This window comes from Bos taurus, chromosome 5 (assembly GCF_002263795.3).
Source record: "Bos taurus isolate L1 Dominette 01449 registration number 42190680 breed Hereford chromosome 5, ARS-UCD2.0, whole genome shotgun sequence".
Classification (NCBI taxonomy): Eukaryota; Metazoa; Chordata; class Mammalia; order Artiodactyla; family Bovidae; genus Bos; species Bos taurus.
In genome coordinates, this window is record NC_037332.1 from 65,686,744 (window position 1) to 65,811,874 (window position 125,131).

At 42.8% G+C, this 125,131-nt stretch overlaps 3 protein-coding genes, 1 long non-coding RNA gene and 1 other non-coding gene across 8 annotated transcripts; 3 read left to right on the top strand and 2 right to left on the bottom strand.

Moving 5' to 3' along the window:
- Window positions 1-9,664: 9,664 nt before the first annotated feature.
- On the bottom strand, window positions 9,665-16,067 carry LOC101902154 (uncharacterized). Of its 2 annotated transcripts, XM_024992519.2 has the most exons (3): window positions 15,456-16,067; window positions 14,765-14,920; window positions 9,665-10,623 (listed from the first exon to the last, which is right to left on the bottom strand). In XM_024992519.2, the coding sequence occupies exons 1-2, from the start codon at window positions 16,065-16,067 to the stop codon at window positions 14,906-14,908; spliced, it is 627 nt and encodes a 208-aa protein (XP_024848287.1). In that variant the 3' UTR covers window positions 9,665-10,623; window positions 14,765-14,905. The 2 variants fall into 2 exon arrangements, with proteins under 2 accessions (XP_024848287.1, XP_059742958.1); XM_059886975.1 differs by lacking the exon at window positions 14,765-14,920.
- DRAM1 (DNA damage regulated autophagy modulator 1) lies at window positions 16,004-78,864 on the top strand. Of its 3 annotated transcripts, none has more exons than XR_003034588.2 (8): window positions 16,004-16,600; window positions 34,157-34,224; window positions 36,717-36,859; window positions 41,403-41,580; window positions 45,631-45,689; window positions 49,566-49,658; window positions 50,252-50,459; window positions 76,231-78,864. XR_003034588.2 is itself a non-coding variant. In NM_001031767.2 (7 exons), the coding sequence occupies exons 1-7, from the start codon at window positions 16,470-16,472 to the stop codon at window positions 50,294-50,296; spliced, it is 717 nt and encodes a 238-aa protein (NP_001026937.2). In that variant the 5' UTR covers window positions 16,431-16,469; the 3' UTR covers window positions 50,297-52,169. The 3 variants fall into 3 exon arrangements, 1 of the variants encoding a protein (NP_001026937.2); XR_003034587.2 differs by lacking the exon at window positions 76,231-78,864 and adding an exon at window positions 52,210-52,481; NM_001031767.2 differs by lacking the exon at window positions 76,231-78,864 and having other exon boundaries at window positions 16,431-16,600; window positions 50,252-52,169.
- Window positions 78,865-82,953: 4,089 nt separating this feature from the next.
- Window positions 82,954-83,026, top strand: TRNAE-UUC (transfer RNA glutamic acid (anticodon UUC)). Its single transcript has one exon. It is a non-coding gene; the product is annotated as a tRNA-Glu (tRNA).
- Window positions 83,027-100,084: 17,058 nt separating this feature from the next.
- Window positions 100,085-101,604, top strand: LOC782673 (splicing factor 3B subunit 4-like). The gene is given in 2 exon segments (XM_059886974.1): window positions 100,085-101,293; window positions 101,295-101,604. Coding segments are annotated over 2 exon segments (1,275 nt in total). The 5' UTR covers window positions 100,085-100,099; the 3' UTR covers window positions 101,376-101,604.
- A 2,477-nt stretch (window positions 101,605-104,081) lies between these two features.
- Window positions 104,082-122,686, bottom strand: LOC104972477 (uncharacterized). Its single transcript, XR_806782.4, has 2 exons — window positions 116,190-122,686; window positions 104,082-105,562 (listed from the first exon to the last, which is right to left on the bottom strand). It is a non-coding gene; the product is annotated as an uncharacterized lncRNA (long non-coding RNA).
- Window positions 122,687-125,131: the final 2,445 nt, after the last annotated feature.

Consider the following 125,131-nt stretch of genomic DNA (forward strand, 5'->3'; position numbering starts at 1 on the left):
GCTCAGGTCTCCCATATTGCAGGTGGACTCTTTACCAGCTTAGTAAGTAAAATAATTGTTAAAGGACTGTCTTCTTCAAAAAATTACATTTGGGGAATTTCCTGGCAGTCCACTTGTTTGGACTCGATACTTTTCACTGCTGTGGGCCAAGGTTCAACCCCAGGTCAGGGAATTAAGATCCCAAAAGCTATATGTTATAGCCAAAAAAAGAGAAATTACATTTTTTTTTAATTCAAATGAGTGGGAGGCACACAACTGTTTGCTGTCCTAGTATTTCTTCTATTATCCTAGCCATTTTCAAATCTTGTCCAATTCATGTCAGACTATCAAAAGCAGAATAGCTTTGACAAAATCTTTTCCCCCCTTTCCTATAATATCTTTACTATGTACAAGAATAAATTCATGAGATCATAGTAAACATGAGCATATACCTTAGTTTTTCATAGATTATGACAACTAAAGCATAAACTACACCTCCTAAGAAAAATCTATGTAGGACTATTGAAGTAAATATTTAAGACTAACCAACTTGAGAAATATTGTCACCTGCTTATTTAACTTATATGAAGAGTACATCATGAGAAACACTGGGCTGGAAGAAGCACAAGTTGGAATCAAGATTGCTGGGAGAAATATCAATAACCTCAGATATGCAGATGACACCACCTTTATGGCAAAAAGTGAAGAGGAACTAAAAAGCCTCTTGATGAAAGTGAAAGAGGAGAGTGAAAAAGTTGGCTTAAAGCTCAACATTCAGAAAATGAAGATCATGGCATCTGGTCCCATTCATGGGAAATAGATGGTGAAACAGTGGAAACAGTGTCAGACTTTATTTTTGGGGGCTCCAAAATCACTGCAGATGGTGATTGCAGCCATGAAATTAAAAGACGCTTACTCCTTAGAAGAAAACTTATGACCAACCTAGACAGCATATTAAAAAGGTGAGACATTACTTTACCAACAAAGATCTATCTAGTCAAAGCTATGGTTTTTCCAGTGGTCATGTATGGATGTGAGAGTTGGACTATAAAGAAAGCTGAGTGCCCAAGAATTGATGCTTTTGAACTGTGGAGTTGGAGAAGACTCTTGAGAGTCCCTTGGACAGCAAGGAGATCCAACCAGTCCGTTCTAAAGGAGATCAGTCCTGGGTGTTCATTGCAAGGAATGATGCTGAAGCTGAAACTCCAGTACTTTGGCCACCTCATGCGAAGAGTTGACTGACTGGAAAAGACTCTGATGCTGGGAGGGATTGGGGGCAGGAGGAGAAGGGGACGACAGAGAATAAGATGGCTGGATGGCATCACCAACTCGATCGACGTGAGTCTGAGTGAACTCCAGGAGACGGTGATGGACAGGGGGCCTGGCGTGCTGAGATTCATGGGGTCGCAAAGAGTGGGACACGACTGAGCGACTGAACTGAACTGAACTTGAGAAAGTCAGATCATATGAGTTCCTATATTTGTAAATTAATTTAGAAACTATTCATAAGGGGAAGGAGGAAAAAAAAAGACTTAAAATTTTTAAGAAATTCTCACTCTCTTTGTTGTAACGGAAATCCCCAAATTTCTCAAATTCTTTCTTCTCTATGTCTGGAAGCCTAAAAATACCTGTTAGGAAGTATGATGAAACTGATGAAGTTTCTGGTTCCACTGCCCAAACCTGTAGTAACTTGTAATGAGCAGATATCACTCCCACAAAGGGCTCTGGCTTCTCTCTCTTTGAGTAACCAGAATTTCTAAACCTTTACTGAGACTTTCCCATCTCGGTATTTAGTGATATGGGGATAGTAGTACCTCTTCAGTTCAGTTCAGTCACTCAGTCATGTCCGACTCTTTGTGACCCCATGGACTGCAGCACACCAGGCTTCCCTGTCCATCACCAACACCCAGAGTTTACTCAAACTCATGTCCATCAAGTCGGTGATGCCATCCAACCATCTTATCCTCTGTCATCCCCTTCTCCTCCTGCCTTCAATCTTTCCTAGCATCAGGGTCTTTTCCAAGGAGTCAGTTCTTTGCATCAGGTGGCCAGAGTATTGGAGTTTTAGCTTCAGCATCAGTCCTTCCAATGAATATTCCGGACTGATCTCCTTTAGGATGGACTGGTTTGATCTCCTTGCTGTCCAAGGGACTCTCAAGAGTCTTCTCCAACACCACAGTTCAAAAGCATCAATTCTTCAGCACTCAATTTTCTTTACAGTCCAACTCTAACATTCATACATGACCACTGGAAAAACCATAGCTTTGACTAGACGGACCTTTGTTGGCAAAGTAATGTCTCTGCTTTTGAATATGCTGTCTAGGTTGGTCATAGCTTTTTTTTCAAGGAGCAAGCATCTTTGAATTTCAAGACTGCAGTCACCATCTGCAGTGATTTTGGAGCCCCAGAAAATAAAGTCTGTCACTGTTTCCACTGTTTCCCCATCTATTTGCCATGAAGTGATGGGACCGGATACCATAATCTTCATTTTTTGAATGTTGAGTTTTAAGCCAACTTTTTCACACTCTTCTTTCACTTTCATCAAGAAGCTTTTAAGTTCTTCTCTTTCTGTCATAAGGGTGGTGTCATCTGCATATTTGAGGTTATTGATATTTCTGCCAGCAGTCTTGATTCCAGAATGTGCTTCATCCAGCCTGGCATTTCGCATGACGTACTCTGTATACAAGTTAAATAAGCAGGGTGACAATATACAGCCTTGATGTACTCCTTTCCCAATTTGGAACCAGTCTGTTGTTCCATGTCCAGTTCTAACTGTTGCTTCCTGATCTGCATACAAATTTCTCAGGAGGCAGGTCAGGTGCTCTGGTAGTCCCATCTCCTGAAGAATTTTCCACAGTTTGTTGTGATCCACACAGTCAAAGGCTTTGGCATAATCAATAAAGCAGAAATAGATGTTTTTCTGGTATTCTTTTGCTTTTTCAATGATCCAGCAGATGTTGGCAATTTGATCTCTGGTTCCTCTGCCTTTTCTAAAACCAGCTTGAACATCTGGAAGTTCATGGCTCACATACTGTTGAAGCCTGGCTTGGAGAATGCTGAGCATTACTTTACCAGAGTGTGAGCTGAGTGCAGTTGTGCATGGTTTGAGCATTCTTTGGTATTGCCTTTCTTAGGGATTGGAATGAAAACTGACCTTTTCCAGTCCTGTGGCCACTGTTGAGTTTTCCAAATTTACTGGCATATTGAGTGCAGCACTTTCTCAGCATCATCTTTTCAGGATTTGAAATAGCTCAACTGGAATTCCACACCTCCACTAGCTTTGTTCGTAGTGATTCTTCCCATGGCCCTTTGACTTTGCGTTCCAGGATGTCTGGCTCTAGGTGAGTGATCACACCATCATGGTTATCTGGGTCAAGAAGATCTTTTTTTGTATAGTTCTTCTGTCTATTCTTGCCACCTCTTCTTAATATCTTCTGCTTCTGTTAGGTCCATACCATTTCTGTCCTTTATTGTGCCCATGTTTGCAGGAAATGTTCCCTTGGTATCTCTAATTTTCTTGAAGAGATCTCTAGTCTTTGCTATTCTATTGTTTTCCTCTATTTCTTTGCATTGATCACTGAGGAAGGCTTTCTTATCTCTCCTTGCTATTCTTTGGAACTCTGTATTCAGATGGGTGTATCTTTCCTTTTCTCCTTTGCTTTTGCTTCTCTTCTGTTTTCAGCTATTTGCAAGGCCTTCTCAGACAACCATTTTGCCTTTTTGCATTTCTTTTTCTTGGGAATGGCCTTGAGCACTGCCTCCTGTACAGCTTCACTAACCTCTGACCACAGTTCTTCAGGCACTCTGCATATCAGACCTAATCCCTTGAATCTATTTGTCACTTCCACTGTATAATCGTAAGGGATTTGACTTAGGTCATACCTGAATGGTCTCAGGGTTTTCCCTACTTTCTTCAATTTAAGTCTGAATTTGGCAATAAGGAGTTCATGATCTGAGCCGGTCTTGTTTTATGCTGACTGTATAGAGCTTCTTCATCTTTGGCTGCAAAGAATATAATCAATCTGATTTTGGAATTGACCATCTGGTGATGTCCATGTGTGAGTCTGATGAGTTTGTCTTCTCTTGTGTTGTTGGAAGAGGGTGTTTGCTATGACCAGTGTGTTCTCCTGGCAAAACTCACTTAGCCTTTTCCCTGCTTCATTTTGTACTCCAAGGCCAAATTTGCCTGTTACTCCAGGTATCTCTTGACTTCCTACTTTTCTATTCCAGTCCCCTATGATGAAAAGGACATCTTTTGGGGGGTGTTAGTTCTAGAAGGTCTTGTAGGGGTTCATAGAACTGTTCAACTTCAGCTTCTTCAGCATTACTGGTCAGGGCATAGATTTGGATTACTGTGATATTGAATGGCTTGCCTTGGAAACGAACAGAGATCATTCTGTCATTTTTGAGACTGCATCCAAGTACTGCATTTCAGACTATTTTGTAGGCTATGAAGACTACTCCATTTCTTCTAAGGTATTCTTGCCCACAGTAGTAGATAAAATGGTCATCTGAATTAAATTCACCCAGTCCAGTCTATTTTCACTGATTCCTAAAATGTTAATGTTCACTCTTACCATCTCCTGTTTGATCACTTCTAATTTACCTTGATTTGTGGACCTAACATTCCAGGTTCCTATGCAATAGTGTTCTTTACAGCATCAAACTTTTCTTCCATCACCAGTCACATCCACAACTGGGCATTTTTTCACTTTGGCTCCATTTCTTCGTTCTTTCTGGAGTTATTTCTCCACTCTTTTCTAGGAGCATATTGGACACCTACCAACCTTGGGAGTTCATCTTTCAGTGTCATATCTTTTTGCCTTTTCATACTGTTCATGGGGTTCTCAAGGCAAGAATACTGAAGTGGTTTACCATTCCCTTCTCCAGTGGACCATGTTTTGTCAGACCTCTCCACCATGACCCGACCATCTTGGGTGGCCCTACATGGCATGGCTTATAGTTTCATTGAGTTCGACAAGGCTGTGGTCCATGTGATCAGTTTGACTAGTTTTCTGTGATTGTGGTTTTCATTCTGTCTGCCCTCTGATGGATGAGGATAAGAGGCTTATGGAAGTAGTGTCTCTTAGGAGTCGTTAATGTCCTGATAGTATGTACGACTGTATAAAGACCAGGTTCTCTGGGTAACAGTATTAAACTAGTATCAAGCATTCATCAGTACACATTTTTTCAAAAACATTTATTAACCATTTATTTTGTGCTGGTGTGTATTGTAAGCCCTGACCATTTTTTTTTTCCTTTTTTTGATGCAAGAGCTTGATTCTTTTTTTTTTTTTTTTTGCCCATTGCCACTCGGCATGCAGGATCTTCATTCCCCAACCAGGAGTTGAACCCATGCCCCTACAGTGGAAGTGCAGAGTCTTAAGCACTGGACTTCCAGGGAAGTCCCCTGACTTAAGATTTGGTCACCAAGGCATCCAAGGATCACCATCTGAGATAAACATATTACCAGCCACACACTAGATAAAGAGGCATGTTTCTTTAAGAGATCTTTATTGACTTCAATAAATGACTATGTGGACTATTTTTTTTTTTCTCTTCCCTTGATTTAAATTCCTGCTCCGTGCTATCTTTGTAACTTTCCCATAATCTAAAATTATTCCAAAATATTTATTAAAATTTCAGGAATCTGTCCCACCCCAATAAAAGCAGAACCCAGGCTCATTTGTGCCCCCTCTCTCTCTCTGTCACAGGTGTGCTTCTGACTTCACAGATGTGCTGACTTCACAGGTGTTTTGACTTCTTTCTCTGACTTCACAGGTGTGCTGTATGATTTCCAGGTTGTATAAGTAATAACCCCTTATCTTTTCAAAGTTTCCTGCTGGCTATTGCTAAAGGGCATCTTGCACTCAAAATGACCACACAGGCTGGTCCAGCCACATTGGTTATTGATACAGCCTGAGACCAGCCCACAACCTAGTGCTGGAGATACAAATATAGGGAGGTTTCGTTTCTGCCCACAGAATTTTGAGTCTAGTGGGTAGACTGAGATGTTACATTGTGAAGTATATAATAGAAGTAGCCCAGATGCTTCCAGATGCAGAAGAGCAGCACAGAGGGAAGACTCCCTGAAGAAGATCATTGTGAAGTAAACGGATTCAGCAAGTATTTATTAAGCACCTATGTCAAAGCACTGCTCCAAACCTGGGAGCAGAGCAGTGAACAAAGCAGAAAGAATACTCTTTCTAGCTATTCCAGGAGAATATATCGAAGAATGTTTTCCAAAAGAACAATTTAAATAAAACAAATAATATATCTTCAAAGGTTAATTATGTATTGATAAAAGTGAGTAAGCTCAGGCACCAGAAAAATCTGGCTCACTGTATAACATTTGCTGCCTTTGTGTGCAGAGGTAACTTCTCTCCATACCTGAATCTATTCACAGTTCAGGGATCCTTGCCATAATAAACACAGACACACACACACGCACACACGCACACAGTGTGGATCACCCAAATGGTGATCAACACCGCAGTGGTAACATCCCCATTATGAAAATGTCCCTTTGCTAGAGCAGGAATATGAGAAAGAGATTCTACTTAGCCCCTACCTCTAAGAGCATATTTTAAGTTCTTCTGTATCATAAAAGGGACATTGGAAGTTATACACAGTGCTTCATAAAGGGATGGTAGACATTAGTATGAATATGAGTTGAAACATAAAGAAGGCTGAGCACTGAAGAATTGATGCTTTTGAATTGTGATGCTGGAGAAGACTTTTGAGAGTCCCTTGAATAGCAAGAAGATCAAATCAGCCAATCCTAAAGGAAATCAACCCTGAATATTCACTGAAAGAACTGTTGCTGAAGCTGAAGCTCCAATAACTTGGCCACATGATGTCAAGAACTGACTCACTGGCAAAGACCTTGATGCTGGGAAAGATTAAGAGCAGGACGATAAGGGGGTGGCAGAGGATAAGATGGTTGGGTGACATCACCCACTCAATGGACATGACTTTGAGCAAACTCTGGGAGACAGTGAAGGACAGGGGAGTCTGGTGTGCTGCAGTCCATGGGGTCACAATGAGTTGGACACCACTTAGCAACTGAACAACAACCACCTTTTGTTCAGATAAATTTCCTTGACTGTTTCAGAGACTCTTGGAAGGAGAAGGATGGTGACATTCTCTTGGGTGGGATGATCCCTGAGGCCCTCTCATTCATTGAAAAATACACTATTTTGATTTGATTTTGAATGTATTGAATTATAATCATCTTTTACTCACTTTAGCTCTCCTATGTTTGTTGTCCATAGCAATGTTTGTTAACCTCTGCCTGACTTTCTCTGAGAATCTACAGATACCATGTGAATAGTTCAGATGAGTTAAAGAAGGTGGGAGAGTCAACTTAAGCATATGTATATGTTGAGAAGTGGGCTTCCCAGGTGGCACGAGTGGTAAAGATCCTGCTTGTCAACGCAAGAGATGTGGGTTTGATCCCTGGGTTGGGAACATCCGCTGCAGAAGGAAATGGCAACCCACTCCAGCATTCTTGCCAGGAAAATCCCATGGACAGAGGAGCCTGGTGGGCTCCAGTCCATGGAGTCACAGAATCAAACACGACTGAGCATGCACACACACATATATTGAGAGATGTGAGCTGCTGTAGCAGATAAACCCAGAAATCTCAAAGGCTTTAGTTTCTCATTTATGTAGACCCAAACCAGTGTTTCTGAATGGTTGGGCACTGGGGTTTGGATGGAGTTCTCTGCCTCACAGAGCTGTTCAGGGATCCAGGTTGGCAGTCTCTATTCATACAAGTGACTTCCACGGTCATCATGGGCACTGGTATCCAGCCAGCCAACAGGCAAAGAAAGTGAAAGAGGGATACCCACTCTTTCACTGGGAAGTGACTCACCACCTCCATCCGTAAGAACTAGGAAATAAAGCTCCTGCCTAAGGAACCTCTTCCCAACAAACACCAGACAAGGGAAAAGAAGCAGGAATCTTTCATTCCATTTTTTTAAAACTTTTAATTTTATATTGGAGTATAACTGATTAACAGTGTTGTGATAGTTTCAGGAGACTCAGCCATACACATGTATGTATCCATTCTTCCCCAAACTCTCCTCCCATCCAGACTGCCACATAACATTGCACAGAATCCCCTGAGCTATACAGAAGGACCTTGTTGGTTATCCATTTTAAATGTAGCGATGTGTACATGTCCATCTCAAACTCCCTAACTATCCCTCCCCACCACCCTTCCCCTCCCTCCTCCCCCACCCCCTCCCCCGCAACAATAAATTCATTCTCTAAGTCTGTGAGTTTGTTTCTGTTTCGTCAATAAGTTCATTTGTATCAATTCTTTTTAGAGGAATCCTTCATTCTAGGTGAACATCTAGGCATACTGTATGTTCTCTACTCCTACAATACAATTGAGAAAAGTAACATGATTGTCAAAAGGTGACTAATGAAGTATGATATTGTAAATATGAAATCTTATTGAATTTTGGTAAATACTTTACTGAAACTTTGAAAAACAAGTATTTTCAGTTGTTCCGGGTCTTTGTCCTGGCACACACATTGTTGCGTGCAGGCCTTCTCCAGTTGCAGCCAGGGCGGACTACTCTGATCGCCAGGGCTTCTCACCGTGTGGCTTCTCGTTGCAGAGCACAGGCTCATGGTGTACGGACTCAGTAGTTGTGGATCACAGGCTCTAGAGTGTGGGTTCGGTAGTTGTGGCACGTGGACTTAGTTGCTCTGAGGCATGTGGAATCTTCCAAGACCAGGGATAGAACCCATGTTCCCTGCCTTGGCAGATGGATTCTTATCCACTGTACCACCAGGGAAATCTGCAACTTCAAAAAATATTTTGGACTAATTGCAGATCTATAGAAAAGTTGCAAAGATGGCACAGAGAATTCCCACATACCCTTGACCCAGTTTCCCCTAATATTAACATGCACCGTGGTAAATTTATCAAAACTAAGACATTAACTTTGGCGCATTACCATTAACTAAGCTATAGGCTTGATTCTGATTTCACTAGTTTTTTCACTAAGGTCCTTTTTCTGTTCCGGGATCCAATGTGGGATACCGGATTATGTTTAGATGTCACGTTTCCTTTGTTCCTCTAGTCTGTGACAGTTTCTCAGTCTTTCCTTGTTTTTCGTGACTTTGACATGTTTCAAAGTAGCAATCAGGTATTTTATAGAGTGGCCTTCAATTAGGGTTTGTCTTGGAAGGCAATGGCAACCCACTCCAGTGTTCTTGCCTGGAGAATCCCAGGGACAGGGGAGCCTCGTGGGCTGCCGTCTATGGGGTGGCCCAGGGTCGGACACGACTGAAGCGACTTAGCAGCAGCAGCAGCAGATGAAGCTGGGAGGGAGTAATGGGCTTTGGGGAAAAATACCACAGAGGTGAAATACTTTCTCATCACATCAGGATATCTTATTATATCAACATATAGAATATATTATTATTATATCAATATGTGGGGCTTCCCCGATGACTCAGCAGATAAAGAATCCACCTGCAATGCAGGAGAAGCAGGAGGCCTGGGTTCAGATCCCTGGGTCAGGAAGATCCATTGGAGGAGGAAATGGTAACACGCTCCAGTATTCTTGCCAAAACAAATCCCATGGACAAAGGAGCCTGGCAGGAGTCCAAAGGGTTGCAAACAGTCACACAAAACTAAGGGACTGAGCATGAACACACACACATATTAATCTGTAGAATATAGAACATCAGTTTACTCCTGGTGATGTTAACTTTGATCATCTAATTAAGGTAATGTTAAGATTTCTCTCTGTAAAGATACCTTATTTCTCCTTCCATACCTTCATCTTCAGAAGTCAGTAAGTTCAGTCCATATTCATGGAGAGGGGACACTGCAGCTTTTAGAAGAGGGAAATAATTGAGGCTTTTCAGTTCAGTTCAGTCACTCAGTCCTGTCCAACTCTTTGTGACCCCAAGGACTGCAGCATGCCAGGCCTCCCTGTCCATCACCAACTCCCAGAGTTTACTCAAACTCATGTCCATCGAGTCAGTGATGCCATCCAACCATCTCATCCTCTGTCATCCCCTTCTCCTCCTGCCTTCAATCTTTCCCAGCATCAGGGTCTTTTCAAATGAGTCAGTTCTTTGCATCAGGTGGCCAAAGTATTGGAGTTTCAGCTTCAGCATCAGTCCTTCCAATGAAGAGTCTTCTCCAACACCACAGTTCAAAAGCATCAATTCTTTGGCACTCAGCTTTCTTTACAGTCCAACTCTCACATTCATACACAACCACTGGAAAAACCATAGCTTTGACTAGATGGATCTTTGTTGGAAAAGTAATGTCTCTGCTTTTTAATATGCTGTCTAGGTTGGTCATAGCTTTTCTTTCAAGGAGCAAGCATCTTTGAATTTCAAGACTGCAGTCACCATCTGCAGTGATTTTGGAGCCCCCCAAAATAAAGTCTGCCACTGTTTCCACTGTCTCCCCATCTATTTGCCATGAAGTGATGGGACCAGATGCCATGATCTTAGTTTTCTGAATGTTGAGTTTTAAGTCAACTTTTTTACTCTCTTCTTTCACTTTCATCAAGAGGCTCTTTAGTTCTTCTTTGCTTTCTGCCATAAGGGTGGTGTCATCTGCATATCTGAGGTTGTTGATATTTCTCCTAGCAGTCTTACTTCCAACTTGCCCGTGAATAAAAACATAGAGATTAAGTAAAGAATGGGGAGGGAAATGGAATTAGCAATGCTAATTTTCATACTCTCTTTTCTGATAATTAAAGAGCTGCGTAATGACAAATGACCAAGATATTGAACTGTGAATTCTAAAAAGCTGCTTTTGCAAAAAAAAAAAAAAAAAATGAAAGACAAGGACCTAATGCAATGCCTCAACTGCTGCTTATAGAAACGCTGGACTAGGAAATTCAGACGGAGAAGGCAATGGCAGCCTGCTCCAGTACTCTTGCCTGGAAAATCCCATGGACAGAGGAGCCTGGTAGGCTGCAGTCCATGGAGTAGCTAGGAGTTGGACAGGACTGAGCGACTTCGCTTTCACTTTTCACTTTCGTGCACTGGAGAAGGAAATGGCAACCCACTCCAGTATTCTTGCCTGGAGGATCCCAGGGACAGGGTAGCCTGGTGGGCTGCCATCTATGGGGTCACACAGAGTCAGACACGACTGAAGCGACTTAGCAGCAGCAGCAGCAGGAAATTCAGACAACTGAAAAATCTGAGGAAATATAAAACCACCTTAAAAGCATCAGATTTAACCAAAGAAAAAGGAGTTACTGAGACAAGACCTCTAAAAAGAATAGAAATCCAGAGGTGTGGGCCCAGCTCTGGAACTGTATTTGGTCAGGGGCATCTACCCTGAGTAAGTGCCACTGAAATTGTAGGCTTTCAACTACCTTCTAAGTAAGGAATTTAAGCGTTAGAGACCAGGGTTGCGGGACCAAAGTAAGGGTGAGCAAGAAATAACCAGCCCCCAGGACTTCCCAGGTGGTCCAATGGCTAAGACTCTATGTTCCCAACGCAGGGGGCCTGGGTTTGATCTCTGGTCGGGGAACTGGATCCCTCATGCCACAGCTATGACCTGCTGCAGCCAAATAAATAAATGTTAAAAAAAAATACAGAAACGGAGGTGGTATATGATGAAACTGCAATAGGTTATTAAAGCAATGAAACTGGTACTACAGTTTCAAGTAATTTAGAATGTTAACATGGATTTTTAAAATATTTGTATTGTCCTTTGACAGAGCAATCCAATGCATGGAAATTTACCTAAAGTGAAAAGAAAAGCAGAAACCTGAAATGTTTGTAGAATGTCATTTAAATGCTATCTGGATGAGCATAATTTATTTCACTGCCCCCAGTGTTTAACAATTTGGGGCACGAAATAAACTATAGCTCATTAATTCAGTGGATAAATACCAAGTAAAACCGGTAACTCAAAGAGTGTAACAACATGGAACAGATGTTTCATACATAAAAATAATCAAACCACACACTTATAACTACAATTTGATTTTAACTATTCCTATGTAACAGAACAAAATAGAAGCTAGGAAATTGAGAAAGTTGACTTATTGCCAGGGAATTATGAATGCTTCTCAATTGTTTATGTTATTATACATTGTGTAAGTTTTTCAAAATGAATAAGTATATCCATACAAAAGTTTAAAAATAAGATAACTGTATATATTTTAAGGGTTTCCTTCTGTAATTCTGGAGTTTGGGGAATTAGAATGGTGAGGCAGTTCCTCACAATGTTTAGGGTTACAGTTTTTTGAGTCAGATAAACCTGACTTCAAATTCTACACTTCTATTCAATAACTTAATGGCCTTGAATTTCAGTTTCCTCATCCATAAAAAGAGGATGATACTTGAGCTTTGGTGTGAGGTTTGTTTAGATCAGAACGACACTGCCTGTCAGTAAATGATGGTCATCGAGGAAGAATGACTTCATCCTCAAAAGGACAGCCCACTGAGATCCTTACTTTGAGACAGAATGACTTCCTTTGACAGAAAGTCAGAATCAAATCCAGGGGAGAAGCAAAACATTTATTATACATCTTAAAGGTAGATAATAAGAAGTTTATTAATATATGCATCTCATAAACGCATGGGAGAAACTCAAGTATGAGTAACAAAGGGAGAGCTAGACCTTGGGTGTATACAGCATCTTAAAAAAGAAACAATAAGTTTGTACAGAAATGACAGGACAAGGGAAAATGTTTGTAGGCTTCCAAGGGCAGGAAACTGTGGGAATGTAATATATTGGGGGAAGTGAGTGGGGTGAGGCTTGTTTGCAGATTCCTCTGGTGTCATCTCTGGGCTAAGAATCTAGAACTCTCTTCAACAAAGGAAATTTATATTCTTCCTTTAGACAGAAAGGGGCTTCCCAGGTGGCACAGTGATAAACAATCTGCCTGCCAATGCAGGAGATGCAACAGATGCGGGTTTGATCCCTAGGTCAGAAAGATCCCATAGAGTAGGAAATGGCAGCCCACTCCAGTATTCTTGCCTGAAAAATCCCATGGACAGAGGAGCCTGGCGGGCTAGTCCATAGGGTCACAAAGAGTCGGACACAACTGAGAGCCGAAGAGAAGAGTTGTAGGCAGAAAGGAAGAGGGTAGAGAGAGCTTTTTCTGCTTTTGCGCCTTCTTAATTGGATTCAGCTCAAACCAATATGTTAGAGAGACATATTTGGGGGTGACATATTCTGGTTTCCTTCACCAGTAAGGATGTTTTTCAGTATTTTTGCATTTCTTACTGTATAAACTTTACCATTCTAAGGAGTGGGTGTCATAAGATTTATGGCATCAAAAGCTTTTGGAAGGGAAAGCAGCCCCGGGTTCCTTAGGACTGGTAGACACCATATGTATGCGTGTACAGTTAGTTACACTTATGAATCCATTTTAAATATATACATGTTTACATACTTATGTTAAACAACAAAATTCTTACTACCTTTATAGTCAGACAACTCTTGTATGTTTGGGTTAAAAGTGGTTAGCCGGGGGAAAGGGATGGTTAGGGAGTCTGGGATGGACATGTACACACTGCTATATTTAAAATGGATAACCAACAAGGACCTAGTGCACAGCACAGGGAACTCTGCTCAATGTTCTGTGGCAGCCTGGATGGAAGGGGAGTTTGTGGGAGAATGGATACATGCATATATATGGTTGAGTCCCTTTGCTGTCCACCTGAAACTATCACAACACTGTTAATCAGCTATACTCCAAAGTAAAAAGTTTAATAGAAACAAACAAACAAGCAAACAAAAAGTGATTAGCCAACTGGATTGTTTAAGGGACTTAAGGAACAGAGATAAAAAGATCAAGTGAATTCCACTTGATGTTATAATTCCCCTGCCTCAGGGAGGGTTTTTAAAATCAAATCAGTTGTAGAATGGGCTTTCCTGGTGGCTCAGACAGTAAAGAATCCATTTGCAATGTGGGAGACCTGAGTTCGATCGCTGGGTTGGGAAGATCCCTTGTAGGAAGACATGACGACCCACTCCAGTATTCTTGCCTGGAGAAGCCCCATGGACAGAGAAGCATGGTGGGCAACAGTCCATGGGGTTGAAAAGAGTCAGACATAACTGAGCAACTAAGCACAGCACAGTACAGCATGTTTGCAGAGTAGAAGAGAAACAGGAGGTGACAGGGAAGGGAAGGAAGGCCAGGGAAGAGAGTGGGTTTTCAGAACAGAGAAACCTAAGTAGAGACCTATAACGGATTACTAAGGATGCCAGCTTTTGTAATATTTTCTTAAAAAGAAGCTAATTAAAAGCTTCTGCTTTACTGGATTTGTGGTCACTCCTCCCACAGCCTCAATGATCTCCTGAAATACAAGTCTGTCCATGTTCCTACTCCCCTCACTGCTGCTGCTGCTAAGTTGCTTCAGTCGTGTCCGACTCAGTGCGACCCCATAGACGGCAGCCCACCAGGCTCCCCCGTCCCTGGGATTCTCCAGGCAAGAATACTGGAGTGGGTTGCCATTTCCTTCTCCAATGCATGAAAGTGAAAAGTGAAAGTGAAGTTGCTCAGTCGCGTCCAACTCTTCGGGATCCCATGGACTGCAGCCTTCGAGGCTCCTCCGTCCATGGGATTCTCCAGGCAAGAGTACTGGAGTGGGGTGCCATCACCTTCTCCAACTCCCCTCACTATCAAAACCAAAATCAAAACCAAATAAGATTCTTAGTAGGGCTCAGGTGCTGCAGCCTCTTTGCTGACCTCTCCACTGTCCACCTTACAGTAGTGTGTTTTCTTGTCTGTCTTTATTTTAATGGTTCATTTATTTATTTGGTAGTTCTGCTTACCAGGTGGCACAGTGGTAAAGAATCACCTGCCAATGCGAGAGAGGTAGGTTCGATCCCTGAGGAAGATCCCAGGAAGACGAAATGACGACCTCCTCCAGTATTTTTGCCTGGAAAATTCCATGGACAGAGGAGCCTGGCGGGCTACAGTCCAAAGGGCTGAAAAGAGAGATGACTGAACAATTAAGCACACACACTGCGTGTGAAATCTCAATCCCCCACCAGGGATTGAACCCAGTGACTTCTGCAGTGGAAGAGTGTAGTCCTAACCACTGGATTACCAGGGAGTTCCTCTTGCATGCTTTTCCAGTTCCAGAAAACCAGGTAGTTTGCAATCTATGCATTTTCTCCTGCTGTCTCCTTGAATTACAAATGCTAGTCTCCCCTCTTTGTGTGAAGAGCAATCGCTTAAAAAACTGTAATATCTGTCAGGAAAAGGTCCTTGGTTCTTCATCTGAGCAGCAGCACCTGCCTCTCAACTCTATGCATATCTTATTTATTTTTTTTAAAGATTATCATTTTTGTTTGATATTCCATACAATGTATTTTATTTTGATATGTCAGTCGCCTAAACCCCATGAAACTATTTAAATCTTTGTATCCTGTCCCCTAGTAAGGTGTGACACCCAAGAAATGTTTACGTGTCTTAAAGGAACCCATGTTTGGTTACCAGTGACCCTGTGACGTCACATACCTTGGGCTCAGAATTCATAAACTGTATTTCAAAATCACCGTGCTTGCAAGCGCCTCCGGAGCACAAATTCCTTTCGCAGCGTTTGAAATGTACGAAGTCACTATTACCAGTCTTACGACATAGCTCCAAGCCTGGGCTAACCCTGATCTGTGAGAGAAACAGAAACTTAATTTCTAGGAAAGAAAAGTCCGCCTGGGGGTGGGAGGGACGAGGGAAGTAGAACTGTGGGCAGCACAGGCTCGGCCAGAGCTCAGTCCGGCCCCCCACCCTCACTCCCCCAACCCCCAGCCTCCACACGCTCCGGGTTTCCAGGTGGACACCGCCCAGGTGGGTGCCACATCCATGTCCCATGGCCTGGAGAACGTCACCCAACAGTTCTGCCCGGAGCCGTGCAGCCGGGCGGGACGCGGTAGATGTCACCACGCGGTGGTCACGCTCTCCCTGGGGACGCGCGGGCGGCGGGACCACGCAGAGGAAGCCGTCGGGGTTCGAGGCCCGGTACCCCGGAAACCCCGAGGGGAGGAGGAGGGGCGGGGAGGAGTTGATCCGTTTCTCCGGAGTTGCGCAAGGGGCAGGACGGCGCGGGTAGACTGGGACCGTCTGGGCGGGCATCCCCGCCGCGTCCCGCGCCGGGAGGCCGAACCAAAACCGAAAGGAGCCGGGTCCCCCGCAGCCCCGGCGTCGCGTCCGCGGGGAGGTCGCCGCGCGCCGGGCAAGTCGGCGAGGGCCGCCGCTTTGTGACTTCACTGGTTTCGCAACAAGCCCGGGCCGCCCGCGCCCCACCCACCCCCGGCCGCTGCCTCGCAGCCTGCCTCCTCGCTCCGCTCTCCGCGCCTCCCCTCCCTCCGGAGCCGGGCCTGCCCCGCCGTCGCGGAGCCTCGGGTCAGCCCGGCAGCCCGCGGCTGTTCACCGCACGTGCGCCGCCCCCGCCTCCCGGCAGCGCGGAGCAGCCCAGCGACCAGCCCCGCGGCCCGGCTCCGTGGAGCGCAGCGCCCTCCCGGCGGTGGCGGCGCGATGCTGTGCTTTCTCCGGGGAATGGCCTTCGTCCCCTTCCTGCTGGTGACCTGGTCGTCCGCTGCCTTCATCATTTCCTACGTGGTCGCCGTGCTCTCCGGGCACGTCAACCCCTTTCTCCCCTACATCAGGTGAGGAGCCGGCAGAGCGAGGCTGGACGCGGGGCACCGCGCGGGGAGCGCTGCTGATGCGAAGGGGAGGTGTCCAAACACCACTGGGCGTCCTGCTGAAAGATCGGGTACCCACGTATAGAAGAGGGTGCCCCCGGTGGTCCCGGGATGGACTGGGAGACAGGGCGTGGGAGCTGAGCAGTTCCGATTTTACCCCGACACTGAACAGAGTGGCATCCTGAGAGGCTCAGGATAGACAGGAGAACTTGCAGACTGGGTACCGGGCAGACGTCTCTTGGGCGGTATTGAGACCAGAGTGGGTCCTGATGGATGGCACTTGCTGAGTGTGTAAGAGGTAAATCTAGTCGCCCAGTCGCGTCCGACTCTTTGCGACCCGCCTGGCTCCTCTGTCCATGGGATTCTCCAGGCAAGAATACTGGAGCGGGTTGCCATTCCCTTCTCCAGAGGATATTCCTGACCCAGGAATGGAACCCGCATCTCCCACATTGCAGGCAGAATCTTTACCATCTGAGCTACCAGGGAAGCCCTATGCTAAAGCAGCTCCTGGATTTCACTTCCGCTTCCCAACATCCTCGAGAAGCGGCTGTCTGGCTCCTCTTTCTTGCGAGAAAACTAAGTTTAAGCAGATGTTGAAATATCATCAGTGTGACACTGATGTCACAGCTGGGAAATTGGAAGCAGAACTCACACCCAGATTAATCCCTATGCCAGAAGCACCACCGTGCTTGGGTCTTTGAGAGCGGCTCTAAGTTTTTTGTATGGAGCTGCCCAAGATCCCTCTGGGTACTTGGTCTTCAGATTGTCAATGATTGGTGACATCTCAGGTCTTGTTGCCACACAGTTTCATTTTTCATGAGTTTTTGCCTCTACCTACTTTTGGGGGTGGGGGCACACTGCTGGGATCTTAATTCCCTCACCAGGGATTGACTCATGCCCCATACATTAGAAGTCACAGTCTGAACCACTGGACCACAGGGGAAGTTTGGCCTCCACCTTTATTGAGAGTCACTTTATCAGTGCCCAGAACACATGTCTGGATTTCCTGTGGCTCCCAGCTCTGTGCCTTGCCCGTGTTAATGGCATTCCTTAAACGTCAGAAAGATCCATCCTTATTCTAGTGGTGTATCCATCCTGTCTTACCCCTCTGGATCTGTATTGATTGGTGAGGGGATTAGAAAGTTGGTGAAATCTAAGGTTACTGCTTAATTATTGTAGGAATTGTAGAGATTACAGAAATTGCAGGGCCTCTTCCTCTTGCAGCTGTTCTGCCTGGAGGGCAATGCTCTGTATAGTCTTTTTAGTAGGCGATGAAGGGGAAATGAAGGCGGAGCAAGTGGGGTCTAGAGTTTCAAGGTGCAAGGAAGCAAGCACAGAAGGATGCACAGAAGCCAGTCTGGAGTAACGGTGGTTTTGCCAACGCAAGATGACTTTCCCATCAGGCCTGCTGCCCCTGCAGAAACCTCGGCTTGGTTTCTCCTCAATAGTCTCTGTTCTCATTGTCTCACTTCTCTTGACTCTGAAGTGTGATAGATCCTCTTAGACTGGTGTAAAAAGAAAGAGTTCTTTCCCTGTAATGCTTTTCATTGAGAAAGTAGTAGCTTTGTTTGTAGGTCAGGGGCAGATAGTGAAACTGAAAGTCACTCAGTCGTGTCTGACTCTTTGTGACCCCATGGACTATATAGCCCATGGAATTCTCCAGGCCAGAATACTGGAGTGGGTAGCCTTTCTCTTCTCCAGGGCGTCTTCCCAATCCAGGGATCGAACCCAGGTCTCCTGCACTGCAGGCGGATTCTTTACCAAATGAGCTCTTAGGGAAGCTGGGGCAGATAGTATTTGTTACAAATTGGGTAGGTGATCAGAGGCAGCATTTGAGTCTTTGTAGGGGTTTCTGAGGGCTCCCCAGGTGGATCAGTGGTAAAAAATTCACCTGCCAACTCAGGAGATGCAGGAGACATGGGTTCAATCCCTGGGTTGGGCAGATCCCCTGGAGGAGGAAATGGCAGCCCACTCCAGTATTCTTGCCTGGGAAATCCCATCGACAGAGGAGCCTGGCTGGCTACAGTCCATGGCATTGCAAAGAGTCAAACATGACTGAGCAACTGAGCATATGAGCACAAGAGTCTGATCTGGTGGTGATTACTACCACATCCAGGTGAGATATTAGATGTGCAGAAAAGGGGAAGCAGCTGACAGGACCAACCTGTTGTGAGATGATTAAATCACAAGATGTTCCAAGGAAGAAATTTTAAATTTAGCAAGGAAAGAAAACTTTCAGGAGAAAGCAGAATTATAGAAGAAAAAGGTACAAGATTGTTCTCTTGTTGCCTGGAGTCTTCGGCCTACAAGCACGTGATTGCTTGCCTAAGTGTGCCTCGGGCCTTTAGGTTGTTTGCTCTTTATGCCTATAGGAGTGGCTGGAGCACTGGATTACCTCTGCCCCTCTTAGAAAACTTAAGTCTCTGAGGCCAGGGCAAGGGCAAGATCAGAAGGGCAAGGACAGGATGGGATTAACTCCAAATGTATCTGGTTGGCCTAGACCTTACCTAGGTGGTAAAGAAGTCACCTACCAATGCAGGAGACATAGGAGACAGGGTTCGATCCCTGGGTTGGGAAGATCCCCTGAAGAAGGAAATGGCAGCCCACTCCAGTATTCTTGCCTGGAAAATCCCATGGACAGAGGATCCTGGCAGGCTGCAGTCTATGGGGTTGCAAAGAGTCGGTCACGACTGAGCCTGCACAACAACTTAGTTGTCTAACTCATCTCTGCCCTCAAAGAAGCCTCCAATTCTTCCTTATCCTCATTCCCTCCACTTTTCTCCAGCCTCCTTGGCCTCCTTGGCCTCCTTCCTGGATCTTGAGCGTGTTAGGCACACATCTTCCTTCTGGCCTTTGTACTGGCTGTTGTCTACCAGAATGCTCTACCTCCAGATTATCACAGGCTTTCTTCCTTATCTCCTTCTTTGTTCGAATATTATCTCTGTGAGGCCTGCTCTGATGGCCCACAGGGCTCCTGATCCCCTGTCCTCAATCCAGTCTTGTTTACCACAGCATCTATTACCTTCTAACAAATGATGTGATTTGCTTATTTATCATGTTGATCCTGTAAGATCCATGAAGGCTCCCGATATTTGTTGAGTTTACTATTTCTTGGGTGTTCATCTGTGAGTCTTGTTTCTCTTCCCTCCAGGGTGGGGCAGAGTCCTTTACGGAAGGCTTGATAGGCCCTTGGTGGTGGGTCAGTGATTTGAACATATTTAGGGAGAAGGCAATGGCACCCCACTCCAGTACTCTTGCCTGGAAAATCCCATGGACGGAGGAGCCTGATAGGCTGCAGTCCATGGGGTCGCAAAGAGTCGAACACAACTGAGCAACTTCATTTTCGCTTTTCACTTTTCACTTTCATGCATTGGAGAAGGAGATAGCAACCCACTCCTGTATTCTTGCCTGGAGAATCCCAGGGACGGGGGAGCCTGGTGGGCTGCTGTCTATGGGGTCGCACAGAGTCGGACACGACTGAAGTGACTTAGCAGCAGCAGCAGCAGCAGGGTAAGCACCCAATACTTTGGCCACTTGAGGCAAAGAGCCAACTCATTGGAAAAGACCCTGATGCTGGGAAAGATTAAGGGCAGGAGAAGAAGGGGATGACAGAGGACGAGATGGTTGATAGCATCACAGACTCAGTGAAGGTGAGTTTGAGCAAACTCCAGGAGATAGGGAAGGACAGGGAAGCCTGGCATGCTGCAGTCCATGGGGTTGTAAAGAGTCGGACATGATTTAGGGACTGAACGATGATCCTTTGACGTGAAGTCATTGTTCAGTCAATTTGATCTTCTAATGTTTTTAAACAACACTGAACACTTTAAATAAAAGCCATTGCATTTTACAATTTTACTTATCTTCCAGTTTCATTGAGATACAGTTAACATACAGTGGTGAGTTAACTTAAGGTGTAGAGTATCATGATTTAACTTATGTACATCATGAAATGATCATCACAATAATTTTAGTGACTACCTGTTATCTCATATGGATACAAAATAAAAGAAAAATATGTTTTTCCATGTGATGAAAACCCTTAAGATTTACTCTCTTAACATACAACAGTGTTCATTATATTACTCATGTTGTACTTTACTTCCTTATCTTACAGCTGGAAGTGTGTGCCTTTTGGCTTGTTGTTCAATCGCTCAGTAGTGTCCGACTCTTTGCAACCCCATGGGCTGCAGCACGCCAGGCTTCCCTTTTGGCTACCTTTGTGTTATTCCTCCCCCGACTCCCACCTCCGGAAACTTCAGATCTAATGTTTGTTTTGAAGTGTAATTGACCTATAACAGTTCCTTAGTTCCTGGTGTGCAACATAGCAATCTCTGTACGTTACGAAATGATCACCACTAGCCATTGTGTTTTAATTTTACTTATTTTCTTTTGGCTCTGCTGGGTCTTTGTTGCTGCCCTGGCTTTTCTCTGGTTGAGTTGAGCAGGGGCTACTTTTCATTGCAGTGTGCAGGCTTCTCCACGCAGTGGCTTCTTTTGTTGAGGAACACAGGTTCTAGGGCGTGCTGATTTTAGTAGTTTGCAGCACATGGGCTCAACAGTTGGAGTTCCCAGGCTCTAGAGCACAGGCTCCAGAGAAGGCAATGGCACCCCACTCCAGTACTCTTGCCTGGAAAATACCATGGACGGAGGAGCCTGGTGGGCTGCAGTCCATGGGGTCGCTAAGAGTCGGACACAACTGAATCGACTTCACTTTCACTTTCGTGCATTGGAGAAGGAAATGGCAACCCACTCCAGTGTTCTTGCCTGGAGAATCCTAGGGACGGCGGAGCCTGGTGGACTGCTGTCTATGGGGTCGCACAGAGTCGGACAGGACTGAAGCGACTTAGCAGCAGCAGCAGCAGAGCACAGGCTCAGTAGTTGTGGTGCACGGGCTTCGTTGCTCCACAGCAGGTGGTATCTTACCAGATCAGGGATCAAACCCAAGTCTCCTTCATTGGCAGGCAGATTCTTTACCACTGAGCCACCAGGGAAGCCCTAGCTAATGCATTTTAAATAAGATCCAGAACTATGGAAGGACCTCTTCCAGTAAAATAATCAAATTCAGCTTTCTTATGAGACATTTTCTGATAACATTGTTATTCTTCAGTATATTGGACAAATGGAAATATACTCAACCTCATGAATGGAACAAAAATTAAAATCTACTGGATTGGCAGAAACCCAAATGTTTGATAACACATTCTACTGTCGAGACTTTGGGACAACAGGCTCCCATACATCGCTGGTGGGAATGTAAAATGATTCAGTCTCTGTGGAGGGATTTAGGCACTAGTTATCAAAATGACACAAATACAATATCTATATAGGATTAATAACGGCTTTTAATAACAAAGGGTTGGAAACAATACAAATGTCCATCAGTAGAGGACTGGCTAAATAAGTATGATTTACCTAAGAATACCTCAAACAAAAGCTCTCTACACAAAGAGTACGCTCTTTAAAATTTCCATTACATTGTTACATGGAAAAAAGCAAGACTCAGAACCAAATAGCTACCATGGTAAAGATGGTGAGGGAGAAATAATATACATTTGTATTAGCTTGCATGAAGAAAATAATAAAAGTAGTTTATCTATGTATGATTAAAGGAGGTGGCCATGATCACATGGTCATTGAGACCTTAGCAGATGGAAATAAAAGAGTGGGAATAAGACTTGCCTTGCCATACTTAAAAAAAAAATAATGTTTTAATTTTAAGATAACTGTCATTTTACATCCAGTTATAAAAAATATTAAAGATCCCATGTGTCTTTTTTTTTTTAATTGGAGGATAGTCGCTTACTATGTTGTGTTAGTTTCTGCATTCGATAATGTGAGTCAGCCATAAGGATACATATATACCTTCCCTCGTGAGCCTCCCTCCCTTCACGCCCCCTACCCCTTGTAGGTCATCCTCATGTATCTTTTTTTCCCAGTTTCTCCCAAAGGTAACATCTTCTAAACTTGGCATACCTTTTTAGATGAATTTATTTTTTAGCCAAATGAATGTTTCCTATCAGAAAATTAAATTAGAAGCATGGGGATTAAAACAGTCACCAAATTCAACAAGTAGTTTCTGTACTGCGTTCGTGCTAAGTCACTTCGGTTGTATCCGACTCTGTGACCCTATGGACTGTAGCCCGCCAGGCTCCTCTGTCCATGGAATTCTCCTGGCAAGTGGAGAATTGGAGTGGGTTGCTGTTTCCTCCTCCAGGGAATCTTCTCAACACAGGCATACCTCTCCTGCATTGGCAGGCAGGTTCTTTACCACTAGCGCCACCTGAGAAGCCCATTAATGCTGGGATGTGAAAACCAAAGACAAATAAAAGTCAACCTCAAAGAATTTGTTTAGATTTGCAAGGCCACACCCATATTCTTAAGTACAATCGTGCTTAATTTGTTATAGTTTCTTATATTTCTTCTCCTACCAAATCCCTCAGGCTATTTTCAGTCACCTTTATCCCAGCTGATAAGCCTTTCTCTTTTTATACCTTCTGCTTTGGCCTGTATCTCCTACTTCCAGAATATTCTGTGGCCCTTGAGTTTTAAATTTTTGCCAATTCTGTATCCTGATTGCTTTTTATTAGCCTAGTCTCACGTTTTGTGCAAGTACTGTTTGCTGGGTGGCTTTGTGTATGTGTTAGTCACTCAGTCGTGTCCAACTCTTTGCAACCCCATGGACTGTAGCCCACCAGACTCCTCTGTCCATGGGATTCTCCAGACAAGGATACTGGAGTGGGTTGCCATTCCCTTCTCCAGGGGATCTTCCCAACCCAGGGATTGAACCTGGGTCTCCTGCACTGCAGGCAGATTCTTCACCACTATGCCACCTGGGTGGCTTGTGGTGAAAGGTTGTTGCTGACCCACGAAAAGATGAAAGGATTCTTGGCCTCCGGAGGAGAAGAATTCAATCCAGGGCCAGAGACAAGGCTTGATTGCTCAGAGCTTTTGTGTAATCAAGTTTTATTAGAGTATAAAGGAGATAGAGAAAGCTTCTGACATAGGCATCAGAAAGGGGCAGAAAGAGTACCTCCCTGCTAGTCTTCAGCTGGATGTTATATAGTCACTAGCAGTCTGTTAATGAATGAAAGGAATGTCTTAAAACTCAGAATGGCACCAGGCCCCTCACCCATAAGATGCATTTTGGGATAATCTTGACAGAAGATTCATCCCAGGCTGTGAAACCATTGACTTGAATCTTGTAGAAGGGCAGATTACCATACAAATAGTTTCATTTACACAGATTAGGGGAACAAATTCTGAGTTTAACATAATGGTTTGTTGAGTAGGTTCTGAGCCATTTGGCGGCAACCACAACGGACTTGAAGGCAGAGTCTAGGGTAAATGCATAGTGCATTAGCATAGCTTAAGACAAACATTTCCATAAGAAAAATGCATTGCTGAACTCAAGGTTTGAGAATAATTAACTTCAGGTGAAACCAGGTGTCATTATGGCAGCTCAGTATTTTAAGAGAAACCTTTTAAATTTGTATAGAGAAGGGGAAAAAATATCACTAGTTTGTTTCCTCCTACCGCTTAAGCGAGATAAAAATGTCTGACACTTGCAGCCTATTTCCTCTGTTTGGAGATCCCTGACCTTCCTGCCTGTTACCCTCTCAGTGGTCTTTGGCTATTCCCATTGTTCCTCCTCATGACCACACACCCTGCCTAGTGAGTGGTGGCAGAAAACTGGGATCACCGAGGATTAAGCCAAAAGGGAGGCCAAATCACATAGTGAACAACATAAAAGAGGTTGGGTCTTTAACTCCAAAACTGGATCTAAAAATTATCCTTATTTAGTTAATAATCACAAAATTTAGGTTTTATATATATAATCATAACTATGTGCTAATACTTATAAGGAACAAAATCCATTTCTAATGGATAAACCAGAATGAAAAGATAAAGCTCCTACAGGAGCAAAAGATAAAGTTCCTGTAATAAATAGATGGGGAAACAATGGAAACCATGACAGACTTTATTTTTGGGGGCTCCAAAATCACTGCAGATGGTGACTGCAGCCATAGAATTAAAAGACACTTGCTCCTTGGAAGAAAAGCTATGACAAACCTAGACAGCATATTAAAAAGCAGAGACATTACTTTGCCAATAAAGTCAACTGAAACACGTAGTAGGTGATTAGTATATACTGTGTGATTGCTAAGATCATTTTCAGCGGAAGGGTCTGTATTATTAGTCTTCTCAGCCTCTCTTCAACTGTTAGCTCATTCTGCCAGGGTTCATTGTTCATTAAGTTTGATTGTGATTCCGGTTGTTCTCCAAGATCATTTCTGTTGACTTCATGAAAGTTTCCGTATTTTACACCCTCACTTTGTAGTGCTATTTGTGAGTATTTACAAGTATTTAACTTGAGAGTCCCTTGGACTGCAAGGAGATCCAACCAGTCCATTCTGAAGGAGATCAGCCCTGGGATTTCTTTGGAAGGAATGATGCTAAAGCTGAAACTCCAGTACTTTGGCCATCTCATGCGAAGAGTTGACTCATTGGAAAAGACTCTGATGCTGGGAGGGATTGGGGGCAGGAGGAGAAGGGGACGACAGAGGATGAGATGGCTAGATGGCATCACTGACTCGATGGGTGTGAGTCTGAGTGAACTCCAGGAGTTGGTGATGGACAGGGAGGCCTGGCGTGCTGTGATTCATGGGGTCACAAAGAGTCGGGCACGACTGAGCGACTGAACTGAACTGAACTGAACAACACTTGATAATCATACTGAGAGGGAACATAGTGTGCTAAGTAAGGGAACAACTTTGGAGTAGATACCTTTGATTTGAATACAGCTCTGCCATGTACACCAGCTGTGGGAGTTTGGACAATTCATTTGACTTTCTTTGCTTCTCTGTGGGTTAATAATAGCACCTGCCTGATGCATGAACATGTGAACTCACTTAGAACTCATCAGTGCCCTGGTCAAGAACATAAGTTCTCTGTTAGTGTTTGCTATTAGTAATATCAAGGGATCAGTCCACGTTGGTCTGGATAGATGCCAGTGTTAAGTGGGAAAAGACATTTGGTTGAGGTGAGGGCTAATTTTATAACCGCTTAGTTTGTGAATATAGTAGTAGCTTTCTTAACCAACCTCAACTTAATCAACTTGCTCTCCTAACTGATAAACTCATTCTCTGAAAAATGCAGTGATGGAAGCTGGGGGTCCCTGGAAACCTCCCAGCAGTGGCCTCTCTCAGGGCTGCTCGCTCTCTTCTCTCATCTATTTCTTTGTCCACCTGTCAAATGCCAGCTGTGTTGGTTCCCAAATGAGTTTATGCCAGATGTATTTTCTCTACTGTGATTGTGTGATTTAAAATCAGTGTACAGGAACTGTTGGGCTGCGAATGCAAAAAGATAGTTGTCATTTCTAAGGGAACTCAGTTGAATGCTTCGGAAAGATTCCAAAGAGACAAGTTGTCAAAAATTGCAGTCCATTTAGTAGTGTTTATGACAAGTGTAAAGATGTACAGAACCTGATGAAAAACTAGAAGGATTCAGTACTGCAACTGCTTCAGAAGTGTTTTTAAGATTTCCCTTCACTGTAAAGGCACTGAAACTGGAAATGAGATCATCCACAGTACATGTGGTGTGTATGCCAGGAGGACACATAGTGGACTCAGTAACACACGTTACAGCCTTGGTCAGCGTCAGTACACAGGCAGATGAATGTATGGACAGTTGTATATTTGTGGTGTGTACATATTCATATAATTTTTATTTATTGTTTTTAGTTGAAATATAGTTGATTTACAATGTTTTGTTAGTTTCAGTTGCATAGCAAAGTGATTCAGTTATGTATATACATATTCTTTTTCAAATTCTTTTCCATTATAGGTTATTATTACAAGATACTGAATATAGTTCCCTGGGCTATACAATAGATCCTTGTTATATATCTATTTTATATATATATATTAGTGTGTGTGTTCATCCCAAACTCCTGATTTACTCCCCACCCCACTCCCGCCATATTCACGTAGTTTTTGATGGCTTCCTGCTTAAACCAGGTTTTTTGATTATTGTGGTTTAGTCACTAAGTCGTGTCTGACTCTTGTGATCCCATGGACTGTGTGTAGCCTGCCAGGCTCCTCTATCCATGGGATTCTCCAGGCAAGAATACTGGAGTGGGTTGCCATTTCCTTTTCCAGGGGATCTTCCCAACCCAGGAATCGAACTCAGGTCTCCTGCATTGCAAGTAGATGACTGAGCTACGAGGGAAGTCCCAAGTTTTTGATTCTTAACTACAGTGAATTTCAGGCAATGGTGACTTTTGCTTCCTTGTTCAGCTGCAACAATGGGACTTGAGATAATAAATAATAGGATAATGAGGTCTCTGTGTATACAGTCAGAGAAGGAAATGGCAACCCACTCCAGTATTCTTGCCTAGAGAGTCCTGTGGACAGAGGAGCTTGGTGGGCTGCTGTCCATCGGGTCACATAGAGTCGGACACGACTGAAGCGAATTAGCATGCATGCATGCATTGGAGAAGGAAATGGCAACCCACTCCAGTATTTTTGCCTGGAGAATCCCAAGGATGGAGGAGCCTGGTGGGCTGCCGTCCATGGGGTCACACAGAGTTGGACACGACTGAAGCGACTTAGCAGCAGCAGCAGCAGCAGCAGCTGTGTATATAGTCACATATTCTGACATTACTTAATGACATTTCAGTCTTTACAGTGCAATAAGGAAATCAAAGATCCTAAACTTCCACAGCTCGTAATGTTGTTTGCCTTCTGAGTCAACTATCAGTTCAGTTCAGTCGCTCAATCATGTCCGACTCTTTGTGACCCCATGAATTGCAGCATGCCAGGCCTCCCTGTCCATCACCAACTCCCAGAGTTCACTCAAATTCAGGTCCATCGAGTTGGTGATGCCATCCAGCCATCTCATCCTCTGTCGTCCCCTTCTCCTCCTGCCCCCAATCCCTCCCAGCATCAGAGACTTTTCCAATGAGTCGGTTCTTCACATGAGGTGGCCAAAGTACTGGAGTTTCAGCTTTAGCATCACTCCTTCCAAAGAACACCCAGGACTGATCTCCTTTAGAATGGACTGGTTGGATCTCCTTGCAGTCCAAGGGCCTCTCAAGAGTCTTCTCCAACACCACAGTTCAAAAGCATCAATTCTTCAGCGCTCAGCTTTCTTCACAGTCCAACTCTCACATCCATACATGACCACTGGAAAAACCATAGCCTTGACTAGACGGACCTTTGTTGGCAAAGTAATGTCTCTGCTTTTCAATATGCTATCTAGGTTGGTCATAACTTTCCTTCCAAGAGTAAGCGTCTTTTAATTTCATGGCTGCAATCACCATCTGCAGTGATTTTGGAGCCCCCCAAAATAAAGTCTGACACTGTTTCCACTGTTTCCCCATCTATTTCCCATGAAGTGATGGGACCAGATGCCATGATCTTCGTTTTTTGAATGTTGAGCTTTAAGCCAACTTTTTCACTCTCCTCTTTTACTTTCATCAAGAGGCTTTTTAGTTCCTCTTCACTTTCTGCCATAAGGGTGGTGTCATCTGCATATCTGAGGTTATTGATATTTCTCCCGGCAATCTTGATTCCAGCTTGTGCTTCTTCCAGCCCAGAGTTTCTCATGATGTACTCTGCATATAAGTTAAATAAGCAGGGTGATAATATACAGCCTCGACATACTCCTTTTCTTATTTGGACCCAGTCTGTTGTTCCATGTCCAGTTCTAACTGTTGCTTCCTGACCTGCATATAGGTTTCTCAAGAGGCTGGTCAGGTGGTCTGGTATTCTCATCTCTTTCAGAATTTTCCACAGTTTATTGTGATCCACACAGCCAAAGGCTTTGGCATAGTCAATAAAGCAGAAATAGATGTTTTTCTGGAACTCTCTTGCTTTGTCGATTATCCAGCGGATGTTGGCAATTTGATCTCTGGTTCCTCTGCCTTTTCTAAAACCAGCTTGAACATCAGGAAGTTCACGGTTCACGTATTGCTGAAGCCTGGCTTGGAGAATTTTGAGCATTACTTTACTAGCCTGTGAGATGAGTGCAATTGTGTGGTAGTTTGAGCATTCTTTGGCATTGCCTTTCTTTGGGATTGGAGTGAAAACTGACCTTTTCCAGTCCTGTGGCCACTGCTGAGTTTTCCAAATTTGCTGGCATATTGAGTGCAGCACTTTCACAGCATCATCTTTCAAGATTTGGAATAGCTCACCTGGAATTCCATCACCTCCACTAGCTTTGTTCGTAGTGATGCTCTCTAAGGCCCACTTGACTTCACATTCCAGGATGTCTGGCTCTAGGTGAGTGATCACACCATCATGGTTATCTGGGTCATGAAGATCTTTTTTGTACAGTTCTTCTGTGTATTCTTGCCACCTCTTCTTAATATCTTCTGCTTCTGTTAGGTCCATACCATTTCTGTCCTTTATCGAGCCCATCTTTGCATGAAATGTTCCCTTGGTATCTCTAATTTTCTTGAAGAGATCCCTAGTCTTTCCCATTCTGTTGTTTTCCTCTATTTCTTTGCACTGATCGCTGAGGAACGCTTTCTTATCTCTTCTTGCTATTCTTTGGAACTCTGCATTCAGATGCTTATATCTTTCCTTTTCTCCTTTGCTTTTCGCTTCTCTTCTTTTCACAGCTATTTGTAAGGCCTTCCCAGACAGCCATTTTGCTTTTTTGCATTTCTTTTCCATGGGCATGGTCTTGATCCATGTCTCCTGTACAATGTCACGAACCTCCATCCGTAGTTCATCAGGCACTTTATCAGATCTTGTCCCTTAAATCTATTTCTCACTTCCACTGTATAATCATAAGGGATTTGATTTAGGTCATACCTGAATGGTCTAGTGGTTTTCCCTACTTTCTTCAATTTAAGTCTGAATTTGGCAATAAGGAGTTCATGATCTGAGCCACAGTCAGCTCCCGGTCTTGTTTTTGTTGAGTGTATAGAGCTTCTCCATCTTTGGCTGCAAAGAATATAATCAATCTGATTTCGGTGTTGACCATCTGGTGATGTCCATGTGTAGAGTCTTCTCTTGTGTTGTTGGAAGAGGGTGTTTGCTATGACCAGTAGTTCTCTTGGCAAAACTCTATTAGTCTTTGCCCTGCTTCATTCCGTATTCCAAGGCCAAATTTGCCTGTTACTCCAGGTGTTTCTTGACTTCCTACTTTTGCATTCCAGTCCCCTATAACCAAAAGAACATCTTTTTTGGGTGTTAGTTCTAAAAGGTCTTGTAGGTCTTCATAGAACCATTCAACTTCAGCTTCTTCAGCATTACTGGTTGGGGCATAGACTTGGATTACTGTGATATTGAATGGTTTGCCTTGGCAACAAACAGAAATCGTTCTGTTGTTTTTGAGATTGCATCCAAGTACTGCATTTTGGACTCTTTTGTTGACCATGATGACTACTCCATTTCTTCTAAGGGATTCCTGCCTGCGGTAGTAGATATAATGGTCATCTGAATTAAATTCACCCATTCCAGTCCATTTTAGTTCGCTGATTCCTAGAATGCCGATGTTCACTCTTGCCATCTCTTGTTTGACCACTTCCAATTTGCCTTGATTCATGGACCTGACATTCCAGGTTCCTATGCAATATTGCTCTTTACAGCATCGGACCTTGCTTCTATCCCCAGTCACATCCACAACTGGGTATTGTTTTTGCTTTGGCTCCAACCCTTCATTCTTTCTGGAGTTATTTCTCCACTGATCTCCAGTAGCATATTGGGCACCTACCAACCTGGGGAGTTCCTCTTTCAGTATCCTATCATTTTGCCTTTTCATACTGTTCATGGGGTTCTCAAGGCACGAATACTGAAGTGGTTTGCCATCCCCTTCTCCAGTGGACCACATTCTGTCTGAGCCCCAGGGTAACCAAATTCCACAAAACAGTTCCAGAAAGTGCTTCAGGCTAACTTTACCATTGAAGCAGAACTTTGAGTCTTTACAACTATTTATTACCTTTGCTATTTTTATTCCTCTTCCCTGATAACAGTTGTTTGTTCTTTTGTTAAGATCCTTATTGCTGAGACATGTTCACGGGCAAGCATTGTGTCCAGGCTTGATCACAAAGCGGCTTAGGCCTAAAGTGGTTTCTCTTGTGTCAAATAGCTACATCTGGTTCACTTCCTCCAGGGCCCCCACCCTATCTGCTTTCAAGGACAGGATGCTTTGGGAGCTGTCTTCCTCAGAGCTTGATAGTAGCCGGATCATACCACATCAATTTTCAGAGCAGCTCCAGTCTTGTTTTTGACCCGTATTTACCCCAAGTTGGTCCACACTTTATCAAGGTTGACATCTGGGCAGAAGCTCTGATTCCTCTCTTAGGTGGTAATGTCTCATTCCAACTTTCCCAAAGTAAGCTGGGTGATATTCGTCAAGGCTGATTGTGTGGTAATGAATGCCATCCTATTACCCAGACCTCCCGGTCCTTCTGATGTTTGATGATGTACTGTGGCCGTGACTCACATGGACCCTAAGTTTCTGGGTCTTCCTCGTCAGGATGGCATGTCAGTGGCTGAGATGAAAGAGGGAGCCTTCTGTTTGTACTAACAAGAGTAGGCAACCACTACGATCCTTAAAGGGTTTCCGAGGTGATACAGTCAGAGAAGGCAATGGCAACCCACTCCAGTATTCTTGCCTGGAAAATCCCATGGACGGAGGAGCCTGGTAAGCTGCAGTCCAGGGGGTCGCAAAGAGTCAGACACGACTGAGTGACTTCACTTTCACTTTTCACTTTCACGCATTGGAGAAGGAAATGGCAACCCACTCCAGTGTTCTTGCCTGGAGAATCCCAGGGACAGCAGAGCCTGGTGGGCTGCCGTCTATGGGGTCGCGCAGAGTTGGACACGACTGAAGCGATTTAGCAGCAGCAGCAGCAGCAGGTGATACAGTGATTAAGAATCTGCCTACCAGTGCAGGAGACACCGGAGACTAGGCTCAATCTCTGGATCGGGAAGATCTCCTGGAGGAGAAAGTGGCAACCCACCCAATCCAGTATTCTTGCCTGGAAAATTCCATGGACAGAGGAGCCTGGCAGGCTACAGTCCATGGGGTCGCAGAGTTGGACATGACTGAGCACATATATACACTATCCTTAAAAGTTCTTAGAAGTGGCCACTTTTTTTTTTTTTGGTCCCCCACCCCCCGGGTGGCTTGCAGGATCTTAGTTCCCTGACTATGGATTAAACATAGGCCCAAAGCAATGAAAGCTTAGAATCCTAACCACTGGACCGCCAGGGAATTCCCAGATTCTGCCTGTATGGTTTAAAATGTACAGATAAGCAAGAATAAAATATCATTCTGAAATCCTGAGCTTTCGATTGGCATGTTTGATGTCATGTGGACTGCACACCTGGGCCCTTGAAATATGTCCTGGTTTGCTCTCCCTGGATGGATGGTCCCCAAGTCTGGTCATCTTCTCATCTCCTGTTGGGGCACCTTTGTCCCGCCTTCTGCCTACTCCCTTACGTGGCAGATTCCTCTCAGACCTGTGACAACAAGTACTCTTGCATGAGTCACTGGGTAGCTGCTTTTCTATACTCTGAGGGCAAGAAAAGAAGGCTTCTTTCCCCGGTGTGAATTACTCTTCTGGCAAAGTGCTGCCCAAGGGCACGCATGTGCTGTCTCCACTTCTCCCCATCACTGGTTCCCGTCCCCTCCTCACCCACTCAGAGCCTTGTAGTGCTCAGAAGGGCGTCCTGCACATCGGGCAGCCTTCTCCATGTCAAACATCCCTTTAGTGAGAAAACGAATTATTAGTAGGAAAATAGTGATGTTAACTCTTATAGTTACAAGGGACACTGAGGTTTGTTTGTTTGTTTTTTAATATTTGCTGTGCCAGGTTTTAGTTATGGCACGCAGGGTCTTCTCTCCATTGTGGCAGGCAGGGTCTAATTCCCTGACCAGAGCTGGAACCTAGGCCCCCTGCGTCGGGAGCGCAGAGTCTTAGCCACTGGACCACCAGGGAAGTCCAAGTGTGACTGAAATGGAAGTAATTGGGACCAGAGGCATTTGTGGGAAGGGGGAACATTAACCTCTTCATACTCTTCAACTATTAAATGTTCACAAAGCTCAAAGGCTCCTGCTTCCTGCACATATAGGGCACTTCACTTTGAAGTGCATCTTTTCAACTCGATCCATTTTTCAGTACTTAAATTTCAGAGCTGTTTTAAAATGTGGAAACATTCAACACGGGTCTGAGCTGTTTTATGTTGGGAACGCTTTTGCTGTCACTTTGAAATGCTGCTTTATGTGAGCAGCTTGAGAACATAAAAATGTAAACCTTGGCGTGAATGAATAGAAACCAGCACATGCCAAATGCTGCTTTCCAGCTTTAATTCCTTGATAGACTACATTTGAAAAATGTCTCTTAGAAGCTATTTTTTTGTTAAAATAATTTGTCATCACGAGTATGCCCTTGATATCTTATTATTTCCATAAAGCACTGATAAGCCTCAATAATATTTATTGTTCAGCCTTCCATCGTCTTTTCAGCAATGTAAATTTTTATGCATAAATTGTCATGTTAAAAATTAAAATGATGTGTTTATGTATATTTAATATTCAAATAGTAGATTTTTCAAACGTGATTTTTGGCCTTTTTCTCCTCCCCGGAACAGTCAGTACCTCACCAGGTATGAACACACACACGCACACATATACACACACAAAAAATGAACACATGCATCTGAGTTTTCAGGTGGAATCATCTGGGAACCACCACCACCATTCACTTTAAGTATTTCCTCACATAGCATTGTCACTTATACTTCCAAACAAACAAATGTACAAACAAACTCATAGAAAAAGGGACCAGAAAAAGGAAACAGACTCATAGAAAAAGTGGTTCTCAGATAAATGAGTACCAGAGATGTAATGTACAACATGGATAATATAATTAACACTGTTTTATGTTACTTGGGCTTCCCTTGTGGCTCAGCTGGTAAAGAATCTGCCTGCAATGTGGGAGACCTGGGTTCAATCCCTGGGTTGGGAAGATCCCTTGGAGGAGGGAAAGGCTACCCGCTCCAGTATTCTGGCCTGGAGAATTCCATGGACTGTATAGTCCATGGGGACACAAAGAGTCGGACATGACTGAGCGACTTTCACTTTCACCTTCACTGTGTTACATATGAAAGTTAAGAAAGTAGATCCTAAGAGTTCTCATCATAGGGAAAAAATTTTCTTTTTAAAAAAAGTTGTATCTCTATGAGATGATAGATGTTCATTCACAAAACTTCCTGTGGTGATCATTTCATGGTGTCTAAGTCAGATCATTATGCTGTACACCTTAAACGTATACAGTGCTGTTTTAAAATTGTATCTCAATAAAACTGGGGAAGAAAAGTGGATTTTTTAATTTTTCAGAGCCCACATGAAAATACTTTGGAACAAAATCAGATCAAATCTTTGGAATTCAAAGTGGCCGAACACATGGAAGGAACACAATATAATGCCTGCCAATTACGTGCCTGCCCAGGGGGCTGAACTGAATTCCTTTTTACTAATTTGGACATGCCTTCTCTTTCTCAGTGACACAGGAACAACACCTCCAGAGAGTGGCATTTTTGGATTTATGATAAACTTCTCTGCATTTCTTGGTAAGTACACAACGAAGTGAAGTGAAGTGAAGTCGCTCAGTCGAGTCTGACTCTTTGCGACCCCACGGACTGTAGCCTACCAGGCTCCTCCGTCCATGGGATTTTCCAGGCAAGAATACTGGAGTGGGTTGCCATTTCCTTCTCCAGGAGATGTTCCCGATCCAGGGTTTGAACCCAGGTCTCCTGCAGTGTAGGCAGACACTTTAAGGCAGAGTCATTAAGTACACAATGATTATTATAAGTAAATTAAAAACTCCCAATCTCAGGTGAAGTAAAATGTTATAGTTTATGTATCATTTTTTATTGTTACTTTTTAACAGGCATTATTTTTTAAAAAACGTTTTATTTTGTATTAGGGTATTGCCGATTAACAAACAGTGTTGTGATAGTTTTAAGTGAACAACAAAGGGGCTCAGCCATACATATACATGTATCCATTCTCCCCCAAACTCCCCTCCCATCCAGGCTGCCACATAACACTGAGTGGAGTTCCCTGTGCTATACAGTAGATCCTTGTTGGTTACCCATTTTAAATGTAGCAGTGTGTACATGGCCATTCCAAATTCCCTAATTATTCCTTCCCCATTCCTTCTCCCTGGCAACTATAACCTCTTCTGGAAATCTGTGAGTGTGTTTCTAACAGACATTACTTCTTAGAACACTTGTAGATTCATGGAAAAATTGAGCAAAATGTAGAGATTCCCCAGGTATGTCTTACTCCCTTGCACTCCTCCTGGTTGCTTTCTCCATTAACAACATCTCCCCATCAGTGTGGCTTTTTGCTTCGAGGCAAGGCAGAATCTGACATGAATATCTTTGTTTAAAATGCTCTCTGATAAATGATTAGCTTTTAGTCTGCTTTTAAAGATTCAGTAAAAAATGTGGCTGTCATACACTATTGAATACATAGAAATCTACTTTATCCTGACACATGCATAATATCCATCTCATGGACATATGATAATTTATAATTCAATCCCCTTTTGTTATATTTTAGGCTATTTTTTATTTTGTAATTTACATTGCTAAAGTGAATGTATTTGAAATATATCTGTGCATATCATGTGGAGTTTTTCTGTAAGCAAAATTTGCTGAGTTAAAAGGAATAGTACCCTCTCACACCATTCACAAAAGCCAGTGGCAAGTAAAGAACTAAACATGAAGAACAAAACCATAAGAGGATTTGGATGTAATTGTAGGAAAATATTTTCAAAACCTTAAGATGGAAAAGCTTATCTAAGCTTACACAAAACCCAGAAGCTAAATAGGGAAGAACTGACAGATTTGGGTAGATAAAAAATTAAAACTTCTAAGTGATGAAAGATACACAAAGTTAAAGACAAACAACAGACCAGAAGAAAATTTGTAATGTTTATAGAAGACAATAGACTAATGTACTTAATGTATATAAAAACAACTACAAATTAAAAATGAACTCAAGAGAAAAATAAAAAAAAGATAAGCATGCAATTTTCAGAAGAACTGCAAAGGATTAGTGAACATACTAAAGGTTTCTCAGTCTCATGGACAATCAAAGAAACGCAAATTAAACCAACAGGTTGCCATTTTTCATTTGTTAGACTGGCAGTAATTAAAAGGACAAGGGCATGCAATAATTGCTTTCAGACGCTTCTATGGGAGTATAAATTGCCTCAGTCTTGGAGCAATTGGGAGGTACTTCTTGGCATTTTAATTGAGCATAGTTTTTTTTGACCCAGGAATACTACTTCGAGGAATTCGTCTTTCAGAAACACTGAAAGTGTGCCAAAGACATCTATAAAGGATGTTCATTGAGCATTGCTTGTAATGGGAAAAGTACATAATGTAGAAATCTATCATTAGGAGAAAGATGAGATAAGTATGGCATTCACTGTACATCATGATGAGGTATATAGACCTATTTGTACTGACATTGGCAGGATTGCTATGGTACATTTTTTATTTTAATTTGTTTATTTTTGACTACACGGGGACTTCATTACTTCATGCGGGATTTCTCTAGTTCCCGAGATCGGGGAGCTACACTCCAGGTGCAGTGCTCGGGTTCTCAATGTGGTGGCTTCTCTTACTGTGGAGCACGGGCTCCAGGGCGCATGGGCTTCAGCAGTTGCCGCGTGTGGGCTCAGAACTTGTGGCTCACGGGCTTAGTTGCCCCGTGGCATATGGGATCTTCCCAGACCAAGGATCAAACCCTCATCCCCTGCATCAGCAGGTGGATTCTTAATCACTGGGCCACGAGGGAAGTCAGGTGTGTGTGTGTGTGTGTGTGTGTGAAAGAGAGAGAGAGAGAGTCCAAGTCTGAGTCTGATGGCAGAAAGAAATAAGGTGAGCAAGGGCAGGGGTGAGGGCGTGGGAAGACTGTTGCAATCAGGAGACTGATTACAATCTTGATTACAACCAATACAATCTTGGTAAAAACCATGCAAAACTGTTCATGTCTTTTTCCTTCTAAAATATCACTAAAAATTCATCACAGTCTGTTTCTTTTTCAGGGGCAGCCACAATGTACACAAGGTATAAAATAGTAGAGAAGCAAAATCAAACCAGCTATTTCAGCACTCCTGTTTTTAACTTGGTGTCCTTGGTTCTCGGATTGGTGGGATGCATCGGAATGGGCATTGTAGCCAATTTCCAGGTACGACCTGAAGTCTTTTCAGTTATTGGGGGTGATGGAGTTTATGTATCTGGAAAGAAAAGTGGAAGTGTTAGTCGCCCAGTCGTGTCCAACTCTTTGTAACCCCATGGACTGTAGCCCCCCAGGTTCCTCTGTCCATGGTATTCTCCAGGCAAGAATACTGGAGTGGGTCGGCATTCCCTTCTCCAGGGATATGTATCTGGAGGGAAGAAGCAAGAACAGCAGAGGCACACTTGTGCCAAGAGATCTCTCAAACAGTTGATGAGTATATGAAAATTGGGATAGTTTGCTTTTTAGAAACAAACTGTTTTTTTTTTTTTTTTTTTTTAGATTTATTTATTTAGGCTGTGCTGTCTTCGTTGCTTCCTGGGCCTTTCTCTAGTTGAGGCAAGCGGGGCTACTCTTCATTGCAGTGGCTTCTCTCCTCTGTAGTTGTGGCTCCGTAGTTGTGGCATACAGGCTTAGTTGCTCCGTGGCATGTGGGATCTTCCTGAATCAGGGATCGAACCTGTGTCTCCTGTATCGGCAGGCGGATTCTTTACCACTGAGCCCACGGGAGAGCCCAGAAACAAATCTTTATCATTTGAAAGTCAAGTCTTGGGAGAAATGGGATGCATGTATGTATGACTGAAAAGGAGCATGCTTCAGCCCCTGCTGTGGGCTCTGGATGGCTCTGAGCTCTTCCTGAGGTGGTTTAATGTGCTGGGAGAGCTTCTTCGGTCATTGTAATGGTTTCATTAACAATGTGAACATATTTCTGCATGTGAGCATGTGTATATTTACTGATGCTACTGTTTGAACCTCTGGTGTTCAAAGAGAAACGTGTGATCTCTTCCTTTCACAGATGAGGACCTAGGTACATGGAGGCGAAAGAACCTGCTCAGGGTTACTCAGCTAATCAGTTGCAGGGCTGACATATGTCCTTATTGGAGCATATTAACTTATATGACGACTACTGAAGAGTCTGCTTGATCTGTTCTTACTGTGTCAAGAGTTGGAAAAACACTGTTTATTTGGCCACGCTGTGTGGCTTGAGGGATCTGAGTCCCCTCACCAGGGATTGACCCCGTGCCCCCTGTAGTGGAAGCGCAGAGTTCTCACCACTAAACTGCCAGGAAATTCTGCCTACTGATTTTATTCTAACTTGTGAATTCCTATGATTCCAAGGTCTATTTCAGGGAAAGTGTGGGACCTCTTTGTCGATGGAGACAATATTTTATATTTAAAAAAGATATAACTAACTACGAGTACTCGCCTCACAGGGTTATTGCTGGGATGCAATGAGATAATGCACAGTACCTGGCAATCTGAACTTGGCGGTCATCACTTGGTGATGGTCACTGGTGCATCACTAGAGGCCAGCACCCCAGAGGGCCTGTTCTGCCATCATCTTTGTCCCTTTGTGGCCTCAGCGTGGAAGTTACTCCTAGAGGACTTTTAGTTCTGCCCCGGAGAACTCCTTCAACCGTTTCCCCGACAGAAGTGAGTTGATCTTGTGTGATGCTTACTTTCAAAAGAAGGTGTCAGCCTTCAGTGCTAGCTGACTGATCAAGTCCACTAAAGCCAGAGCAGAAGGGCGCTTCCCCCCGGCGTGGACCTGGGAGGCTGATAACCTCAGGCCTCCACCTGCACCGTTTGCTGTCCCCCTGTTCTCTAGTGTCTGCAGGCATTAGACCATTGTCGGAGAGCCCGCTGCCTCACCTGCACCACGTGGGCCTCAGGGAATCACCTTTTCTACCCTGCACCTGGAGGAAGCCATCTATCGTCATCATTGTTTAGTTGCCAAGTTGTGTCCGATTCTTTGTGACTCCGTGGACTGATCCTCCAGGCTGGTCTTTCCTCCACTGTCTCCCGGAGTCTACTCACATTCATGTTGTCTATGAGGGGAGAGTATAATAAAGTGCTCTGGGAAACCCAGCGCTGGGTTGTGAGGGGTGAGGCACCCTCCCTTGTATGACACAGAATCTTCAGGACAGCCCAGGGCAGGGATGTTCCTCCAAGGTCGACAGCCAATGTGTTTTTGTTTGGGGGTGTTACAAGTCCACAACTACCAGTGTTTCCCTGTTAACACTGGCAAAAGGTGAGCTCCAAAACTGCAGCTCTCTGGAGCAAAACCTATAAGGCTTCCGGGGGGCATCTGCAAACTTGGTTTGCTTCTGGCTCTGTTGAATTTTCCTACTCTTGTTGTCTCGTATGAGGAAATAGGGCTTCCCAGGTGGCTCAATGGTAAAGAACTTGCCTGCCAATGCAGGAGACGTAAGCGACATGGGTTTGATCCCTGAGTCAGGAAGATCCCCTGGAGGAAGGCATGGCAACCCACTCCAGTATTCTTGCCTGGAGTATCCCATGGACAGGATCACAAGAACTTGAGGCTTCCTTAGTGGCTCAAAGGGTAAAAATCTGCCTGCACTGTAGAAGACCTGGGTTCAATCCTTGGGTTGGGAAGATCCCCTGGAGAAGGGAGGTGGCAACCCACTGCAAAATTCTTGCCTGGAGAATCCCATGAACAGAGGAGCCTGGTAGACTACAGTCCTTAGGGTTGCAAAGAGTTGGACATGACTGAGCAACTTAGCACTCACGCACACACGCATGAGGAAATAAACACCACTTGTTGCCACATTGTCATGTGGTAGAGCCCCTCAGTGACATTTCCTTTTATTTTATGATTGTGTGCATTTTACATTCCGTAACAAACAGCATTTAGTGAAGTTTTCTAGGTGATGGACATTTATGAAAACATTTCATGCTTTACTTGTATAATTCTAATAATGACCTCAGAAGACAGTTAGTAGTTTATCAATGAAGACATGGAGACACAGAGAGGTTAACAGTCTCCCCAAATCTCATGAATCATGAGAGGCAGAAGTCACCTTTGAATCGAAGCAATCTACCCAGAACCTGTAGGGAAGAGTTAATGTCAAGGCCAGAATGAGGCAAAGTCTGTGAGAAAAAAAGCATGTATACAGTTCACAGCTCTAGTGTCAGAAAGCACAATGGAAAAGAAATTTTTTAATGGAAAGGCGATGAACTGGAAAGTTACAATTTGTCTGGTGGAGTGAATTGTTCAGTGGGGCCAGTATGTCCTGTGTGATATCCTGCCAGGTCATTCTCACAGCAACGCAACGTCACAAGTGATGCACGTGTCTGTGTTTAAACCATAAAGGGCAGACTTTAGGGAGAAGACTTAGGTGGTGAGATAATTACACGTTTGGTTCCCTTTAAGGCTTCTGTGAAGTGATTATATCTTCATAAAGACCAGAAATAGAATCTCTAACTTTTCCTGAGAGCAAAGTGTTTACTTTGTCATTGGGCCCATAAATATATCTTTACAACTTCCTTGTTTGATATCCTGTAATTCATTTTCAGCCTGCTGTGAGCAAACCAACATGTGCAGTTATCTCAAGAAGATTTAGAGATGTGAGGGCAAGTGAGAGAGTTGAGTGGTGGTTTTTCCTGAGTGGGAGGAAACCTCATTTGTCAGGATCTCACAGCCAGCTTTCTCTCCTGCAGGTGACAGATGGCTGTATTTTGGTGTGTTCTCACCAAGCAACCTCTGTCAATGCTTTTGTGTCCCTCACAAAGTCTCCTTTTTGGAAAAGTCATTTCCCGAGGTTGAATCCTGTCAATAGTCTAGTTTTCTCTAGTGTTACTATTAGGTTGTCCAATCTGGGTTTTTCCATACAGTCTTACAGAAGAAACTATGAACTTTTTGGTCAACTCAATATCAAGAGAGTTTCAAAAAAAAAAAAAAGGTTTTCATCTTAACCTCTATGCAAAATTCATGTCTGATATGCGTCATTTGCCTTTGCCTTCTGAAGGACAGCTTGGATGAGAGAATATGTATTCCACCATGAAAAAAGGCACACTGGAAATTCAGCTCCTGCTAAATTGAGGGCCTTTGGACCTGACTTCATCAGGGTTAATGTGGGTCTCTTGGAGTTTACAGAATAAGATTCAAAAGGATATGTTGAATTGGCCAGGGTTGAGGAAGCAAATTTCCTGACAGTGCTAGTTAGAGGGGTGGGGTGGCAGTGGAAAACAAAGTATGTAAATTCTGGATCTGATTTGCTTACCAGCCTGAAAAGAAAATGGAGAGTGGAAAGTACCGTTATCATCGGAAGATGCTCCTAAAATAACCTTGGTGCCTTCGCAGCAGATGCTTTGTCTTTTGTTTATCTTTCCTTGCTCAGTTGTGCCTAAGATTCAAGGGGTGAAAAGAATTTGTTTTTCTTATTTCTTTTATATTTTTTCGTTTAATATGGGCTTTCACACCCCCCTACCCAGTTTTATTGAGATACTGTTACTGAACCAGGCCCGTTTTGCTCAACTCGCAGCAAGTCAAACATATGCTGTGGAATAACCAAGTTTCTGGCATTGACTTCAATGCTGGAAAGGCCTTGATCATTTTCTGTAAGCCGCTGCCTTTTCCCAAGACGGGGCGGGTGCATTTGTGATGCCTGGTGGGCTTGAGAAGCCCAGAGTCAGGGAGTGTTCCACTCTGGATGTGCGTGGAGTAACAGCACGTGTGTGACATTCTCTCTAGGAGCTGGCGGTTCCCGTGGTCCACGACGGCGGTGCCCTTCTGGCGTTCGTCTGCGGCGTCGTGTACACGCTCCTGCAATCCGTCATCTCTTACAAATCCTGTCCCCAGTGGAACAGCCTTTCCACGTGCCACGTGCGAATGGCCATCTCTGCTGTGTCCTGCGCAGCTGTCATACCCAGTATCCTTTGAGCGTTTGTCAGGTCCTTGCAAGCCCGACACCCCCTTCACCTCACTCCTATTCCCCAAAATGGAGAAAGCTAAGGCTGACAGCCAGGCGTCAACAGACTTCAGAGGAACGACTGGGCAAATCACAAGGAAAATAGCTCAACCTTGTCTGGTTAAATCAAAAGAATCTTTGGGGGAAAGAATGGTGTGAAAGGAAAATGGAAAAAAAAACCGTCAGAACACTTCAGTCTCTGTTTACTTTCCTTCAACAGGGTCCGTTTCATGAGCCGTGTGAAAATATGTATTTTTCTTTGTAGTGGTTGGCTGAAAACATCAAATATTGATATTGTACTTAAAGTACTAGCCCAGTGGAGTCCCAAGAAGCCAGACTGTCCCTTCTTCCCACAACTAGGTGATTAGAGGGTTTGATTTACTTGTCCACATTAAGAGGTTTTAAAAAACTCTATACTATTTATTTCTAAGTCATTTAAAACACATTTACTTTTTCTTTTTACCACTGATTTCATTTTCAAAATGAAATTTTATTTTTTCTATGTCAGCAGTGTGGAAGGAAAATATAAATTTATCATACTAATATATTCTGATTTAGAAGGAAAGAAAACCAACCCTTCCATTTTTTTTCTTTCTCATTCTTTCTTTTCCTTTTTTCTTTCCCCCAAGAGGCATTTAACAAAATAAAATTGGTCTTTCAGGGGTGGAAAATTTCCCATCTTTCCAAATATCATCTGCAGTCATATCGAATACTGAAGAGTCAATAAAAATTGACGATTGCTGTCAGATTATTGGAAAGCAGCAACTATTTTATTAGCACTGGTTTTGTTCATCTGGGTTGGGTTGTGGTATGTGGTGGACAAGCTTGAGTAAAAAAAGCATGGTGTCCTCATGTGCTTCTAAGTATTAAGCCTTGCATTTCTCTTTCAAAATTGAAGCTATACAAAACGTGAAGTCTAAGGATGGTTTGGGATTTTGTTTTTTGTCATTTAGGGAAGGAAATATTTAATTGTAAAAATTTCTAAGCACAGAGGAATGAATTCCTAGTACTGAGAAGTTTAACAAATTATGACTTTGGTTCCTAAGATAGTTCCTTCTCTGTTTCCTTATCCTATTTATGGATCGAAGACATTCATGCTTTCTCTGGACACCTATCTCCTCAAAACTTGTAGGCTGTATTAGTTGTCGGATTTATAAAACCATTTGTAAAGTTAAAAACAAAATTTCTCTATGCAGGAAAGCTTTCCTTGCTTCCAACTTTGGAGACAGATCTCTAGGTATTAAAATGAGAGTTTTAATAGAATTAGCATTTCAGGCCAGAGTTTCACATACTAATAGTTCCCGTTTCTAGAAGTTCCTAGGAGCCCTGCTGAGGGGTAGAATCCCTGAACAGAAGCAGATTGAGCCAAGGAACTTGAACAAATGCACCCATGTGAAAAAGTCTGTGATCTTAAACATTAGCATCACGGATTTATATTTCCTTACAAAGCTTTTCCAGCATCTTTAAAATGCTCTGTATGAGTTCCATGAAACAGCCTCATTTGACTCCTGAAGAAACCGAGACTTGGGGTCATGCTTCTAAGCCCTTCCCGCTAAATTGTCCATCTTGCATCCAGCTCCTGCAGCTTTCAGAAGCCTTCACAAAATCACCAATGATGCAAAGGCCAGGTTCCTTTTCTTGAGACGTGTAATCTGAGGCTGCCTATTTTTCCAACCTCAGTGTTACACTGTCTCCCGTGTGTGTGGCTCTTCGTTATTCTCGGCTCTTCATTATTCTCTGTGTTTGCTGGTGCTCTTCTCTTACCTAAATAACCTCCTCCACCTTGTCTTTCTAGAACTGAGCTGTCCGGCCAGGACAGTAGCCACTGGCCACATGGGGCTGGGGAGCACTTGAGCGGGGATAGTCTGTGCAGAGATGGGCTGTGAGTGTAAAACACCAGATGTCAAAGACTTAATGAGAAAAAAATGCAAACCATCTTATTAATAATTCTTTGCAGTATTACATGTTGAAATGAGAACATGTTTGGTATATTGGGTTAAATAAGATATGTTAAGATTAATTTCATTAAGTCCTTTTATATTTTTGTCACTGTGGCTACTGTAGTAGAAAATTTGAAGTTATATGCCTGAGTTTCTGTGGGATAATGCTGTTCTAGCTCACATGCTTGTGTGCTCAGTCCTGTTGGACTCTTGCGATCCCATGGACTTGTAGCCTGCCAGGCTCCTCTGTCCATAGGATTTCCCAGGCAAAAGTACTGGAGTGAGTAGCCATTTCCTCCTCCAGGGTAGCTTCCCAACCCAGGAATCAAACCTTCTTCTCCTGTGTCAGCAGGGGGGTTCTTTACCACTTGAGCCACCTGGGAAGCTGTTCTAGGAGCTTCTCAAACCTCAAACAACTATTGTTGTTTTTTTGGCTGTGCTGCCTTCACCAACCAGGTATCTAATCTTCCCTCTGAGTCATCACTGCACCCTATTCTTTTCTCTCTAACGAGGCACATTCCCTGGGTCCATCAAGGCTGTGATATTTCTGGGAACTGAGACCAGGTCTGTTTTGCCAGAGTTTTCTCTACCTCTCCACCTTCTCCCCAGCATGGTACTTGATGGGACTAGCTGCTGCTGCTAAGTCGCTTCAGTCGTGTCCGACTCTATGCGACCCCATAGACGGCAGCCCACCAGGCTCCCCCGTCCCTGGGATTCTCCAGGCAAGAACACTGGAGTGGGTTGCCATTTCCTTCTCCATGATGGGACTAAAGGTGAGGCAAAGAATTAAGTGAAAGAATTAAGAGAATTAAGCTATTAGAAACAAAAGTATGGTCATGACATGATCAGGGGACCTTCGATGCTCTCTACTTTTACTTTGAGAAACTGACAAGTGTTAAAAATGGCAAAACATGAGAGGTGGGGAAAGGCAGGGAGAGAGGATGCTGCCTCCAAATTCAGAGATGCTCAACTTGGCATTAACTGATGCAACACTTGGAATTCTTAACTCTTTGCAAAAGCTTTTCATTAAAGAGCATCCCCATTACTCTCCAGCTTTCTTTTGTCTTTTAAGTTCAATCAAAAGGGTCGCAACCATCTTTGTGCCGACAGTTTTGTCTGCCTTGCGCTGTAGCCTCAGTTCCTGGCTTTATTAGACTGACTTCTCAGGGTTTGTCTTTCATCCCCTAGGTCAGATGTAGGATGTCAGGTGTAGGACGTAGCTCTTTGATTTGTAAACCGTTTGGGCCAAGGACTGGGGGCTTCCCAGGTGGTGCTTGTGGTAAAAAATCCACCTGCAATGAAGGAGACCAAGGTTCGATTCCTGGGTCAGGAAGAGCCCCTGGAGGGGGCGTTACGGCAACCCTCTCCAGTATTCTTGCCTGGAGAATTCCATGAACTGAGGAGCCTGGCAGGCTACAGTCTACAGGGTCACACAGAGTCAGACACGACTGAAGCAACTTAGCACACATGCACGCGTGGGCCAAGGATTAAGGTCTACTTATACACAGTTATTCAGTGGCAAGAGTCTGTTTTTTTTTTTCTTTTAAACAATAATACCTTAACTTGCTGTAGCTTGTGTTTGTATATGAGCCTTTGTATATGAGTACTTTGTAATGCTTTGGTACTTTGAAATGTTAATTTTTCCTTGAAGCTATTGCCTTGAACATAATATTTTAAGGAAGAAGAATTTTAATTGACATTTTAATTTAGGTAAAATAGTATTTTAGGGAAAAAGTACTCCAAAATTACCCATATTAGACTGCCATGTCAGTGATTTTGACCAAATTTAAACAACAGGGTCAAGCAAAATGTAGCCACAGATTAAAAATCTTCTATACATAACTGCCAAAGTATTGCTAAGGAAGGACTATTTCCATGTTGTATTTAAACTTCTGTCATAATCAGACTTAAGGTTTGAGATGATAAGAAACTGATATAACTGGTTTGATTGTAAATATGTTGGTACTAACATTTGAACACTGTGCAATGGTTATATTATTAGAAGAATAATCTAGTCTTTAACACTAAAGGACCTAGTCTTCAGTTTCCTTAACCAATTCCCCTTTTTTAGTGATTGCCTGTGCTTCACTAATTTCTATAACCAAGCTGGAGTGGAATCCAAAAGAAAAGGTAAAATTTAAGTTGTTTTAAATGTGACTGTCAAACCTGGTTCCTGCGTTTTCAAAATTATTTTTAAAAATTTGAATTTCTAATTCTCTCTTAATCCCTTCAACCATTGAGGCTTAGTAAAAGAAGTGAGATTGAAGGGCAGGGAAATGATGTGAATGAAGGTGTGTGGCAGTCAGAGGAAACAGACAAGCTAAGCATACGGGGGATCTGCTTAGCATGGGATGGGAACAGAGAAGAACAGTTTCTCAGCATAGTGTGAGAAATAAATGTGGTCAGGGTAAGTTTGTGGGGGAGTAATTTGTGCAAGTCTTTAAGAGGTGGGCAGAGAGGCTCATGCTTGATGTAGGTGATCAGAATAAGCCTCTGAAGGCTTTTGAACAGGAAAGTAAATTAAAAGAATATTATTGGATGAGTATCATTAGTCAGAAGCAGCCCCTGGGATGGATTGAAGAGGAGAGAGCCCAGAGGCAGGATGGCAGGAAGAAGGTAGTTCACTAGATTAGATTTCAAATCGAGATTCACCTACATTGGAATTAATAGCTTGAGTATGAAAGGAAATGAAGTGAAATGACTTCCAAGCTTTTGTCTTGGGTAAGCTGAAGAACATGTTCTCATGAACAGATTCAGTTCCTAACAGGAATTAATGATTCCATGGGGGGAAATGGATGGGTTTGGTTTTAGAATAGTTGAATCTGAAGCTACAGTGAAAAACCGAGGAGAAATGTCCAGTTAGACACCAGGGACAGGATCAAGAGCCATCAGAGCATAGGGTGGAGTGACAGGTAATTTCCAGACCCAACACGGAAACATGAGGAATCAGATGTTTTGAACTGAGATCAGCTTATGCTCTTAGTTGGGAGAAGGCAATGGCAACCCACTCCAGTACTCTTGCCTAGAAAATCCCGTGGACGGAGGAGCCTGGTAGGCTGCAGTCCAGGGGGTCTAAGAGTCGGACACGACTGAGCGACTTCACTTTCACTTTTCACTTTCATGCATTGGAGAAGGAAATGGCAACCCACTCCAGTGTTCTTGCTTGGAGAATCCCAGGGGCGGCGGAGCCTGGTGGGCTGCCGTCTATGGGGTCGCACAGAGTCGGACACGACTGAAGTGACTTAGCAGCAGCAGCAGCATGCCCTTTGTTAACCTACAGAGAGATGGGAGTTACTGATGAGCAGGAGTTTTTTCCCAAGGCAAAGGTGGAGTTACTGATGCTTTTCGAAAAGCAGTTTCAAGGACTTCTCTGGTGGTCTTTTGGTTAAGACTCTGTGCTTCCACTGCTGGGCACGGATTTGACTCCTGGTTGGGGTAACAGCAGGGTCTGAGGAAGGACTTTCCACCATTACAAAGGATTCTGGCAGGTGATGGAACCCGGCAGGAGGCAAGAGAGAGACTGAAGGTGGTGAGGACCAGTCAGGCAGAAATTCAGAGGAAAAAGTTCTTCCTGAAGAGAGCTCACAGCAGAGCAGCCTCGGGTGTATTTTACTTTTTAACCACTGGGGGGAGTCCTTCCACCACAAATCAAATGAAACAAGTATGCTGGGAAAGATTAATCAATCCCCTGACAGTTACCCCCCCACCCCTTTTTTTTTCCATTCATTTTCTATCTTAAAAATGTGGAAAGTACCTGATTTTCTATTCACTCCGAAAATTGCTATCCCACTCATATTGCCTTCTGTTCCCAATATCCACAAATGCAAAGAAAACCCTTTACATCAATTCATGGAATAGAATGTAGTATAAGAGTCCGGGCCCCTGCTTCAGTGTACTGTCATTAATGTCATGCTACAGATATCTTCCCCTCCCCCCAAATTCTGCTTCTATTTGGATAAGCCATCTTCGTTGTCCAGGGATGACATGAGATGGGGTTAATGTAGTCCTTTGAAAAGGACGTGGCCCTGGTTCTGGACCCCCTAATATAAGCTGGTCATATGCTCCCCAGGGTGGCCTGGGTGAGAACAGCGGGTGGATGCAACCCTCCGTGGGGAGGGGGAGCAGTGGTATCAAGTTTGATGCACCTCGATGAGATCTTTGTGGTGGAGCAAAGAAAAGAACCCACCTGTAGTCTCGCACATTTGTTTGTTCACCTTTGTAACTGACAGCAGAGCAGACAGTGAAGCAGGAAGAAAATATAGGTTATGATCTGAAATCAGAGGGCTGGAACTGGTGACAGGCCACAGGCTAATTTGGCATGTGGGCTAAAATCAGAATGTAGACAAGCATTTTTGACTTGGACTCTGCTGCTGCTGCTGCTAAATCACTTCAGTCATGCCCGACTCTGTGCGACCCCATAGTTGGCAGCCCACCAGGCTCCCCCGTCCCTGGGATTCTCCAGGCAAGAACACTGGAGTGGGTTGCCATTTCCTTCTCCAATGCATGAAAGTGAAAAGTGAAAAGTGAAAGGGAAGTCGCTCAGTCATGTCCGACTCTTAGCGACCCCATGGACTGCAGCCCACCAGGCTCCTCCGTCCATGGGATTTTCTAGGCAAGAGTACTGGAGTGGGGTGCCGTTGCCTTCTCCAGACTTGGACTCTAGACAGTATTTAAAACTGTTTTTGTTTATCATTTTTTAAAAGATTTTTTGATGTGAACCATTTTTTATAGAGTCTTATTGAATTTGTTACACTATCACTTCTGGATTTTTTTTTTTATGTTTTGAGTTTTTTGGCCCTGAGACATGTGGGATCTTAACATCCCTTGCATTGGGGTCTTAACCACAGAACCACCAGGGAGGTCCCTAAAAATGCTTTTAAAGTGGTTTCCAGCATTTAAAAAATCAGGGAAGATATCTTTGTCTCTGACACACGCACACACACTCCATGGGGTTTTTTTTGTTTTTTTTTTTAATCTCAAAGTAACATTGGGGTCGTATATTCCCATTTGACAAGAATGGAACAGAATGGATGAGGCATGGGCTCCCCATTGTTCCTGTCTTTTTGCAACCATCAGTTTCATTTCTTTTTCCTGGCCTGCAGAGGTAGCCAACTTTGGAACCCCCATTGAAGCCCTTCTGTTTCATGCCTTGCACCCTCTCATTCCTGTCCCCAAGAAGAGAAGTCTCAGTATTAGCCTTTACTTTGTAGCTGTGCTAACCTTATAACAAGCAGACCTGTTGTCTGAACTGACGTTTTCTATAGCAACAGAGAAACACAGAAGCCAGTCTCCTTTAGATGCACACTTCAGATCTTAGTACACAGATTCTGCTGCTGCTACTGCCGCTAAGTCGCTTCAGTCATGTCCGACTCTGTGCGACCCCATAGATGGCAGCCCACCAGGCTCCCCCGTCCCTGGGATTCTCCAGGCAAGAACACTGGAGTGGGTTGCCATTTCCTTCTCCAATGCATGAAAGTGAAAAGTGAAAGTGAAGTCGCTCAATCATGTCTGACTCTTAGTGACCCCATGGACTGCAGCCTACCAGGCTCCTCTGTCCATGGGATTTTCCAGGCGAGAGTACTGGAGTGGGGTGCCATTGATAGGTGTTTTTCAAGCCTGCCTTTCAACTTTGGGGTTCCCAGCGGTGGGAAAACCAGCCATGCTTTGTATGGAAAGTTCTTTCTTCTACTGAGTCCACATTTGCTTTCCACTCTCAGCCATTTTGTGGTCCTTCTTCTGCCTGTTGAAATTCCACAGACAAATTGTAAAGCCAGAGTGTGTGAGAACCGGAGAGAACTTTGGGGTTATTGTATTCGCATTCTCGTTGGGCAGCTGCCCCGATGCACATCCATGTGGCCTTGCTCATCATGTTTCCTCCGGGGGTTGATTTATGCTCACTGGACAGCTTTTTCCTCTGTCCCGCCCTGCTCATTGTTATTTCAATATGTCCACTAAAGTGAATGCATGTAGGCTCAGTTCTGTTTTTCTTATTGTTTTTGCTCTTAGGATTATGTATATCACGTAGTGAGTGCGATCTGTGAATGGACAGTGGCCTTTGGTTTTATTTTCTACTTTTTAACATTCATCCACGATTTCCAGGTTGGTATTTATCCATTCATATGTTATAAGTTACTGATGATGAGGGTTAGTAGGAAGCCATAGAACATTTCTCTCATTAAAGAAACATAAGAGCATTAGCTTTCTTTTTTACCCTTATGTGTTTGAAAAACAAAAAAAAAATTTGCAAGTATTGTGCAACTTAGTGTATTCCCAAAGGAAAGCTATCTTGAATAGTTCTCCCAAACAAGGAAACATTCATCTGTCCCCTGCCATTTGATGCTTATGGTCATAGATCCTGGTTATTTACTTTGTGAGGAGGTCTCACTTACAAGTTCCAAATAACAGGAAATATGTCTTTTCTTAAAAATAAAAGTGTGTTGTTGAAAAATGTTCTGAAGGCGGAGAGAAGGTGGGACCTTGTCAGATTTGGCAACAGGGAAAGTCTTGCATCTTGAAACAAGTGAATTATTAACTAAAAGGTTACAGAAAGCCAAGAAAATTCTTGAGGACCCAACTCAAGCTCCCTACAAACCATAGTGAGATCATCTCTGAGGGGGTGCAAAGCTCTTAGGAGTTTCAGAGCTGGCACTGGTGGTGTTTACTTTCTTTTAAACTTTTTTTTTTTTTAATAGAGTGTCACCTTAAGAATATCCACAGAAATCAATGGTGATGTTTGAAGAAAGAAGAACTCTATCTCACTCAGTGGAAGTGGCAGACAATTCCTGGAAGTGGTACAGAGGACAGACAGGGTTTTAATGCTGCCCTGTGTGGAATTCATCTGCAGCACATCCAGGACTTGAATTTCTTTAAGAATTCCCAATAGTTGTACCATTTCCAAAGGTATGTTTTCCTAGAGAATGTAGAGCGTTTATGACATTGTAGCAATGTTTTTATAACTTTCCAAGTAGACACTGTTTTTGTATTAACAAATTCCTGACAGACAAAATAAGGTATTCCAGCAAATGGAGACCTCTTATTTTTATACAAATTCTGTTTTTGTTAATTTCTGTCTGTGTGAGTGATTTGTGGAGTACACTAACTGAGAAATTCATTCAAAAGTAAAATCAGGGGATGTTCTTTTTAAGATTTTATTTTTAGAGAATGCACTGTATAATTTTATATCATAAGAGCATTTCTAAAATTCAGTTTAAAATGATCATTAAGATTTAGTTAATAAACTAACACTAACTAAGAGACTGATTTTTAGATGAACCAAGCAAAAAGCTTCTATCAAAAGGCCTTAAGACCACTATGCGCATTAACTCAGTGACCATGGAAGACCTCAGTTTTGAAATTCCGTCCCCCGACCCGTGGGCCTCTCTGCTCACAGAGACCCAGCTTTTACCCTTGCTGCTAACTGACGGCAGTCTGTAGTGATGTGTTCCAGGTGGGATGGTTTCAGCCAGGCAAGTTAGAAATCAAATCCTTCTAACAACAGAGTGAAATGGAGGTGAGCAACTAACAAGAACTCACTGGATTCCAGAGTGATGAGGGGAGGAGGGGAGTGTGTCTCAGGGAACATCCGAGGAATGCGGGATTATGGGAAGGAGACTTGCTCAATCCTAAACCTCTGCAGAAACCAACCTGCAAAAAGCATTACACATTCCACTTACAAAGCTGCCCTTTATTGTTACTGGCACAACTCGACACACTGTCTGACTCAGAAGCCGCACCACACATCTCGCATTCCTTTCACGCCAGCCCATGGGCGCTGACGGGGAGTGCAGGTCTGAGAGGGGAGGGAGAGGAGCATGGTGCAGGAAGGAGTTACTTTGCTCCTCTTCTTCATCCCCACGGCTGGATGTTTGCACACTCTAAGAAATGTGAAGCAGATCCTTTGCTCGGTAACAGCACATCACGAATGACAAGTGAAAAGCAAGTCATTCCAGAGGAAGAAGTGGCTCTTGAGATGCAAAGGTTTAAAAGTGGAAGAGAAGGAACTCACCTTCAGGGACCCTCCAGACCAGAAACCCGTATCTGGCCAAGAGGTTCCAGACCTTGAGGGCTCATGCCAAGGGCAGAGCAGCTCACTTGGCCAGCCATGGAAGGAGGCTCAGTAGTGGTCAGCCGCCTCCGCAAGGACAGACCCTCTCCCCTGCGGGTTCAGTGGTGAGAGACTGAGACCCACCTCTGGGTTGGTGGTAACTTGGAACTGAAATGCTGGTTACGTCTGTGTTCTGCAGAGGAGGGAAGCCACTTACCTTTGCTGTGGAACCTGCAGTAGAATGAATCCACAGTTGGGTCTCCCTTGGAACAGACTGTTGTTATCAGCCCTTCTTGACACATTTATTGTCATCCTTAATTTCTGTATCTCTCTGCGTGATTTAGATTGGGAGCTCCTTGAGGGCAGAAGTCTGTGCCTTAATCTTTGTTACTTGAGCATTTACCAGGCTGCCTCCTGGTACACAGTAGGTGCTTAATAAAAACTCACTGAATGCATGAATGAGGGAGTGAGCAAGTGGAGACATGGCTGGGGGATATCTGTAGTACTGCATAAGGAGATTTACTCTGGTTTACTAATGAGGTAATAAATAGCCTATGTCACCTTTTAATATTGACTGTTTTGCTTTGTGTGCTGTAAACGTTTCAGTTGTTTGGGCGTCTCCATGCTATGATGACTCTCTTCATCCTGGACAGTTATCACAGAAATTGTTCCATGGGCTAGAGCAAATGGTACACCTGGCTTGGCAAACTGAGAAGGCCAAAACTCACTCCAGACAGTCACGTTCTGCTGATTCCATGAAATCTCGAAAGCTGGTCTCCTCCATATTTTGGTATTATTTCTGATTGCCATGAACTTGCATTTCCTTGGACCTCATGGCTGAAAGAGTAAAATAAAATGAAATATTTCTTTATTTTAAATCTATGTCTCTGTTAAATTATAATATGTTGACTTGGTACTACTATGAAGTATATTTATTCAGGAAAGTATTCTAGCTCCACTTGGATTCTATAGAGGTAGAGTTTAAATCTCATTATTATTATTATTTTAAGCAATTTTGGCCATACCACGTGGCATGTGGGATCTTAGTTCCCTGATCTGGGATTGAATGCTTACCCACTGCATTGGAAAGTGGAATCTTAAACACTGGACCTCTGAGGAAGTCTCAAACCTTATGTTTTCTTAATTCATGTAGTTTTGCCTGTGGGTAGGATGGCTCATCTTTGTAGATATTTTTGAGTAGTAGTATCAGAAGTTTGCACAGAAATCCAACTCAACGTTGTTGAAAGAAAGAGAGGCATCTATTGATTCAAGTTATGCGAGGTCCTGCGGTGGAGCTGTCTATAGGGACGGCTGGATCAGAAAGTCACCAGGACTCCATCTATTCTCTCCTTCTCTCTGCTGGCATCATTCTCAGGCAGGCTTTCCCCTTGGTGGGCGTGAGATGGCTTCTAGAGCCCCAAGCTACAAACTGTCCAGTGGAATGAGAGGACTTCCTAAAAGTTCTAACCAAAGCCCTCCAGTTGAAACTCACTTTCTCCGATTGGCTCCCTTGGGTCACATGCCCACCCTGTCACCCGGGGAAGTGCAATGCTCTGATTGGTCAGACCAGTGTCACATGTTCACCTCTGGAGCACTGAGAGGGGTCCGCGCCACCCAAACTACTGGGCTGATGGTGCTGGAAAGTTGTTTCTCAGAAGAAGGGGATGGGAAATGGGTCTTGCACTAATGTAAAGCTGCAGATTCCACTACAGAATTCAGTTCTTCCTGACCCCAGAGGCCAGAAGAGCCAACCCAACTTGATTCAGAGTAAACCAAATTTTACCGGCTATCAATCTTTTCAGGTAAAAAAAAAAAGTTAGTCATATAGGTGATCAGTTTGCATTCAGTTAACTTCAAAGTCATGTTTATATGTTTTCAAATTTCTTGTGTTCTTATTTAGTCTCTGAGGTTAGTCAGACAGTGAACTGTCACATGTTTCAAATGAAGAAGCTAAGGCAAAAAAAAAAAAAAGAGAAGTTCAGTGACCTGTAAGTGGTTCTACTGCAACAGATTCCAGTCTGGGGCTCTTGTTTTCTTGATTAATAATCAAGTGCATCTCCCCTGCCCCCTAAACACTAACAGAGGATTCCACAGAAATTGCATTTCATAAACCAAATTAAGTGCATTAGTGTTGTGCTGTGTCTGGATTTCCTAACATCCCTTACATGTGGCATGGTCCCGTGCTCCCATTTTTCACTCATTTGGAGACACCCTGGTCTGGTATTTGGGCCTGGAATGAGGAAGGGGCAGTGGGAGGAAGATAAGTGGTCTTCACTCTCTCCCACTCCCTAATTCTGGCAAGCCTGTAAGCCCAGCCGTCTCCCCACACACATACTCTTGGTCTGGCTCTGAATGCCCTGCATTCTCCAGGCCAGAATGTCATACATCTGCATCCTGTCTGTTGCACAAGAGAGCAAGCAACCACAGCCTCAAGCCCTGGAGGAGAAGTTTCTGATGCTCCTGGGTCACCCCCAGCAGATCCATCTTCTAAAATGAAAGGCAGCAGGATGCCAAAGTTGCGTTGGGGGTGGTGGCGCCCTCCAGAATCGATGCTTGGAAAATGCCGACGGGGCTACCAGCCATCTGCCCTGTGGTTTGGGCCAGGGTGCCGTGAGATGATGCCTAGGAAGCCTGCAGCCCAGGCAGTCCCTCAGTTATGCGCAAAGCCCTCCATCCCCGGAGCCAGCTCCACCTCTGGACTCTTCAGTTACGTGAGTCTCTCTTTAACTTTGGTAGACTCGGGCTGGATTTCTTATGCTTATTCCTAGAAGAGCCCCAATTTATACAAACACTCAAGAGTTCTAATACGCAGATATAGCAAACTACTGTTTCCTGGACTTGCTGTGCCGTGGTGGAAAGATAATTTCTAGATAAGTGGCCATTCAGCTGTGCCTCACTTGCAGTCCTTCAACTCTGAATCATGTTTTCTTATTTTTTAAATTTTGAATCAGTCATATATTGATGCGATTCAAACATCAAAACTATAAAAAGGTCCTCTGTGAAGAACCTTTGTACTTGCCTGTTCCCTCACTTAATTCACCCCTCTTCTGGCAGATAGCCCTTTTCAATGAAAATACAAGCAGAAACATACCTATAAGATGATTTCCCTTTTAATTTCTTTCCCAAATGTAGCCTACCTAGCACACAGTTTTGAGCCTGCCTTTTTTGACTAGGCAGTGTGTCTCAGAGATATGTCCTTACTGGCACCCCACTCCAGTACTCTTGCCTGGAAAATCCCATGGATGGAGGAGCCTGGTAGGTTGCAGTCCATGGGGTCGCTAAGAGTCGGACTCGACTGAGCGACTTCACTTTCACTTTTCACTTTCATGCATTGGAGAAGGAAATGGCAACCCACTCCAGTGTTCTTGCCTGGAGAATCCCAAGGACGGGGGAGCCTGGTAGGCTACCGTCTATGGGGTCACACAGAGTTGGACACGACTGAAGTGACTTAGCATAGCAATACATAGAGAGCTTCTTCGTGTTTCTTTGTTGTTCTGTTTTTAACCCCTGTACAGTATTCCTTGTGCCATCCTTTGTTTAACAAGTCCCCTGTTTGATGATCAGTCATGTGGTTTCCAAACTTTGCAATTACAAGTGAATGACCTAGTACATACAGCATTTCACACGGTTGCAAGGACATCTGCAGGAGAAATCCTGTAAGTGGGAATGGTGGCACCCACGGGAACTGCATCTGTGATTTGACAAATTACTGTCATCTTGCCTTTGGAGCCTCTTGAGCATTTTTTGTTGGAAAATCTTCCCAGCTATTTCACCCTTTCATCCAAACTGGGGATACTGATGGTAAATTCACCTTTTCTGGGCAACACGTTCGTTCATCACGTGGATTTTGTAGTACAGGGTGTGGGGCAGAGGCCAGCTGACTGTGTCACTGCTCGTCTACAAACCCCTCTCCCTTCCCCCTTTTATTTAAGCTCCCAGGGTAGGGAGGGCAAGGCTGTTTGCTCCCCTGTCTGCAAACAGAACACCATCCCTGTCTTCTGCCTCCTCTCAGGTGCCCGCTCTCCTTCTGTCCATGGTCAAGAGCATCTCCATCTCCAGTTCAGTTCAGTTCAGTCAGTCAGCCATGCCCGACTCTGTGACCCCCTGGACTGCAGCATGCCAGGCCTCCCTGTCCATCACCAACTCCCACAGCTTTCTCAAACTCATGTCCATCAAGTCAGTGATGCCATCCAATCATCTCATCCTCTGTCATCCGCTTTTCCTCCCGCCTTCAATCTTTCCCAGCATCAGGGTCTTTTCAAATGAGTCACTTCTACGCATCAGGTGGCCGAAGTATTGAAATTTCAGCTTCAGCATCAGTCCTTTCAATGAATATGCAGGACTGATTTCCTTTAGGATTGACTGGTTTAATCTCCTTGCAGTCCAAGGAACTCTCAAGAGTTTTCTCCAACACTACAGTTGAAAAGCATCAATTCTTCGGCACTCAGCTTTCTTTATGGTCCAACTCTCACATCCATACATGACTACTGGAAAAACCATAGCTTTGACTAGATGGACATTTGTTGGTAATGTCTGTGCTTTCTAACATGCTATCTAGGTTGGCCATAGCTTTTCTCATTCTCTCGGGTTTTTCATTGTGATCTTGCATTTCTGTCTCTGCCTCTTCTAATCTTGTCCCTTTTCTATCCACTTTCTCTTTTGGGATCTCTTTGAAGGCCTGCCATTTCACTTACACTTCCTTAAGGTCTGAGAACATTTTGCTTTTATAGACATCAATCATCAATCACCATATTCCCTTTCCTCTTTCTGGCAAGCTGACTCATTACAGAACCTCGGGGGAATTCACAGGCTTTTGGTCCTCCCTGACCTTATAGGAGAAGGCGATGGCACCCACTCCAGTACTCTTGCCTGGCAAATCTTGCCCGGCAAATCCCATGGACGGAGGAGCCTGGTGGGCTGCAGTCCATGGTGTCGCTGAGTCGGACACAACTGAGCGACTTCACTTTCACTTTTCACTTTCATGCACTGGAGAAGGAAATAGCAACCCACTCCAGTATTCTTGCCTGGAAAATCCCAGGGATGGTGGACCCTGGTGGGCTGCCATCTATGGGGTCACACAGAGTCAGACACGACTGAAGTGACTTAGCAGCAGCAGTAGCAGACCTTATAGCTTGGTGGTCAGTGTGGAATGACCAGTGAGTGGGGAACAGGGGGCACACAGAGATTCCAGCTTTGGGAAACATAAGTTAGAAATAATAGGCTTTACCTATTATACAGAGTGAAGTAAGCCAGAAAGAAAAACACCAATACAGTATACTAACACATATATATGGAATTTAGAAAGGTGGTAATGATAACTCCTAATTCGAGACAGCAAAAGAGACACAGATGTATAGAAGTCTTTTGGACTCTGTGGGAGAGGGCGAGCGTGGGATGATTTGGGAGAATGGCATTGAAACATGTATATTATCATATGTGAAAAGGATTGCCAGTCCAGGTTCGATGCATGAGACAGGGTGCTTGGGGCTGGTGCACTGGGCTGACCCAGAGGGATGGGATGGGGAGGGAGGTGGGAGGGGAGTTCAGGATGGGGAACACGTGTACACCTGTGGCAGATTCATGTCAATGTATGGCAAAACCACTACAATATTGTAAAGCAATTAGCCTCCAACTAAATAAATTTATATTAAAAAAAAAAGACATAATAGGCTTTAAAGATGGCCTACCTTGATGCAGGCCGTTGATCCATCATTACACCGTAATCCATAGCATCCATGAGGGTTCACTCTGGGTGTGGTGCACATTCCACGAGTTTTGACAAATGTATACTGAAACGTGTCCACTGTTGTAGCATCATACCAAATACTTTCACTGTCCACAAAATCCTTTTGTCATTTTGAAAAAAACAAAATTGGGTTTACCTATGGGGAGACAGTGTTCACTTTTTTCCAGTATTTTTCAGGTATTCAGGGAATTTTGCTTAACCACCAAGAACATTTTTTTACTTGCTTACATTATTGCTTATGTCCTGTTAATACTGATTGAGCATCCAACCATGGCAAAGATGATGTGAGAAGGTGATCATCTCCTAATTAGTCGCATTTTACCACCGAGGAAATTAAGGAAATTAATTTCCTTACACACCTTAAGGAAATTGAGGTGTGTGCTGTGAGGTTGTCACCAGACAGGTACCAACCAAGTGATGACGCTTGGACCAAACCCAGTGATGTGACCCCAACAGTCAACGTTCCCACCGTGTAGTCCACCTTCCCAACCTTCCTACCAGGACCATGTAGTTATCATCTGTTCTTATGTGAGTATGATTAACTTATCAGCGTCTGTAGGATCACATCACACAGGCCTCAAGGGGGTGAAATCCCTAAACTAGCAAGTTTAGAAAAACAGGTGAAATGTCCATTTTGTTGCTTCAAAAGAGTGAATCCCGGTTGTGCTCTGTGCTTCCAAGACTGACAGGGGTGGGGCGGGGTGGCAGGGAGAGGGCAGTGGGAACACATGAGGGAGAGGGCTCCCGTGCCACACCAGTCTTTAGTGGGAGTGTGAGATGAGCTCTCCCACGCCATGCACAACCCCCGAGAAGAAACCAAAATGGCTAAGGAGTCCCTGGGGCAGCGAGGCTGCAGGCTAGGGGTAACACTCAGTATGACCAAGGCTCTCGTGGCTATGAGGGTTGTTTCCTAGGTCTCTGAACTCTTGGTATCTCTTGCTTCTGGTTGGTGCAACAAGACAGGCTTGGGGTTAGAAACATCTGCTCTCTACTAGCCAAGGACGCAGTCATAGTAGGGTGAAGAGGAGACACAACTAGGCTGTCCCCAACTGGGTTACAGAAGTCCTCACACTTGACAGACCAATGGGCTTGGCATTCCACCTCCGGCAGGCGATGTGGATATAGGATGTAGAGTTCCCAGAGCCTCTAGCAGCAGCAGAAGGGTCTCAGGGCTGGGAGTCCTGGGTTCCAGCTCTCTTGCTCATCAGGCTAATATTAGCACAAGTGATAGGAATGCCTGGAAGACAAAATTCACCTTCCAGAACAACCCTATTGCTCAGGGTCAGGCCAAAGAAGGAAGCTTCGGGTACCACTCAAGATATCTGATTTAGGGTGAAGAGTGATGTAGTTAGGGTTGGCCAGTGATTTGACAGCTGCTAACATAACCTTTAACACGTGTATTAAAATGAATACTGAGCTTAGTTCAGTCTGTCATTTCCTCTTAATACTTGAAAAGCCACAGTTTTGTTTGAAAGTTCCCCCAAAAGGCTCTAGCTAGTGGATTTATTCTTCTGCTTGACTGCACTTGGAACTCTGAAGTCAGAGCCACCTTGAAACTGAAACTGGGAAAATCCCTGGTATCTCTAGCTGGGAGAAGAAGCAAAAGTATGTTCTGAAGTTTATTAAATAATTACCCAGTTGTTGACATGTTGTAGGAGGAAGAAAGAGCTGAGGTGCTGGCAAGTAGGAATAGAGATTTGTTAGGATTTTGGGTCATGGGGCTTATAAATGTGGGAGAACATTCTGGTGTTCCCTGACCTTTGGCTCAAATCAGGGCACGTGTTCTTCCAAGTAGACTCAGTTCACCAGGCCTTGGCATGCAACGTCATTAGTTTGACTGTCTGAATGACCATGGTCAGCTTGGATCCAGTTAATGCTGAAGATACTCAGAAGTCTTTAGCTGTTGGGAGCAGATGTAGCAGTGACTTGAAAGGAGTAAAATAAGTGAGAAACAAAAGTTGGAATTGGCCATTTCAAATCTCATCTGCAGTCAGTGTGAATGGCAGATGAGGGCAGGTTTCCTAATGAACGGTCCTGAGACTAATTTGCTTCCGAGGTTCAGAGTGGAAGGATAATGCTTTTCCTTGGAATTCCCTAGACTTCAGCCATTTCTGTGTCTTCTTTGCGACTTTTGTGATGCTCTTACTGCAATTTACTGAATACTTGTCAATGACTTAACTCTCTTTATCCATTCATCTGCTGAGGAACATTTAGATTGCTTACATATCTTGGCTATTGTAAATAATGCTGCTATGAACATACGGGTGCATATATATCTTTTTGAATTATACTTTTGTGTGGGTATTGCCCAGGAGTGGGATTGCTGGATCTTCTGGTAATTCTATTTTTAATTTTCTGAGGAACCTCCATACTGTTCCATAGAGACTGAACTTTTACGTTCCCACCAACAGTGTAGGAGGGTTCCCTTTCCCCACACCCAGTTTAGCATTTGTTAACTTAACTATGTTTATTTTAAAGAGAAACTTCTTCTCCCACTGCTTCTTCTGGACTGCCTGGTTGGTAAATGGTGTTACCATTCCCTGGGTCGCTCAAGGTAGAAACGCTCTGCTCCTCACCCCGACCTAATGCTCTGTTAACTTCATCTCCTATGTACAGGGTTAAAAGATAATTATCATCCAAACCAGGGCATTCTGTAAATAAAAGTGACATTATTAATAAGTGTGCCAGAAATAAACTGGGTCTGTCAGAAGCAAATGGGGACTGAGTTGTTAATCATCTCTATGGCCGTGAATCCTCTTCCTCCTTTCCATTCCTACCATCACTGTCTTAGTGCAGGCCTTCATAATTATTTGCTTGGACTAGTGCAATAGCTCACTATAGTTTCCTTTATTTCATTCTTGGTTCTTTTCAACACATGTTACACACCACACATACATACACATGTGTTATACCAGCCTCTTAAAATCCTTCAGTAACTCCCCATAGCTTCAGGATAAATTTCAAATTCCTCAGTATGGTTTACCAGGCTCTTCACAGATCTGGTTCTTTTTTATCCTTCCAACCTGTGAGCTCATTTATTTATTCATTCATTCAACATTTATTGAGAGTTACTCTGGATTGGCACCATGCTAAGTTCTGGAATATAACAATAAAGAAGATGGCTTTCTGCCCTCAAGGTATTTATAGTGGAGAGGAGAAACAGCCAAGGAAACACTAGAGTAAAGAAAGAAAAATGGGCAGTGGTGAAGTACTGCCCTTCCTGACCTCACTGCTCAAGGGACCTGGAAGCTTGATAGAAATGCAGAATCTTAGGGCCCCAACTCAGCCTCACTAAATCCAAATTTGCATTTTAATAAGACACACGTGATTGGAGTTAACAGTAGTTTGCAACCCTGGGTCTGTGGGACCATGCTAGTGGAAGAGCTTGGTTTGGGTCCTCAGGGAGGGTCATGCCCCGAAGGAGACTTGAAGGAGGAGACAGTCTGCTCAGTGGAGGTGAGGTGGGAAAAGGATTCACCTGTGCTGTGGCACTGAGGCAAGAGAACATCTGCTGTTTGGTGGGAATTGGGCTTTCCTGGTGGTTCAGATGGTAAAGAATCTACCCGCAATGTAGAAGACCTGGGTTCGATCCCTGGGTCAAGAAGATCCCCTGGAGAAGGAAGGAAATGGCTACCAACTCCAGTATTCTTGCCTGGAGAATTCCATGGACAGAGGAGCCTGGAGGGCTACAGTCCATGGGGCTGCAAAGAGTTGGACATGACTGAGTGACTAACACCTTCACTTCACACATTGTTCAGTATTTAGATTTGAGGTGGAAGCCTCATCTAACTCAGAGATACCCTTATTTAAGGAAGAAATTTGATCAATTTCAGCATATCCATTTTTTATTTGGGCCTATCTGGAAACTGTGATTTAGAATGTATATTTTAATTCATAGAGACAAACAATAGAATAGAAGTGACTAGGAGCTCTGTGCGGTGGGTGGGGTGGGAGGTGGAGAGGAGAATGGGGGATTACTGTTTAATGCGTACAGAGTTTCTGTTTGGGATGATGAAAAAGTTCTGGAAATGGACTGTAGTGATGGTTACACAACACTGTGAATATACTTAATGCCACTAAAACTGTATGCTTCAAAATGGTGAAAGTGGCAATTTTTACATTGTGTATATTTTCTTGCAGTTAAAAAAAAAAAGAAAAAGAATCAGTACTTTTTTTGTCAAAGATTTTATTTTCAAGTTCCTGCTTTGACACCCTAGCAAGTCAGGTAACTTCTTGGAACCTCAGCCTTTTTGCCTGTAAAATGGGAATAACGATATTACCTGCCTCATAGACTTGTCATGAAGATTCACTGAAGCAAAGCCCATAAGGTATTGGGGAGTATGTTGGGTTTTCCTTATGCCCATTAATGACGCTTGCAAAGTATGTTCTTCTTTTGTCTATTAATTTTTTTTTTTTTTTTGACTGCTTTGGGTTTTTGTTGCAGCTCTCAGGCTCTAAGAGCAGGTGGGCTCAGTAGTTGCTTAGTAGTTTGAGGGCTTAGTTGCCTCACGGCATATGGGATCCTAGTTCCCTGACCAGGGATAGAACTGTGTCCTCTGTGTTGGAAGGCGGATTCTTAACCACAGGGCCACCGGCGAAGTTCCTTGAAAAGCATGTTCTTATATCTTCAGCACAATGCCTGGCACAACTAATCCTCTGCATCACTGCTATTTTCACTCCTTCCACATCCTCTTTGAGGTAGCTGTAGCTACACATTAGAATCACCTGGAGAGTTTTGTACATCTCTAGTGCCTGGAACAGCTAAATCAATTTCAGGAATTGAGCAGAAGCATCATTATTCCAAGTGATTCCAGTGTGGAACCAAGGCTGAGGAACTCTGCTCTAGCGTGGTTCACAAACTTTAGTGTGTACGGGAATCACCTGAAGGACTTGTCAAAACAATTTCTCGGTACTCTTCCCTTCTCCAAGTTTCAAGTTTAATAGATATATAACAGTCTCTCACTTTATTCATCTATCTGGTGGCCCTTTCCTTTTGTTTGGAGTCTACCCACTACTTAACTTCTTGCAAACCCATCACTCAACTGAACAATAACACTTAACAATTAACACTTCTCTTAATGCTTGCCAGTCACCTACTTCAGGCCAATGGTCTCAATATTTGCCAACTGTGGCCTTAGACACAATTCACCACGTCTCAAAGTTCTCCTCCTTTGAACTCAGAGTCACTACTCTGGGTAGTGTTGTCCTTATTTCTCTTTCCTTCTCCCTCTCCCTCTTGGAAGTAGGGATTCCCATGTGGGACACCCATGACCATGTTCTGGGTTTCCTATATTCATCCCTTAAAATGAGCACAGTCTTAGAAGTGAGATGGACATGGGTTTATATCTTGCAACCTGGGAAGTTCTCACAGTTTCATTTTCCTCATTGGTGAGTCTTGCATGATGAGAATAGTACTCCTATAAACGATAAACACGTAACACCCAATGGTTACAGTGTTTTACCTTTAAGAGCATGGTAAAATCTTGACCTTGAGGAGAACTCCAGGAGTGGTGGGACTGACCTATAGGATGCAGAGGGCAGAGCCAGGGATATCAAAACCACAGTGTGGAGGAATAAAGCCAAGATTTACCAAAGAGCAAGGAAATGGGCCCAACCAAGGATTTTCCAGGATACCTGGGCAGACAGGGAGGTGAGAGATGGGCTCTGGGAGAAGAAACTGACTGAGAGATTCCCTGTGACCGCATTAACGTGTGAGCCTGCATACAGGCATGTGCACAGGATGGGGTGGTTAATAGTGCTATCATGGGCTATGGAATGACCCCAGAAGACACCCGCAAGGGGATTTTGACCCCATCAGTGTGGAATTCAGTCCCTTTGGCAAGAGACAAAGTGATAAACCTGCTACAGTTTGCACCATTTATTATGGTCATGTGCAAAACACGACCACGGGGCGTGACGCAGAGCTCTTGTTACAACGAGACGAGGTCTCTGAGTGCTGTTTCCCGTCGGTGATGTTATTCAGCAGGATGGCTCACATGTTGAAATCTGAGACTCCTTGGGTGAAGCACCCCTCTGCAGGCTGTACCAGATGTTGCTTGTGTAGCTCCCCAAGCCCAGAAAGATGAGTTAATCCTTGAAGGAAATGATTCTGAACTTGCCTCAGACTCAGAGGCTTTGATCCAACAGGCCATGGCAATAAAACACTCGGCTATCAGAGAGCTGTGGGTGGTAGTCCCATCTCTGAGAGGGGAACAGGGCCACTGGCCGCCGGCTGCGTTCCGGAAGGCCTCCAGATGCAGAGAGCCAGGAGCAGAGGCCTCACTCAGTGTGATGTCGTGAAAATCCTGGACTTTAAACACATGTAGTCATAAACGAAAACTTCCTCACCCTTTACAGACCCCACTGGAGTATCACACTCTCCAGGATGCTTCTCGGGAATGTTCCAGGCCTCACTGACCCCACTCACTTTCCTTTACCCTCGTGGTCCATAGCACACAGCCTACCCCTTCATGATTCTCCAAATACAGTCTTCTGCCTTCAGTTAAGCGGTAAGTTCCTAGAGGTCCTAAACCAAGTCTAATTTGTATTTCTTTGCATCTCTGAATGTCTAGCATTCTAAGAGCATTGTGGTCATCATTTCATCCTTAGGATCCAGCATAGTACCTGGCACAGAGCATATGCTCAGTAAGTGTTTATTAAATGCTTATGAAATGAATGGAATTGTTGGTTGATAGCAAAGCTGAGCTGGCATGACAAAACAAATAAGAGAAGGTGTTACAGGTACCTCTTGTTTGCCCAGCACCTCACCCGCCTTCTTCCAGAAGTTTCCTCATTCTTCACCCATCTTTGCGGTTCCATAGGAGCTGCCATGTTGTTTGATGGCTCTCTGGAGTTTGTCTGACTTAACACTACTTCACTGAGTCCTTCTAGGGGGGTTTTCACCTTGGAACCAGAGGCAATGTTAAGCTAATCTCTTTTAGGTGTCCAAAGCTATGTAGCTATACTGGTGCATTTAAGAGCTATGGACCCCCATGTTTTTCACTACCTGGAGAAAGGTGATGGCTAGCTAAAGGAAACATGTAAGTAAGAATGTGAAGGAATGGAGGTACAGAGACAAGAAGAATAAACGAGAACCCTGATGGTCTTGGAGTTCTGTGGTTCAGTGTTTGCTGTGTCCCAGGCGTATGCCTGTCTTTGGGTTTCACAGGTGTCACATTATCCCTCATAATGGCCCCTTCTTTTGCTTCAATGAGTTTGAGTTAGTTCTCTGTCATTTGTACCCATACAAGTCCCAACTAATACAGAAGCTCCTGTTCTGTGGTAGAGATAAAGACTCCATCAAAAAATGAATAAAATATCATTATGCCACATTATGAAGTTTTGAAAACAGGAATATTTCAGAATCTCCCATCCTCGTTTGTGATTTTTAATAAATCCCTCTGATATCCCACCCAGAGCTTGCCCAGTTCTGAACAGAGGGAAGGCACAGGGAAGCTACAGTTTCTAGCAGGTTGATTCTTTATTTTTCATTTTGGATGACTTTTTAAAAAGTTTATTTTTGGCTGAGCTGGGTCTTCATTACTGTGAAGGCGTTTCCTTAGTTGCAGCAAGTGGGGGCTATTGCCTAGTTATTGTGTGCAGGCTTCTCATTTCAGTCGCTTCTCATTGAGAACCATGGGCCTTAGGGTGGGGGAGCGGGCTTCAGCCATTGCAGTTCCTGGCCTCGACAGCACAGGCTCAATAGTTGTGGCTCATGGGCTTAGTTGCTGCAAAGCACGTGGAATCTTCCTAGATCAGGGATCGAACCCACGTCTCCTGCACTGGCAGGTGGACTCTTTTTTTTTTTCCTTTCTTAAATTATGAAAGTATGAGAACATGTTTACAGGAGACTTGGAAAACATAGGACAAAGTTACATACAGTTTCATTGTATATTACAATTATTTTTTTTTAATTAAGATTTTTAGTTAGAGTTTCAATATCAAATTCTCGAAAATTAAACTGTACGGAAAAGTAGAAGGATATAGTAGACCTGAAAAGCAGCATGAATCAATTCAACATAAATAAGATTTATATGGGTTTCACACAAGAGATGACTTTTTATCTATGTGTGCATTTGCATTTGCTGAGAATCAGATGCTTGGGGCTGCAGGGCCAAGTGCCTATAGAATAGTGGGCTCTGAATGGCAGTCAAGGACTAGACATGAAAGGATGGTCTTCATGAACAGGGGTGATGGAAAAGAGCCTTTGAGCAGCTCCATACAAGACAAGATGCTGCTAGAGACTTACTAGTACCCACATTGTCTGAGCTTCAAATCCAGGTAAATGGCCCAGTGCATAAGCAGGAACTTGTGGCAATAATGGGAGAAGCTTATTTGATGTTGGGTCCCTAGCGCTATGGCTCTGGTGACCATATTTGTAGAGCTAATCTTTAGCATCAAACCCTTCTCTAGACACACTGGTCTACTTATTGCCACCCAAATAGGCCATGTGGATCTTATCCTTGGTACATCTGCTCACAAAATTCCTGGTGCCAGATAGCTCTCCTTCCCTTACTTCACCGCCTTCTGTTCACATTAAACTCATCCTCCAAGGTCCAGCTATCTTATTTTCTACAGAAATGACTTTATTCTAATCAGTCACATCTGGCATTTCATCATTTATTCTAAGAATGGTAAATATGTGCAGTATAACCTCATTCATACGCCTCATTCCAGGAAAACATCACCAAATGGTATGGGTGCTCTCTTTCTCCAAGACTAAGAACATTAGAATTCTTCTCCACGTAGCGCTTGAGGCAGCTGCTGAAGGCTCACGGCAAGTGACACGAGACCCAGTTGCTCTCTCTGTTCCATTCCCTCATACTGTTATTTGTAGTTTCTAACTGTGCTTGTCTTCTATCACCAACTGGGCTATTAAGTCCTTCAGGACAAGAACAGTAATAGTAATAGTAACAAGAATCTTAATAATAATATTCACAATCATGATAACAAAAACAACAATAATAGTAGCCACAAATACTTTTTAAACGCTTACAGGCGCCGACACCCTACTAACTGTTTTACACATGCAGTCAGCCCTCTGTATCTGGGCTCTGCATCTGCAGATTCAAACAGCCTTGGATTTCAACTGGTTGGCTGAATCTGCATGGATGTAGAACCTTGGGTGTGGAGTTCTGACTGTACTACCCATTTATATAAGGGACTTGAACATCTGCAGATTTGGGTATCTGTTGAAGGTGAGTGGGTGGTAGAACTAATTCCACATGAATACCAAGGAACAACTGTATTCTCTAATTTAACACTCAACACAATTCTGTAGATGAGGGATTAGTGTTATCTCTGTTTTATAGACAGGGATTCTGAGTTTCTTATTTGTTTTATAAATTGATTTTTAAAATAAAACTTGTAAATGTTTTAGTGTATGGCATGGTGATTTGATAAACATATGTAGTGAAATGATTACTGCATTTAAGCTAATTAACATATCTTTTCTCATAGTTACCTTTTTTGGTTATTGTTAGTGAGAGCACCTGAAATCTACTGTCTTAGCAGATTTCCAATAATCATTATGGTATTCTTAACTACAACCTGAACATTAGATCTCTAGACTATATAACTGCAACTTTGTACCTTTGACCAATATCTCCCCACTCCCCTCACCTTCCCTCCCCTGTTAACCACCATTCTATTCTTAACTCCCATGTATTCAACTACTTCAGATTCCACATTTAAGTGAGATTATGCAGTTTTTTTCTGTCTGGCTTATTTCAGTTAGCATAATATCTTTCAGGCTCATTCACATTGTTGCAAACAGCAAGATTTTCTCCTCTTTTTTTTTTTTTTTAAGCTGGATAATATTTCACTGTATACATTGGGTTGACCAATATATGGAAAACCCGAATAAACTTTTTGGTCAACCCAATATATACACTATAATTTCTCAAGCCTCTCATCTGTCAATCAACACTTAGATTGTTGCCACATTTTGAGACGAAAGATGATAAGTAACTTGAATGTGGCAGAACTGGAATTTGACCTCCAAGCCTTTACTCTTACCCAACATGGTATATCATCTTGAATCTTCCAAGAACCAGAAAGTCATGTGCATCATAAGTATTTGCTAAATATAGGGTTGTTGTTGTTTTTTTAAAATAAAACAATCAGTTCAGTTTAGTCACTCAGTTGTGTCCGACTCTTTGGGACCCCATGGACTGCAGCACGCCAGGCTTCCCTGTCCATCACCAACTCCTGGAGTCTACTCAAACTCATGTCCATCGCATCGGTGATGCCATCCAAACATCTAATCCTCTGTCATAATAAAACAATGAGGTTCTTCAAAAGAGAGAGTGAAATTGAATTGAAAATAAAAGAAGCAATTTCTCCTCCCAAAGAGTTGGAGCATTCTTGAAAGGGGTTTCTTGCCCAATGTCCTTGGCTGAGGGTGATGCCATTTCGCATTCCACAAACAAACACACTTCATGGAAACAGGAATACTAAGGATCAGCTCTGGGGAGGAGATGGACACTCACTCGGGTGAAGAAGCAGCTCTGAGAGCCTGGGAGCCTCCTGGTGGATCTTCATGGTGGCTCTGCCACCTCTCAGCCTCTGGCACCTCTCTGAGACTGTAACCTCATTTGTAGAAAGATTCATTGAAACTCAATGAGCACTTTTCTGAAGTCTTCTCTGAAATATTAGCCCTACAAGAAATTCATACATAAAGTGGTTCTTGTTGTCAGATGATATTGAGAAACTGCATTTCCTCTGGGGAGACACACAATCCATGTTCAATGATCTGAGATGACCAGCCAGAAAGAACCTGCTTATCTAGTATTTAATTAATGTTAATTTTTTTATTTTAATTTTTTTTTGGCCATGGGATCTTAATTCCCCAACCAAGGATTGAACCCATACCTCCTGCATTGAAAGCACAGAGTCATAACCACTGGACCACCAGGGAAGTTCATAATTAATGTTTACTTAACCCAGTGTTTCCTAACACATTTTGGTTTCACATAAAACTGCTAGTATTTCTCAGAACTAATACCCACATTTAGGTAAAAACAATTGGCTAAATATTTTCTAAAGAGCCTTCCTAAAACCCTCTATGTCTAGAAATAATAATATAACTTGACTATAAACTGCCCTTCAGTGAATCAAAGGTGGAAGCATAGTTTCAAAATTTTGAGATTTCTTTGTCAGCAAAGTTTTCAGGGTAAGATAACTTGCTCAGGTTTAGCCATTCACCCTGCCCTGTGAGTTTCTGGAAGTGGACGATAGGGGGCACTAGTAGACTGCAGTAATGGTCACCCCTCCACAAACAGCAGGAAAGAGGAACTGTAGTTGTAGCAACCAGAGCTGTTCCTTTTCCAGGGCAGTGGAAAGCTACTGAGAGTCAACTCCTCTCCCTTTTGGGTCTCTCTCCTTCTCCTTTGGAGAAAAAATTGGGATTGAATCAGGATAGATAACACTGTACAATTGCCCTTTACCTTTCTATGTACAAAATCATATAAAGCAACTCTTTCCAACTGCTTGTGGTTGGTTGTGTTCACTCTGGGGCTTTGTGTTGGTCGTGTTCACTTTGGGGTTGTGTTCACATTCATCCATGGAAGTTCTTACTGGACTAAATATAGAGCCTATGAGTTGAAAAAGGAATTCTTTCTTTAATCAATTCTCTCATTAAAAAAAAAAATTGTACAGGTGAAGAAAAGAACAAATTTCACAAAGATATAAAAAGTTCTTTGCAATTAATATTTTTCTCTAATCTTTGGGTGCAAGGCTTATACAGTAAGCCTTTTCAATGATGTGGCTATAAGAGACTTGGAGGCAAATGGGATATACATAACTCAACTTTTTCTCACTTATCCCCTCTTTGTCCTCATTTTCCTATGAAGTAGGACAAAGCGGGCAGGCTTCCCTGTCCAAGTCAAACACAAGAGATTGGAGTGACTGGTTCTAAGTTGATATTTTCATTTTCCCAACATCTTCCCTCACTGTTAACTCCCACCTCGGCCCCGGGCTGCCTCTATACAGAACCCACCCCTTAGGAAAAAAACTTTCCATGGGTTACACAACTTTTTCTTCAAGAAAAGCATAAATAAGATTCAGGAGTGTAGCCCACAGAAACTAACAAAAGACAGAGAAATCAATTTCTGCAGATAGAAATTCTCTACATCCCGGCTCAGACGAACTTTGAGCTTGGAGAGTCTTCAGCCTTCACCCTACTTCATCTGGTTGTGTGCACAAGGGACCCGAGTGCCCAGGCCATACAGGGAGGTGTGCCAGCCTGGCTGCCGGAGCTTCCTCCGCCCTCAAGCTGGACCCCAGACCCCAGCCCTTAGGTCCCAGGCACTCATCTCTGCAGGCAGTATGGTGCACAATCAAGAAACAGCTACATTCCTCCCTGATTCTCCCCACGTGTATGCATGCTAAGTCACTTCAGTCATGTCCCACTCTTTGGGACCCCAAGGACTGTAGCCCACCAGGCTCCTCTGCCCATGGGATTCTCCAGGCAAGAATACTGGAGCACGGCTTCCCTGGTGGCTGAGAGGCAAAGAATCCACCTGCCGATGCAGGAGACACATGTTCAATCCCTGATCCAGGAGGATCCCACATGCCTTGGAGCAATTAAGCCCGTGTGCCACAACTACTGAGCCTGTGCTCTACAGTCTTTGAGCCACAACTACCGGGCCTGTGAGCTGCAGCTACTGAGCCTGTGCGCCCTAGAGCCTGTGCTCCACAATAAGAGAAGCCACTGCAATGAGAAGCCCATGTACTGCAACCAAAGAGTAGACCCCACTTGCCACAACTAAAGAAAGCTTGCATACAGCAACCAAGACCCAGCACAGCTAAAAATAAATACATACGGAAATAATCAAAACAAAAAAGAATACTGGAGTGGGTTGTCATTTCCTCTTCCAGGAGATCTTTCTGACCCAGGGATCAAATCCAAGTCTCTTATGTCTCCTGCATTGGCAGGTGGATTCTTTACCATGCTTACCATCTGAGAAGCCCTGATTCTCCACCCTATATGGAGCACCTTGCTTTCGACCATCCCATTCTTGTCCCAGTGAGGACAGTGGAGACAATGGAACATGGAGGGTGATGCTGGCCAGAGGGCAAAGGTCAAGTTATGTGCCTGATATTTTGATCCATCTTTACCACTGGCCTCTCTCAGACAGGAAGACTGGGAAACTTGAAATTAGGCAGTTGAAGCTACTCAGAAAGTTTTCAGAGCCTTAGAATTCTAGGAAGTCCAAATCATAGTCACAAAAGAGGGAAAGATTCATGAGTAAAGGATGAAATGGCAAACACAACATGGTAAAGCAACCATACTCCAATAATAATCAATTTTTAAAAAGGATGAAATGAGTGAAAAGGGTCATCCTTTAACAAGGATGAAATAAATTGAACACCTCCCCTTTTATTGGACACATTTTTTTTCTTTAGAATTTTATTATATTTATTTTTTGGCTGTCTTGGGTCTTTGTTGCTGCACAGGCTTTTCTCTAGTTGTGGAGGGGCTGTTGCTACTTCCTAGTTAGGGAGCACGGGCTTCTCATTGCTGTGGCTTCTCTTGTGGAGCAGGGGCTCTAGGGCACGTGGGCTTCAGAAGTTTCGTGGCATGTGGGCTCTGGAGCATAGGCTCAATAGTTGTGGCACACAGGCTTAGCTGCTCCGTGGCATGTGGGATCTTCCTGGATCAGGACTGAACCCACGTCTCCTGCATTGGCAGGTGGATTCTTTACCTCTGAACTACCAGGGAAACTATATTTTTCTTCAATCCCACAGTCACTCTCAGAGTTAGGCATATTATAATCTCCTTTTATAAAGGGAGGGAGGGGATCTGAGTGGTTAAGGAAATGGGCCCGAATCACTGAACAAATGAACTCAGTTTTGAACTCAGGTCTGTGTTCACAGCTCAGAACCAGTACACCATTACTTTCTGTTCTCAACTCCTGTTTTCTGCTATAATAACATTCAATTCATATCCTCTAAATGTGAAAGATTTTTTTCCTATACTTTCTTCAAGTTTGCAGAGATAACTATATTCGACAATGACATTTGTGTCCACCTTTCATAGTCATTGGAGCAAGCAAGTTCCCTAACTTAACCCTGCACCCCAGATGCAATAGGAGCCCCTGCCTTGCCCTCGGGGAACTTGGATAATGGCTACAACATTCCAGTGAGCAGCAGCTCCTCCAGTCCTGCTTCCAAACTGCTTCTGTTAAAAGAATTGTCAATTCAAAACAAATGTGCTGTCATGAAGTCTCACTCCTATACCAGACGCTCAGCTCTGGGCCCCTTTTAAGGTGAGTCTGAAATACCAAATTGCCAACATTCACTGGATCATGGAGAAAGGGAGGGAGTCCCAGAAAACATCTACTTTTGCTTCATTGACTATGCTAAAGACTTTGACGGTGTGGATCACAACAAACTGTGGAAAATTCTTAAAGAGATGGGAATACTAGACCATCTTACCTTTCTCCTGAAAAACCTGTATGCAGGTCAAGAAGCACCAGTTAGAATTGGACATGGAACTGGTTCAAAATTGGGAAAGGAGTAAGTCAAGGCTGTATACTGTCACCCTGCTTATTTAACTTATATGCAGAGTGCATCATGTGAAATGTCAGGCTGGATGAATCACAAATTGGATTCAAGATTGCCGGGTGAAATATCAACAACCTCAGGTATGTAGATGATACCACTCTAATGGCAGAAAGTGAAGAGGGACTCAAAGAGCCTCTTGATGAGGGTGAAAGTAGAGAATGAAAAAGATGGCTTGAAACTCAACATTAAAAAGAATGAGATCATGTCATTTGGTCCCATCACTTCATGGCAAATAGATAAAAAGTGAAAGTAGTGACAGATTTTATTTTCTCGTTTTCCAAAAGCACTGCAAATGGTGACTGCAACCATGAAATTAAAAGATGCTTGCTCCTTGGAAGGAAAGCTATGACAAATCTAGACAGTGTATTAGAAAGCAGAAACATCACTTTGCTGACAAACATTCATACAGTCAAAGCTATATTTCTTCCAGTAGTCATATACAGATGTGAGAGTTGGACCATAAAGAAGGCTGAACACTAAAGAATTGATGCTTTCAAATTGTGGTGCTGGAGAAGACTCTTGAGAGTCCCTTGGACTGCAAGGAGGTCAATCCTAAAGGAAATCAACTCTGAACATTCATTGGAAGGACTGATGCTGGAGATAAAGCTCCAATACTTTGGCCACCTGAGGCGAAGAGCTGACTCACTGGAAAAGACCCTGATGCTGGGAGAGACTGAAGGCAAAAGGAGAAGGGTGTGGCAGAGGATGAGATGGTTAGATAGCCTCACTTACTCAATGGACACGAATCTGAGCAAACTCTGGGAGACAGTGGAGGACGGAGGAGCCTGGCGTGCTAAGGTCCATGAGTCAGACACAACTGAGTGCCTGAACAGCAGCAATAGAAACAACTGAAATATCACTCAGAATCAGGCCCTGTTATCCAGACTGCAGCCAGGATGGATTGAGGCTTCTGCCACCATTCCTGGGCTGAGCCCTGATCAAATCCTTTCTTTAAAGTACAGTCCAGGGTTAACATTTTATGGGATCAAATACTTGGCCTATTCACATCTGAGCTGTCAGTGACCAGAAAACAAAATTTCTTACTTGGAGAATTTGGGCACCCTTTTTGATTTTTTACCAAAAAATAATTTTTAAAAAAAAATTTTTGTGTTATAGAAAAATCTAGCCTGGGGATTCCTTTGCAAAAGATGTATGTGTCCACTATATTTAACATGGATAACCAGCAAGGTCCTACTGTAGAACATATGGAACTCTGTTCAATGTTATGTAGCAGCCTGGATAGGAGTGAGGGTTTGGGGGAGAATGGACACATGTACATGTATGGCTTCATCCCTTTGCTGTTCACCCAAAACTATAATAGCATTATTAATCAGCTATACACCAATACAAAGTAATAAGTTCAAAAGAAGAAAATGTATATGTGTCAGGCATCTAGAAAAAGAGAACATGTAGCAATATAACAACTTGCATTTAAGAGCCAGTGAAGGCTTTCAGAAAATGTATGGAATTTGGAAGTAAAAAACCTGAGTGTGAATCCTATCACAGCCCCTTATTGCTTAATCTCTCTGGGCTTGCATTTTTTTCTCTGTGGAATGCAAACAATAATGCCTACATACATAATACATAGTTCATATATAACTGTTGAAAAGATTCCTATAAAGTACTTCATAAAATTTAAAACGATACTATTATTGGTATTGCTGCAGCACTAAACAGCCTGCATGTGATTTGAGAGGATAATGTTCAGTCTTGCTCCCTTGGGACACACTTTTATTCTGGGTGTTTACTGTCTGCCAGGCCTTACATGTGGAGAAGGAAATGGCAACCCACTTCAGTATTCTTGCCTGGAGAATCCTGTGGACAGACGAGCCTGGTGGGCTGCCATCTATGGGGTCGCACAGAGTTGGACACAACTGAAGCGACTTAACAGCAGCAGCAACAGGCTTTACATGTTTTCAGGTTCACAGACTCTAGCTCATTCCTACAACAATCCTAGATGGTTGATGCTGTCTTTAGCATCTACATTTTATTTATTTTAATTTATTTATTTGGCTATACTAGGTCTTTGTTGCGGCATGTGGGATCTAATTCCTCAACCAGGGATTGAACCCAGGCCCCCTGCATTGGCAGTTTGGAGTCTTAGCGCCTGGACCACCAGAGAAGTCCCTAGCATCTACATTTTGTAGCTGAGGCCAAGAAGTGAAGCAAAATCTCTGTGGCTATGAGCTAATAAGTGATTGAGCCTAGGCAGTCTATTCCAGAATCTATTCTTTTAAGCACTGTATCAGTAAAGTCTCACTTTGGAGGTAAGTAATAGAAACTCAAAATAACACTGGCTTGGGACTTCCCTGGTAATCCAGTGGCTAAGATTCTGTACTCCCAATATAAGGGGTCCAGTTTCGATCCCTGGTCAGGGAATTAGATCCCACATACCGCAACTAAGATCCAATGCAGCCAAATAAATAAATTAAAATATTTTTTAAAAATAACACTGGCTTAAACTAGATAGAAGCATATTTCTCTTTTATGCGAAAGTCCAGAGGTTGACAGTTCGAGACTAAAGCAGAGATTCAGCTCCATACAGTGCTCAGGACTCCTAACATGTTGTCTCATTCTCAGCATCTGAAACAGAGGCTAGAGCTTCAGTTGTTATAATCCATCTGCTTTCCAAGCAGCAGGATGGAGGAAGGCACAGGATAGAAAAGGGATAAAACACATGCCAGTTGTTGATTGTGGACTGTTCCTGGGTATGGCTATATGACATTTCTGCTAATATCTCATTGAACATAATAGCAAGAGGGCTGGGAAATACAGTCATTATTCTAGATGGCTTTGTGACCCATGGAAACCAGAGGGTTTGATTACTGAAAGAAGGGGAGAGGCAGTTAAGGGCTAGTGGATGTTTGGAGGAACAGTGGCAGATAAAGTTGGAGAGATGGGAAGGGGCTGGGTGATGAGGCCCTACAGCTCACCACTCAGCTCACCAGTCTTTGGGTTCATCTCCCATTTGAGCATGTACCAAGGGAAGGCAGGGATGTCCCTTGAAAACCACCACTTGTGGCCATTGACTGGCCCTCAGAAGCTTTGTAATAGGCACTCCCAGAATACAGTGCAATTGTTCCCCTTGGTGGTGGACTTGGGACTGGTTCCAGTCTCAGCCTCATTAGCTCATTAGGTTAGAATGGGGATAGGTGGCTTCTGATTCATGTTTCCAGAAAGTCCAGAAAGAGGAGGTGGGGTAGGAGGACCCCAGGACAGACTACACAGCCACTAAATGGCCTTTGGCTGGCATCTCTGAATCTCTAGAGAGAGCCTGGATGCCACATGCTGGAAAGTGACTTCACTGTTTCCAAAGATCTTTCTCATATACTATTTCTCTTGGAACACATAATACCATGGTGATAGGGATTGCTCTGCTCCCTATTTTTCCAAGGAGGACTAGAAAGTCAGAATCTTATGTGATATTCAGTAGGATGAGGGGAGGTCTTAGAATCTGCTTTTTTTTTTTTTCATAAGCGTGCCAGGGGTTTCTTGCATGTGTGATCAGTCATGTCTAACTCTTTGTGACCCCATGGATTGTAGCCCACCAGGCTCTTCTGTCCATGGGATTTTCCAGGCAAGAATACTGGAGTGGATTGCCATTTCCTGCTTCAGGGGATATTCCTGACCTGGGGATCAAACCTGTGTCTGATAAAACCTGCCAATCTGCATTGGCAGGCAGATTCTTTACCACTGTGCCACCCACAAAGGTGATTCTTAGGTTGAAATAACTCTGAGAAACTGGTCACATCTTGGGAGGGTGCAGATGAATCAGGAGACCATGAGCTCCATGACGACTTTCAGGTATGTCTTTTGTCATTACCGCTGCATCTCCACCTGTCACATTGCAGGTACTCAATAAAAACTTGATGAAAGGATGAATGAAGACAAATTTAGGTATCCAGACTCTTGGATTGGAGAAAGCAATGGCACCCCACTCCAGTACTCTTGCCTGGAAAATCCCATGGGCAGAGGAGCTTGGTAGGCTGCAGTCCATGGGGTCACGAAGAGTCGGGCACGACTGAGTGACTTCACTTTCACTTTTCACTTTCATGCATTGGAGAAGGAAATGGCAACCCACTCCAGTGTTCTTGCCTGGAGAATCCCAGGGACGGGGGAGCCTGGTGGGCTGCTATCTATGGGGTTGCACAGAGTCGGACATGACTGAAGCGACTTAGCAGCAGCAGCAGCAGCCTCTTGGATACTACTGTTGGGACCAGCCCAACAATGAACTGACCTGAGGGAGTGGTGCAACAATTGGTGTAAGGGCCTTAGACTTAAGAAAAGACGAGGTTATGCTCTTGTCATTTCAGATGATGGACAACAATATTGTATACCAGGAAGACATGTTAAAGAAAGGAAAGAAGAGGACATGGTTCAACATCGATCCTCCTGGAGAGCCACCAGTGATGGGGATAACAAGACTGACAATCAGCAACTGCCCCAAACCGGCTCCAAGGACCAGCAAGGCCAAACTGCCCACTTGGGGTCAATTGGAGAAATTTGACCATTGAAGGGGAAAAATTGGTCAAAGAACACGGACAGCCTTTAACCTCAGCTACCTTGTTCTTGGCTATGTTACCTGTGGTAACTACCACGGTTGGTGCCAATCATACTTATTGGGCATATGTGCCCAATCCTCCCCTCAGTTCAGTTCAGTTCAGTTGCTCAGTCGTGTCTGACTCTTCGCGACCCCATGAATCGCAGCACACCAGGCCTCCTTGTCCATCACCAACACCCAGAGTTCACTCAGACTTACGTCCATCAAGTCAGTGATGCCATCCAGCCATCTCATCCTCTGTTGTCCCCTTTTCCTCCTGCCCCCAATCCCTCCCAGCATCAGGGTCTTTTCCAATGAGTCAACTCTTCACACGAGGTGGCCAGAGTACTGGAGTTTCAGCTTCAGCATCATTCCTTCCAAAGAAATCCTAGGGCTGATCTCCTTTAGGATGGACTGGTTGGATCTCCTTGCAGTCCAAGGGACTCTCAAGAGTCTTCTCCAACACCACAGTTCAAAAGCATCAATTCTTCGGTGCTCAGCCTTCTTTACTGTCCAACTCTCACATCCATATATGACCACAGGAAAAACCATAGCCTTGATTAGATGGACCTTTGTTGGCAAAGTAATGTCTCTGCTTTTCAATATGCTATCTAGGTTGGTCATAACTTTTCTATTAAGATCAATTATGTGGGAGGATTCTTCTGTTCCAGTCTTCATAAATGGCTCTTCTTGGTTACCTGGACCTTTTGACCTGAGCCTTCCTTTAAAACCAGAAGAAGAGGGCCGACATCTTTCAAATGTTAGTGTTAATTATACTGTGGGAAGAGATCTTACCCCTATATGTATGGGAGTGGAAACTCATTGTCTTAAAAGAGGATTACAAAGTTGGCTATCTATAGTTAAAGAACCTTAAGTGATCAAAATTCATTTTTTTCTTATTAGAAGCATTTTCCTTATATATCACAGAAGAAAATACTTCTATGTTTCTGCCCCATCTACCTAACTGTATTATTTCTATAAAATCAGGAATAGAACGTTGGATACAATGGAAATTTTGTTAAGCTAATATTGGACATATTATGGCCAATACTTCTGATGGAGAAATTATTGATTGGAGTCCCAAAGGAGATCCTCTGGATAAAAATAATAACTTGGATTTGCCTATATTGTTAAACAATACTTTAGACTCCATGAATAACATTGTTAATAGTTCTATATATTGGCATGGAGGGAGTTTCTCCCCTCCCTTACCTCAATTACCTTATTTGCCTTTACATTCAGAATTATTGAAAATATCAGCTGCCTTCCAACTCATAACAGCATGGAAGGGGCAATTTAATTCAACAGTATCCGGTCATTCCTTACATTTTGATAAAAATTCAACCCATTGGATTAAAGCATGTGTTCGTTTACCTTTCATATTTTTGATAGGACCTACTTTTATAATGCCTCTTCTGGGTTATTCACTTGTCAAAATTGTTCCTTTTACACTTGTATCAATTCTTCTCTCCAATTTCAGAATGACTATTCTCTATATATTCTAAAAACCAGATCTGGAGTATGGCTTCCTGTAAAAATGAACAGACCATGGCAGGATAGCCCCACAGTCTATATTGTAGAAGAAATCCTTAAGAAAGTGTTAAAACACACTGAATGGTTTATTGGACTGTTAATTGCTGCTATTTTAGGAATTATTGTTATAGCTACTACGGCAGCTGTAGCAGGAGTGACGTTACATCAGAGTGTACAGACTGTGCACTCTGTGCAAGAATGGCACAAAGATTCTGAGGCTCTTTGGTCTACCCAAAGACAAATAGATGGAAAATTAGCTGCACAAATGGCTGATTTACAACAGGTTGTTATACCGCTAGGTGGTCAAGTAAATAGTCTGCAAAAACAGATTCGTCTTAAGTGTGATTGGAGCGTTACTTCTTTTTGTGTCACTCCTCACAAATATAGTGAATCTTCATTTCACTGGGACAAAGTTAAGCAATACCTCTTAAATTAAGGTAATCTATCTCTGGATATTAATAACTTACAACAAGAGATTATGGAAACTTTCTCTCAGAAACTACACCTTTTGCATGGATCTAAACTACTGGATGGAGAAGGCAGTGGCAACCCACTCCTGTACTCTTGCCTGGAAAATCCCATGGACAGAGGACCCTGGTAGGCTGCAGTCCATGGGGTCGCTAAGAGTCAGAGGTGACTGAGCAACTTCACTTTCACTTTTCACTTTCATGCATTGGAGAAGGAAATGGCAACCCACTCCAGTGTTCTTGCCTGGAGAATCCCAGGGACGGGGGAGCCTGGTGGGCTGCCGTCTATGGGGTCGCACAGAGTCGGACATGACTGAAGCGACTTAGCAGCAGTAGCAGCAGCAAATTACTGGAAGCAGCAGCAGATGTAATTTCTCAATTAAATCCCATTCCTCACTTGAAAACTATCGGAGGATCAATGGCTGGTTTTATGTTAATTTTTATATGTCTTTTTTTTCTGTTTCTACGTAGTCTGACATCGACCAAGAAAGTCGACGGACAACAACAGCAATTAGCGACTATTGCTTTGGCTTCTATGATCAACAATAATCACCAAAAATAAGCTTCAAAAAGTAAAAAAAGGGGATATGTAGGGAACATGCTATGCACAGGCCTGTACTATAATTAACAGGGCTTCTTTGAAAAATAAGAATGACTTTCTCATCACCCCCAGGTGAAGGGCTGGGAGCAGTAAAAAGTACATCGCAGAAAAACATCTTGAAAACAAGAGGTTGAAGTACTGATATGACTGATGGAAAACCATTAGTGACTGTTCTCGTAACCAGAGCCTTGAGGGGATTGCTGAGAAAGGTTGTCACTAGCTGAAGAGCTAAACAGAGTCATGAAAGGCCTGAAGGTTTGACATTGAGGACTGTGCATTGTATATCTTTATCCCCAATCTGAGATTGTAAAAAACAGATATCTCTAGAGCATGTACAAGGAAGTAGATGTTAGCAATAAAAAGCAGGCAAGGATTAGGATCTGAGCCTTTGCCTGTAAGCGGCATCAGCTCCCTGATCCCCACCTTATTTCTGAGTCTTATTTTTCCTTATTCTTTTGTGGCACCGTTCCCTCAGGTTGGTTCATTGTTGGGCTGGCCCCAACATACTACTTCCCCTAGTGCCCTGGAATAAACCTAGAATGAGCTTATATTTTTCTATGCTTAGTGCTGACAAGGTAGGAAATAACTACTATTAAAATCTCCATTTAGGACTTCCCTGTGGTCCAGTGGATAGGAAGCCTCCTGCCAATGAAGAGGACATAGGTTCAATCCCCGGTCTGGGAAGATCCCACATGGCGTAGGGCAACTATGCCTGTGTGCCATAGCTACTGAGCCCATGCTGTCTAGAGCTTGTGCTCTGCAACAAGAGAGTAACTCCTGCTCGCCGCAACTAGAGAAAGCCTATGCACAGCAATGAAGACTCAGTGCAGCCAAACAAAAACAAAAAAACCAAACAAAACCCCTCAAACCCTCTATTTAGAAGCGGTAACTAAAGTTAAATGACTTGCCTAAGATTATAAAGATAGGAAGGAAGCACTAGAACTAGCATTCAAATTCAGGCTCTTAAATATCATGCTCTTTTGTTTCTCTCATAGAGAATAACTACTCCATGTCAGGAAATTTCCCATAGCACAAATCATTCCCCATGAAACAGAAAGTCTATTCCATAGATATTTAACATAACAGTTAACCTGATACACAGATATGAGTCCTGTCATTTGACACCAATGTTATAGAAAAGTTCCACTCCACTTCATAGCCTATTTGCTTGTATTGAAGTGCCAAACTAGATTGCCGGAGAGCAATGTATATTGACCTTGAATGTTGACTTTACTAGTGAGCACACATCTGTTTTTGTTAATGGGGACGAGGGCAATCAGAGTGAGCTGTCAGAAGCAGACATTCCTGACGTGGAATTCTCTTCCAGTCTGTGAAGTGTTATCTATCATCCCTTGGGCTGGAGAGCAGGTTGTCAGTTTAGACAGCAGCCTGTTGAACCCTGAAGCTTCTGGACTCTTCTGTTCTTTCAAAAGAGGCCTTGTTTCTTCAGGGCCTTCAGCTGAAGTTGAATCTTAAAGGAGATGTGAGATTTTTGTGGAGTGACTACTTCAAAAGGACCCCAAGCAGGCTTGGAACAGTAACAACGGCTCTGCGGGAGTTCTGTCTAAACACTCCTTTCTTTTCCAGCAACAGATTCCAAGTACAGGAGCTGACCTCTTTTCTGATCTGCCTTCTCAGGGTCATGTCCCCCCTACAGCTCTCCTTTGCCCACTTTTGTATCCACTGTCCCAGCTCTAGCTTGTGTGGGGGAGGGGAGGTTGTCCACATTGGGAATGATTTCCTTCCTTGACTGACATTCCTTTACAGACCATGTGACACACACATTGCTCAGCGTTGCCTTGTAACGTGTTGGGCATTAGCAGCCTTCATGTGTTTCCTTGCAAGTTCCCCATTTGTCTTCTATGCAGGGCGGTCAGCCCTTATACTGACTGACCTCTATAAGACAGGCACGTAGGTCAGTTAGCAGGTTTTGTGGGGACTTGGCTTTGTCACTCAGCTACCTTACCTGAAGTGTTAGTCACAAGTCCAGCTCTTTGTGATCCCATGGACTGTAGCCTGCCAGGCTCCTCTGTCCATGGAATTCTCCAGGTAAGAATACTTGAGTGGGTAGCCATTCCCTTCTTCATGGGATCTTCTCAACCCAGGTCTCCTGCATTGCAGGCAGATACTTTACCGTCTGAGTTACCAGGGAAGCCCTTACCTGAAAGAAGAGTTGATGACAGGACTGCATGCTCCTCAGAGGCAAGCGATTGTGACTGGGTTTGGGATCTACTCCACCACTCCAAGCGATGAGAACAGTTGTTGATTCGTCAACTGACTAAAACTGTATCCCCTGACATTTTGGTAAAGTGAAGCTTTTTCAAAGAGCAGTGTACGAAAAAACAATGGAGCTTTGAGGTGTGAATCCAGAGAGTCTTGACAGTAAGTCTGCTAATGAGGCGGTATTCATAGTCTGATTTCATATTTCTTTTCTAACTCAATAAAAATGTGATTTTTTTCTCGGTTACAAAAGAAATATGATGACTTACGGTTCAATAATTCCATATGCAATTTCTTAGACTTTTGACATTTATATCCTGCTGTGAATAGTTACACTGCTTATCATCTGAGATATCTGCTCATTTCACTGGGAGAAGCTTTTTATTATTATTATTTTTTAAAGCCAGAATTTTTATCCCCTGACTAATCGTTGAAATCCTTAAGAGGAACTGGATGTTGCAACAGCCACTTGCTTGGGTTTAGGTGTTGCTCTTTCATGGAATCCGTGCCTGAATCTGAGGTATAAAATTTTTAGGTGCCTCATTCGACCAGCCCCTGTAGTATTTTGTCTTTTAGCTTTAGCACTCCAATTATACTTTCTCTTTCGCTTGGTCGGGTAACCACACTTGCCATGGGTCTACTTCTGAAGGTGGTAGGCCTTGGAGCCACAGCAGCCGAGACCAAAGAGTGGGAGAAGCATTTTGAAATACACGTTACCTCTGGTCATCCCAGCCATGTCCCGTCACCTCTCTATCCCCCACACACCACCTATAAGTTTCCCAAATTATAACTTGGTCAAATCAAAGGAACTAGAGGTTTGCATCTTGGGCAAACAACAGGTGGTTAAAGATATGAACCGGAGGGGACCTGCACCCACTCTGATGCCCTTGAGGTAGCTGGACTTGAATAAGATACGTCTACGTGTGAGAATTGGACATGACCTTCAAGGTCGTGGGAACCCAGATGGACTTAGCTCTTCCTGGAGCTTCCCCTGTCTAAGCTTGCAGGGCAATGAGCCATCAACACCGAATCTCATATCTTTACACTGCAGAGGTCCAGATTCTCCACCACCCTGGAAGCTAGGAAAGATACCTGGTATTGAGCTTCCTGACAATTTTGTCCTTTGGGGCACTCAGATTGGATTTAATTTAATGTAGAAAAATAAGGAAATACTATCATATGCACTCTGAGTGTGGTGTAGGAATTTTTAACTATGAATAATACATGAAAGAAAAAGTCAACCTCAATTTCAAACAAATTAAAATTTAAATGAAATTTTTTTCTGCCCTGTTAAATTAGTGCTGTGCTTAGTTGCTCAGCCATGTCCGTCATGTCCGACTCTTTGTGACTCATGGACTGTAGCCCACCAGCCTCCTCTGTCCATGGGATTCTGTAGGTAAGAATACTGGAGTGGGTTGCCATGCTCTCCTTCAGGGGATCTTCCCAACCCAGGGATCAAACCCAGGTCTCCCACATTGTAGGCGGATCTTTTACCATCTGAGCCACCAGGGAAGCCTTGGTGGATGTTAGATTAGTAAAGAGATTTTTAAAAGCTCGCACTTGATAGTAAGTGAAGGTACAGTGAAATGGGTACACTTGTCTACTTTCATTAGACATATAAATTGATGCAATCCTTGGTCTCATAATTTGGTAATTATTAAGAGGCTTAGGGACTTCCCTGGTAGTCCAGTTGGTAGGACTCTGTTCTTTCACTGCAGAGGGCACAGGTTTGATCCCTGGTTGAGGAACTAAGATCCTGCATGCTACATAGCTAAAAAAAAAAAAAAAAAAAAAAGTACTTATTAAGAGTCTTAAGTTTTGACCCAGTAATTCTTTTTCCACCAATTGATTATAATTAAGTAATCAGAAATGTGGATAAGTATTTACGCACAGAGATATTCATGGTAGTGTTTTAGCTGTAATAAATGTAATGTAATGAATTAGGTAACAATGTGGCTCTAAGAGCAAGAAAATGGTTAAATAAATGATGACACATCAAGATTTAATATTGAAGTAGTCATTTTCAATTAAATTCAATTCATTTTAGTTGCTCAGTCATGTCCGACTCTTTGCGACCCCATGAACTGCAGCATGCCAGTCCTCCCTGTCCATCACCAACTCCCAGAGTCCACCCAAATCCATGTCCATTGAGTTGGTGATGCCATCCAACCATCTCATCCTCTGTCATCCCCTTCTCCTCCTGCCCTCAATCTTTCCCAGCATCAGCGTCTTTTCAAATGAGTCAGCTCTTCGCATCAGGTGGCCAAAGTATTGGAGTTGCAGCTTCAACATCAGTCCTTGCAATGAACACCCAGGACAGATCTCCTTTAGGATGGACTGGTTGGATCTCCTTGCAGTCCAAGGGCCTCTCAAGAGTCTTCTCCAACACCACAGTTCAAAAGCATCAATTCTTCTGCACTCAGCTTTCTTTATAGTCCAACTCTCACATCCATACATGACCATTGGGAAAACCATAGCCTTGACTAGACGGACCTTTGCTTTTCAATATGCTATCTAGGTTGGTCATAATTTTCCAAGGAGTAAGCATCTTTTAATTTCATGGCTGCAGTCACCATCTGCAGTGATTTTGGAGCCCCCCAAAAATAAAGTCAGCCACTGTTTCCACTGTTTCCCCATCTATTTGCCATGAAGTGATGGGACCAGATGCCATGATCTTATTTTTCTTTTTTTTTCTAATTTTATTTTATTTTTAAACTTTACATAATTGTATTAGTTTTGCCAAATATCAAAATGAATCCACCACAGGTATACAGGTGTTCCCCATCCTGAACCCTCCTCCCTCCTCCCTCCCCATACCATCCCTCTGGGTCATCCCAGTGCACTAGCCCCAAGCATCCAGTATCGTGCATCGAACCTGGACTGGCAACTCGTTTCTTACATGATATTTTACATGTTTCAATGCCATTCTCCCAAATCTTCCCACCCTCTCCCTATTTTTCTGAATGTTGAGTTTTAAGCCAACTTTTTCACTCTCCTCTTTTACGTTCATCAAGAGTCTCTTTGTAATCTTAAAATTTTCAAGACAAGCAAACACATAAGCACATATCCTGGAAGGAGATACATCAGAATGTTAACAGTGGGATTGCAGGTAATTTTCTCTTCTTTCTGCTGTATATTTTCCAGATTATCTATAATTAGCTTGTATTACCATGGTAGAATACATTATTCTTTCCAACCACTACCCACCCACCCCCTGTCCATTGTCAGGTGATTTACTGGGCCTCCTATGGGGAGATTTTATGTCTTCATCTCACTGGATTTGGTTCAGTCATGTGACATGCTTTGCCCAGTGAAATGTGGGTAAACACAGCATTTAGCATGTTGGAGCAGAAGGTTTATGACTCATCTTGAGTTCTGGCCAATGCTCTTGCTCTTTCACAGACATGACCTATGCAGAAGCTGTTCTTTCAGCCTGGGTCCTGAAATCAGAAGACAGAGTAGAGCCCAGGGTGTAAGATAACAGAAATATATATTTGATCCCAGTTCCTAGCCCATAGCTCCTAAAACCCTTGGAATTCTCCTAGTGATAAAAGCACTGGTGGGAGTATCTTTTGCTCTAATATTTGGTCTCTGACCCAGGTTCCTGACACAGAGCTTCTAAATCCCTTGGAATTTCCTGGGTGATAACAATGTCTTTTGTTCTAATGTGGTGACTCCTGGTGGGTAGGAGGCTGATCACCAGAAAAATCAAGAAATGATTAGAAGCTTGGAATTTTCAATGCTCACCCCTATCCTCCAGAGAAGGAAGTGGTCTGGAAATGGAGTTAATGATTGGTTATGCCTATGTGATGAAACCTCCACAAAAATCCTAAAAGTACAGGGTTTGGAGAGCTTCTGGGTTGGTAAGCACATGGAGGTGCTGGGAGAGAGGCACCTAAAGAAGGTACTGAAGCTCCTCACCCCTTCCCTATACCTTTGCCCTATTTATCTCTTCTACCAGGATGTTCACCTGTATCCTTTATCATATCCTTTTATAATAAACAGATAAATAGTAAGGGAACTCCTTTCCTAAGTTCTGTAAGTTGCTCTAACAAATTAATCAAGCACATGGAGGGAGTGGTAGAAACACTTGCTCTATGGATGATTGGTCAGCAGCACAGATGGGCACTTCTAACTAGCATCTGAAAGGGTGAGGAAGAGGGGTTGTCTTGTGGGACTGAGCCCTTAAATTATAGGATCTGACACTATTTCCACGGAGACAGTGTCAGAACTGAGTTGAATTGTGGGACATCCAGCTGGTGTCATGGACTTGTTTGGTGCAGGAACACCCTCATCCCCACATCTGGTGTCAAAAGTGTTGTGAGAGTAAATAGGAGACACACAGGAGGAGGACTGAGTCTTTCTTACCCACAGGGCCTGGTGAAAGTCACAGCCTAGCTCAGCCTCCAGATAGCATGAGGAAGAAATAAATCTCAGGGACTTGTAATAAGTCCCTGAGATTTACTTACTAAGAAAATTCTTTTTTTTTACTTTCAAAGACAGTATAAATAAAGTACAAATAAAGTACAAATAAAGTACAAATAAAGATAAGGCCACCTGTGACTCTTAAGTCACCAAATTCTAAGTCTTTCCCATAAAAGATACTGCTTTCTTCTTATTCCCATACCATCTTTCTTCCTCCTTTGCTTTCAATGGCAAGGTGTACCATGGTTGTCATGTCCTTGGACCTGAGAAGAAGTAAAAAAGGAGCTCATCTCTCCCTCAGTAAGAAACATGTTAGGACTTCCCTGGTGGCTCTGCTGCTGCTGCTGCTAAGTCACTTCAGTTGTGTCAAGCTTTGTGCAACCCCATAGATGGCAGCCCACCAGCCTCCCCCATCCCTGGGATTCTCCATGTAAGAACACTGGAGTGGTTTGCCATTTCTTTCTCCAATGTATGAAGGTGAAAAGTGAAAGTGAAGTCGCTCAGTTGTGTCTGACTCTTCCCGACCCCATGGACTGTAGCCTACCAGGCTCCTCTGCCCATGGGATTTTCCAGGCAAGAGTACTGGAGTGGGGTGCCATTTCCTTCTCCCCCTGGTGGCTCAGGAGTAAAGAATCTGCCTGCCAAGGCAGGAGATGCAGGTTCAATTCCTGATCTGGGAAGATCCCACACACCAAGGAGCAGCTAAACCCATGTGCCACAATTATTGAGCTTGTGCTGTAGAGCCTGAGAGCTGCAAATACTGAAGCCAACGTGCCCTAGAGGCCATGCTCTGCAAGAGAAGCCCCACACTGAGAAGCCCGAGCACCACAATTACAGAGTAGTCCCAGCTCACTGCAACTCGAGAAAAGCCTGTGCAGCAACAAAGACCCAAAACAGCCAAACATAAATAAATAAAATTATTTTTTTAAAAAGAAGAAGTACTTCAGCCTTGGTAGAGAGAGAGTATGGCATGATTTAGAAATCACCAACCAGCACTGAATTCTCCTCATTCCAAACTAAAATAGAATTATTTCACCCAAAACCCAGCCAGTGATGTTCATAAACCACACATATAGGGGTTGATCATTTGTACACAGTATACTCAGTTATTCAAAGAAAATGTGGCTTTCTCAGTTTCCTACAAATGATTCAACCTTCCTTATGAGCCCGGTCTGCTGAGTCACAAGGACTTTATGTTTAAGTATCTCTACATCCCCTCCCTGTCTTCTCCCAGATTACCTGGAAGTAACAAGGGTTTGCTTGTTGTCACTGGGGAGGTAGGCACGTGGAGATTCTGATCCCAAGCGGCTCCTTGGCTCTTCATTGCCTTTGGAGAGTGATTTCCCCTTGTACCTTTACTCCTCGCTCTACTAGCAACCTTCTGCAGACACCTGGGGCTAGAATACCCCAGGCCTGCTGTTTCTCAGTTCATCAGGGCCTGGGGTCTTCTTAATTAGTCTCTTCTCAGCTTTTTGAGGTTGTATATTTCTTTGAAGAACAGCTGGGATTTCCATTTGATTCCAGCTCAGGTGGTCTGCCTTTTAGTTCTGCTTTGGTCACCCTCTGCTGAGCTAGCCAGCAGCACCACTGACTACTTTCTGTGTCTTTCACTGGCCCTGGAGGGGGGCAGGCACACTTCTGGATGATCTCCATGCCAGATGGGAGCTGGGGACAGCTGGGCTTAGCCATGTGGCAGCCCAGATTGGTAGAGGGGGAACTCTGCTTCATTCCAGCTGCTGTCCTTGTGCAGAAGAGAAGGATGTGAGCTAGACTTCCTGCTCTTGGCCTTGGGTGCAGGTCATGGAAGAAAGTGGGCCATTGACCAAGGATCAGAAGTGAGGGCTCATTGGACTCCTCAAACTGAAGCAGGATTCTCTTCTGTTTCTCCAAGAACCATGCTCAGGCCATATCTGGGAACATATTTCCCATCTGTTTTTCATTCCTCCAGCACAGAATGTGGGAGGCCAGCATCACACAACATTCCCTTCTCACTCCCCAGATGCCTCTGAACTCCCTTGAATTTTTTGTTCCCATCCATGCTGAATTACTTGAATGGCTCCCAGCACACACCATACTATTTCATACTTCTGAGCCTTTACCCATGCTGCTTTCTCTTCACAGATTGCCCCTTCTAACACCCACTTCTACTCAGACCCCAGGACACTGCACAGGACTCTTCCCTCAAGCTCCTCGCTTGCCTCATGGCAATTTGCATGATGAGCTTCTTCAGAGAGATCTGCTGTGTGTGTTTTCATCACAAGACTCTGGGGTGCTGAAGGGAAGATTTCTTTTTAATAATTGAGGCTTCTTTTTAAATATTTATTTTATTTATTTTGACTGTACCTGGTATTAGTTGTGGCAGGCTAGATCCAGTTGCTTGACCAGGGATCAAACTCAAACTCAAACTCCCTGCATTGGGAATGAAGAGTCTTAGCCACTCAACCACCAGGGAAGGCCCTCATCTGAAACATTTTTATTTTCCCGAGGCACATAAAAAATGCTCAGTAGATGTTGGTTTAAAAATTTAAACCTCTGGTTTAAAAAATTAAACCTCTCTCTCTACAGAGAGACATGGTATCTTTCTGTATTTCTTACAACTGCATGTGAATCTACAATTATTGCAAAATAAAAAGATTTAGTTAAAAAAATATTCAACTTTAATGTAGAGCATCAGTTATTCTCAAAAGCTCCCTAGTTACCCCCTGGGAGAAAATCAGAGTCTGAAGGAAGTCCAAGGGCTTTATGAGGTTGCTATTTCCAAGTGTGTGTGGGGGGGACTCTATGAACTGCTAGTAGTCAAGTGCCCTGTATCCCACGTGCCCTCAGAACTATCAAGTCCTGAAGGGCTTTGAGTTGAGGGACTAGCATCTACTAGAACACACAAATTATAATACCTATTATAAAAGGGATCTTTGCAGGCAGATTAATTAGGAAAAGTGGTTTCTTCCAGGCTTTGTAGGCAGATAGTGTCTGTGTGAGGAAGAAAAGTACGGGGTCTTCTCTTCCGGGTGCCTGCACCTACACAAACAGACGGAAAGAGGCATAAAGGCCAGTTTCAGCACCACCCTGCCCCTCAGCCTTGCACATGTGTTTAAGGCCTCACGTGCATACAGCCCTGGCCTGAGTATTCACCGTCTCACTTCAAAGACCTGACAGCTCTGGTTCCATCCACTTGGGGTGTTTGCTTATGTTGAAACATTACTTGTGTGTGTAGCAAAAACTTATTGTTAATTTTTAAAAATGAGTCAAGGTAAGTAAAGAGTTACTGTGCAGTTCATTCATTATGAAAGTTAGTTCATTTTCCACAAAAATCTTCTGCTTGGAGTTTGTTCCTAGTGAAAGTCATCTATGTGGGGATTCTTTTTTCCCTGCAGGGTGAAAATGAGGATACCCCTTTATATGTGGCCCTCCAGGACTTTGTTAATCAGGCAGGAGATGAGTTTTCAGTAAGATTAAAATCTGCTGCCTGAAGTGGGGGGTGCAATCATGGCCTGTCAAAACCCCTTCTTATATGTCTATACGTGTTTGTTGTTCAGTCATTGAGTCATGTCTGACTCTTTACGACCTCACGGACTGCAGAACGTCAGGCTTCCATGCCCTTAATTATCTCCTGGAGGTTGCTCAAACTCATGTCCGTCGTGTTGGTGATGCCATCTAACCATCTCATCTTCTGCTGACCCCTTCTCCTCCTGCCCTCAATCTTTCCAAGCATCAGGGTTTTTTCTAATGAGTCAGCTCTTTGCATCAAGTGGCCAAAGTATTGGAACTTCAGCTTCAACATCAGTCCTTCCAATGAATATTCAGGATTCATTTCCTTTAGGATGGACTTGCTGTCCAAGGGGCTCTCAAGAGTCTTCTCTAGCACTGCAGTGTACTGGTGTCTATTTTGTCTTTGACTTCTTTTTCATGAGGCTGTGAGCTCCTTGTGTGTTCTTCACACCTGCGTGCTGTCACACCAAGGTGGCACAGACACTCACTTGACTTGCGACATGCAGCAGAAAGTAAAGCATGGTTTCCTGGGGAAGCCTCCACACAGAGAGTCTAGAGAATATGTCAGTACCTGGGCTTCCACAGTGGCTCAGGGGTAAAGAATGTGCCTGCAATGCAGGAGATGTGGGTTAAGTGAAAAAGTCCTTGTACAGCTTTTACCGTAATGCCTGGTTAATAGCCATGAGTAGTGGTGTAGTAGCAGAGCTTCCTAGGTGGCGCTAGTGGTAAAGAATTCACCTGCCAGTGCAGGAGACAGAGACTTGGGGGTTCGATCCCTGGGTTGGGAAGATCCCCTGGAGGAGGGCATGGCAACCCACTCCACTATTCTTGCCTTTAGAAACCCATGGACAGAGGAGCCTGGCAAGCTATAGTCCACGGGGTTGCAAAGAGTCAGACACAACTGAAGTGAGTGAATATGCACACACACACATGAGGATGTACCCTGGGCCTACACCATTTAACAGAGAGAATATGTGCTGACCAACCAAAGTTGAGTGCACCCTGGAGACCGTTCTGGGGAAGGGTCCCACTCTGTACTGATCCGGTGTAGCAGGTAATATGGGGGCATTCCTGGTTAAAGAAGCAGTCTGGTTGGAAGACAGTGCTTCTAGAGCTCAGCCACTGCACAAGGCTGTTCTTCCCTCCAGTGGACACAGACCCTCTCAGCCAGCCTTTTGCCAAACTACTGAGAGGGTGGCTGGGGTTTGTCTCTCCTCTGGCACCAAGTAGGTGATTGGGCACTCTGTAAGTGTTGAATGGATAGAACTATTATTGTTAGGAGAAGAAGGGGATGACAGAGGATGAGACGGTTGGATGGCATCACCGACGCAATGGACATGAGTTTGAGTAGGCTCCGGGAGTTGGTGATGGACAGGGAAGCCTGGCGTGCTGCAGTCCATGGGGTTGCAGAGTCAGACACGACTGAGCGACTGATCTGAACTGATTATCGTTAAGAGGAAGCCCATACTGATTTCATTTAAATTTGCTCTCCTCCCACACGGTTAGCTATGGTAAGGCCCCTTAGGGGTAAATGAGCTGGGTAGGGTGGGGGGATTTACTGTGCCTGTCCACTTCACAGGGAAAGGAGTGGGCCAGTTAGCTATGATGGGTTATTTTTGTACCTAGATCCCTATAATGGAAAGCAAGTGAACTTCTTTCTCCTGCCGGGTAGAAGATGTAGCCTCTGGAGAGGCATGGGTGCAGAGGGACCAGGTGGTGTGCTTTCTGCTCTGCATCACAGCTTGGGCAGAGCAGTCCCTGCTGTGTCCAGGAGAACCTTGTGACCATTCTGGACCAGGTCTGGTTAGGTATGGCAGTCATGTTGTCTCGACCAAAACATGAGGGCACGTGGCAGCCATATGGAAACTGTTTGGTGCTCTTTTGGAGATAGGTGAAGGGGGAGAAACAACCCAAGATCCATCAGGAAGATGGGTTTCTATAAGCTCTGAAACCCCAGCAACCTAGAAGTTCCAGATCTGCTATTCTGGGCTCAACATGGAGCAGGATGAGGCTCTGAAGGGGGAAAGTGGGTGAGAAGAGTCTACATCACTGAATGGCAGGCTCCCACAGTTGCAGTGATCAGGAGGGCTCACATTTTCTGGGGTCAGGGAAGGCAGGGCTCAGTGTGAGGTATCCTGGCCACAGCCAGCTGGCAAACATGGGGTAGAAGGAGCTGCATTTTCTTCCATGAGCAGTAGGAGCCACTGCAGCTTTAGAAGGCAGAGGTTGTGCCTCTGAGCATGCGGCAAGCCTATTTTTCTCTCCCTCAAATTTAAGAGACTCCCAGGGTGGGATGATTCTGTGACGTCCCGGTAATGGCTGGGTCCATGAACTTGCCATTGCCTTCTCTGCTGAGGGACAATATGGCCCAACCTACGACTTCTATGGTTACTACTACTAACATCAGTCGTGGTGGTGCTCAGTCGTGTCTGACTCTCTGCAGCCCCATGGACTGTAGCCCGCCAGGTTCCTCTGTCCATGGAATTTTCCAGGGAAGCATACTGGAATGGGTTACCATTTCCTACTCCAGGGGATCTTCCCAACCCAGGGATCAAACCCAAGTCTCTTGTGTCTCCTGCACTGGCAGGTGGATTCTTTACCATTAGTGCCACCTGGGAAGCCCTACTATTACACCACTATTCATGGCTATTAACCAGGCGTTATGGAAAAAGCTATACAAGGACTTTTTCACTTAACTCTCAAAATAACTCTATGAGGTAAGTACCACTGCTTTAAGAATCTGAAGCTTAGTGAGGCCATGTCAATTGTTGAAGATAAAACAGCTTAGGGTGGTATAGCCTGGATCTGAGCTCAGCCCACAAGCTTCACTATTAATTACTCTGTTTTGCATGTGCCTCAAATGTCTCAACAGTCAGAAATCTTTGCAGCCAAGATATCTTCCTTCAGAAAGTGCCATGTGGCAGGAGTTGTATTACCCTCTTCACCTCTGTGGTCCCAATGCCTAGGCCGGTGCTTGGCCCATAGTCGATACTAGATATATATTTGGGGAATGAATACAGGGGTGTGGATGTAGCAGAAAACCAGCAGTCTGTCCTGAGCCTCTTTTGTGAAGTGAGGTAGGAATCATATTCCTATATCAGGTCAGGGAAAGGAAGCCGAGGACTATCAGGCTATTCGTGATATTTTGTGTTTCAAATTCAAAACAAGCATTGTTTTATGATCAGAATGAATTATCCTGACATTCTATCACATCTTATCAGACTCTTCTTTATTCAAAACATTGTTGGTACTATTACTTAATAAACTGGAGCAAGCAATAAATTCCACTGGTCTACAGAGACTAAGGTTGGGTTCCCAGTACCAAAATGATTTTGATTATTGAGTTGGCATATACCCCTAAACATTCCTAAATCAGTGGTTGGCAGCGGCAAGATTCTGAGAGAAAAAGAAAAAAACAGTGCACACGTGTGCGCACACACACACACAGACACACATACCCATCCAGCAGCTTCAATGCATCTTGCACGTTAATGGATTCCTTATGGATTACATGGCTGTGATTGTGAAAGAGGACAAAGGACTAGAAGTAACCTTATTTCTCTAAACAACAAAAAAATTCTTTTCGATATTCCTTTGAAAAGTCATTTTTTTTTCTGAAAAGAATAGGAAAAAAAAACCTAATATAATGAACTCTTAAAAATGTGTGTCAGCAACACAATAGGAAACCAGAATAAATGGCAAGGCAACCACATGAAGCCGATCACAGAGTGAGTTCATTTGTGCTCTACCAGAGGATTGAGATGGAGAAAACAACCCGGCAGAGGAAGAATGCCACTTATAGTAAGACGGCCTGGCATGGGGGCAGGGGTGCAGTAGGGGAGGAACATTCTAGAATTCAAAGCAACAGACTATTCCTATCATATTCCTAAAATCTGTACAATGAAACCTGTTTATATTATCCTCAAATTAATTGTTCACTGTTCAGATTTCAGAGTCCTGGCCAGTGACCCACCAACGATTTCCTTATTCATAACATTTTCTTTTCTCGGTCCCCTGAAAAAAATAACGAATGAGTTTCTCCGTTTGTAAAGCTGCTCTGAAATGTTTCCTTACGTCATGGGGGCTAGAAGGTCATCTTGGGACACTGGATGCAACGGGGGGCCCTTGGGCCGGGAACCAGGAGATTTTGTGACTGTGAGGCAACTTCTGATCCCATTAGCTGATGGTTGACTGACATTTTGGAACAAGATTTTGCAAGAGGCTGGGGAAAGAAGGAAAAGAAGGAGCATGGGAAGGAGGCACTTAAAGGATTGAAAAAGCAGGAATGAGCTGAGTGCTCCCAGATTCAAGGAGAATTTTATTATTGGACACAGACCTGTGGTGAGCTTTCAGCTGGGATCCCAGAGGCCCAGCTTGAGGGGCATCATACAGGTTTTCTTAGCATTTTGCTGACCTTACCAAGCAAACTGTGTCCATGAGAAAAGACAAGTTAACTTCTCATTTAAAAATTGAGCAGCAATGTATACAGACATAATGGGGCAGCCCTTCCTGGAGGGTTAAAAAGTGGTATTTTAGAAAAAATAAAAGGAATTACAGCTTCACATGCATGGAACTTGTTTATCAGAGATGTGACATAAGCTAAAAATAACTAGTATCATGAAAGATTAATCTAGATTCCTTGGTACTAGTTTTCTAATAATTAATTACTGGAAGTGAAGGACTTCAGGGGATATTCTTAAATTTTCATCAGTAATTCCTACCAGAGGCAGAATATTGGTTGGGTTGAATAGAGTCTGACTGAATGTTTAATTTCTCATTGAAAACAGTAATTACATTTTGAAAGATCTCAGGAAGCTCCTCTATCCAAAATGTGTTGGAGGATTAAAAAAAATAAGAAAAGATTTTACAGTCAGTGTACTTTGAAGCCCACTTGCACTCCGTTCTGGTCATTCTTGGCTGTGGGACCTTGGTTAAATTATTTAAGCTCTCTGAACTTCCACTCAATGGTATAAAGACTAAAAACACGTGCCTAGCAAGGTTTATGTGATGAGCAGGTGTGATCATATGTGTAAAAACTTATTGTAGGGCCTGGCACATAGTAGGTTACCAGTAAATATTAGTACCATTTATTTTCTATATCTTCATTTTCACTCCTGCCCCACCACCTCCTGCTCTCCGGTTCTTGAAATCTTTTCACCAGTGACAGAGCCTTTTCTTGCACATTTAAAAATAGGGAATTCCCTGGTGGTCCAGTGGTTAAGACTCTGCTTTCACTGACATGGCCTGGGTTTGATCCCTGGCCAGGGAACTAAGATCGCACAAGCTGCATGGCATAGCCAAAAATTTTTTAAAATAAAATATAAAATAATGTAATCAGTACAACATAACATAAATATATAGCATAACATCACTAAGTACTGTATCATATATTTCATCTTGTTTAATCCTCAAAACAATCCTATGACATAAGTACCATTATTGACCCCATTTTACAGGGAAAGAAACCAAATCTAAATAGGGTTAAACACTATTTCAAAGATCTATTGCTATATAATAAAGACCCCAAAACTTGGTGGCTTGAAGTAATAACTATTTATTATATCTCATGATTCTGAGTTGACTGTGCTCAGCTGGGCAGTTCTGCTCCATGTGATGTTGTATGCCCATGATGATGCACATTTATCTGAAGACTCCATTTTCCTAGAACATCCAAGATAGCTTGCTGACATGGCTGGCAACTGGTGCTGAATGTCAACCAGGAGCACAACCAGGACTGCCCATCAGAGCACATCCATGTACTTCCATTGCCTTTCTTGGGATGGCTGCTGGACTCTGAGAGGGAGCAGTGCAAGAGGAAAAAAAAAAATGGAACCTTCCAGTTTACTTAAGGCCTGGCCTCAGAAGTCTCATAATATTATTTCTGCTGTGATCCAATGGTCAAAGCAGTTACATGCCCAGCAAGGTTTAAGAGAAGAGGAAACACATTTCACCTCTCAATGGTGGGCTTCCCTTGTGGCTCAGTTGGTAAAGAATCTGCCTGCAATGTGGGAGACTTGGGTTCGGTCCCTGGATTAGGAAGATCCCCTGGATAAGGGAAAGGCTACCCACTCTAGTATTCTGGCCTGGAGAATTCCATGGACTGTATAATCCATAGGGTCACAAAGAGTGGGACATGATGGAGCAAATTTCACTTCACTTTGGAGGAGTGGCAGGGAGGGAGGAAGTTGATCACAGCCATGGTTGGAGACTATTTGCCATAAATACTGTGCACTGTGCCCAAAGTCACAGAGCTCGTGGGTGTCAGAGTTAATATTCCATATGCTCAGCCACTATGTCACACACATACATGTGACAATATACAATTAAATGCCAAAGTCTGTGCAAAACATGGTAAGCATAATATCGTTTCAGAGGAGAGACCATTACAAAGTCAAGACCTCTAAAAAACCCTAAACTGAAAAAAGTACCTATTTTGTGCCCCTTCTCCCCATGTGATATAGAATGAACATTATTTCTTGAAATGTCACAAAGTTTACACATGCTAAAATAAATTCTGTCTAGATTTTTACATTCCAAAATTCTGGACACATTAATTGAATCTGAGGTTTCTGTGTGTGTGTGTGTGTGTGTGTGTGTGTGTGTTCATGCATGGTGAGGCAGGGGCGGGGGGTTAGAATCCTGACTTATAAACACTCTGAACACTACTCAGCCTGATAAATAGACTCCCCATCTTCAGAGGTATCCCAAAGTAGCATTGAGAACCAGATTGCAAAGAAGGAAGATCTACATGAAACCCAGGTGCAGCTGTGTAAACTCTGTTTGGCCTTGGCCTTGCTGAAGGTAGATGCCTAGGGAGCCCTGTTGGGGGCTGGGTAGCAAAGATCCTGCTTGAGATCTTCCCAGTGACTGATCTGGGAACATCCTGGTTTGCACCACTCTTACTAGTTTCATTTGGAAAGGGATTGACAAGCATAAAGCACACCCAGTCATCATAACCCTACTTACAAAATTTTCCAGAGAGTTTATCAACCTAAATCTATCTTATATTACCTATCTACCAGGGCTTCCTGGTAAAGACAAGGACTTGGGGACTTTTTTGAGTCATTCTGAGCAAGCGTCATCTTTAGATTCTTCTCTTGCTAAGGTGGCTTCTATCATTTTCATTTGCAAAACCTTTTCTCTTTCTTCATATTTGAAAGAAACCCAGTATGACTGTTGTAATTTTTTCATGCAAATTGCAAATATTTAGAATCCCTGTCAAAGGAATGAAATAAAAGCAGATGTTTTTCCCTTATGCTGGCCCCAAGTAATACCACATTAGAAAACAGAGAGTATTTTCAAGTCTCCTTAAAAAGTATTTCAAGAAAATAAACATTTGTTGGATGCAAACAAGAACAGAATATGGTATTTTTTAATATGAATGTAGACTTTAGAGCTAAGGAGCCTAAGGCCCAGAGAGACTTGAGTGACTTGTGTAAGGTCACAGAGTGAGTTTACAGCCAATTCAGGATGTGAACTCAGTTCTCTCCAATTCAGCCTGATGTTCTTTCTATGCTCCATGTGGTAGATGGATTGCAAAGATGGCCCTGATATTTCATGCCTTCCCGTGGTGACACCTTTGCAATATGACTTAGCAGGTCCTCTCATCACCTCTGGGATCTGGGTCAGTATCACATGTAGTAGAATGGTGGGATGTGATAGAAGTGATGGTGTACCACTTTGGAGCCTTAATCTCAAGAGTTCTTAAGTGTTTCCACTTGTTCTATTGGAATCTTACTAACACCATAAGGACAAGCCTACACCATCCTGATAGAGAATGAAAAGTCACAGGGAGAAGATCCAAGTTACTCCAGCTAAAGTCAGACTAGCCAACAACCAGTCAACTAGGACATATGACAGAACCTAACTTGAGCATCAGAGCCCACAGCTGATCATGAATGAGCATCGCTGAGACCAGAAAAACTACCCAGCTGACTCATGAGCAATAAAATATACTTATTTTTTAAGCAGATTCCAGCAAATCTTTTTTTTTAAAGGGCTAGATAGTGAATATTATAGGCTCGTGAGGCCTATGCTCTATAGTAACTTTCTTTTGTTTGCTGTTGTTGTTGTTTGACTGACTCGTGTCTGACTCTTTTGTGATCCCATGGACTGTAGCCCACCAGGCTCCTCTGTCCATGGGATTTCCCAGGCAAGAATACTGCAGTGGGTAGCTATTTCCTTCTCCAGGAGACCTTCCCAACCCAGGGATGAAACCCATGTCTCCTGCATTGGCAGGAGGATTCTTTACCACTGAGTCACCAGAAAAGTGGTAGTTTATTGTAGTGTGAAAAACAGACAAACATATAAGGCAGATAACATGTAAATTAACAGGCACAGCTATATCCAAACAAAGCTACATTTACAAAGACAAGTGTCTGGCTCACAGACTGTAGCGTGCAGACCCTTCATTATAAGTCATCGACTTTGGGACGATTTGTTATACAGCAAGAGTCAGCCAATACACTGATTTTGACTTCATATCCCAAACAAAGAAAAGTACCAATGTAACTGCCAAAGAACTTAGTTACAAAGATAAAAGGGAGGAGTAGAAGGGAAACATCTCCATTTTTTTGAAGTTCACAATTTACCTGTAAAGTCTGTCAGCAACCTTTCTCATTTCAGTTTAGGTATTGCTGTCAGAGAGCTGTTATTCCAGCCCTAACAAATAGGGTTTCTTGGGGATAGCCAAACTACTGGGGGACAAAATGGAACCTATTATGGTTGAAAACTCAGTTTTTAAGCTTGATTCTGGATTCCAACCCCAACTGAAACAGAGATGTGGAGAGACCTTTTTTTCTTAAAAGTATTTTACTTACTTATTTATTTTTTCTGGCTGCACTGGGTCTTCGATTTTGCACACGAGCTTTCCCTAGCTGTGGCAAGCAGAGGCTACTCTTCATGGCAGTGTGTGGGATTCTCATTTTAGTGACTTCTCTTATTGTGAAGCGCGGGCTCTAGGCACAAGAGCTCAGTAGTGGCACAGGGGCTTAGTTGCTATGCAGCACGTGGAATCTTCCTGAACGAGGAATCAAACTCATGCAGCCCTGAAGGCAGATTCTTAACCGCTGGACCACCAAGGAAGTTCCTGGAGAGCTTTTAAAGCCATAGTTGGACCCCTCTGCCTAGTTCTCATTCTCATGGTTTCTATAGCATTGGTTCTTCTGACCACATCCTCCTTGAAACCATCTCTTCCCTTGGCTCCCATCATGCTTTGAGCTCATTTCTTTCATCTCTGGCCTATCAGCAGAAACTCCCTACTCAGAGTTGTTTTTCCTTTTTATATTTTGGCCCTGAGCCACTTTTTCTTTCTGTTCTATACCAGTGGGTCTGAGGTAGAAATATGTATCAGAATTCCTCATAGAACCTATTTAAAGCTTGGAAGCATAATAGTCATGATTTGAAAAAGCTCCTCATGTGACTTTGGTGGACACTCTGGTAGCATTTAGTATTTTCCAAAGATAACCCCCACTATTTCCCATTTCACATGCCCTTCCACAATGTGACTGTGTCATTTTACCCACCAAGAAGCAGAATCTATTTCTCAGCCTCTTGGATGTGGTTAGGTTCTGCAAAGTTAATAGAAGTGAGACGGCCAGTCCTGGACATGGTCCTTGACGGACCTGGTAGCTTTACTCCTGCCTCTTGTAAGAAGTATGACCAGAGATCCTGAGACTATGAAACTCAAGTCATATGGAGCAGCCCAAAGGATAAGACCTCACATGTAGAACACTGAGGCACCATGTGTAAATGAAGAACCATCTTGAAAGTGGCTCCTCCAGGCCCAACCATTAAAGTTAATACCATGTGGAACAAAACTATATAGCCTAGTCCTTACCAAAATCTTGGCCCACAAGATCATGAGCAAAATAAATGATTGTGTTAAACCATTAAGTTTGGGGTAGCTGTTACACAAAAATAGGTAAACCAGACCAACCTCTCTCTCCATGCATACATACAACTGTGTGAAGAACTATTGCCCTATATTGTCTACCTGGCTTATATGGTTCCAGCCACTGACGATGGGTTGATAGTTCAGAAATCATCTTACCTCTTTTCTGAGTTCTGGACCTGGTATTTATATAGATTTACATAGAAGTCCTACTGGCAATATACTTCAAATGCAACACATACTGAACTGAACACGTCATCTCCTTTTTAAAAACTCCTGTTCTCTTTTGCAATTAATTGCTCCCACTGTCTACCAAGTCACCTTGGAGTAATTTTTCACTCTTCTCTCTTATCTGGGGCAGCCAGTAAGTCACAAAATCCTCTTTTTTCTCTCCACTGTCATGGTTCTGGTTAGTTCTGTGTCATCTCTCAGCTGCATTATGATGGTGGTCTCCCATGTGGTCTTCTTACTTAGCCTTTCTTTCCTCCACCTTCCACATGATGGCCAGAATGGCCTTCCTAAAATGAGTCACTTCACACTTCTCACTGCGGCAATCAATACCACTCATTGTTGAGGAACAAAGTAACTCCTCCTTTATAACTCCCAGCTAACCTGGTCTATGAGTTCCCTTTCGAGGACTCTCATTTCTGAGTGGGTTCTTTTCTCAGCATAAAATGGCTTTGTTTTCCTTTTTCACACGTAGAAATCCTTTGTATTAATACATGCCAAAACTCAGTTCAATGTTCATCGTCCCCTGGATGCATTTTCTGGTTGCTCTTTTGCACAGGGCTGCCTCTTACTGCTGTGCAGGACATGTACTACACAACTTTAAGGAGAGCTGTTTACAATGACTACAGTGTGAATTGCATCTCCTAAAGTTGTATAAATATATATAAAGTTATATAGTCATAATTAATTTTTCCTTCTCTGCACAACGTCAACATGGTTCTTTATTTTGTTTCCTTAAAAATCACTTCTAAAATACCCACTAGGAGACGGCGGGAGCGGTTTCACCATGGCGGCCGGGACGATCTCCGAGTGAAACCAGGATGCCACTGTGTACGTGGGGGGCCTCTATAAGAAGGTTAGCGAACCACTGTTGTGGGAACTATTTCTCCAGGCAGGGCCAGTAGTGAACACGCACATGCCAAAAGATAGAGTCACTGGTCAGCACCAAGGCTATGGCTTTGTGGAATTCTTGAGTGAGGAAGATGCTGACTATGCCATTAAGATCATGAACATGATCAAACTCTATGGGAAGCCAATACGGGTGAACAAAGCATCAGCTCACAACAAAAACCTGGATGTGGGGCCTAACATTTTTATTGGGAACCTGGACCCAGAGATTGATGAGAAGTTGCTTTATGATACTTTTAGCGCCTTTGGGGCCATCTTACAAACCCCTAAGATTATGCGGGACCCTGACACAGGCAACTCCAAAGGTTATGCCTTTATTAATTTTGCTTCATTTGATGCTTCAGATGCAGCGATTGAGGCCATGAATGGGCAGTACCTCTGTAACCGCCCAATCACTGTGTCCTATGCATTCAAGAAGGACTCCAAGGGTGAGCGCCATGGCTCAGCCGCTGAAAGACTTCTGGCAGCACAGAACCCGCTCTCCCAGCCTGACCGCCCTCATCAGCTGTTTGCAGATGCACCTCCTCCACCATCTGCTCCCAATCCTGTGGTATCATCATTGGGATCTGGGCTTCCTCCACCAGGCATGCCTCCTCCTGGCTCCTTCCCACCTCCAGTACCGCCTCCTGGAGCCCTTCCTCCTGGGATACCCCCAGCCATGCCACCACCATCTATGCCTCCTGGGGCTGGAGGACATGGCCCCCCATCAGTGGGAACCCCAGGGGCTGGACATCCTGGACACGGACACTCACATCCTCACCCATTCCCACCAGGTGGGATGCCCCATCCAGGGATGTCTCAGATGCAGCTGGCCCACCATGGCCCTCATGGCTTAGGGCACCCCCACGCTGGGCCCCCTGGCTCTGGGGGGCAGCCACCACCCCGACCACCACCTGGAATGCCTCATCCTGGACCTCCTCCAATGGGGATGCCCCCCCGAGGGCCTCCGTTTGGCTCTCCTATGGGTCACCCAGGTCCTATGCCTCCACATGGTATGCGTGGACCTCCTCCACTGATGCCTCCTCATGGATACACTGGCCCTCCACGACCTCCACCCTATGGCTACCAGCGGGGGGCCCCTCCCTCCACCCAGACCCACTCCCCGACCTCCAGTGCCCCCTCGAGGCCCACTTCGAGGCCCTCTCCCTCAGTGATTTCTCATTGTTTTTCCTCCTGTCGTAGCCTCCCAATATCTACTCACTTCCTTGGACCAATCAGAGCTGCTGTAGCTCCGAGGGGCTAAGGCGCTAATCCCTCTCAGGCCTTTCTTTTGTAAGTGTAATTTTTTCACAGGAGGCTTTATTTTATTTTATTTTTTCCTACGTTGGCCCTAAGTGTTTTACAGATACCCAGAGAAAATTAAACTGCTTGTTTATCAAAAAAATAAAATAAAATAAAATAAAATAAAATACCCACTATATGCCAGGCACTGAATAAAGACCACAGACACAAAGGTATGTTATCAGGTCTCAGTCTTGAGTGACTTAAAGCTGGGGTAAACAGACATATAATGAAATGTATGTTATTTACAAAAGAATTTCACCTCTATTTTTATCTTTACCTTATTTTTTTCCATTTTGGAGTTGGTTGAGAAAATAAAAGAAAAAAAGGGAATTCCCTGTCAGTCCAGTGGTTAGGTCTCAGTGGTCTCACAGTAGGGGCCCTGGGTTCAATCCCTGGTCAAAGAACTAAGATCCCACAAGCCACGTGGCATGGAACAAAAAAAAAAAAAAAGAGTTGGTTAAGAGTTTCTATTTTATTTTTTAAAGAGTTCTATTTTAGAATATAATTCTTAGGGAGTGAGGTCCTGTCTTATTTATCATGGCCCACAATTAACACTTGGCTTTGCTCCATATAGTCTCAGATAATGGTTACTAGATTGTATCAGATGTACTAATTGTTAACAACAAGAGCAACCATTTATTGGCCTTTACATGGAACCCTGCTAGCAGCATGATGCTGGATGGGAAGTACACATGTAGAGCTATGGCAGACTGCTGTGAGTTCACTCTACCCTAGTTCCTTTTCTTACTGGGCACTCTGCTGGACTGCTTTTCCCAGTCTTCCCTGAAGTTAGGTAGGACCATATGACTGATTCTGGCCAATAAAACATGGGTGGGAAATGATATATATCTAAGTCTGGTCTACAAAACTTTTTGCTTAATTGTCCAGTCTTCCAGTCTCTCTCTTTCCCTCCTGCAGCTTAGTGGAGAAGTCTTTGAAGATCTCAAAGAGGTAACACTTCAAAGACAAAAGAACTTGGGTCTCTGAGATACTATTTAGGGCATCATTGACTAACCAAGAATACTTGCATTACACTATTGCATGTGTCAGCCATAAACTTTTTTTTTCTCTATCAAATGTGGTTTTTATTCAACTGACAAGAACTTTTCTACAACTACACTCGTGGAACATCACATGGCAAAAAGAGGAGTTTTTTCCTCTAGACTTTTTCCCTTTTTTTTTTTTTAACCTTATTAAAAATGAGATTGGTCCTAAAAATAGAGAAAGTTGAAGGCTGTTTTTTATCAGTGTCAGTTTGCTGCTGCTGCTGCTAAATCACTTCAGTCGTGTCTGACTCTGTGTGACCCCATAGACAGCAGCCCACCAGGCTCCCCAGCCCCTGGGATTCTCCAGGCAAGAACACTGGAGTGGGTTGCCATTTCCTTCTCCAATGCATGAAAGTGAAAAGTGAAAGTGAAGTCGCTTAGTCGTGTCCGACTCTTCTCGACCCCATGGACTGCAGCCCACCAGGCTCCTCCATCCATGGGATTTTCCAGGCAAGAGTACCGGAGTGGGGTGCCATTGCCTTCTCCATCATTGTCAGTTTAAACTTGCCTAATTCAAGTGCTAAGTTTAAGGCAAGCTTCCTAGATTGATCATGACTACCTACTTTTCAAGAGTACCCAGTAGATTCCAAAATTGAATCTACTACTCTGTTTAAGTATGAGCTCTCTCATCTCCATGATCAGAAATAATGGCTTGTTTAATCTCTCACTTTTATAGTCCTTGAAATACATATGAGTGGTAACAAAACCAAAGAGCTGGTCAACTTCTCCCAAAATATACTTTAGTAAACCCAGAGAAAACTCTTTGGTGTAGAATGTGAAAAGGTCTAGGGATCCCCATGCCTGGTTAGGACCAGGCTAACCAGTCTATTACCTATAGAGGCTGCCTAGGATGGGGTGGCTGATGCTTAGGTCTGTAAATGCTGGGAAAGAAATAGAGAGAACTAAGTTTTGACTTCCTTAATGCCTTAGAGCCAGATTGGCACTTGTCACCACTCAATGACTTGTACTCATGTGACAGCCTTACCACTTCCTGTTTTGATCCAAAAAAAAAAAAAAGAACTCTAAGAGAGAAATGAGGCAACAAAACTGAAGAAGGCCCAGTATGTCCTTTTTTTCTCTTCCATTTATTCAACATACATTTCACATTATGTTGTTATGTTGCACCTATTATGTTTACAACTCTGTGTGTATGTTTGGAAGGATGGGATTCAAATAAATGTAATAAACAGATCTGCTTCCAGGGAAATGTTTAGATTGATGGGATTAGACATGGCAAGCAGCTGTTTAAAAGATATTATAGAGAAGATAGGGCACTGGGTCTTATGAGACAGAGCCAGGTTCAAATGCAGGCTTCACCAATGACTGTGGTTCAAACTTGAGCACCTACTTAAACACCTAAATTCAGTTTCCTCATCTGTAATTTTTGAGGATTGCTGAAAGAATTAGAGAATTTCCTAGCACAGTGCCTGGCAAACAGTAGGTGTTTAATAAGTGATAGCTCTTCTTACATGGGGAGACAAGGCACACACACACATCTGAGCAGTTGGATGTTCAAGAAATGGCAAACAATTGGCATAGACAAGAAAAATTGTTTAGTGTGGAGGAGGGAAATTACATTAGGCTGGAGCAGACAAAATAAGTCATTAATTTTTCTTAAGTCTTCCTTTTGAAACATTTCTCAGTTCTAATCTAATATGGATGCCAAATCTAAATGCGTAATTCACATGCACCATCACCCTGAAAAGTATAAATGGAGAGAGGAATTCATTGTTCTAGAAGAAAATTTCCTCTATTGGGTGAAAAATTCACAGCAGGCTTTGCTGATTCATATATACACATTTATGTGTGTGTGTGCATGAGTGTGCTCTCACATGTGTGTGACAGATATGCTATATACATGAGAGATAAGTCATAAAAATTGTTTATATGCTCACAAACAAAGAATTATGATACAGTTCTAAAATTATAGAGATCCAGAATTCAAAGGGGATCTCTCAGTCCAAGCCATTCATCTTACTACAGAGGAAACAGACCCAAAGAGGTGAAATGACTTGTCCAAGGCCATATAACTAGGTAACTGTAAAGCCAGGACTTGAATCTTAAATCTTCTGTATTTCTGGCCCAATGCCCTTACCACTAACTCCTTTCTAGTCAAGGCTTAAGGAGCTATTCCATAATGCAACTGGACAGAGCCCCCTGGAGGTCTTAGTTCCAAGGAGTAAAGACTTCCCCCAAAGACTTACCAGTATTATGGACAGAGGTCAGATTTGAACTAAAACTCTATTAATGGAGTTCACAAAACAGTTAAATATACTTAAAACAGCCCTCATCTATTGAACACTTGCTATGTGCCAGGCGCTGTGCCAATTGCTTTATATATATATATTTCATGTATTAATTTACTTAACTTTTTATTTGTGAGACAGGCATCTAAGCTCTGTGCTAGGATCCAATAGTGAAAAGACATACATGGTTCTTGGCCTCACAGAACCTCTAGCCTTCCATGTGTGCTGTGTTCTTAGTCTCTCGGTCGTGTCTGACTCTTTGCGACCTTGTGGACTGTAGCCTGCCAGGCTCCTCTGTCCATGGGGATTCTCCAGGCAAGAATACTGAAGTGGGTTGCCATACCCTCCTCCATGAGATCTTCCCAACCCAGGGACTGAACCTAGGTCTCCCGCATTGCAGGTGGATTCTTTACTGTCTAGCCTTCCATAGGTTTGTTTATTACATCTGTTTACAGGTGATTTAATGGGCCCAGAGAATAACAATGATGGCTACCAAACATTGACCACCTACCCCACACCAAACACTTTTCCAAGCAGTCTCTGAGTAAATCTGTACAACAACTCTGAAATAGGAAACAGGGCATACAAAGCTGAAATGTCTGGTTCAGGGTCACACAGGTAGTAAGCAGTAGAACACGGACTGGAATCATGGTTTTCTGGTACCAGTGTCCATGATTTTAGCTACTACCTTACACTGACCAGTTGGATTCCAGTTATGCATGCTGAAAGATGGTACAGATGACTTCAAAACTCCGCCAGTGAGACCTAGGATCCAAGAAGCATAAATTACTGTTTACAGACAAATTCTGTGTTTTTGGCAGTTGTATATAGATAATAATATTTGCTAGAGTGCTTATCATATGTCAAAGTACTGCGCCTGTATACCTGATATCCAAGTAAAACACAAGCATAATACTGGCCTGTAGTAGATCCTCAATATAGTAGACAAATGGTAAGCAGTAGGAATAAATAAGTAAGGCTGGAGTAAACCTAGAAATTCTTAAGAAATAGAGGCTGCTGGTAGTTACGTGTTGGATATGCATTTGGACAAAGATATGTTTATATTTTTTCAAGGTTGTAGTTTCTTAATTTAAATATAGAGGTAACAAATCTCTATATAAACCTTCACTCACCTGTTAGAAAGAGGGCAATTTCTGCAGAATTACATATTAGTCATAAAATTTATTATGTTCTATACTTTATCCATCTGTTTAAGGCACCCTGTTGCAAGGCATGGACACACTACTTGAAAATAAAAACACAAACTTGAATGATTTTTGGTTTCACATAAATTCTATTAAAGAAAAACAAAACAGTGAAATCACAAAATTTCTCCATTCCCTTCCACCATATGGGTTTCTTTGAGGTTTAATAATATTATAAATAAAGCAGCCTCAAGATTAAATGCAAAACAGTGAACAATTTAGAAACATTTTGAAGAAGCAAGTATTATATCCCAGTGTTGCCAGACTTTCAACAAAAGTAAGATAGAAAACAGAGCGAGGACTCTCATTTGTTCTATCAAGAAAGCATAAATATTGGCTCCGTATTAAGCCAACCTCTTGCAGCTGTACACCAGCTCTCCACTATTAAAAAGATTCTTAAATTCCCAGGGAAACAAAAATCAATTTCAACCCTATAAGTCTGTATATAAATCTATTGTGCTTTATTCCAAATATTTTCTCATCAAGGAGCTTGGAACTCATTTTTTTTTTTCCTGAAAGAGAAAGTCTCCAGTTCACCCATTACACCATTATAAATATTTGAATGACTTCCAGTAACTTTGCTTAGAAAAATCTCAATGTCTGCATAACATGTTAATGACAGCTCAGCAGCAATGTCAATACATTTCATTTCCCGGCAAGACAATTATTCAAAGCAATAGATTGGAATTCTGATTGCCCTTTTCATGTATTATATTTCACTTTTGTCACAGCACATTGGATGGTTACTCTTGCCCTCTTGGCAAGATACTCATTTCTGAGCTTATATTTAAAATCTATTTTATCTGTTAAAGCTTAGAATGAGCTAAGTGATTACTATTCTAATCCTAAATCAATATGCGTAGTCAGGTCTTGAAAGAATTCCAATCACTGTAGTCCTCGTTTATATTATAGATGGATAATAATGGCATTGTGCTCTTTTCCTTGGGGCTCATTTTATGTGTTCTATTTGTCAGAATTAAGGTTGCTGGTCTAGTGATTATGGTTCAAAGAAACGGATGTGATGTTAATTTTTGGCAAAGTGAAATATATATATTTGCTAAAGTTTGGAGAAATAGAGTAGGATAGAGTTGTACTTCTCAGACTTTAGTGTGCATTAGAATTTCCTGCAGAGCTAGTTAAAACAGATTCCTGGGCCCCACAGCCAGTGATTGTCATTCAGGAAGTCTGTGTAGAGTTCGGGACTTTGATTTCCAACAAGTTCCCAGGCGATGCTGATGTTGCCAGTTCAAGGACCACCTCTTGAGGAGCAGTGAAACAAAGTGGAGTGGTCACTAACAATGGCTAAAATCTTGCCTTTGCCATTTACAGGCTTGTTGATTTGGGGTAATTTGCTTAACCTATTTTTAAGCCTTAGTTCCCTTATCTGCTCAATGGGCTTTTTATAAGGATTAGATAATCCTTATTATTTGTCACTTGACAGTGCTGGATGGATACCTGGTATGTGCGAAATACATTACAATCTTGGCCGTTAGAAATGATGAATTCTCCTTTTCTGGGATCTGTCTGGTTGAATATGTAGTTCTTCTGTTCCCTATTCTAGTGTGTTTGACAAATTCTTTGTTAAGTATGTCTAGATTAGGAGTTATCAGATAGATGCATGAGCAATGATTCAGGATTTGAATTGCTCAGGTGGGACTTAAAACAGTTAAATATTTTGATCCCTGGGCCTTCCAACCAAATACCATGCTGAAACTTTCTCTGTCCTTTGAAATATTTTTCATTTAAATTGCTTTCTAGTCCACATCTCTACAGTTATATTTCCTTATGAATGATCTTTTAAAGAACAACATCAGTTTATTTTCAAAATCAAACTCAAATCTTTGGAGACTAATATCCATTCTCTCCATATTTTGCTACTAAGAAGTCTGGTGTTCTGCCAAGGCAACATATTAATAAATTTAAGCTTGAGATTTTCATTGTCATGTGAACGTTGAAATTGGCTCTCAATTACACAAAGCAGCCAATTCAACAGGATACATGTACTGGATTTACAACAAACGTGTCTGTGAAAAAATTAGTTTAAAATCCCTGATTTTGTGGTTTGCATTTAATTTGTTAAATAGGCATAATCCATCAGTCATAAGCATCTCAGCCAATTCAGGGTAATTTTGAGAAACATAGAATTTTACTTTAATCAAATGTTAACAAGTCAATTTGTCTTGCATTCAATCATTTATTGGTTTTTGCTTAATACTAAGTCCCATTTCAGTGGTGGGTGATGGTTTAGACTCTTGGGGAAAACACTTACCCCACGCTCCCAGAGTTTACAGTTTAGATAAAAGCACAGTTATTAGAACCCCATTTTAACAGACTGACAAATCTCCAGTCTTCACCAGTTAACAAGCTGTAGAAAGTTTTAGTCCATTATTTGTGTTTATACTTTGGCCACCTGACGTGAAGAACTGACTCACTGGAAAAGACCCTGATGCTGGGAAAGATTGAAGGCAGGAGGAGAAGGGGATGACAGAGGATGAGATGGTTGAATGGCACCACTGACTCAATGGGCATGAGTTGGAGCATGCTCCGGGAGTTGGTGATGGACAGGGAGGCCTGGCGTGCTGCGATTCATGGGGTCGCAAAGAGTCGGACACGACTGAGTGACTGAACTGAACTGAACTCATGAATCTGTTAGCCATCATCCAAAGCTTCAAATACACCGGATGATGTCTTCTAGAAGGAGAGCATTTCCAGAGCTCCTAACCAAAGGACAACTTTACTTCCTATGATTTTTTTCTTTTTGTAAAATGAATGTAGAGGAAGCAAATCAAGTCAGCTTCGTAGCTTGTAACTAGCTGTTACACAAATTCTCTTGTAAGATGACATGATTGAAGACAAATGTGTGTGTGCACGAAGCCGCTTCAGTAGCGTCTGACTCTTTTCGACCCTAAGGATTGTAGCCTGCCAGTTTCCTCTGTTCATGGGATTCTCCAGGCAAGAATACTGAGGTGGGTTGCCATGCTGCCCTCCAGGGGATATTCCCAACCCAGGGATCAAACCCACATCTCTATGTCTCCTGCACTGGCACACAGGTTCTTTACCACCATGGGCATCTGGGAAACCCTGAAGACAAATACTAGTCTGTATGTCAAACTTGATTTTTTGAGCTTTTCTAAAGATGCAGAGATTTACATTCAAATGACCTGTTATGCACCAAATGTTGTGACTCCCCCCACAACCCCCAATCTTACCGAATTCATCTGTTAAGGCCTACCCTCCAGTGTGATGATATCTGGAGATGGAGCTTTGGGGAGGTAATCAGAGTTAGATGAGGTCATGAGGGTGGGGCCTTCATGATGTTATTAGTGTGCTTATAAGAAGAGACACCAGAGAGCTTGCTCTCTTTCTCCCCAATGTGAGGACACAGCAAGAAGGTGTCTATGAATCAGGAAGCACCTTTCACCAGAAACATGGCTCCTTAGATCTTGGACTTCCCAGCCTCTAGAAGTGTGAGAATAAATATGTTTTTGTTTAAGTCACTCAGTCTATCTTACTTTGTTATGGCAGCCTGAATAGACTAAGACATGATTTAAGAAAGATGATTTGTTTTAATACAAAGGGATTAGTATTAATACGAGAAGGTGGAACACTTCAAACTTATCTCTTGTCATCCTCAAGCAGGGGCCTCAGTCTCAGTCTGTCAGTCTGGCTCTTGGCCACTACCAGCACATGATTTGTTCTTTCTTGCCTCCGGTAGGCACTCTTTGTGCTGTTTTCTTTACCCCAAAGCTTCCACTTCTGGCTCAGAGGCTCATATCAAAGTAATCTTGATTAGGCCTAGTTATTTCCCAAATGATCTTTCATCGCAAAGTTTGTTTCACAGTATACACTTATTTGCATTTCTCTACTGTGTCTTCATGTGGTTCGAGGATATAAAGTTTATTTCCTTAACAAGACCTTGAGCATCTCCAAGCCAAGCCTAGGGTCTAGACTTTTCCAATCTGTTGTGTTCTCTACTGGCCCTTGTAGAGTATTGTGCAAATAAAATGGGAATAAAACTTACCTAATGAAGATTAAACTAAATGCTGAGAGCCAACGAATGTTCTGAGCAAATGAATCAAGTAATGCAAGGAAGTACAATAAAAGCCTGGCTCCAAAGCCTATGGGTGGGGGTGCAAGAGGGTTGTTCTGGACAAATGAGTTTAATAGATGGCTGAGGATTTATCCTTTTAAATACCAAGAGTTTTAATTATCTTATATGGAAACATTTCCAGTATATTAATCTTCCCTGCCTTCTAAAATAATGCATTATAAACATTATCCAACTTGTAGTATTGTGCTATTACGCTGAGAAGCCCTCAGGCTCTTTGGAGGTATGCAGAACTGTTTGTCTCTATTCTAAATGGCTGCGGATCACCGTTTTATTTTTTTTTATTGTTGCTTTGTTTTTTAGCTTTTTTGGGGTCCTCCCTTGTTGCTAGACTGTCAGTCTCACTGATGCCAATGTGACTGATTATGCCATGTCTATTCCCTGCTCCTAATTTGCTGCTCCTCATCTGAAATGAGCTTGTAAATCAAATACTGGAGCTTGCTGTGGTTGTTGTCATGATTATTATTGTTAAAGATGTGTGTAATCTGAGAGCAAAGGGCTCTGTGTGAGGGCTTGCCAGGGTCTCCAGGGCTAAACTGCACAAGAGACAAATACATATATGTTATGAACTCCTAATTCAGCTGCTCTGAAGCCTTTTAAACTTAATTTCCATTTTTGCTTTTCTGGTCTGAAAGTCAAACTTTCTGGAAATTCATTTTTCAAATCAATTAGGAATTTAGCCATGAGTTTGGCAAGGAATCACTGAGTGCTTACAAAGTGTAACATACAGGCTGGGTGCTGTAAGCTGGGCATTTAAAATGGGTACTCTATTGTTCAGCTTACTCTCTGTTTTCTGAATTGTACTAGCACATAGTAGGTACTCAAGAAATATCTGTTCATCAATGAAATGAACTTTATTATCTGAGCAGATACAAGATATTGACACACATACTTACACAAACAAGCTTGCAATATAAGCTGTAGTAAGGATTAAAACAAAAATACAAAAAAGTATATACAAGGACTAAAAGATTATTTCCTGCTGGAAAATGCAGAAAGTCTTCATGGAAGAGGCAGTGGTTGTGACTGGGACTTGAAGGATGGGTCATATTTCAATTAGCAAGAAGTTAAAGAGACAAAAACACCAGAGACAAAGGCCAGATGCTAAGATGGGCAGGGCGTATTTGGGGGACAACTAGTACATTTTGACTGTAGTACGTGGAAGGGAGTAGGGAGATCACATTATAACATTATATTGGGGTCACAGCATGGGTGGGCTTTGACTGTCAGGCTAAAGAGTCTGGATTTTGTTTATTAGGTGATGGGGAGGAACTGAGGGTTTTTGAGCTGAGAGATGACATGCTTTGAGCTGGGCTTTAGAAATCTTGGCAAATGTTGGAATTTAGGAGTTAAAGGGAAATAGGGCTGAGGTAATTCCAGGGGCACAAGTGGGAGACAAGATGGGCCTGAACTAGGATGTAGGCAGTGAGAACTGCAGAGAAGGAGTGATTGTCAGAGATACTGCCGAGGTAGAATAAGAGGACGTGGCAACTTATTTTTGTTAGGAGTGATGGAGAAGGGCATGTTGGGTATAACCCCAAGTGATGAACTTTCCAAAACAAACTAGAAGAGTCCAAAAGAACAGGCTTAAAGAGATGGTGATGAGTTTGTCTTGGGACATGCTGAGGTGTGAGAGTCAATTGTTGATAGCTCTGCTGTGAAAAGCATGAATGGGAAACTGCCTTGAAAAACACCAAAAGGATAACAAATATAAAATTAGGGTTTACGTGAACTCAGCTCACAAAAAGGAGTTAAAAGGTCAACGTCCTATTTTTAGTTCTTTCTTGACATGACTGTATTAAAAAATACAGTAAAAAATGTAATAGTCATTCTTATTTTCAAGTGCACTTTGAGAAAACTTCTACTTGTTTTTCCTTGTCTTATCAAGAGTAATACTTATTAAGAGTAAGAGTATCAAGATTACTCTTGATAAGACTGGCACTATAATATTAGTGACTTCCCTGATGGCTCAGACGGTAAAGCATCTGCCTGCAATGCGGGAGACCCGGGTTCGATCCCTGCGTAGGGAAGATCCCCTGGAGAAGGAAATGGCAACCCACTCCAGTACTCTTGCCTGGAAAATTCCATGGACAGACGAGCCTTGTAGGCTACAGTCCATGGGGTCGCAAAGAGTCGGACATAAAGAGTCGGCGCTATGATACTACCTGAGCATTATTGGAATTGCTCATGGATTAGTAGCAGCTCTCATCTGAAATAAGACAGCGAACAAGAAATATACTGAGAAAACTTCCCCCAAACAGTAGGTGGATTTGACTTCTACCATCAGAAACAAAGATGTTTTCAGATTAGCAGGCAGCTTCCCTCCATGGAACAAGAACAAGTACAGAAGCTAGAATATTAACTTGGATTTTGTAGATTGGAAATATAGGATTCTGACCTGTAAACAAGAGGGAAAGTACATTCTAGGCAAAGAAAGCCGTGTATACAAACCTAGCATGAGAGAATGATATGGCACCATCAGGGGATGGCAAGAAGCCATCTGGCTGGAGCATGTGTGTAGAGAATATGAGGGAGAGGCCACACAATCAGGGAACTAGACAGAGCTGCAGCTTGAGAGCTGGGCTGGGGCCAGGGAGTGGGGTGGGCTTCATATACAACACTGAATGAAGTTTGCACTTTATTAACAGTGGGAGCCATCCCAGGGGTCCACTGGGGAGGCATGACAATCAGATGGGTCCGAGCAAACTCTGATGGCTCTAGTGGATGACTTAAGAATGGAGGAACAGAGGCAGAGATGAGGATGCTATGAGGTACTACAGAAAGCAATTGAGGATCTGAGTAAATGAGGTTATGAACTTAGTTTAGCCTGTAATGGGCTTCCCTGATGGCTCAGATGGTAAAGAATCCACCTGCAATGCAGGAGATACAAGAGACACAGTTTTGATCCCTTGGTTGGGAAGATCCACTGGAGAAGGGCATGGTTACACACTCCAGTATTCTTGCCTGGAGAATTCCATGGACAGAGGGGCCTGGTAGGCCCTAGTCCATGGGGTCTCAAAGAGTCAGTAAGACTAAACGAATAACACTTACACTTCTTTCACTTTAGCCTATAGTAGATACTCAATGTGTGCTAGCTCATAGACTATTCAGGTTGACAGCAGCGTTTGACCCACCCATCAGAATTGGATGAGCCTCCTCGTGGATTCAAATCAGCCCTAGCAGTAGGTTGCTGGGCCAGATGCCCTGAAATGTGAAAGGTGTGTGAGTATGTGTGTGTGTGTTAGTTGCTCAGTCGTGTCCGATTCTTTGCAATCCCATGGACTATAGCTCACCAGGCTCCCCTGTCCATGGAATTCTTTTTTTTTCAGCAATTAAGATATTTATTTCATTATAATAATACTAAGAAATATCATTGTAAGGTTGTGCATTTTTGTTTCATTCTTGTTCAGTGATATTGTTTTTTTTTTAATTTTATTTTATTTAACTTTACAATATTGTATTGGTTTTGCCATATATCAAAATGAGTCTGCCACAGGTATACATGTGTTCCCCATCCTGAACCCTCCTCCCTCCTCCCTCCCCATACCATCCCTCTGGGTCATCCCAGTGCACCAGACTCAAGCATCCAGTGTCGTGCATCGAACCTGGACTGGTGACTCACTTCATATATGATATTATACATATTTCAATGCCATTCTCCCAAATCATCCCACCCTCTCCCTCTCCCACAGAGTCCAAAAGACTGTTCATACATCAGTGTCTCTTTTGCTGTCTCGTATACAGGGTTATTGTTACCATCTTTCTAAATTCCATATATATGCATTAGTATACTGTATTGGTGTTTTTCTTTCTGGCTTACTTCACTCTGTATAATAGGCTCCAGTTTCATCCACCTCATTAGAACTGATTCAAAGGTATTCTTTTTAATGGCTGAGTAATACTCCATTGTGTATATGTACCACAGCTTTCTTATCCATTCATCTGCTGATGGACATCTAGGTTGCTTCCATGTCCTGGCTATTATAAACAGTGCTGTGATGAACATTGGGGTACACGTGTCTCTTTCCCTTCTGGTTTCCTCAGTGTGTATGCCCAGCAGTGGGATTGCTGGATCATAAGGCAGTTCTAGTTCCAGTTTTTTAAGGAATCTCCACACTGTTTTCCATAGTGGCTGTACTAGTTTGCATTCCGTCCATGGAATTCTTCAGGCAAGAATACTGGTAGCCATTCCCTTCTCAAGGGAATCTTCACAACGCAGGGATATAACCCTAGTCTACCTCATTGCAGGCAGATTCTTTAGCATCTGAGCCACCAGGGAAGCTGGAAGTGTGAAAGGTACTAGAAGATTAATAATGTAGCCAGAAGCCAAGTTTTATCTTTGGTTTGGGGCACATTTTAATGCAGAAGATACATGAAAGCGAAATACCACCAGCTTCTGGTTGATCTGCTTCCTTACAGCATACAGAGCACTCTGAGGCATAGTCATACTGGACAGGGACATGGCAAGTCCTTTGTAGCGGGGTGCAATGGAGTTTCTAAAAAGTTCAAGGGAAAACTGCAAGAGATCTCCGTTAAAGAGACTCTATTTGTTGTTTAAACATAGTGAATATGTACTGCCCTACAGGTCCATTCTGTCCAACACAGTAATCACTAGACATTAAGCATTTGAAATGTGACCAGAGTTCAAATTCAGATTGTCTGCGAGTATAAAATATACACCAGATTTCAAAGACTTAGTGTGAGAAAAATAATCTAAAATATTTCATGAATACTTTTTGTATTGGTTATATGTTATAATACTGTTAGATTTATTGGATTAAGCAAAATGTATTGTTAAAGTATACTGTTTGAAATGAAGGTCTATAGAAAATTTTAAATTATTTTATGTAGCCTATATTCTATTCTGTGGGGCAGGACTACTCTGATTTTTCTGAACTTTTTCCTTGTAGTGATGCTGTCAACATGTGTACTAGGAAGAAATTAAAAGTGTAATAAATAGGTTAATGTATTCATGTCTGTTATCCAGAATTGTTTATCTGCCTTTCAATATTACTATGGAGATTAGCTCACCTGTGCACAGAGTCGGACATGACTAAAGTGACTTAGCAGCAGCAAGCTTGTTTTAATGTTAATGGCCACGGTGTTCCATACAGTTTTCAGAATATAAAAATTATACATATATATATTTGAAACAGCTCATTTTTGGGGGTTATTAATAATCAAGAAAATATAAGGAAGGGAAAAGGTCCCATGTTAATAACTTTCATATCAGGGCAAGCTGTATTTTGACATGTTTGAATGGACTCAATATTTCTAAAGAAGTTGTTTGTTGTTCAGTTGCTAAGTCGTATCCGACTCTTTGCCACCCCATGGACTGCAGCATGCTAGGCTTCCCTGTCCTTCACTATTTCCTGGACTTTGCTCAAATTCATGTCCATTGAATCAGCGAGGCCATCCAACCATCTCATCCTCTGCTGCCCCCTTCTCCTCTTGCCCTCAATCTTTCCCAGCATCAGGGTCTTTTCCAATGAGTTGGGCTCTTCACTTCAGGTGGCTAAAGTATTAGAGCTTCAGCTTCAGCATCAGTCCTTCCAATGAATATTCAGGATCAACTTCCTTTAGAATTGACTGGTTTGATCTTTCTGCAGTCCAAGGGACTCTCGAGTCTTCTCCAGCACCACAATTCAAAAGCATCAGTTCTTCAGTGCTCAGTCTTCGTTATGGTCCAGTTGTCCCATCTGTACGTGACTACTGGAAAAACCATAGGTTTGACCATACAGACTTCTGTTGGCAAAGTGATGTCTCTGCTTTTTAATATGCTGTCTAGGTTTGTCATAGCTTTCCTTCCAAGGAGTAAACACCTTTTCATTTCATGACTGAAGTCCACAACAGCAATGATTTTGGAGCCCGAGAAAATAAAATCTCTCACTGTTTCCACTTTCCCCCCTTCTCTAAAGAAGAGATTATTGCAAAATACCCATCTCCTGCAAAGCTTGGAGCCAATATCTCTTCCATTAGAATATCAAGTAACAATTGGGAATTCTCAAACCAGAGTACTTGAAGAATCATCTTGCTTTCACATTGGTAAACACCAAGTAACTGTTCAGAAAAAGCATACCTGGATTCAACTGCAAGGCTTCCAATTCTTTTCTTTTTTCCCTGTGGGTTAGTGGAAAATGTAACATTTCAGTGTCATACTGATCTTTAGCTTAATTTCCCCTAATTTTGCAGAACCATCCTGCTTCACACCCTTATGATTCTATGAATTTGGTGTGTGTTAGCATTTAACAGAATGTGAAATAATCTCAAGGATTCTCCACCAAATGGAACTGATTATGCAATGAAAATAAACTTGAGAAAGGTTCTGAGACATTACGTATTTTACTATGTTTCTGTAAGGCTCTTTGCACGTAGAAAGCAAATAAGTTTGTTTTTTAAATAAAAATGGCCTCAAAAAAAAAAAAAAAGCAAAATCTTATTCACTGTCTTTGAAGTGTGAGAAAAACATTTTTTTTTTCATATGTTAAATAATGACTATGAAATTCAAAGGGGAGAATTACAACCTGAGTGGTGCCTGCCAGTGGATGGTCTGCTGTGCTTCAAAGCAGTTGGGAGCACTAATTATGTACACAGACACTCTGATGGTGCTCAGTAGATACTGAACCTTTTGGACAGAACAGGCAGTTCTTAAATACCTGTCACCAATGTTACGTGGCAGAGCAAGATGGAACTGAAAGATTCTTATGTCAAGTCTTTAATACTTTGTTGTCAAAGATGACTTCATCTGTGCAGTTAGTGTACAAGCTGTTCCCACTCATCTCATAGCTCTGTGAGGAGAAACTTATTTTGACTTTGACTTGCTCTATTTTTCATGCATACTGAATGTTGCAACCTTATGTCAACTAAAATTTCTTGGCCTAATAATTATAGCCAGCATTGAAAAACTCTTCCCTCAATTACTCGTGCAAACAAAATGAGGGGAAAATAAATTAAACACAGCCTTCTCATCCTCCTGTTACCGCCCCTTCTTCACCTCACAAGCTGTGGTCAAAATGTTTCAGCACCTTTTTCATCTGTAAAATCAAACTCTTTTTCTGCTTAGTAATTAAATTTTTACAGAGCTTTGTTTTACTACTATTATATTTTCATTGCTTTATTGCCCTGTTTGGGCAGTGTATTTCCTAAATTTTTAAATAATTTTTTTTTTCTTGTTTTTGGCTGCCCACGTGGCTTGTGGGATCTCAGCTCCCTGACCAGGGATTGAACGTTGACTCACGGCAGTGAAAGCACTGAATCCTAAACACTGCACAGCCAGGGAACTCCCTAAATTCTTTGACTTAAAGGAGAGAAACTCTATGAAATTATTTTTTTTTCCCATTCAGATTCTAACGTCTAAAGGGAGAAGTTTGAAGAGAGGCATGGACTTCTAGAAATATATGGCTATTATGAGGCTTGTGTATATGAGAAACGAATTTTGACTTGATAGCTCATATACAAGAAAATTTTCAAATACGAACATATTATGCCCCAGAGAAATCAGGAAGCAGATTTGTGGCTTAATTTTGACTCAGCAGTGAGCTAAATAAACAGACTCACTGCTCTTTCCATCAAAATCTGAGAAGAAATATCCAAAACCCTTTCAAACTTACCATTCTTCCATATCTTGCTAGTGATAAGCCCTAGGAGTCTGGGGACTGTCAGCAAAGTTACTTCAAGTGGTGCCAATTTCTCCCAAGACTTAAAGGATCCATATTCATTATTCCAGAGTGAAAAATGGATGTAGAATAAGGACAATATGTTGGGAAATGCTCCCTTTGAAAGTATCAGTAAAAAGTCACATATGCTATGGTTTGTAGGTGGCACTCTCACCCAATGCCATGTTCCATTTTAATTTGGGGAGAATATGTTACCAAAAATTTTATTCTCACTTAAAAATGCATTTCCATTTAATTCCACATCTGATTTATAAAAAATGAGGGGGGAAAAGATTTTTTCCTTTTAGTGTTGGAATGATATATGTAGTTTTATTCTCATGTCATTCTACTTTTCAAAAGAGCAAATGTGCTAATAGAGACAAAAGAAGACCAGCTGTAGAGATGATGGAAGAAGCCCAAATGCTCACTATGTACTAATACAGTTATTAGCTTTGAATCAAATTTACTTTATCCATCTAAAAGAGGATCTGATTTAGGGAATGATTTCACTAAAGACTTTTTTTTATTTTTTTTAGCATTTAGCCTGGTAGCCTGGAAGTAACAGAGTCAACGTGCTAATACTAACCTTTTTTTTTTTTTTTCCTTAGCACTTTCTAGTCTTCAGGCCATAAATTACAGAGTTAGACCAGGGCCAGGCTGACTTATTTTGGCAGATGAGGCATATGAAGCATTTCCTTTGAAGAAAACTTAGGGCACTGGATTAGATCACCATGTGATGGGTACACAATTGATTAGAAATGCTGCTCAAGGTGGTATCAGTAGATACCTCTGTAAGTTAACCAGAGACACCTACAGTTTATGCAGGTTCTCTCTTAGGATCTTTAATTTTGTTCCTAAACATTTATTTTTTAAAATTATTTATTTATTTATTTTTATTTAATTTTTGGTTGCCCTGGGTCTTGGTTGCTGCACACAGGCTTTCTCTAGTTGTGGTGAGTGGGGGTTACTCTCTGGTTGTGGTGCACAGGCTTCTCATTGCAGCGGCTTCTCTTGTAGCAGAGTACAGGCTCTAGGGGCAGGGACTTGAGTAGTTGCAGCTCTGGGCTCAAGAGCACAAGCTCAATATTTGTGATGCATGGGCTCTGTTGCTCTGTGGCTTGTGGGTACTTCCTGGACCAGGGATCAAATCTGTGTCCCCTGCATTGGCAGGAAGATTCTTATCCATTGCCCCACCAGGGAAGTCCTTTCCTAAACATTTTAGAACTGATATGGATGAATGTTAACTACACCAAGATGAATATAGGAAAAAACAGGGTATATTTTGGAGAAGAGAATCAATAATGTTCTTGGCATATTAGGAAAATAGTTAGAATTAAAAGAGGAAAAGTTCATTGAGGACAATGTTGGGAGGAAAGAGGATCCCATTCATTCAAAAAAATTATTGAATGCCTATGATGTACTAAGCACTGTTCTAAGTGGTAGCTGAATTTCCAGGAGCCCACAGAATAATTAAACATTAGGGTCTAAAGTTGACACATGGTGCTTCCCATGGGCCGCTGGTGGTAAAGAACCTGCCTGCCAATGCAGAAGACATAAGAGACATGGGTTTGATTCCAGGTTTGAGACCTGGGAAGATCCCCTCAGGGAGGAAATGACAACCCACTCCAGTATTCTTGCCTGGAGAATCCCAAGGACAGAGGAGCCTTGTGGGTTACAGCAGGGTCACAAAGAGTTGGAAATGACTGAAGCGACTTAGCATGCACACAAAGTTGACACATTGAATTGCCACTTGCGTTTGTGGAGGATTAACAGGGACCACATGTACCCTTCCTTCTTAAACAACTGAAAAACTGGTCAAAATCTATGAAGCTGGTTTTCGGACACTGGAAAACAGGCAATTCAAGGCAGAGAAATCTCTGCCAAAAAGGAGGAAGAAAGCCTAAGATGAGCCTGATGAATGTTTCAGTTTACTGCCTGGGGAGTTCCCAGGTCCTGCACAGAGAAGGGGATCCCAGCAGGCTGGGTGATCTTCCTGAGCTGTGGGACAGAGTTCAGGGATGCTCAGGCAGATAGATTTCACAGGGCATAGAACTTGAGAGAAGGAAGCTGCAATGAGAAAGAGTTCCCGATATCTTCAGAGGTTCTCCCCGAGTCTTCAGTTAAATAATAATTCACAAATTTCACAATTTTCAGGAAACTAGCAACACTGGAGAAGAAACCATAGCAAAGGAGATGGTGGCTAAGTTCCCAGAGCACACACAGATCTGGGAATAGTTTGTTCCTGCCAGCTAGAATAGAAAGACTTCCAAACATACAAGGAACTGAGGGAGACTTCAGAAGCATATTGCCTCAACAGAAGGGCCAAATTAACCCTAAAGGCTGTTCTGCGCCCACCAAACAAACCTGAAGAGCAACTCTTGAAAATATCAAACTCTTCCCAAGTAATTTAATTGCATCTTATTGGAAAGTACAAAAATATTTAAAGGATTACAAACATATCCAATACTCTCCAAAAATTAAGCTTGCAAAGTCTGACATTAAAAATTACCAGACGTGCAATGAAACAGGAATATAAGATTCAGTATGAGGAAAAAAATCAATAGAAACAGACTTAGAAATGATATAGATGGTGGAAATAGTAAAAGACATAAAATAGCTACTATAAATATATCCCATGTGTTCAAGGAGTTGGAAGGAAAGCATGAGCATGACAAGAAGTGTAAAAGACCCAACTCAAACATCTACAGTTGAAAAGCAAACTGGATGGGACACAGATTAATAGCAGATTTGACATGGCAAGAAAAGATCAGTGAATTTGAAGACTGCAATAGAAACTACCCAAAATGAAACACAGAGATTTAAAGACTGGAGAACATGAATAGACCATCAGAGAGCCTTGGGACAACATCCAGCAGCCTATCATATGTGTACTTGGAGTTCCAGAAGGTAAGGAGAGGCAGGTGAAGACAGACCAAATATTTAAAAGAAACAATGGCTGAAATTTTCCATGTTTGATAAAATTTGAAGCATGGCTTGGAAAATGATCCAGGGGATCTTTTTTTTTTTAAACCATAGTTAGTTTTTTAAAAATTATTTTCTGGCTGTGCTGGGTCTTCGTTGCTGTGAGGGCTTTTCTCTAGTGGCAGCAAGTGGGGGCTACCCTTTGTTGTGGAGCATGGGCTCTAGGGCACACAGGCTCTAGTAGTTGCAGCACGTGGGCTCAGTAGTTGTGGCTCCCTGAACTAGAGCACAGGCTCAACAGTTGTGGTGCTGGGCTTAGTTGCTCTGCAGCATGTGGGATCTTCTGGGACCAGGGACAGAACCTACGTCTCCTCCATTGGCAGGCAGATCTTTTCCACTGAGCCACCAGGGAAGCCATCAGCGGCTCTTGTAAAATTATTTTTATTATACAAAGCACTATCTCAGAAGCCCCTTCAGGTAGAATGCTCTCCCTCTGTTTCTCCATCTTCTCTGCTTAGCACAGAATTTTTTTGTTAACTATAAATCAATTTATTTTAATTGGAGGCTAATTACTTTACAATATTGTAGCGGTTTTGCCATACATTGACACGAATCTGCCACAGGTGTACATGTGTTCCCCATCCTGAACCCACCTCCCACCTCCCTCCCCATCCTATCCCTCTGGGTCATTCCAGTGCACCAGCCCCAAGCACCCTGTCTCATGCATCGAACCTGGACTGGTGATCTGTTTCACATACGACAATATACATGTTTCAATGCCATTCTCCCAAATCATCCCACCCTTGCCCTCTCCCACAGAGTCCAAAAGACTGTTCTATACATCTGTGTCTTTTTTTCTGTCTCACATATAGGGTTGTCGTTACCATCTTTCTAAATTCCATATATATGTGTTAGTATACTGTATTGGTGTTTTTCTTTCTGGCTTACTTCACTCTGTATAATAGGCTCCAGTTTCATCCACCTCATTAGAACTGATTCAAATGTATTATTTCTAATGGATGAGTAATATTCTATCGTGTATATGTACCACAACATTTTTATTCATTTGTCTGCTGATGGACGTCTAGGTTGCTTCCACATCATGGCTATTATGAACAGTGCTGCGATGAACATTGGGGTACACATGTCTCTTTCAATTCTGGTTTTCTTGGTGTGTATGCCCAGTAGTGGGATTGCTGGGTCATATGGCAGTTCTATTTCCAGTTTTTTTTTAAGGTATCTCCAAACTGTTCTTCATAGTGGCTATACTAGTTTGCGTTTCCACCAACAGTGTAAGAGGGTTCACTTTTCTTCACACCCTCTCCAGCATTTATTGCTTGTAGACTTTTGGATAGCAGCCATTCTGACTGGTGTGAAATGGTACCTCATTGTGGTTTGGGTTTGCATTTCTCTGGTAATGAGTGATGTTGAGCATCTTTTCATGTGTTTGTTAGCCATCTGTATGTCTTCTTTGGAGAAATGTCTGTTTAGTTATTTGGCCCATTTTTTTGATTGGGTCATTTATTTTTCTGGAATTGAGCTGCAGGAGTTGCTTGTATATTTTTGAGATTACTTTTTTGTCAGTTGCTTCGTTTTCTATTATTTTCTCCCATTCTGAAGGCTGTCTTTTCACCTTGCTTATAGTTTCCTTTTTTGTGCAGAAGCTTTTAATTTTAATTAGGTCCCATTTGTTTATTTTTGCTTTTATTTTCATTACTCTGGGAGGTGGGTCATAGAGGATCCTGCTGTAATTTATGTTTGAGAGTGTTTTGCCTATGTTTTCCTCAAGGATTTTAATAGTTTCTGGTCTTACATTTAGATCTTTAATCCATTTTGAGTTTATTTTTGTGTATGGTGTTAGAAAGTGTTCTAGTTTCATTCTTTTACAAGTGGTTGACCAGTTTTCCCAGCACCACTTGTTCAAGAGATTGTCTTTTCTCCATTGTATATTCTTGCCTTCTTTGTCAAAGACAAGGTGTCCATAGGTGCGTGGATTTATCTCTGGGCTTTCTATTTTGTTCCATTGATCTATATTTCTGTCTTTGTGCCAGTACCATACTGTCTTGATGACTATGGCTTTGTAGTAGAGCCTGAAGTCAGGCAGGTTGATTCCTCCAGTTCCATTCTTCTTTCTCAAGATTGCTTTGGCTATTCGAGGTTTTTTGGTATTTCCATACAAACTGTGAAATTATTTGTTCTAGTTCTGTGAAAAATACCTTTGGTAGCTTGATAGGCATAGAAGACGATGGCACCCCACTCCAGTACTCTTGCCTGGAAAATCCCATGGATGGAGGGGCCTGGTGGGCTGCAATCCATGGGGTCACTAGGAGTCAGACACGACTGAGCGATTACACTTTATTTTTTCACTTTCATGCATTGGAGAAGGAAATGGCAACCCACTCCAGTGTTCTTGCCTGGAGAATCCCAGGGATGGGAGAGCCTGGTGGGTTGCCGTCTATGGGGTCACACAGAGTCGGACATGACTGAAGTGACGCAGCAGCAGGAGCAGCTTGATAGGGATTGAACTGAATCTATAGATTGCTTTGGGTAGTATACTCATTTTCACTATATTGATTCTTCCAATCCATGAACAGGGTATATTTCTCCATCTATTTGTGTCTTCTTTGATTTCTTTCACCAGTGTTTTATAGTTTTCTATATATAGGTCTTTTGTTTCTTTAGGTAGATATATTCCTGAGTATTTTATTCTTTTCATTGCAATGGTGAATGGAATTGTTTCCTTAATTTCTCTTTCTGTTTTCTCATTGTTAGTGTATAGGAATGCGAGGGATTTCTGTGTGTTAATTTTATATCCTGCAACTTTACTATATTCATTGATTAGCTCTAGTAATTTTCTGGTGGAATCTTTATGGTTTTCTATGTAGAGGATCATGTCATCTGCAAACAGTGAGAGTTTTACTTCTTCTTTTCCAATCTGGACTCCTTTTATTTCTTTTTCTTCTTTGATTGCTGTGGCCAAAACTTCCAAACTATGTTGAGTAGTAGTGGTGAGAGTGGGCACCCTTGCCTTGTTCCTGACTTTAGGGGAAATGCTTTCAGTTTTTCACCATTGAGGATAATGGGTTTGCTGTGGGTTTGTCATATATAGCTTTTATTATGTTGAGGTATGTTTCTTCTATTACTGCTTTCTGGAGGTTTTTTTTTTTGTTGTTAATCATAAATGGATGTTGAATTTTGTCAAAGGCTTTCTCTGCATCTATTGAGATAATCACATGGTTTTTATCTTTCAGTTTGTTGATGTGGTCTTTTACATTGATTGATTTGTGGACATTGAAGAATCCTTGCATCCCTGGGATAAAGCCTACTTGGGCATGATGTATGATCTTTTTAATATATTGTTGGATTCTGTGTGCTAGGATTTTGTAAAGGATTTTTGCATCTATGTTCATCAGTGATATTGGCCTGTAGTTTTCTTTTTTTGTGGCATCTTTGTCAGGTTTTGGTATTAGGGTGATGGTGGCCTCATAGAATGAGTTTGGAAGTTTACCTTCCTCTGCAATTTTCTGGAAGAGTGTGAGTAGAATAGGTGTTAGCCCTTCTCTAAATTTTTGGTAGAATTCAGCTGTGAAGCCATCTGGTCCTGGGCTTTTGATAGCTGGAAGATTTCTGATTACAGTTTCAATTTCTGTGCTTGTGATGGGTCTGTTAAGATTTTCTATTTCTTCCTGGTTCAGTTTTGGAAAGTTATACTTTTCTAAGAATGTGTCCATTACTTCCAAGTTGTCCATTTTATTGGCATATAGTTGCTGATAGTAGTTTCTTATGATCCTTTGTATTTCTGTGTTGTCTGTTGTGGTCTCTCCATTTTCATTTCTAATTTTGATTTTGATTTTTCTCCCTTTGTTTCTTGATGAGTCTGGCTAATGGTTTGTCAATTTTATTTATCTTCTCAAAGAACCAGCTTTTGGCTTTGGTGATTTTTGCTATGGTCTCTTTTGTTTCTTTCCCATTTATTTCTGCCCTAATTTTTAAGATTTCTTTCCTTCTATTAACCCTGGGGTTCTTCATTTCTTCCTTTTCTAGTTGCTTTAGGTTTAGAGTTAAGTTATTTATTTGACTTTTTTCTTATTTCCTGAGGTAAGCTTGTATTGCTATGAACCTTCCCCTTAGCACTGCTTTTACTGAGTCCCATAGGTTTTGGGTTGTAGTGTTTTCATTTTTATTCATTTCTATGCAGATTTTGATTTCTTTTTTGATTTCTTGTATGATTTGTTGGTTATTCAGCAGCGTGTTGTTCAGCCTCCATATGTTAGTATTTTTAATAGTTTTTCTCCTGTAATTGACATCTAATCTTATTGCATTGTGGTCAGAAAAGATGCTTGGAATGATTTCAATTTTTTTGAATTTACTAAGGCTAGATTTATGGCCCAGGATGTGATCTATCCTGGAGAAGTTTCCCTGTGCACTTGAGAATAAGGTGAAA

Excerpts from the sequence above, each read along its gene's own strand:
- LOC101902154 (XM_059886975.1), bottom strand. The coding sequence starts at position 16,067 with ATGCCCGCCCAGACGGTCCCAGTCTACCCGCGCCGTCCTGCCCCTTGC. Across the intron at positions 10,624-15,455 it reads TTATGAATTCTGAGCCCAAG|TTGGAAGTAAGACTGCTAGG; the intron begins GTATGTGACGTC and ends TTCACGGGCAAG.
- DRAM1 (NM_001031767.2), top strand. The coding sequence starts at position 16,470 with ATGCTGTGCTTTCTCCGGGGAATGGCCTTCGTCCCCTTCCTGCTGGTG. Across the intron at positions 16,601-34,156 it reads CCCTTTCTCCCCTACATCAG|TGACACAGGAACAACACCTC; the intron begins GTGAGGAGCCGG and ends TCTCTTTCTCAG. Across the intron at positions 49,659-50,251 it reads CATTCATCCACGATTTCCAG|AGTGTCACCTTAAGAATATC; the intron begins GTTGGTATTTAT and ends TTTTTTTAATAG.